Source organism: Rissa tridactyla, chromosome 5 (genome assembly GCF_028500815.1).
Source record: "Rissa tridactyla isolate bRisTri1 chromosome 5, bRisTri1.patW.cur.20221130, whole genome shotgun sequence".
NCBI classification, from domain to species: domain Eukaryota; kingdom Metazoa; phylum Chordata; class Aves; order Charadriiformes; family Laridae; genus Rissa; species Rissa tridactyla.
In genome coordinates, this window is record NC_071470.1 from 22,463,363 (window position 1) to 22,607,541 (window position 144,179).

The 144,179-nt window shown below is 38.6% G+C and overlaps 1 protein-coding gene and 1 pseudogene across 1 annotated transcript; one reads left to right on the plus strand and one right to left on the minus strand.

Annotated features, from left to right (window-relative positions):
- Positions 1-5,811: 5,811 nt before the first annotated feature.
- LOC128910166 (cytosolic beta-glucosidase-like) lies at positions 5,812-24,436 on the minus strand (annotated as a pseudogene).
- Positions 24,437-52,313: 27,877 nt separating this feature from the next.
- Positions 52,314-110,824, plus strand: ADGRA3 (adhesion G protein-coupled receptor A3). Its single transcript, XM_054203270.1, has 19 exons — positions 52,314-52,638; positions 68,205-68,276; positions 74,608-74,679; positions 75,899-75,970; positions 76,861-76,932; positions 78,474-78,634; positions 79,519-79,732; positions 80,685-80,849; positions 87,442-87,643; positions 91,748-91,897; positions 94,628-94,789; positions 95,067-95,270; positions 96,216-96,429; positions 96,587-96,795; positions 101,569-101,693; positions 102,232-102,355; positions 104,206-104,351; positions 108,249-108,344; positions 108,520-110,824. Exons 1-19 carry the CDS (start codon positions 52,358-52,360, stop codon positions 109,760-109,762), a joined length of 3,984 nt encoding a protein of 1,327 aa, XP_054059245.1. The 5' UTR covers positions 52,314-52,357; the 3' UTR covers positions 109,763-110,824.
- The last annotated feature ends 33,355 nt before the right edge of the window (positions 110,825-144,179 follow it).

Genomic DNA, 144,179 nt, shown 5'->3' on the forward strand with positions numbered 1-144,179 from the left:
ACAAAAGAAAGAGAGAAATTATCTAGCACAGGACTTGGAAACAGTAGAAATAATGGGAAGAAAAGAAGGAAGCATATTGGGATTAAATGACATATATTAGACAGGGGAATTGCTGTCTGAGTCTTACAATAATATTAACATGCTACTTTTAAAACAATTTGTGGAGTATAATTAACCTTTTAAAAAATCTTTATCTTTAAAGATAAAGCCATTACCATTTCACACCTATATATGATTACATCATTTAAAAACCTATCACTGCCTGCATAAATGACAATGATTCTCAGAGAGGAGAACAAGTGAGAACAACCAACGAGCATTAGTATGGAACGTGTTTCCCCGTTTTTCTGGACAAATCTCGGGTGGTTTTCTCATTGAAAATAAGCACGCTGTAAATGCAGTTATGGTGTGAGATGGGTAGAATTCTTTCAGCCAGAAAAAAAGCAATGAAAAAATATTCGGAGAAAGTATCACTATTCAAGTTAAAAATCTCCCAGAAGAAACAGCTTGACTTTTCTTACAAAATGAGGTATACACTTTCAAGTTGTCCTGACTCGAAAAATTATAATAATTTTAAATAATCTAAATATTAAATTTATATACTCTGTTTTGCTTTGTTTTGTTTTAGATTTGTCTTTAGGCCAATAAAATAATTATTTACACAGATCTACTTCTGCAAAACCAGTGTCTAATATTCCAAGGGTACACCTTAGACCAGCTTGCTTTTCACGATGTATGGACAGTCGTTGTAGTCAGCACTTTTAAATTTATAGAATTAAAAACTGAGAGATCATAAGACCATCTAGTTTGACCCTCAGAGAATCACAGGCTCTTAAATTTCACCAGTTTTCCTGGAATGTACTGAAACTTGTGTTTGGCTAAGTGTATCTTCCAAACTAGGTTCAGCATTGATGTGAAGGGAAAAGGTGCAGAATCCAGTCCTTCTGATAATTCGGGCCAATGTTTAATCGCTTCCACTGTTAAAAAATATGTATGATTTCTCATTTGAATTTGTCTGGCACTTTTTATGCTTTTCTCCACCAGATTAAAGAGGCCTTTAGTACCTAGTATATCTTCCTCATGAAGGTACCTGTACACTGTAATCAAGTCACCTCTCAATCTTCTTTTTGATAAGGTAGACAGATTGAGCTCTTTTAGAGTCCCACAGTAAGGCATTTTCTCCAGCCCTCAAATCATTTTTGCGGCTCCTTCCTGAACTCTCTCCCATTTTTCACCGTCCTTTTAAAAAAGTGGACACTAGCACTGATGAAATATTCCAGTAGCTGTCTCACCAGTTCCTTATGCTCTTCGCTGTACTTATTCATCCTCTGAAGAACGGCAGAGCTAGTCAGAAGGCACCATCTGGTGAGGAAGTCTGACTAGTAGGGGGCAGATTTAAATACTTAAAGAGTAGCAGAGGGGAGGGTGGAATGGGCAAAGGACATTTAAAGACTGACTTGCTAGACTATGATCACTTTTAGTTTCCCCAGGAGGTTAGTGAATTCTTCTCCCTTGGACTCCTATTGCCTGTGTTTAGAAAGGTGAATAGCAGCAGACTATAAAATATGGAAAATGAAAATTTCATTGGGATTACACATGGATGAGGAGAATCAGCATCTGCCTGCTAGAAAACACAGGAGTAATGGGGGTAAGGGAAGCAGGGAATAAAAAAGAAGAGAAATGCCACGGTAGTCAAATAAGAACAGAAAAAAAATCCACAACAGCCAAAAGAATACAAAAAGAAAGGGGATTTCATTACCCTAATTGATGTCATATCCTATATTAAAAAAGCATTGAATTACTGAAGTCTCAGGATGCAGGTCCAGTTTTCAAGATAATGCCTGCCCTGCAGAGCCAACACCTGAGAGAGGAGACTGATGATTTTGCCCCACTCTGGCTCTGCAAATTGCATTTCTTAGTGAAAGATCCTTTTTAGAAGCTTATAAAGATGTTGAGTAAAGGGCAGGATGTAGAACCTGGGAACTGTTTACTTATGCACCCAGCTGATCATAACCGCTGGGGTAGCTCATGAGAAAAAGACTGCCAGACAAGCATAAAGCTCGTTGCTGAGATCAGAGGCGACAGTCTGAGTTGCAGATATAAAAGGCACGCAAGTCCAAGAGAGCTCTCGAATGACTGTTTCAGAAGCTGCGGAAGCCAAAAGCACCCTCTTCCCCCCTTTCGCAAGAACTAAAGCATTTGTCTCTGGCTCTGCATTCAGCCATGCTTATTCATTCCTTTATGATCTTTAGATTGGATTTCTACAATGCACGGTGACTGAGGAATAAACTTGAAAAGTGCACGGCAGCTTCAGTTGTTACAGCAGGAGGCTACTTACTACTGTGAAGGTATTAGCCCAGGCAGAAAATATACTGCATGAGCTCTTCACTTTAAGTGCTGACCCCGTATTCACAGTAGCACAAGCGTTGGTTTGCCTTTTTTTTTTAATCATCCGAGTAATCAATAAGAAATCATTTTAAAGGACATATGGTATTTAAAACCATGCAATTTTGAACACTTTTTGTAAACTTACGCTTCATATAATTTCTTACACTTCCAAGAAAGGGGAGTGCAAAGTACTATTGTTTGGTTTTGGCCATCTGACTTCTTTTTTAGGAACATTCAAATACCTAAGGCACGTATGGACTACACTTGATCCTTTACGAAAAATCAAAGCTTTTCTGTTTTGCTTAAGCCCTTTATTAAAGCTCCCATAGCCCCTGCTAATATCCATATAAACTTTATCATTCTGTACCACCGTTGCCTGAATTCCAGTAAATTAGGCAACACAAAGAACATCAACAGCAAAAATTACACTTTAGCTGAGGAGACAGTCAGTGTTTCTAGGAATTCAAAAATCAGCTATGTCTAACCTATTGGTGTCACCAAGGGAATACAAACAATGGAAGACTAACGTGGAAGTATCTTAAAGGCTTCTTGATAACAGAAACACAGAGGAGATATGGTGTGGGATGCAGGAGAAGGAATTTTTCCAGCCATCCTTCCTTTGTTTTGGAAACAGCCATTGCAGGACATTTTCTGCTTTCCTTTAAATGGCAATTAACCCCTTGAGCCCAACACTAGCAAATGCTTGTCATGCAAATCCAATTCACTCCAGATTTTGTCTGCCATGCAAGATGGTAAAACAGGGCCCTGTATTCTGATGCTTCCAAGTCACTTTTACGCTGTGTAAATGTGCCAGGACGCACAATTGGAGAGTGGAACACAGATGGCTATAAATATTAAGAAGGTCTTTACTTTCAGGTGTTACTTTTCAAAAGTAACATAGACACCAACAGAGGATTCCTCTTCTCAGGGAATAACAAGGAAAATACATTTAACTGTTACATTATTATAAGAAAACTAAACGTAAAAGTAAATTCTTTTCAAGCATTCATGAACATGATCAAATTAATTCTGCTTTAGAGAACTGCATTTTCTTACATTTACTTCTTTCCATACGTAAATTGTTAGGGAAGTCTAGAAAAATTCATGTAGCTGGGTTTTTTGTTACCCTAGCATGAAGAAGTAAAAGACATGGTTTTTTTCCAATTTATATATTCTAAATTGTGTTGTATTCAGATAGATGCAGCATTCTTATAGAGAAATAATGTCTTGCACTTATTTTACTATTTGATGGCTTGATTTTTCATTTCCCAGAAATATAATCGTCCACCTTTTTCCTGGGCAAATTATTCCACCGTATAATAGAATTATTAAGTCCTCAAAAATCTTCTGTTCAAACATCAGACTTGCCTCACTAAGGATAAGCGTCTTTAATATATTTGAAATAGTAACATTTTGTATTTAATTTCCAGCTACCATACGAGTTCAGTAGATGACTTTCCCATTAGTGTTTTTGATAGATGTATACCATGCATTCATGTAGCTCTTCCTATTCTCTGATATGAATGTTTATTTCAAAATGTGTTTGTTAGTAGCAGGAATGTGACATTGCACACACAGAATCAGAACAGGAGAGCAGAAAAATCCAGGTACTATACCTATTATTACCCCATCTGCTTTTTGACCTCAGCTAAATTACACTGAACTTGTGCTACCTCAATTTCTCTACTTTAAAATTGAGATCGAGATACTTCACTCCCTGTGTAATGAAGCTAAGTATTTCTTTCTATAAAAATGGGAGATCCTTTAGCAAAATTGATTCAATGCAAATAAACTAATGCAATGCTATGGTTGAGAATCTGAACAGAGAGCTATCAAAAAATGCAAAGGCAAACTCCCACAGCAATTATAAAGTAGGTCATATTGAATGTATGTGTTAATGCATTGAAGGAACATATACTTGCCCAGTAAAAATTGCAGTGCCTTTAAACACTCAGACATATGTGAGTTCAAATTCAATGCACTGTTATAGCCTGAAAGTTGCATTTTCATTTAATAAGACTTTATAACAAATAATGCATTGTTTGCTTTTTATCCAATCACTTCTGATACTCTGCTCTATTGATCAATATGGTTTCTTTCCTTTTATCTTGACATTGTAGCAGCATATACGTAGAACTGCAATGACACTGCTTCATTTGACATTGTAATATTCCCTGTACAGCTGCATTTACATCATTTTCAGCCCTTTAGAATGACAATAACTCCCATGAAATCAAATGATGAGCTATTATTATCACAGAAACATCATGAAAAATAACTACTTTGAAAGCTGGATAGCAAATATTAGCTATACAAGCACTTCAAAACACAGATTTATTTTTTTTTTAATACGGTAGACCCTAACTAAGGTTTTCTTCTCATTCATTCTCCTATTTGCACTGCTAAAACATGTCTTGGAAAAGATCCATTCTTCAGTAACTGTCAAATGAACATAAGGACAATCGTATCACAAGTCCGTCTACTTAAATGGTCAGATATTTAGACAGAATGATGAGAAACAGGGCATGAATACTTCCCATGGAAAATACTCAGGAATCCTCATTTAGGAACATCTTGAGATAAAACTTGTACCAGCACTACTACATTTAACAGCTTTCTCACTAATTCTCTAATACCTTTTGAACCAATTTTCATAATATTTTTGGTAATGAGCTCTGCCCTAAGAAGAAATATGATGTTTTATGTTGTATATTAAAATGTAAAATCTCATTTTCTGGAATAGAAATCTGTGACTAAGGAGTGATAGTTATCTAAATAGAGATGTTTATTCTAATAAACTGGACTTATCTCTCAACTCCAGGAAAGATGTACACCTATATGGAAAAGCTTAGCCGAACTGTATTATGTACTAACTTAGTTTCTCCTATGAGTGATCCTGTGTATTATCCTAGAAAAGGCATTTAGAATGCACAGTGGCTGAGTTATTTAAAACTGAATTATCTTGAAAAAGGGGAGATTTAAATTAAAAACTGTCTCAAAGACAAAACACTAGCACAGTAGTTTTTTTCTGATGTGCCTCTGTGGATTCAGTACATTTTCTCCTGAAAGGTAACTCCAAATGAAGCATGTGGCTCAGAACTGATATCAAACCCAATGATGTTATGTGCAATCCACATCTGATGAATTTAAACTCACAATTTTCATAAAAGTCTGTTTATTCATCACAAAGGCCAAAATCCCTCTTTTTTATTTGTGAGGTTTTTTTCCTGTGGAGTTGCCATTATCTTTCATCTTGTACAATAAAAAGGCAGAATAAAAACAACTACTGTAGCTACTTCTGATGTGAGGATTATGCTTTATATGTACAAATCATTTCCTAAGGGAAATCTCTAATGTGCAGGTGAGTAATTGTTGCCTCTAACTTTCTGGCCACATAGGTATGATTTGGAGATTAGTGACTGGTTAGCTGTTGAGATCCCCAATCTCTGCTTGCACAAGTGAGGCAACCAGCAGCAAAGCTGAATTTTGCTTCAACAATGCAGTAGTACTGCTATCTAAGCAAAGCAGATCCTCTGCCTATAACAAAAGTAATCCCCAAAGGGGGTTCTAGTAGGGACTTGCTCACAAGCTATCCGGCAGCAATACAACATCCACAGTGCCTAAATATTTAGGTTATCCTCTCTGAGGTAACTAGTAGTCACGAAACCTCCCACCCTGTAGTATCTCACCTCTACAGAGCAGGATCTATTCCAGTGATGCAGTCGCTAACACTTTTGAAAACTAACAGTCCACTGGGGGCTGGGGGCTGGTTACTTTTGAATCAAAGCACATCCCAGGCACTGCGTGAGGATGTGAAATATTGGTTATATCCAGATTCCCAACAACTTGAACAAACTGCTGCACTGCCCAGCCTAGCAACCCTCTTTCTACCAGTGCTCACAAAGCTCCCGTGTCTTCTGCAGCCCTTTCCCCAGGAACCATCTGACCAGCCCGTAGACATCTAGCAGCTCTTGCATAATCTTGCTTTCCATTTAATCTTTTCACTCCAAATCAAGACACTGGCAAGCAAGAAATACACTCACATATCTTTGTTTCAGAGAGATGATCCTCTTCTGTTGGTGTACTGACCAGGCTCCTATTACCCTGTCTCCAGTAGAAATTTTCCCAACACGATCACACAGCTGTGTTTTGTCATCTTCACTGAAGATATTTCGAAGGCAGATAACAGAGCGTTTTTGAGAAATATGATGTTCCTTCATAAGTTTGCATTGGAAAACTGCTGATTAAGAGTTGAAAAAAAAGTGCTCACTTTTGCAGATTAAAGCATTCAGATTAAAGGATTAAGGTGAAAAAATGAGGCATAAACTTTCAGTAACATGAAAATTCTGCTACAAAGTGGTCATTTCTATTGTCTAGAGGTGGTCTCAGATTTCTTTCCTTAGAAATTACGCATGGCTGTTCTTGTCATAATGTGAAGTTATAAAACTGACATTTAACTGGAACTTTATGGAATCATACTTATGTATTCTGGACATTTTAAAACTGTATTAAAAATCTGATAGAGACATATGCTAGCTATATCTTTATGATTTTAGGGGTTTCTGGTTCTTCTTTGTTGTTGTTGTTTGGGTTGGGTCTTTTTTTAAAGCTTTGAATCCCTCATAGTGTTCACAGTAAATTCAGCTTGATTTTAATGCTTCTGCAGTGACTACGGCAAAGCTTCTTAACTTTTACACTATAATGCAGTCAATGTATTTATAGTTCTTGAAAATGTCACATGGCAATGTTATGCCAGGGACAGCACATCTCAGAGACTCCTTAAGATGTCTGCATTGTTGTATTCTATTTGTAGAGGCATTTTTGTCAGCGGCAATGAAGAAACAGAGCTGCTGCTGCAGCTCTTTCAATAACATTCAAGCTTATAGTTGACCCGAGGGGCTCACATTATGACATCCATATTTAATTTAACAATAAATCATATTTTCATGGACTACAGTATTGCATTATAACCTCACTGTTTTATGTGCGTGGGAATGCAGCAAAAGGAGGCTTGTACGTATCTACAACACAGACTAAATGGTTAGTTCATGAGAGCAAGGTCAAAGTGTACAGTGACGACAATATATAAAATGTTTTATAACAACTCTTAGAAGTCTGAGGGAAAAAAAGGACAAAAAAAGCTGTCCAGAAGGGACTGCATTTAACTTTAGGTGCATTTTTTAAAAATCCTCTTAACTGCACCACCTTGCTTGCTGTCAGTTTTAGTTCTGCTCTGCACTTCCCATTGCAGTCAGCATTCTCCGTATCTCATTTTCTCTTCTGCTTCATTCAAGCATATTTAAGGAGAAAATTAACACCATCTGAATCTTAAGCTTTACCCGTGCCTTTCTCCTCACAATAATTTCTCCTATTTGCCCTGCATTTTTTACTGCTGACCTTCTAGCTGACTCCAAATTAAATGTTCATATGTTTTCTATTTACTCCCAAATCTAGTCCTGCTTCTTCACATTTATTCTTGCTCATCTGCCTCTGCCCATATCACATCACATCACATCATCCTCAACTTCTTTACTTTCTATTCCTACTAACTTCAATTCTCTTTCCATTGCCTACTTTTTGCAGCCTTCTGCAACCTAAAATTCATTTAATTCGTTCTTTCCTTCCCATCAGCATTATTAATAATCTTCCATCAGCCAGATTAAGGATAACTTCATTGCCCTTTTCCACCAGCTGTCTCTGGCAATAGTTTACCCACTATTTGCACTGCTCTCCTCCATAGACTGTATGAAACTCTATTATCTCTTTTAGAAGGTTCCACTTTTCAAAACTAAGTAGTTTCAATTACCTTTTTATTGGCAGCCTTGATCTTTGGTCTAGATGTCATCCTTAACATACATTACATAAAATTAAGGAAGAGCAACTGTAGTAAAAAGCATTTCACTACTCTGATCCATGTTCTCTTTTTACCTCTCATCCAGCTTTCTGTTCGTCATCTCTTCATGCATTGTATCTAAATTAGATTTTCCGTTCCTTGGGGTAAGAAGACATCATTTTCATTTATCTGTAAAGCACCATGCACGCTTATGGCTCTGTAGAGATGCTAAATATGTATATCCACATTTATTAAAATATTGATGCTTTTATCTTTTCATAGAGTGCAGAAGCAACATGGCAGCACTTGTACCCATTTAAAAACTATTTTCCATCTATAATAGCTATAATGTGATATATTTATAGTAGCTGCACGCTGTTCACTCTCTACTTCCTAGCTCATATTTACATTGCTCTTTCTGGTCTTATTAAGTAACAGTGGCCAAAAAATAAAAATCTCAATTTTCTCTGACAGCATCAAAATATTTTTCTAAAAATAAATTATAGGGGTAACATACAGTGGTTTTATTACTTATCCATACTACGTAATCACAGCCTTAGTGGGTGTAGGTTGCTGTACCAACTCAGGACTTCTCCTGCCCTCCAAAATCTTGTAATTTAAATAGTCCTGATGTTAGTAAAAATTTTAAGAATTTTGGACACCAGCAGTCTTGCTACCTAGCTTGACAGACGTTGATGTATTTTATTTTCAGAGTATTAGAACACAAAGTCTTGAAAAGGGAAGCTCCTTACTATTTTGAAAATTTTGTCTGACAAAATTAACATGATTAGTGCAAGCACGTATTCTAAAAAGTAGGAGGGTTTTTAATGCAAAAAGATAAAATGAGGGTACTATCAATCCAATTATAACATATTAAAATATTTCTGTTAACAAGTGCAGTAACAGGCTGTAGATATCCTCTCCTTTGTAGTCAAGCATATTTATTTCTTGGTTAGACAAAAAAGTAAGTAGGCATGCCCAAATCCCACAGAAGAATCCACACAGGACTCTGTCATGACCCATAGCGCATTGCATGGATGAGCCTGTACTAATCATTTCAAAAGTTAGCTCAAAAGATAAGGAATTATTGTAGAGTAGACACTGCATGCAGAGCAATTAAACTGTTCTGCTTCACATGACACTTAATAAATGGTTAAGCATTTAAGCACTGAATAAAGTGAACGTCTTCAAATATCCTGCTTTGCAGGATATCTGAGCTGAAAACTTGAAATGGTTGCACAGGGGTCAGTACATTCGGAGTGGTCTTGAGAAACTGTTTACTCAGAGTAGCAGGGGGGAAGTTAGACAGGGATAATGTCACTGGCATTTCTTCACAGACTGCCTTAGAGCTGATGGATTTAATATTTATATTATCTTTGCATACAAGGACCTGTTTCAACCAGTGTTCCACCACGTTTTTTAGGGGATAAAATGATAAAGATCAATCCAACTTAATATCAAACTGCATATATACCTAAGCCTGTGTAAGGCTGCAGTGATTACAGTCAGCCCGCATACAGGTTTAAAGGCTTTGTTGGACTGAACAAATGGCAAAGGTTCAGTTCGGCCAACTTTTGATGTCTTCTATACAGGCATCTACCTCAGTGTCGCCTTCATTTCCTTACTATGCATGAAGAGAACTGTGTCAATGAATTCACTCAGGCGTGATTCATCAGATCTCCTCTAAATGTTTACTTCAGGATAAGCCATTTTACACTGTAAAACAACCAGATTTGGTAAATTAGTCACACTTCATCAAACAGTAAGAATCAAATGTTTATTCATTTCTTTATGTCTTCAAAGAAAGTCAAATCCAGATATCCTATGTCTACAACCATATAAGTAAACAAAACTCCTTGACAGAAGTGCTGACTGATGCCAACTATTACTCTCCAGACAGGACTTGGGGCCACATATGGCACAGCCCGAGAAGTGCTCTCCAAAGGCAGCTAGAAGATGGTCTGCCTGCTTCAGATAGAAGCAGGCCCTACCACTTGGTTTCTGTGCCAGAAAATAGTCCTTTACATCTTCTACTTAGTTGAAGAACTAAAGTTAATTGGCATGGATGACAAGTGTAAACTTTAAGTGAAAAGGAAAAAGAAAGGTAGCTTTTAAATGAACATTTGAATGAAAGTATGAAGAATAATGAGGATGGAAGAATGGCTACAAATAAACTATTAAACTATGATATGACATTCATGATTGTGATCACTTTGGACAAATGTAACAGGGAGACTAGCTGTTACATAAATGAACTGGCATTTTAAAATACAGGTCCCTTCCAACCCAAACCATTCTATGATTCTGTGATACATAGTAAGAAGATCTATTCCCCGTAAACTATCTCAGAGACACTACCAACAGAAGAAAGGTAGGGAAGGATTTTCCAGAAAATTGGAAATTGGACCAACTTTGTTTCTATCAACAGGAATGGCAAAGAATCTTCTGAAAAAAAGAGCTTCACCAGTGCTGAACACTCTTGGCCATCCTGACATAAAGGCAGAAGCTGAGCTATAACTGACTTAACGGCCCTGTACAGGAATGAATTGTTACACAGACCTCATTGTGTATGGAAGGCTGTATTCTGTAAGGATATTATGAGGTGTAATGGTCAGGTTTTCAGGTGCACTCAACTTTACATCCTTCATAATGAGAAACATGAACGATGAGCACTTCTGAAGATCAATGTGGTTGCATTGCTCCACAAAGAACTATGGCTCTAAAAAACTGAGTTTAGAGATAATGTATTTATGGAGTACCTTCTAATCTGTTTCCACCCCAAGCTGGGGGAGCAAGATTAAAACAACTTGCTTTCCTTTCAGCTAAACTTTTTTTTTTTTCTCCTAATCACATCACTTCACTCTGATTTACATGAGTCTTAGCTTCAAGAATCATTGGTCATTGGTGAATGCAAATAAGGACCAAGTAAAATTATATTAAGTTTGCACAATTGATCTTTCATCATTTTAAATGGTACCTTTTAAAATTTCTTGTAAAATCAGCCTGAAATACTCCCATCGTTGACTGTCATCAAGTAGAGCAGGGTCACTTTGGGAAAACCCATTCTCAGTGATGTAAATTATAGGGTTATTATATGTATCCTAGAACAAGAGAGCAGAAGTTTTATTCAGAACAGATGTAAGAAAGCCCATAAAATCAGATGCATTACCCTCTATCTTTTCTAAGCTACAAACTAAAACTAGTTTTCATCAAATTGCACTGACCCTATTAACTTAATTTTCCATGAGCTGACCTTTTATGACTAACAATGGAAAAGCAAAACTGTGCAAATATCCATGAAGACAGTGAAATGACTTATTTTAATGAGAAGACTAAAATATCTTTCCTGCATTAGCATCTGCTTATTGTCACTGCTCCTTAACCCCTTGGTACTGGCAGTCACCACATGTCCCCCTGCCAGGAGTAGATGCATGCCAGGAAAGCCTTACTGCTGGCATCAGAAAGATCATTTCTGGAGTTCAAAAGATGATATAACACTGGTGTGTCATTTCAAACTGTAAAATAGCTATCAAGTACAAAGGCAATAGGAAAACACTAAGGCTTTTACTCTTTATAGCCAGCATGCAAAAATTAAATTAAGGATCCCAAGGTGACTTGTTTATTTATATCTTGTACAATGTCTTATGCCATCCAGATGGGCTCCTCGAAAAAAACCAAATCACCAGTATTACTCATTGGATTCGCAGATCCCCTCATTGGCCAGCTAATAGCGGTAAAACGGTCCTGTGAGCCTTAGGTCATTCCTTGATATAACACAGAAGTCAGTGCAAACCCCATGGTACTACAGCCAGCCATAAACTCCCAGATGCAACGGGCCAAGAAGGATCCATTATTTGCTCAGCTTCACAGTCCATTGAAACACTTAGCCTCTTGTCTGCATTTTCTTGGTCTTAAGTTAACAGTTCAGAGCAAAGAAGTCAGCAGTACACATGATCATAATTTTTTTCCTCTTTAGTAAATTCCAGAAGCCTTGATGGTAAGTAACCCTGCTTTGAATGCATTAAAGAAATCTGTGACTTCATGACAGCTGGATATTCACCATCAGTAAACATTGTCCTGACAAATCCATCTAAGGCAAAGGACAAGTACCCTCTAGTTGCTTTTCAACTGCTACAGAATTTGTAGGGGTTCTACCAATCTGAGTTCAGAGCTACAGTCACAAGTCCACATTGTTTTTCTCCAAATATCTTATTACAACTGCGTCAGGCTTTAGCATGCTTTTTTATCACATTATAAGCTGCCTTGTAAGCCCTGGTATCAATGCTGAGGCTATACCTTTTTCACAACCACCTATGGCAACAACATAAGGCTCGTTAATAGTGATCACTCAGTCTCCAAATGTTCTGAAGCAATACTTTGTATGAATATCAAAGGTCTCAGTGATCCTTTCAGACCTCCAGCCGTCTTCATCTTCTAAGGACTGAGGTAAGCCAAAGTGATATGAGCAGAATGACATTTCCCAGGTTATTAATGGTTTTGCTCTAATAATTGACTCCTGAATACATTAAAAGGAAAAAAAGGGGTTAACTTCATAACTTTGTTACATTTTAACACATGAAGAAACCTTACTGCACATTTTCTCTGATATGAGATGCAAATATTTCCTCTCAACTGCATGCTGACTACTGTTACAAGACCCCAGAGTTGGCAAAAATGCTCAGCACACAAAATCTTCCAACCAGGCACATAAAACGAAATGAGGATGCAAATTTTCAAAATAGATCAGTGGACAGCAACTCCCCAGCAGAAACATAATTCTGATGGGTGCTGGTCACATGCAAATATAATCCTTTCATTTAAATGCCTGAATGGCAGCCTGGCTGCATGTACAAGATGAAAGCGTGTTGGAAAAATCCTGACACTTGAAAGCCTGACAGGTAGATTTGTTCTAATGAAAGAACTGTGCCTTTTAAAAAGTTCAGTGCCACACACAGCAAGGTAAATAAGCTGATTTCTGATGATTTGAACTTGGTTAGCTGGATGAGCTGTTTCCTCCAGGCTGTTCCATTCTCCATCACTGTCTGTGCCAGCATCAAGACAAAGAAGATATTGTCAATGCATTCAATATTTCGCAATGGTGTGAATTCAATGGTTACCTCATTAGATCTATATGATATTTAAGGCTTTTCATTGGGCTCTACTAGGTTTTAAATGGAGCTTAGGGCACTGGTCTCTTCAACCACCAGCTTGAATGGCTTGGCTAATAGTTTATCCAAGAAACTAACTCTTTTCCTTTTACACTGCCAGGGCTGCAGACTGCTCAGTCCCTCTAACTGCAAGAAGGAATTAGCTCACCTCTCTAAGAGCTCATGACTTCCAACCTTTCTCGTGCGCCCTTGATAAGACAGAGATCAACTTTAATTTCCTGGATGTGTTGTTAAAGCTGACCAGTACTGGGGATGTATTTCTAGAGGCTTAAAAGGAATTCACCTTCTGTTCAGATTTAGCAGTGGCTGACATGAATGTTTCCTAAAGCACTATTTTTATGCTGCTGAGAGGTCACTGTAAGTTTAAATATTAGGATACCTTAAGCTCTCATATAGGCAATTCTAATTTTGCTTACATCCAAACACAACTACATTGCTTTTAAGCCTTCTGAAAACACTGGATATTGCAAAACACATCATAAGCTCTGGTTCAAAGAGTATCAATTAGCTTGCTCTTTTACTTGAACTATCTGGTTTAGTGCGGTAATTGGAAAAGGCCAACAGTGGCCTTGAATTATTATTTGTTAAGCTAAGAGGCTCCAGCCAGGAATAGGTTTCCATCATGCTGATGGAATGTAGAAATCAGTCAGCCTTTGCTTCAGAGACCTGGGCTAAATATACCAAAGTGTTTAAGAACATTAGAAACTTAAAATCCACAAAAATTTCATGGGTCCTAGACTACCACATATCCTAATAAGACATAGATGCCTATGAAATGTCTATCCCAAGGTCTCGCCGCATTGAAACCCAGAACTGAGAAAGGTCTAAAGAAGTTGAAAACACAGAAGAAAGGAGGAGGAGTAAGACAAAGTTACAAAGGTTAACAAAATGCATGCTGAGGAGGTTATGTATGATTTAGATTATTATTCTTAACAGTTTCAGAACCAGAGATTTTGTTTAATCCAAAGCAGAAAACTTGTTCATTAGTAAATATGTCTGTACTACATTGTACTATATATTCCCTGGTATTTTCAGGTTCAGCTTACTGTGTATCGATATTTAAAAATGCCAACGCAGAACCCCATACTACCTTCTTCTTAAAAGGACAGTATTAGACTTAAAATTATCCTAACTTCAAGTGACTGATCGTAAGGATTTCTGTCAAATGGCTTTTTTTTTTAAGACAACATTTACTGCAGCAATCAATTATGAACCCCAGATTTAGACAGAGCCTTCTCCTAAACAAACAGGTGCATACACATCCTTTAGCACAGCAAGACTCAATAAGTTTGTTTACAAAGTAATTCACAATAAATCTCACAGGTAGTTTGCTTTTCCTTCGGAATGCAGCACCAGAAAAACAAATTAAATTCTAAGGAGGGAGCTACGTGCTTGTGCCTGAGAATGTACCCATGTAAAAGAGGAAGGAACATACCAGAATTTTAAATTTAGAAAAGCAAATTGTTGCAATTTGCAAGTGCAGTTAGGAGCAAATACAGTTTTTTACTGTTACTTTTGAACAGGGACCTATTTCACTTCAATGTGACTCGGTGTATGTTAACTGTTTGCTGGCGGGACAGCAAGGTTTACTACATAAGTTTAAACTGGGAAAAAAGAAATCCTTTGCTGGTCCAGGATCCTGTTCAACTATTTGAGAGTAGTGCTTCCCTAAAAGACACTAGCATTCCTCATTCTAATTTTCAGATTATAAATTACTTAGTACAATTAATAACATTGAAGTGCAACCAGCTATCATTCATTTTTTACATCTCAATTAAACACTAACATTGGAAAAGATTTATGCTTTTTGTTAGGAAATGAAGAGAAATAGAACCGCATCCCTGAAAAATGTAAATATCAAGTCAAATTTCCAGATTGTCTTATACCTTCCAGAGTCGCCTGATTTAGTTTCCATGGCTGTATCTGTGGGTCATCTAGAAGCAGAAATAAAGAACACGTTCTTCTGAGAAAGTGTATATATAAGGGTTTTGTGGCAACACCCCAAAATTTTGGGATTACAGATATTAAGGAGCATTTTGTCACTGGAAAGTGAAGGATTGTTCTTTTCTCCTTTCTGTCATCTTCTCTCCCCATCCTGGTTCCCTACCTTCATGCTGAAGTGAAGCGTAACATCAAATTCTCCCAGACTCAATACCCCCACACCTACTCTTTCTGTCTCCCTCCACACTGACACCTGGTGTTGAGCAGCTAACTTGTTCTGCTCGGATAACTCTTCTGCTCTGCTAGGGTAAAAATAATTGTACAAAAACATTTTGAAAACAAACTTGGTGTAAGTTTTAACCTAAAACCTGACACGTCTTAGGAACAATGCGCCTACAACATTGCTGCTTTAAAAGATCCTACCCCCATCGCATTAGAAACAGAATGGTTTTAAAGGTTTTCAAATGTCCTACGTCTTAGGTGTGAAATTGGTAGTGAATCAGTTGGTGTGAATGATTTTATTTGAAAGGACATTGCTCTAAGCTTTCTAATTCTTCACATGCTCTTTGTAAAAATGTTTATATAGAAGATGATGGCCTTTCCATGCTATGCAGTTACAATTGCTTCAACAGATCACTGCACAAGAGAAGTGAACTCCTGCCTAATGAAAGCTGGCCTACTTGGAGTTCCTCCAATGCCCTTTTGCTAAATGTAAAGTTCATAATATTAATCAGGCAACTGCTTATATTGGGGATCAAGTGAACATTTTCTGAAATTACAGCTGAGTTTTGTCAAAATGTTAGCTTTCCTTACCAAGTGCATTCCGAATGCCTGCTTGCTATCTCCCACTCTGACGTCTAAATAACAAAGCCCGTTCGGCAGGCAGCTCTGTGGGGTTGTACAGTGCCTGCAGCCCCAGCTGAAGGAATATCAGTGCAGGAAAGAAACCACAAGGACTCAGCCAAATTTAAATTCGACACACCACAAAAAGCGTTCCTAGGGAAGGGCAAGCTGTGCCAGTGAAAGTGGGCCGCATATTGTAAATTTTGGTGGCAAAGGGAAGGCTTCCATTCAAGCCTCTCCAGGATGCTGGCGCCGTTTTTGCAGTCATGCTCTGCAGGGGAAAATGGCTGGTTGGTCTGTTTACAGCAGATTCACCAGCCCCCCCACCCCGCCTTTCTGAATTCTTGAAACAAAGGCTCCTCCACTCTCTGGTGAAAACCGTAATCTGCAGGATGCAGAGGACAGGCTGATGCCTATTGAACAGCCAAACTCTACATGACCAAAAATCCACAGAAAAATATTGCTTCTGCTGCTATCTTCCTAGTACAGATCAGAATAACCTGAAGAGCATTTTCTAAGAAATTCTTTCCTTTTGTAGCCTTCCATCTTTGTAATCTTCAAACCAGGGGAAGAAAAGAATTGCCAAGGCAAACACTGCCCCAGAAGTATAAAGATATATATCTTCTTGGTAGTACTGAGATGCAGAAGAGTAGGAGGCAGAACTCAGATTCAGAGGTTCATCCAAATCTACTTTGCCATTTCTCCTCGGAACATTATCCTCCCAGCATACAAGAGACCTCAGCCAACTACTTTCATTCTCCTGTCCTTTCTGGTTCAGCTTCAGTTGCTTTTATTCTTCACAATTCTCTTTATTTCTTTGTTCTTCCATTCCCTACTTTCTGCAGGCAAAGCTGCCGTTTCCTACCTTTTCCTAGTAAGTCACCTTCATCTTTCCCCCAGTCCATACCAATGGAATTAAAATAAACAAATCAGAAGTATAGCAAGTGTTATATCTGACTTCTACCAATCTGACCAGCTTGTTTATGTACTGTATTCCTTTCCACTTTTAGATCATCTGCTGAGACCGTGAAAGCTCTTCTCTTCAGAGTAGGGACTGTCTTGTGTTTGTCAGACAACTAAGCACAGTTCCTAGCTGAGTCTGAAGACTGCTCTCTAATTTGCTAAAGAAAATATCTGGGAAAAGTATGTCCCTCAGTGCAAAATAGTCGATGTGAAGTTCAGTACATCAGAGTATGCTGATAAACTATCTAAATGCATTTGCCAAATAAGATACTTGTCTATTGTAAGCCATCCAAAAATATCCTCATGGCTAGGATCCCTGTAAGTATAAACGTTCTGATGAAGCAAAATGATTTAGAGTTACAATTAAAAAAACTGGAGTAAGCAAAAAGATACATAGGAAACATAATACTAATCCTATCCCAAAAGATTGTGCTATCCAAGGGGATCTAGAATATTAATTAGTAAGTTGTTGCAAACCTATAAAAAATCATCCCATAATTACTCTGAAAAAAGTTGCAATTTCAAAGCTACACTGCAGAATAGCATACTGGATTAATTATGCCAGACTGCAGCAATAACCTTGAATTAAAGCTGCAACCTTCTATTTTTAAGAAACAATTGCCTTTCTGGTTGATGAAACCTGTCGTCCCATCAGGTAACAGACGTGACCAGGAAAGAGAAAAGCGATAATGAGTCAATCCAAGCTGTTTGATACATTTCAAATCTTCCTCCCACAGAGTGTAGCTGCCACAAGCTACATCACCAGTCTGGTTCTTGAAAACTCGATCTCCTCCCTGATGGGTGAATGTGTCCCAGACATTAGCGCCCTTTCCATCTGCATTCCAGCCTTCTGCTTGAAAAACAAAACTTGGTCGTTACACTTTTGACATCAAAAGACATATGTTGAATGTAAATATTTATCACAAAGTAGGCACACCACTCAAAATCCTATGAGCAAATCAAGCTGTATTCCCTCCCCCCTCCTCATACCATTTAAAGTAACTAGGAACTTGTAAGCATTAGTATATATTTGCATGAGATTTTGCATTTATTCATAATTTGGCTTGCTACTAATTATTTGAAAATCCTGTTTTAAAAAGCATTCAGAATTCTGACACTCTTCATACTTCCTTAGCCAAAAATCAGATGTTTGCAACTCTTGAGATATTACAGGTTTTCACAAAGGGCATTTTCTAATGCAACTTCCATCCATAAATGTAAAAGATCAGTCCATATCAAAGAAAGCCTCTCGGGTATGAGAAATACATCCAACAAATAGGCACTTATGGCTTTCTGGATGTCCTTTGAAAATCCTGACAGTCTGTTAAAAAGAAAGGAATGCCATTATGAGCCATGGCCCTAGGCATATACAAGCTGAATTAATAACACAGCCCTGCAAAACTTCTGCTTTTTGCTTCACCAAACGTTCACAGAAATGAATTTTGAATGCCCAATCTCCCTGCACCATTTCCTTCACTTTCATAGTTTGGGGAAATTTCTTTCCAATTCCAAAATTGAGATAGACAGATTACCTTTAAAATATTCAAAATTTAGCTGTTGTGTGAGCTTACACAGTACTAATATCACACAGTATTTCAACCTAATAAATGCACCTTTCTTCATGACAAGCTTCTTTGTCTTTCCAGAGCAATGCTGTAGCTGAGGCAAACATTTCATTTTTAATGTGGAGAGCTCTGTAAACTTGCACCCCTGAAAAGTGTGATTTTATCATAAAATTCCAAATAACCCCAAAATGGCCAACCTCGTTTACCAGCAAGATTTTTCAGAGCCACAGTGAATGCACTATTTCAGGGTTACTCTTTAAAAACTAAAATGACATTGTGTGTTAAAATCATGTATAAATTAAATATCAGTTGGGTTGTAAGATTAATAACGATATAATAGCTACATATCAATCCTCAATAAAAGTGTTTTAATAATCAATTAGTATCATAGAAATTAGAGATGGAGGAGAACTATTAGGAGGTCATTGAGTCCATCCCCTGCCAACGCAAGATTGCTCCCTTAAGTATATTCAGTACTTAATACACATCTGTCTTATTAAATCTAAGTTTAATGCAAGGTTAAGCATATTGAAGACACTTAATTTAAAGCATTACTAAAATTTGTAATATCACTTCTATAACCTAGCTTTTCAAAGATCATTGTCACATTTCATGTTCTTTACAGAATTTTATTGCAGCACACGAACACCAATACATCTACATTTGGTTGGTCAGTAAATTAAACTGTTATATGGGACAACCTTCAATGTAGGTCAAATTTTAGATCCAGACAGTTTGAGTTTCTCTCCATCTCAGATTTTATCACAGACTTTGTGCTCTGTCTGTATGCTCCTTGGAAAAATACAGTACCAAAAATTTTCTATATCCTGCTTCTGATTCCAAATATGCCTCCTGAAATAAATAGTCATTTCAGAGGAGTGCAGGAAATAACAAATAACAGTGATTCTTTGGTGGTACCTAGAATTTAGAAGCCTTCAAGAGCAGGCTTCCTGCACCACATCGATATGATAGAGATCCTTTTTCACTACGGTGGAAGTGAAGGGAACCCAAAAGCTGCCGTAATGGGCAGCTAACACACCTTCATTTAAGAATCATCAGCTAGCGCAGATGCTGAAAGATTTCTTTTTTTGTCTGCTTTCCCCCAGGAAAGGAGGTGGGAGGGAGGGGGAGAAGCATTTGATTTTCATCAGAGTATGACAGTACTACTCCAGCGGCCGTTAGCCACTATAAAGCACTGACTCGGGCTGTGGCAAACAGACCCACTTCCAAGCGTTCCTCATGCTGTTTGAAGAGCTTCTCTGTACAGTGCAGAGTATCCGAGCTAGCTCAACAAAGCGTAGGAAGCAATCTAGGCAAGGCAACAGAAAGCTCCACATGGACTAACGTATCCCGCTGAGCCACAATTAGTCCGCACAGAGCTCTGCTCTGCTTCAATGAACTGAGCTTGCACCTCTAAGCTTGCTCAGGAATCTCCACGCTACACGGCACTTCACAGCATAGACATACCCTCCCAGTTTTCGTGAGCTTCAGGGCCAGGAAAGAACCGCAATGAGGAAGTGACTTTACATTTCAAACACTTAGGTGAGACTGATAATAATAATTAATATAAATTATCGCGAAACGTGATGCATGTTCGCCATTCTCTGCAATTATTACAACAGAATAAGATAGAATGTTTTTCCCTTTAAGTGAAGCTCGTGAAACAGCGATGTTACTGATCAGAATATTAAAGTTTTCATGTACTTTTCCAAGTTAGCTTTTCTTCTAATTCAACTGTGCTTTCACCTTTCTGAGTGAAATTTTCTTGGCCAGGTCTTTGCCCAAAAGGTGAAATTTTGTTTGAATTAATGCAGTTCAACTATTTGGCATATGAAAGAAGTGAAGAAAACCACTTTTGCCGTTACGAGAATTTTTTGCAACTTTTCTCTCTCTCTCTAAAAAAAAAAAAAATCAAGCAGAGAGTTAAAATTTAGCATAGAAATGGCCCTCAGTAAGAAGAAGTGCTTTTGAGTGTTCTGCTGCAAATTGATTTTGATTTGACTGAGTCATGAACCTTTGAAATCTGCACTTTGAGCATGCAGAGTACAATTGGTATGATTTTTTAGCACTTTGAAATATACAGAGTGGAGAAGGTTGTGCTGTGCATAAATACATAGCTGACAGTAAAAAATAAAGTAGCCTGTCAGCCCTTGCCTCATCCACTGTGTATCTTGTGATACGTGCAGCAACTGAGTTTGGACTCTACAAGAACCATTGCTTCAATCATGCTGCCTCTAAGTCAGAAGCTGCACAGCTTCCAAAGCTTTCAGGAGGAGGAATTCCCTGTTGAGTTTCTTACTTCTGTGGGAAAAGGGTCATTTGAGTAGTGTCTAGACCACATTATAGATTTTTTTTTTTTTAACATTTCTCCCACTCAGAAGCCTTAGGAAAGCTCATTAAAAATACATTAAGAGAACATTAAAGTTGCACATCTAGCCACTCAAAAGACAGGAAATCATAATGACATTCTATATGCACACACAATTCACATTTTAAAAATTAGTTAGTAGAGCTATGTGCATTGCAGGACTCGAGTTAGAATCTGGCCCAGAATATTGATTCCCCGGGAACAGCGAGCTGTTCAGTCTATTAGATGAAGCTAACTGAGCTCGTTAAAAGGTACCAAACATGGGCAAGTACTCTCGCTTTCAGCAATAACCAAGAACTAAAGGCTACATCCTCAAAGACAATTTTAGATCTACAGCTCCCATTTAGGTACCGAAATCAATGGGAGCTAAGTGCCTGTTTGCTGCAGGGTATAATATGAGAAAATCAGATCTATGTGTATTTTAAAGGTCTCTAAACACGCATTTATGAAGGGATAAAGGTAGGGGGGGTTATGGCTGTAGGTGTCCCTGTACCTTATGGGTTTGCCTTTCCTATTCTGCCACATATTTTCATATCATGCTGGGAAAATCACTTTATCAGCACCTCCATTCAGTTGGGAACACGACACACGTCCCTGGGGGAGGGCCTCCACGAGTCCTCTCAGTTCACTGTTTTTCATACTCTTTGGAGACGAATTCCTAACTGAGGACCCCTTGTGAGTACCAATGTCTGATGAGGTAGCTCTCCCATCCAGTTTTGGAATAGCTGATAGTAATCTACTTAAATTAGCTCTAGAGAAAGGAAATACACAAGCACTAGTTGGAAAATTACTTATTTCTGCTTTTTTTCCCCCACTTCAATAGACAGAGTAAAGTTCCTCCTCCATTTCCATTACCTAGCCACGTTTCTGAGATTTGAAACATGTTTTACCTTCTTCTTACTGCTCAGGCCAGAGGTGTTTAAACAGAAGTGCTACATGGATTTGCATCAGAGGCAGTATCTACCTGACGAGGGAAAGATCAAACACTGTCCTGCCTAGATCCAGCCTTTTCATTCACTTAAAACTTCCTTAACACTTTGGCACCTAAAAATTGACACCTTCAATTTGATATGCCGCTGTAGCTGCATCCCAAGCAAATCCAACTGGAAAAGCAATATCCTCTGGCACCGGCTGCAGAGGACAGGCGAATACATAACATTACGCAATGCTATGGAGATGTGGGCTTCATTTGCAGACAACGGCTTCTGGCTCGATCACTCTTCCACTCGTTACAAGCAGATTCTATACTGAAGACAAAAATAAACCCTGTGCAGCTTCACACACTGAAGGGCAAGCCATGCGCTTTGCATATCTCAGGATTAAAGCGGAGAGGTTCAGTCAGCTAACAGTGAAAGTGGAAAAGGCAGCAGTGGAAAAGCTGAGGGTGGTCACGGTAAAAGGGCTCCACCTAGGACAAAGCATCAGTACACAGAACAGATCCCTGCTCCCCTTCACTTCCATCTCACCTCCCGCCTCCCAGCCAAAGGACTTTGTGGACCCTCTACTCGACATAAATCCTTTAGCCACCAAGCAAAAAGTCATTTCCACCCCTTTCAGTAAGCTTCGAAAACCAGCAGCACCTCTTCTTTTCTGGCATCAAATTTGTATCTTTTCTCCCCCAACACCAAAACAGCTGGCCTGCCATAGGTGGGAAAGGATGTTTTAGCTATTACATCCTTAGCAGTGGAAACCAATGAGTAGAAGAAGAAGATTTGTGTGGGAGTACAGACAGAACAGCTCTCTTTCTCCTTCTTTAAAATCCCATGGATGCTCATTTTTTCTAGAGCAGCAATGACAACCTTATGGCATGTGTGCCAGACTCAGCATCTGCAAAACAGCCCTCAGGTCTCTCCTCTACCTTCTGTCGGTGCTGTTACTGTTCTGTCAGCGGGCTGAGAAGGGAGCAGCAGCAGGAGTCCGGGTATGACTGTAACAAGTGGGATGGGCTGAAAGTAGTTTACTGTCCCTTCCCAGAAAACTGCAGCACCTGGCACACTAGATGGCACTACTGCGATTTTGGGGGTTTTTTTTGGATTTACAGGTATTTTTTCCCCATTTATTATAATACCACATTCGCACTGCTTTTGCCAAGGTCAGTATCTGCACTTATTGGACTGCCAGGCGATAACATATGATTGTCACTATTTTTTCTTTTTGTCTACTTTTCTTGCGTCTTTTGGGTTTTCAAATCTTTTTGGGTGAGGACCTACTCCTGCAAAGCATTATACCCATAAGTGATATTTTCTTTGATAATGAAAATAAGACAAACTTTACCATACACATAACAAGCCACTAATACAGTTAGTGCACATACTTTTTTCAGAAATACACACAACGAAAGAGTCAACTTACTAGGAAAAAAAAATCCTCGAGATGCAGAGAAGCTGATTTAATTCCAAAGTGCATGTTGCAGAACCAGACAGTGCAGATGCAATGCAAAATAAATCAGGCTTTCACAGCAGGCATGCATTTCCTCAAGTGTCTTTCAAAGGAAAGGTAAAAGCCCCTTGAATACAAAGGAACAAAGGGGGAAATGAGGCACAACATACCAACTTGTTCCCAAAACACACGCTGACACATGGTCTAGGCAAACATACATATCCCTTACACCTTTTATACAGATGACTAAAAGCTGATGCAATGGACTAGTTAATGTTCTCTGATTGAAGCAGCCTCCTCAGGCTTTCATTTGCAAGAAGGTAAGCATTGGACAGTTAACAGTAAAACTCATCAGGGACACCGTAAATCGTGATTAATAGGTATTAAATGAACCTGAGTAATTATGCATATTTTTACATCATTAAATGTTCTTGGTAGGTATCTTTGAAAATGTAAGTGACATTAAATCTTTTCCCAGAAAATCATACAATTCAATTTCACAAGAGAGATAAGAAATATGTAACTTAATAATAGCAAGAGAGGGGCAGACAGGAGCTAGTAGCAATAAAAACACAATAAAAAGTTTTATAAAAATGCTTAACCATAAAAACAAGGCTAAAAAGTGTCACTGCTGATTCCTTGGCAGGAATCAACAGAGACAGAGATGGGTTCTAGGGGAGATTGAGTGGGAGGAAAATATTCCATAAGCAGCCTGGGGAAGAGTGAACAAATTTTGCCTCAGAGGTTAAGGCAGATTCACAGTAATGAGATAGCAGGCTATGTCAGATAAGTAGGCAGATACTGAAAGATGCAGAGCTTCAAAATTCAGAGAAGCTGAGTTTATAGCAGCTAATCTCAAACTCTTCTGGCAACCCAATTCCTAGATTTGTGACCCCACTTCTGCTTGTATTTCTGGACTCCTGAACTCATTCCTTGTTGCAGTAGCGGGACTTGCAATTATATTTCCATTAGACCCACTGCATGTCATGGCCCTTAGGATGCGCCCACCCTCTTATTCTCACAATGTGCCCTACATCTAACAAATAACCTGGCCCCAACCTGAATTTCACTATTTCACTGTCCCATTGTTTTGTTCAACACATATAAGTACAAAATTATAAGATATCTCGGTTCTACCAAGAGAAAAATTTTTTCCAGACTAGGTTTAGGGTTTTTACATTTGCGCTGACACAGACTATCCATAACTAAATGAGCTCAAGCCAAGTATTCCTAGGAAGAATCGAGCAGTTCTTGGATATCCAAACATATTCGGACAAAAATATTTTTGGCAAATCAATAAAGACCATGAGTAACTGGCTCTGATGCTAAGCGTTGGTAACCTAACTTTATAAAATGCTAGGTATTATAGTAAGGTGAAGGATGAACAGGCTTTGGCATTGGACCCTTAACTCATGCGGGATTAATTATTATCAATCAGAGGAATTGTATCTTGTCAAAATGAGTTTTTCCTGACTGAATAGATGTTTCCTAATGGCATATTATAAATATGTTTAGTAGTATTTACTACAGAATTTATAAATTAGACTCTGAAGGGGGTGTGAAAATTAAAATCTCTTTCCTGAAATTTGACACTGTGCAGGAACAAAAGAAGGATATAGTTGCTTTGGAAGCAAGACTGTACATCTCTGAAACAGCCGAAGATAGAAGTTTCCATATTCTGTGAGTTGTCTTTGGAACTGCCACTCATAAATTTAGCTTCCCTCCCTGGCAACATAATGGAACAGCAATTGAGAAAACAAATTTACTAAACCACTTTGAAGTCTGCCAGACAAACTTGATTTTTTAATAGTAATGCAAAATTAATGAATAGAGAGCAGAAGCTATACTGTCACGTGTCTGAATTTTTGCAGTATACTGGGTTTTCTTAGGATATGTTAGCACCAAGCTTAAGGTGTTCTCAATTACGTTATGGAGACAGTTTCCAACTCACACTGTGGCTGCAGTAGAGGACTCCTAACTTTGATCCTCTAAATTGAGCCTTAATTAGAAGCCTCTGCTGGATTGTTGATTAGCCTTTCTTCTCCCATCTCCGATGTGTCAAAATTCTGTTCCCAAACTTAAATCAAATTGGAAATGAACTATCATGTTGACTGAAATGAAGGGTGATGACAAACAATGAAGGGTAATGATAAACAATAACTTTGAAGGGAGGCATTTAGTGCAGTACACAAAGATTAGTATTACTTCTGATCTCATTTAATAGCTTCAATAATGAGCTAGAAGAGGGAGTAAATGGTACATTAATGAAATCTGCAGATCTATTAAACTAGGAGGAGCTGAGCACACTGATGAAAATGGAGAAATAATACAAGGGGTCACGGGAAGATTAGAAACACAAGCAGAATATTGCAATGAGATTCAGTTAGAAGACAGAAGAATAATATTTGGGTAAAAAAAAATCAACAGATGGTAACATGTAAAAAACTGGAAAGCTGTAATGCTGGAAGAGATTTAAAATAAAGAACATCAGGAAAACTAGGCAAGAGTCTAACTGAGCAGCAGAAAAAAAACCAGTGAAATTTGGGCAAAACTGTTAAATAAGCAAAGAAGTGATGACTCATCTTAAAGCAGATCTACAAACATCAGCTCTCTTCTGGATTTAGTCTCTGCACTGGAAAAACAGACTATCAGTCAGATGGTTAGAGATTTTGCAGCTACAGAATTTTTTTCCTAGAAGAAAACTTTAAAGCCATCCATTTAACAAACAGAGTGTTGTCCTTCATGAAGTGAGTGACATAACAGTGAGCCACTGGCAAAAAGACAGTATAAGAGCATAAGACTGAAGAAATAAAATATTCTTCCACTGCTTCTGGTAATTGCATCATGCAGCTTGAATTTTTTGATATTGCTGAGGAAACTGCCGATGTAATGCCAGCTGCTATGAGCTTTCCAATACCAGATATATGTGCACAATATCTTGGAAAGCTAAAGCTAGTTGTGAGCAAGTTAATTCCAGTTGAGGAGCTCACGCAAATTAATCTTTCTAGGAATAACTCTACACAAGCTATAGCCGAGCACCAAACCAGTGTTAACATCACTGCCTGTACCAGAAACAGTTTCAGCAATTCTGCGTGGCACACCATTAGGATGTATGCTACATTATGTGTGGAATAATTACTAAATTGGCCAAGAATACAAAAATACAGCATTGTTCACACATTAAGGAAAGTCATAAAATCAAGAGGCTTCTGAGGTAGAATACAGCCGCAGCTAGCACACAAAGAATGCCACATCTGTGATTCCCTGTACAAGGTTGTTTGCGAAACTACACGAGGGATGGAACGGAACGCGCTTGTTCCGTGGCCTTCCCTTGTGACGAATAGCAGATATGGGGACGAGATGGTACTACGGAACTGATAAGCGGCCTACACACTACCCAAGCCAACATTTCATCAAATGTTGATGAAATGCTGTCCTTTGTGCGAACTTTGCTCACCACAATGTACCAAAACACACCTCCATCCCGGAGGCTATCCACCCCCAAGGTGTGAACACTCCTCCTTGAATACATTAATCATAATAAAAGTACGTATGACTGAAGTCACTCAAACTCCACTTTTAAGATAAAAAAATAGTATAAAAATAGCCCAAGAGAGAGGGGATGCCAGGGAAGACACCATCGCGAAGAATTCCACCGCTGATTTCCGGGATCAGTCGACGGGCTGAGCCCTTCTTCCCCTCCATAGGGACGCCTTTGGGTAAGACTTCGATTACACTGAGTGCTTTCTCGGGATTTAGAAATTTCTTTAGAGAATCTCTACCCTACATTTATAGCCAGGCTGTATCGTTTATAATTTGTTGCGCATTTGTATACTTAACAATATCTTTATTTGCACGTGCTTTGCAGACAGTGTATTTATCACCAGCAATCCTAAAGAACCTGTATATCTGTTGTTTAAATAAACTGCACTGGTTAAGTAGCTAGTCGTTTCGCTTTCTCACTGAACGCGACCAAAGACTCGAGAGAGGCCGTGCTAGTTCAGGAGCACAACTAGACTGAAGGTGCAGTCCACTATTAGTGTATCCAAATCGTAATATTTTAATACATATTAAATGCGATTGGATTGATAGTGCTGAATTGGGCATCACTCAGAATTTAAACCTGGCCACACCTAGCCTCCCACCTCTGTGAGGAGTGTTAGAACGCAAGGGGGTTTATCTTCTGCCAAAACCGCTTGGCCCCGTTTCACGCAACAGTTATGTAAAGTTATATTCCATATTGGTCATCAGTCTTCAAAAGTCCTTGGTAGCTCTTAGCTGTTGAAGGCATCATCCTTTATTGCTGAGTGCCTCCATACGGTGTTTTTAAGTGGGCTTTGCCGCTCAGAAGTTTGTCACTGTCACTACGTTGTGACCCAGCACTGAGTGTGCAGAGAGCAGGGCATTGATCCACAGCTTTAAATTTGCACACTTCACTAGAAAACCCGACAAAAGCCCTTTCATGTAAAACCATGCTCTATTCCTTTACATCTCGGCATGTCCGGCCGTTCCACACTTCTGGATTGTTCATCTTCTAAGTGAACAAACTGGAAAACAATGAGCCATCAGGCAAAAATGTCAGGATGAATATAGGAGGAGATATATATATGAAAACCAACATAAAAAATACCAGAAGCATAGACAGACCCCCTGGTCCCTTATGAATGCAACTTGTTTGCTGAGACAGCACCCCTTCACTGATGTGCTGTTTTGCAGAAACTCAGAGTTTCAAGACATTTGTAGAGCTATCTACTGGCAAACTTGCTTGATATGATTTTGCCAGGAAAGTATCTGCTGTACCTAATCATATTGGCTACAACTGGTTAGAATGACATATCTGAATGATTTTAAACTAAACTTGCTCACATTTTTAAAAAAGAAGGCAAAGAAGTCTTATGCGTGTGTGAAAGCAGTATAGTTTCCCTACTTATGTCAGGAATCTGTAGGCTATTTCACTACACAGCTGAGTTTTCAAAATCATGTACATATAATCTTCGCCACACATACCAAGTTCTGCTTTAAAACCAGTATGCCCCGTGTTTTTACAGTATGTGCACTTTGAAATCCCAGTACCTTATCCAAGGGGTACCTCACACTGGACCATCATTTAAGTGTCCATATGAATACAAATCTAAAGGTCAAATTTGACTCTTTTGAAAATGTGGGCCCAGTATCTGGTCGTTTTGATGCTTCTGAAACTTCTCCCTTATAACAGCTAAATCATATTTACCCTTAGAAACCTGCCATATCACTTGGGTTTTATTCCTGGGAGATTATATAGGTGATGTCTGTATTATTCTCCCACTCTAACACTCACAATTTACATATTTCCCAGCACAGCATGGATCTTTTTTTTGCTTGCTTCTGACCCCACATGCCATCAACAAGAAGGCGGTGAAGCAGGGCAGGGCTTGGGGAGACGCAACCCCCACCCCAGGCACACATCCCCACCCTGCAGCCCCTGCTGCCATCGCGTTCCCGGGAGGCAGGGGCGTGTGCCCCCATCACATCCCACCATGGCAAAAAACGGTGCTGAGAAGTTCGAATGCTTACAGGGAGGATGAAGCTTTGTCCTCAACAGACCTTCAACCCTCCACTGATATCAGTGGAAATCACTAGCCAACACCAACCAAATTTGACAGAAAACTAAAGTTTGTGAGAATACATGGCTGAATGAATGGACAGACTGACACTGGAGTTGCAACTGATGGAAAGCCTGAAAAGGAGGTGCAACTATAGTATTAGGCACCTGAGTATATACTCAGAGGAGACACATTACGGATGCCGATACTATGGGAAACACTTCAAGCAAGATGCATAAAACCACAAAAAAAGCACAACTCAAACCCCTCAGATAAACCTGTTTTAAAACTGTATGATCATAGAAGCATTTTTTTTCCCCTCAATTATATGCAGGTTTTCTCATCAAAACACTAATAACCTAGAAAAATTCTTAACATTTTTTACTGGGTTTTTTTTCCTCTCAAGTTTTTTTTTTAAATATTATTTATTTTAACACATGCATAGAATAAACTAGGAAAGGATTCTGCTCAAACCAATTTTATACTGGAGATATATTGACTAAACCAAATGATTTCAACATTTACGATATGTATTAAGTCCTGTAAAGTCTCACATTTTGTTTTCAGAATTAACTAGAAATAGTGTGACTAGTTTTTATAGCAGTGAAACTGTCTTTCATTTTCCTTTCGTACAGAAATGCTGTTTCGAATGTCACTGGCTATGACTAATGACATTGACTATGACTTTAGCAAATACGCTTGAAAAGCTTCTTCCACCAGTCAGGATTAAGAAATCCCATTATATTAGTGCATTTACATGAAATTCACTTCCCTATATCAGCAATATGGAACTATCTACTATTAAGCAGCAGCACACTATGAGAGACAGTAGTTGATATTACTTTTCAAAAGATTTGTGCTATGCCATTACGCTGTAAATATTTTTTCCTTTTGCAAGAAATACTATCCATTGTACTCTTCATTTTTATCCTGCAAAATATTAGTGAACACTACTGCTTGCACCTGGAAAGGGAGATAAGTAGTACAGCAGTACTTTAATTTGACAAAGTAATCCAAATACCTATTTGGAATTCAGTAAATACAGGTTATTTTTCAAACAACTTGTGCTTTATATATATATATATATGTATATTTGGTCTTCCTAACAGTATTACTGATGTGCAGTGATGTCTCAGGATTATGTTATTCTGGGAATATCACAAAACATGTACCTGACCCTGAAGCTAAACTAATAGAATCAAAAGAAAAAAATCAATACAACTGTTTAACATAGTTCTTTCTTGCTTGATTTAAACACATAAATAAAAAAAAAAAAGATTAAAGGATACCGTAGGTATAATGGTGAAGCACTGACCTTTTTATCATCACAGAGGTTGTCTACTTAACAAAGAAGTCACACGGATGAATACAGTATCTCATTCAATTTAAACTCTTTAGATCTTTCCTCATGTTTCAGCTTGGCACAGAGAAAACTGAACAGTCGCACAGCATAGATGAAGTCATACACATTTTCCCCTTCTGATGAAATACTAAAGAATTTTATAAGCACACAACAAAAAAAGTGGAGTTTATGGGTAAGGAAGTCTATTTTGCTATCAGACTCCTTCATGTATCTCTCTAGTAACTGCCTCTTTCAAACTAGGCTGGTGAATAGACCTAGTAATGGTCCTTGTATTAAAGCTTTCGGCTGCTGATTGATCGTTATCCAGTGGGAGGCAACAGCTAAAGATGTGAGGACATGAAAGCTGGGTGAACATACATACCCAGCTCTCGGAAATGCTTCTGGTTCCTTATGTTCCCAGGGAGGAAAATAGTGGGTGTTTATGCCATTAAAAGACTACATCATGATCTATGACATAGATGGGATGCGGGACACAAAGGCAACCTTTTACTTTCTAGCCTTTGAAAAGCAGATTTTGTAAATTACCATTATTTTAGCAGAATACATATAGCAGTTTATTAAGCACATTTAAAAACTGTCCGCTGGGGGTGCTGTGGACCCACATCACTTTCCTCTCAGTCTGAGCCAAGGCGAGAGGTTGCAGCAATAGAAAGCCATTACCTTTTATGTGGACTATTACTACAGCTTGACATTGGTTTCAGTTATTTGTTTTCTTGCCAAAGATTGAGTAACTTTATGTTGAGTTCCAAGTTCTGCAGCGGTGTGCTCTACTGATTATAAATTATTTTTATACTCTGCTTCTGGCCTGCATTCCTGATCTTAGCGCCTGTTTCTTTTTTTAAAAAACAACCTTTGGCAGCAGAAGGAAAATGGTAGGGAAAGTTTTGTTTGGCCTCTGAACTCTAGCACAGAGCCTGCTCAATCTCTGCAGGAACGGCCCAACCTAGTTAATGCAAAGAAGCTGAGAGGGGCTGAAGCGTTCTCCAAGTGGACCGAATCTTCGCAGATTACACAACCAAGCTCTAACAAGTTCTGCATTAAACTTATGTAAAATGTATTTCTACCAAGCCTTACACTGGGTCCAGATTTTAATGAATCTTAACAGGTATGGCAAGAGAAGTATGCTGACAAGCATGTGTCATTGGCATCCCAATTTTGAATTGCTCCTTGTCCTGGTTCCGGTGGGGATAGGGTTAACTTTTCCTGGTATTCCATGCCATGTGAGCCACGCCCACCCTGAGCTGCCGGGGGAGGGGGCAGGAAGTTGCTGCTTAAAAGCGGGCTGGGGCGGCCCGGGTCCGGCCGGCGAGCGGCGAGCGGTGGGGGAGCGGCGGTTCCGTAATCGCGTTTGTATATTCCCCTATCCGTGTTGTTGTTGTTGTTTGCCTGTTCCCTTTGCTGTTCTATTAAACTGCCTTTGTCTCAACCCAAGAGTCTTGCCTTTTCTTACGATTCTTCCTGTGTTTGGAAGGCACGAGCGAGCGGCACGTGGTTCTTTGTTGCCATCTGAGGCTAAACCACGGCACTCCTTTAGTGTCTGCAGATGCTGAAGTTATCTTGTTTTCTTCCTGTAAAAATCTCATGTTTCAGACACCTCTGATCTATACCAGCGCTAATTTGAGAGTGAAAAGACAAAGGCGTTTAGACTCGTGGTCCAAAACAATGAGGAACAGAACCAATATCTTGGTTCTAATGGATGTGTCAGTTTTCAACAATAAAAAAAGAATTTTAAAAAGTCATAATAGTCCCTGGTTTTTAAACACCATCTTTCCATATTCACTGTTCTCTGCCTTTTAAATGTATTAGTGTGGAATTCCTCAGAGTGCAGTGGAAAAATGCAAATTCTGCCACACCTCTGACAAGTAGAATACAAAAAGATTCCCATTTTGGACTTTATATGCACACAGCCTGTACGAACAAAATCAACACAAGCTTTCCATTAAAGTCATTGGAAGTTGATCAGATCTCAGCTTTCACCAAAATAAACCATTTAATCATCATGAATAAAAGGAGAAGAAAATATAACACATGAACAGTACCCAGATTTTTTCCTCCAACAATATGTCTTTTTTCCTATAACTGTAACTGCTATTTTAAAAGCTATTTTCTCAGTCTTCTTTCAACATGGCTGAACTTCCACTACAGCAATGGGTTCTTAAGCGGGTATTGCAAAAGGGATGGGGATTTTTTTCTTTTGCTCTCCCTCTCCCAATCAAGATTAGCCAATCCCTCATTAACGTATGCTATATATAAGATTTCTAAGGGATTTCTAAAGACTGCAGGTTCTGTATTTCTCTTGCAATTACGGCAGAGTCTTGGACTGATGCCTAGAACAGACCCAAGATGTGTATCTCTCAGCATGCTCTGTCATGTGCTATTGGTTATAAGGCTTGCAATTGTTATACAGCTGGATTAGTGCCTTAAGCATACCTTTGCCATTCAAGGAGAAGGTTTAAGCAAAACAAAACCCGTGTTCTCCTAGGAAAGTTTGATGAGAATATCAGTGTGACAAAACAAGTTGGGAATATTTTCCTAAGAGAAGACCTTGTGACTAGTGTAACTTTTGTTTCTGGAAATATCTGGTTATTTGCATGGAACATTTTACAACCATTAATTTCTCTAGGCATTGGTTTATTCTCCTCTATTTAAAAAAAAAAAAAAAGGTGATATTAATTCTTTTAACTTTTTATTTTTATTTTTTTTCCCTTGAATGTGCTGAGCTTTCAAATGGGAAGAGTTCACAGACGGAACAATGGAAAGAGAATAGAATAGGTAGGAAATAGCACTATCAAAAGACAAACAATCCTTAAAATATCAAATGACAAACAATCCTTAAAATATCAAATGATACCAATTGTTTCCTGCCACAATACAGTAAGCATTCCAGTGCAAAAAGATTCCAGTGCTGTTATGCACAGATCTTTCTCTGTCCCTGAAAAGACACTATAAAGGAGAACAGAGTCCCTAGAGAAAAGAGAAATGATTTCTCAAAAGCCATACAAAAGATCAATATCAGGATTAGGAAAACGCTTAGATCTTTCATCAGGCAAATGTCCTTTTCAGGGCACAATACCTATCTGTACCTTCTCACATCTACTGCAGAATTATCTGGCACTGAGCACATTTCTGAAGAGTTAGGAAAATGTGCAGATACAGATGTTTTGCTTTACAATATACAATTATAAGAAAGGAAGCTAGAAGGTTTTTTTTGTTAGCTTTAATTGTCTTTTGTATTTATGTAGACACTGAAGTAAGTTTACAGTGCTGCTTTGCTCTGGAAAGCATGTCTGTAGAAATGCTCTACAGAATATGAAACTTTGTACATTCCTTCAAAACCTGACATTAATGGAGCTTTATAACTCAAATGTTACAATGTCAGAAAGAAGACCTGAAACTCAAAATCACGTATCTCAGCTCTGCCTTTCTCAACATTTTATATGCAGTAACCTGTATGAATGCTGAGTGGATGCCGAAACATATCTTTTCATCCATGACTTTGCAATAGCAAGTTTTCCGTACTAAATTTACCTCGTATTTTAAAAGTTTAAAAGTTGAATGATTGCCTATTAAAGTCAATACCATAGAATCTCAGCTCCTGTGGAGAAGGAAATCTTAAAGGCTTGTGTTCAGTATACAACCAATTCAAACACGAAGGCTGTAATGACATTAGAGATTACCTTTTTATCATTCAAATTTCTTCTGTGAATCTGTAAAGAAAGGAGGTGATTTTATAAAAGACATAATTATAACTGCTTTTGAAGTGAGATGTGATCACAATCTAGTAAAAGAGCGGATAACTGTTTGACTGTAGGACTCAAATTTTAACAGATGCAGCAAATCTAGCTGCAAACAATAGCTTTTTTCATTGGACAGCATCAAAAAACTGCTACGCTTTCCCATTGTGATTTATCTCAGTTATTGCCCACCTAGCACTTTAAAATTTATCCTCTTAACAATCATTAAAACTTGAATACAAACTCTTCTCAAACTATGCTTATGTATATGTAGTACTGTGTATATATACACACTCTATATATATATAGAAGGAAAGCATTTCTGAAAGCTGAAAATAGCCAAAAACAATATTGGCTATTTGAGCCCAATTCAGGGAAATCTATGGAGTAATGCCATTATTCCACTCAGCATCGGATACCTGTAACCTCCCATGAGTTCACTCATCCCACTGACTTCTTCAGGCACTATGTCTCTATGGTTCTTTGACCGTTGTGGAGTCCCTCCTAGGTCCTGGCTTCCCACTCAAAGTCACTGCATCAAATGCATGTTTGCATGCATTTATTCTGAGACAGGAACCTCATCAAGAGGAGAGGAAATAATTCAAATTTCCAAACATTGGCAATCTCGTAATTTCATTTGTCTCCTAAAGTTCTATTTCTTTCCACACAAGGGCAATACCATTGAAAAGACTTGGATAATCTGTATAACTCCACCAAATAGGAATAGACTGGTAATAAGGCACTGAAAAGAACATGTCTCTACTAAGTGTTCTCTGAGATAAACTCCAAAGTCTTCAGATATGAGTGTTCCTTAAAGCTCTGTAAGAAAAAATCCACAACCCTTCACATAAGAATAAAGAAATTGTTACATGATGTAAGATCACAAAGCTGGATGATTTTTTTTTTTTTCTAAAAATTAATAAGTGACCTAGGATAAAACTGACCTTTGGTCAATGATCATATCTTAGAAATTTCAGCTATGAAGGTGAAAGTTTGTCAAAGTCATAAATAACTAAAAAGGACAGAAAGAAAACATTAAGAAAACCATAAATGTCACTATGTTCTCCATCTGGAATACCATTGCTAGTACTTTCACAACGTAGTGCAGACAGCAGAGTAAGGTGATCTATGGAACACCAATCTGTCACTAATAAAAAGGAAAAACATCATGAAGACTGGAGATGAGATCATGGATCATCCAAAAGACCACCTACTGAAGAAAAATACAAAGAGGAAAAGAAAGTTTGTTTTAGTCAGCTTCAGTTTCTTACTGGACTGACCCTTCAACCACCAAGTCATCAGTTTCCAAATATCCAGTTTTACTGGCCAATTACTCAGCAGAACATGACATGATCAATGATCTGAAAGTTTTCAGCTGGTTATATTGATCAGATATATAAACAAAACACAGCTGTCAGCTGCTCTGTGTTTACTGCTGATGAAGTGATGTTTAAAACAATTAATGAATTAATACTTGAGCACAGAAGAAAAAAGCCTAACTGATATAAAAAAGTAAAAATGTTTAGTGCTCAATTAATTAATAATTTTCCTTATAATTGATTTTTTTAATTGTTTGACTGGCAAAAGAGAGGTGTAAACTATAATTACCAGTTACCTATAATAGCTCATTTTTTTCATTTCTGTTAATTATTTCTGAAGCGAAGTAAGCAGGATCACTGTGGATGCCAAACTCTCTTTGAATTATTGGTACTAAAAAAATAAATATCAGAAAATGCCAATTAATACAAAATGTAAAGGTTGATTATTTTTTGTAAAAAAGGGCAGATGAGCAAATGCTATGAAATGCTGAGGCAGGGCTGGGGCACACAAAGGAATTACAGTAAACTAATGAGCTTCCAGGTGTCGGCTGAGCCTGGGTAACTAACGATATTTGCACTCCTAGCCTCAAGCAAATCTGAAGCAAAAGGTGTTCGATAAATCTTAAGGGAGAGAACCCTCTGTTAGCAGGATCAGCCCTAAACAAGAGCCAAGTTTGCAATGACGCACCACTTCACGAAGAACAACCTTCCTCATTCCTCCTTGTCCTGATCTGAGAATAGGAATTATTTCAACTTTTACAGGTGGCAATTTAATTTCCCTCTGACAGCAAGAGAATGATCCAAGACTCAGTACTATCTCGCCTTTTCAGAGAAAGTATCTATAAAATGGTGGCTGCTTTCAAAAAGAGACCAATTCCATATTGGTCTCACTGGAAAATGTAATTTATGCTTTGCTTAGCCAGGTAAGATGGTGGCAATCTAGCTGTTAGAAAATAAGGACTTGAGTTAAAGAAAATGGAAGGGGAGAGAATTAAGCATGAAAAGAACACTATTTAAAGAAAGGGCAAAAACTGAGAGATTAATTTAGTGTTAGTTCCATTTTATCTCTTCTAAGTACATTTTTTAATTCTTTGAATCAAAGTTCTTCTACTCTATGTGTGTTGCCATTATTTCCCTGGAATTTAAAATGTCTGTTTTGTTCAGCAAGCGCATGTTAGAAATCTTGGGCTATTAAAAGATGGTGCCAATGTTAACTATTATACAGAGGATTAAATCTTAACTAAGTAGTATTAAAAAGTGACTCTATAAACCTTTAGGTTATTGGTACTTCAAGATTTTTCAAAGAAAAGAAGACCAATATGAAGGATTAATAGTTAAGGTTATGCAAAATCCACTTAATCAGCATGGCTAATTTTAGCTTTAACTAAAACTGCTGGCAACTATGTGCATTTTGCTTTGGGGCTTTACTTTTGAAGAGAGTGATGAATACATTTTTGAGGTAAATTTATCTTAACTGAGAGTCTACCTAATGCTCTTTAATTGCTGAAAAAGTGATTTTAATAGCATTTGCATTTAGGAGAGGAAGGAGGTCTTCAGCTGTGTGTCTTTAAGACCCTAAAGTAAGCATTTTATTTTCACATTTATATAATATACTGCTTGACTATAAAACAGGTGAGTTTTATAAACAATACAGTCGACAACATGGGCGTTGTTTGTGGAGAAAGAATTGTTCTCCTGACGGTATATACCCTACTCAGAAAAGAGCCCAGGAGAACTTGCAAGTCTGACAATGACTTGCCAGACTACCTGGGGCACAAATGCTGAGGATGAGGGTCTTCCACTGACTAATGCTACCTAAGCAAGGCAGATGTACAGAGTGTCATCTCAAGCACCCCAGGCATTTTAAGCCAGAAATATAAATTTGCTAGCGATTACAGCTCTTTTACCCGGCTCCAAAATCACAAAGGATTAGATCATTCAATGTGAAGTGGATTAGATATGGTTATGCTCTTAGTTAAAACAAAATGATAAGAACACTAAGTTTCCTGTCTGGTAAGAGTCAGATAAAATCTGACTGCGTCTCCGGTTGGTGGGGTAAGGTGTGGAGAAAGCAAGGGGATGGGCGTTGGGGGAACTCAGCTTTCTCAACATTGTGAAAATCTTGTGGAAGGAACTACCTTTATATTACAAAGATTAAGGGCCATGGTCATCATTCCGTAGTGGATTACAAAGGGCTTTTTCTAGTGGGAAAGATGGGGAAGGCTGGTAAAATTAGACCATTGATTTACAATGACGTTATTGCAATTGGAGGCTTGAATAAAGTTTGGATGAGCTTACCTATCTTAGGTCACTGCTATTTATACAAACAAGGTAATGCTATGTTAAAATATATGATAAGATTCTAGTATACTAGTATTAGACAATTTACGTTTTCATAAGCTGAAGTCTTTTTCGGCACCTTCAGTACTATTTTTTTCCTGTGTCATGAATAAATTAATTGTAATTCATGCAGCTTTGCCTCCCAGTGCCTGCTGTCATGGCCTGAGAAGGTCATTCCAACTTCCCATTTCTCTTAGGATTTTCAGTACTACTACTTTTTCACTGGAACCTATTTATGAGCTAGGATCATAAGGGGTGACATACTGGATTGGATTCAGTGCATCCACCTCTGTGAGTATTCTGTGTGCGGCAATGATCAGCACAAGATGCTTCAGAAGAAGGCACATGAACTCCCGGTGAGCAAATGAACTTTCTCGCAGTCTAAACTAATGGCTGGAGAAGGCTTAGGCCCTGTGGACCAGAGCTGAAAATTGCACGTAATTAAGTCTGTTCACTCTAGGCAAAATTAGGCAAAGCCAGTAACTGAACAAGAAGCCACTTTAAGGAAACAGGGAATCTCAACAGCAAGTCAGGAGTGACGCTCTTCCTTCTGGCAGTAAATTTAGGCTACAGTGAAGGCTGTGATTAGCTCTGTGCATTTACAGAGGTTGGAGTTTCAGCCAACTAGTTTAAGTGCTGTTAGCGGTGTTACTGTGCTAGCAATTGTGTTTAGCAATCTACTAAAGATTCACATAAATATTTGTACGGCAGGCCAGCACGTATGTTGGTGCTGCCATGGCCATACAGCTGTCCACAGCTGTGTTGTAGATTGACTCTGCTACAGCTAGTATCTGCAAAAGATAGTTTTCTAGGGGTTTTTTTGAGTGCAGCATTGATGTTTTGAGAGTCTTGCCTATCTTGGATATATGTCCCACAAGAGGATTGAATCATGGCTATGTTAGAAATGCTTTCTTCCAGATTGTAAATGGCAATTAGATTGACTAAACTCAATGAAACTGAAATAATATGTATTGTACTGTTTTCCTTGGCTAAATGTCATCCAGTAATACAGTTCTGCCTGTTTAAAATCTTCCTGCCACCTGGTCTTACTCAGATACTGTCTTTGATTCTTGGTTTAGACCATTGTGTAGTAGACCACTGTCTGGCACTCTTTGCTACACCTCAGAAGAAGCTGTACCTCTTTGACGGAAAAATTGCTGGTAGAGATTTGTGGGAGGTATGTCTCTGAAAATAAATTATGCTGATAGTTCTCTTAAAAATCTTCCAAGTTTGTGCCTTTCTCTTTCACATTGTAGACTGGCACTTAGAGAATAGTAATTTTGAACAATAAGCATCTGACCCTGAAATTTCATACACTGCTGTAATTCCAATTTCTTCAACTTCAGGGTATCACACAACTGTCATCACCTTATGCAGTTGCCTTTTTTTTTTTTTTTTTTTTTTGGAGGCATTCAGGAAGGACACAGGTATAATTGTTATCTTGTTATTCTTATGTTCGTGTGCCTGCAACACCAACTCAAGCCATGTGGTTCTCCAGTAACAGCAACTCCACAGTCACTCTTGCTTACTGTCTAGTCCACTCATTGATTTGTAATTTGCCTGTATTCTTTATTTTGTTCTCAGCAAGCAGTATTTCCAATCTAACACAGATTTGTATTTGTAGGCTATTAAACATTGCTTTCAATTTTTTCTATGAAGTGAACATGCCTACCTAGAAACTGAGTTATAAGGGAAAAAACCTAAATCCATTAATATTTATTATATGTTTTGAACTCTTAAATTTATCTTAAGATAATATTGTGATTGTACTAGTACACACATTTGAGGTAACATTCATTATGGAGAAGAGTTACCTTATTCTTTGCATCTTTACATGTGATACTTCCATTGAAAAAACTCAATGCAGTATTTTTCTATTATTTTAAATATAAGCTCCCAATTTTGTAACCCCAACCTATCTAATGCTATTTTATCCTTGCCCTTTTTAAAATTAATTATTCAAGTCATGTGGTACTTTGCTGAAATTAGAAGGCACACTGCTTATGAGTGCAAAGCCATTCCTGATGAAGTCAGAAGCAATTTTGCATTTATTTCAACTTTAATGCAATCTGGACTATATTAAGGGTACAGAAATGACTGTGGCAAAAGTTTTACTGACTAGGATTTTATTTGCCGCCTATATCTTGCTGGTTCTATTCATTATACTTTAAAATAAACACTACTGCAGTCTGTATGGGCAGACAAAACCAACTGTTTAACAATTAACGGTCTTTGCTTTTTCTTGTGTAAAACACTTCATTAATTGCATCTCTTATTGTCTGCTCTCTGCATTTCAATCTTTTTCTACAACTGATGTCTCCTTTCAACTCTATATTTTTATTCTAATATCCAAAATACATTTGTTGTGTTTTATTGTCAGATTTTATTAGCTCGCTCTCTGTTCAGGTGTGTGCTGCCCTTCTTACTTGGGAAGGTTGGCTCATAAGAATCTGCAAAACTAGCCTGTAATCCTCCTTTAAGACTCTAAAAAATGTTCCTTTCCTCTAATAGCTGTGAAAAATCTTGACAATAATAAAGCAGATGATGTTCTTGCTAGAATTGCTGTCTACAAGGCTTACAAAAGACCTCTGATTGATATCTTGGGCTCTCATGTCTCTATCAGCTGTTGTCTCTTGTCATGTCAGCTTTTGGGACAAGAAAAAGTTTCTGTCCTGTAGGTGTCCAAATGCATAGATGGCCATAACTGCCAATAGCATGCTTATTTGCTATGGTAAAAACAAATGAATAATTATAAGAATCTTTATTGGCTTTTCTAAGGAAAGCAGAGCAAAAGTTCCCAGGGACATGTGATGCCACTAGACATCTTTTCTCAGTCACAACAAAAAGGCATAAACATTTAATGAATCGTGCGATTTTTAGATGAATGGACAGAAATATAAGTCAACAGAAGCAACGTCAATAAATAAATTCGAGATAATCCTGCAGTAATCAAAGCTCTATTTAGATATGCTTTGGAGTATTTAATACATCTAAATAAAGGAACTCAGCTGTGTAGCAGAAAAACGATGCTGATATAAGCTATTCTGGTGTTGGCACAGAACCAAAATGGCTGTCATTTTGCTGGTCTGCTGTTTCTTTTTTTAGGTGTTTCTTACACTAGACGCTGTTTCATGGGATTTTTTTGGTCTTTAAAAAAAAAAAAGGCAAACAAAACCCCTTCACGTCTAAATTGAGCTATGTAAGATCATCTGAAGTGGTTCTGATCTCCTCCCCAGCTTCCTGATCAACTGTGCATAAAGTGTTTGGTTTATTTACCTGTGTATTCATTTTATGCTGGTTCCATCTAACCCAACTTTATTTAGCTGCTTTCTGAGAATACCATGTGCAACCAGTATCAGTGTCTTACTAATATGAAGAAATTCTGTGTCTACCACTTTTCCTTTACGCATTCATTATTCCATCAAAGAAACCAATTAGTTTGGTTTCACTTGATTTGTGCTTTTTCCAAATGTGTTACTGATTTATCACTGCATTTTCTTCAAGCTGTTTACATACTGATTGCTCTTGCTTTACTAATTGTTCTAGTTATTTGTCAGGTATTGAAGTTAAATTTAGTGGCCCATAATTCTTCTTCGTCTTTCCTCAACCTTCACTTATTCTCTTCTTTTAAATTGTAATATAATTTTAGTCTTCCCTTGGTTTCCAGAGGCAAAGAAATGGAGATGGGTATTAAACTAAGCAGTAAACACTAACACTTGACTAATAAAATCTAGTTGGACCAACAAATGACTTTAGTGGGCAAAGCAGAAAAAGTTCTGCTTAAACTGGGCTAGAGAAGTGGCTTCCATCTTTGGCTCACACCACCACACCTTCTTTTGTTGCCTGTATTTCTTGTTTTCCGTAAGTATGTATTTCTTCAGGGTGAGAGGGACGGTAAAGTAAAACATTGGCACTGTTGTTTGCATGGTATTTTTGGATCATGAATCGGCTGAGATTAAAGATCACCGTTCCAGCCAAACTAGAGGCAGGGCTACAACATCAGTGCCATGGTAGTACAGTAAGAAATAGATGGTAAGAGCCAGAAATGATGTAATCTCTGGCTTTACATGAGAAACAAAAATTGAGTCCTATCAAGACAAAGAAAATGGGCACTGTTTGAAAAGTGCAGAGAAAAATAAAATATCTGGTTCTTAAGTAGCAGAAGACTAACGCACAAAGACATTTATTACTTAAATCTCATCAACATTTTGGATCTTGGCCTTAAACTCAATGGTCAGCCACAAACAGATAAACAATGTAAAGGGTAGTAAATCTGTCTATATTATTTCTTTAGCTAACACAATTTAACTCTTTTTAAACATTCCCTATTTTCTCAGACTGGACAAGATTATGAGGCTTGTACTCTTTTATGGCAGTGACTGCCATCAGCTCCCTCGATATTCAACCTTCATGAGAAAGGGAGCAACGGATGATGAAGACTCTAGAAGGAGCTGTGGAAGAGTCCTCACCAACACTATTTTATCTCTGCAGCAAATACAGTCTCAAATTCTAGTAAGGTTCTATGCCCCAAATGAGAAGCTACCCAGAGGGGCTCAATGCTAGCCTGCACTTCGGGAATGTGCTTTTTAACAGCAATCCTGTGATTGCTCAGCTATGTGTCATATCATGCCACCCTCCACCCTGCTCTGTGACTTTGCCTGCCAGCGACAGAAAGGTAGTTGACACATCTGGCACCTACTGCTATGGAGTGGGAGGAAAAGTACAACATGGCATTGGAAACTTATGAGAACAAAGATCAGCAGCAAGATGCTGCAAAATAGGAACTACTGGAGAAACTTCACAGGTCTGCACAGGAGTGGAGGAAATTCAGTTGAAAACTACATATTTCATATTTGGAAGTCTTGTGTCTTGTAAAAATAACACATTTGATTTTGCCTCTTTGCTGTGGCAATGGAGAATGTCATACAACATCTATAAAGGATACTATTTTTTTTTTCAGTGCTCAATTAGCTTGTGGCTGAGATACCAAGGAGAGTCTGCTAAGCATCTCTCTTACCCAGAGATGTTCAATTTAATATGTCTTGTAAAGCTGAATGAATTCCAGAGAACAGAAGCAGTGTTCCTGTTGTGCCAGTATTCAAAGCATAATGACCTATGTGAACTTTCAATCTGGAAAAGTATAGCAAAAGTCAACGCAGGATTGAATTGATCAACAAGGGAAAATTACAAATGAATATCTGTCATTTTTTTAAGTACACATCTATATATATATAAAAATACATTTGAGCTTATTCTTTCTTGACACAAAGTTTGAATGATTGATGTAACTTCATATATTCTCTGATCGCTGTAATACCATACCAAACGTCATTCTGATTTAAAGGAAATCAGTGCTATATGTTAACAACAGGATTCAGGATAAGCCTTCAATAAATAATACATTTAAAGATTCCTTACATTGATATGTTTCTAGTGTGTCTCATGAGAGACTCAGTTCTGGTACTATACATTCTAATTTCAATTCTGAAAATAAATAATGCCACATGACAGCAATGGATAAGATACACAGGGTAGTAATACTGATCCCTTAGGACTGTAGCATGGCAACTTGCATGGAACCTGGAAAGAACTTCTACGGAACTTGGATAAGAACTTGTACAGAACTAGGTATGGCCCAGAGCAACCTGATCTAACATAGACATTGGCCCTGCTCAGAGCTGGAGCTGAACCAGATGACATAAAGAGGTTCTTTCCAATCTAAATTACACTATGAGTCTAATTTGAAAATTGCAGGTTTCAGTGGGAATGGGTTTAGAAAAAAGAGCCAGAACACTGTTGTGCTGTGCTTGTGGTTTGGATGTTAGATGTTATTATAGCATCAATTTAATAGATCTATCAGTAGAACATCAAAAGTTTGATTTCAGAAACATGGAGTCTTTCGTGCAAAACTAACATGCAATATGTGGAGCAGCCTGCTGTACTGTTTGTATTAAAAAATTTACATGCACATCCATATTGCCACATACATAGATATATCTAGGCATAATATCTAGATAGGACAAAGAACTCAAGGTAGATCTACAAAGCAACAGACTGTTCAGTGGGCTCCTGAAATGCTGATTCTCAATGCACAGTGGCACAAAACCAAAACACAATAATTGGAAGTAATGATAAGTAGGAACAAAGAAGCTGTATGGCATTGATGAGACCAGTATTGGAACACTGTATACAATTTTGGCACCTGCGTTTTTCAGAGGTGTTAAGAAACTGGAGAGAGTGAAGAAAAGATCCACAGAAGGGCTGGGAAGAATTCTCTATGACAGAGATTGTTCGGCTTTAAAAATACCGAGAGGTGATATGATTAGGGTGTATGGATACAATCATAAGAATTAGATACAGGGTGCTGAATAATGCCTTTATACTAACTTTTAGTACAGAATAGCGTTAACTGAAGGCAGAAAAGTTCACATTGGTATGTTTATTTTTAAAAAGGAAGGTCAGCAGTCATTGGGAATAGATTACTAAGAGAAGCGATGGATTCTCTATCTCAGATGTTTGCAGAAATATTTTTCTAGAGAGTTTGAATCAGATGCCATTTACTGAGGTCAATACAGGCTTTTGATGGCTTCTTATGTGTTAAACTATATGTTCAACAGTTTCTTCTAGCATTAATTTCAAGGAATCTCTTCCCTTTCTCCAATGAAACACCTCAGTTCACAGATCAAAATGCTCGGATGCCAGTTATTGCTCATGGCTGTGCAGTCTTCGTCAAATAACAGAATCCAAAGTCTAAACCCATCATTATTCCAGCTTCTCACATGTCTTATGCAGAGGGCTGCAAGGGATACAGTCACTTTTAGATCAGTTCTGTGGTGATCCTGATTCATTTAAAGAAACGGAGCATTTAAAAAAATTTCAATCTTACATCCCTTCCTGAGAGTGTGTAATTTTATAAATTCAAAATATGCAAATCCCACAGCCAAATTTTGACTCACTGATTTTAATGAACTGCGGAATGTCAGTTCCTTCAGTCAATAGGGATTACTTTTCCTAAACAAATATGTGATAATTTATTATCTCCAGGTAATGCTAATTACACTGGAAGAAAATGGGAGAGAATCTTTAATATCTCTATTATCAGAAAAGCTTGGCAGAAGGTGATTCACAGGTATTCAGAGCACCTAGTAACTATATTCTAAATGAAACAAATTTACTCTGTCTTTAACACTAATTTTAATGGAAAAATATGAAACAAAGATCAGATCTGCTGGGAAAATAGGTAACCTTTTAAATTAATGTTCCCTGAGCCACAATTAATTTAGATTTAATAGGACAGTTAATGTATGTTACTTGAATACTGATTGTTAAACATTCACCAAGGATTAAAAGTTATGTAGTAGATTCATAACTGTGAAATTGATATGGAGTATTATTGCATAGTCATAATACTCTGCAAATATGTTTTAGTATGTAGTTGCTAGTTGTTTAATATATAATAACTGTTTAATGAAGTCTAAATTAAATACTTACATCTCAATTGAAAAAATGTCTGGGAAGTACAAAACACAATGTGGAATACGTTTACCATGCTGTGGTCATCAAGATAAAATCATGTGGTTTTGAAAACAACAAACAACAACTCTGTGGGGCCTGCTTGAACAAAGTTTTCCCTGGATAGTTTCACTACCGAAACTCCCATGAAAGTGCCTAGATGTCAGAATGATTAAGTACCCAAAAAGCAGGATCCAGAAATTTTGCTGATGTTGACATCAAAATGCATTGTTTTCCCCATTTCCTTCTGCCTTGAGAAGCAAACCTATAATGATGTATTAATTGCTATTAATTATTATGCTTCCTATTGCTTCATTTTTTATAGCTTGTGGTTCCTTACCAGAACTAAAAAGTAATCCTATGGATAAAATGTACTAGGAGAAAAAAGCAGCACGAGTCTACTGCAGATTGTTTGGACTGTGTTTTTCTTGAGTAATTGAGAGTGCCACAAAGATCCCTTCTCTAATGACAGGAGCGCTAGCTCTGCAACCAGACAGGCACGCTATAACCTACTGCTGTGGCTCCACCTGCTGAAAGGTAGGGGTTTGAGTTCAGAAGGAGTACCACAGGAAGATACATTGCTTCTCCTGTCCACTTACTGCTTTTTTTGCATCTCTGCATGGTACTGGCTGTGCCATGTGTCTTTATGCCATACAGGGTGCAGATGCATCTTGGTTACTTGATAGGAAGGACCCCAGCCTCTGTCTCAGTGTTACTTGTTGTCGTTAACATGTCTGTAACTCCTGCTCCATCAGCTGGAGGTACATCTCTAAGCCCAGATGTGCGTCTTATCATCCTCCCTTTCTGCTTGAGCGTGAGCTATCACCCAGGCCTGGCTCAGTCCTGTAGGATACTGTCTGAGCGACAGTCCCATGTCAGTGTGGGATTCAGCTGCCGCTTGCCTCTGGCCAGTGTAGCCTTTTTTATTTTCTTTAACTACCACATTAGCCTTTTCCCTTCTGTTTTTCCTCCTGAATTTTCTGCCTGAGCTTGAGGTTCAGTGCAGGGAAGAGAAAGAGAATCTTTTGCTTCAGGCGCCATTACACAGCCAATAAAATTGGGACTTTTCTAGACTTAATGTTCTGTAAAATCTAAGGTGATAAGATTTGGGAGTGAAGGAAATTCTTCAAAGTATTCATGTTAAGGAAGTTTAACTTCTGAACCACTTGAATTGCTTAAGCATCAGACAGCTTTTCTTTCATATGCATTGTTCACACAACAGTGCAAATCCCCATCTATCTAGCTAGACATAATCACTACTATCTTGGAATACCATCCCCTTCTTTTCACTGATGTGTTAGTAATGAGGTTCTTTTCCCTACTAATTTTTCCCCACAACTTTGTGTGTTTGGATCCTACTTACAATGTAACATCTATTTAAGTACTTAACGAAGTATAACAAGGAATAGAAGGAAAATTACTTTATTTCCTTTTTTATTAGTAGATTATTGCTTGGAAGCCTGTAAATTTATTAATGCTGAGTAATCTGCCTAACTGATGACAATCTTTTCAAAAGGGGCTGAAGTGACAGTTACACATTTTAACAAAATTTTTAATGCAAGGTTGTATGAAAACTATATTTATCCCTTCCTCTTCCATGCAAATATATATTTCTATAGCTTTATTTTTATTTTATTGAAAATTCACATCAGATATATAGAAAGCCAAGAGGTTTCGAAATTATATAAAGCAATTATTTGGAGGCCAAACACTGAAAAAGTGGGTGTCATGGTTTGAGGACATAAGTCTCTTTCTCTCTCTCCTTCCTCTTCTTGGAGAGAGAGGTGGGGGAGAGCATCTGTCGTTTGTCTCAGTGGCCAGTCTGGCCCAAACCATGACAGTGGGTATGGAATTGCATGTCAAAAAGAAACCTTGCACAGCATATTTGACGTATTTTTGAGCTGCGTACATTGCTTTCTAAAATTTAGAAATGGGACAGTATTTCAAAGTCAGTATTCCATCTACAACTATAGACTAGAACAGCAGAAGAGGAGTGAGATCCCTGTATAAGTCTGCTGAATCCACGCAGTATGGTTGGGGTTTTTTTTTCCTTCACTCAAGGCAAAGAAAATAATGAAAATCAAGCATGAAAACCTTCCAGGCCTGACTGTTCTTTCTGCAGCAGTGCATCTGGTGATATTTCAAGTTTTAATATACAAAATTTCAGTGTAGAATTCTGGCTTAATTTGGGATTTGTTGATAACCAAACCCAGAGACTTCTAAATAAACAGCTTTGAGAGCATTCTCCTTTTAAGCATTTCCAAAAAGTTTTCCATAAGAAGTACACACACTAAGCCAACTAATGTTTGGTATTCTGCCAAAGCATTCTTGAAATATGCCTACCTAAAGGAACAACCAGGTAAAGGGAAACAGTGTTTCTCCTCAGACTCTGAACTGAGCGTAAAAACTGTATTTTCCCGAGTTATACTACTGACACCGAAGATCTCTGACCCTTGACTGCAGTAGACTAGGGAGAGGGTTTGCAGAGAGCACCTCTGTGTCTGAGAACAAATGGAGGATGTCCAACATGACAAACATCAGCCAAGCATCTGGGAATACCTGTGTTTGTCACAAGCAACAGCAGAGCTTGGGGTAACTCAGTGAACTGCCTGACAGAGGCAGGAGTATAATACTACAACCTGCAGCTGTGTAAGAAATAGTTGTTGTAGAAAGGTGACTCTGTGCCTACTCAGATTTAGTGGTTACCAACAGCAAGCCAGCATGTGCCAGCAGTTATCATCACCTCCCTGTACTTGGAATAGCAAATAACCACAGTATCGCAGACATAGCTGAGGGCAACCAAATTCTTCCTCTTCCTTGGCAATTGCTGTAGCAAACAAAACATAACTGATGATGTCCCAGACCATTAAGGGCAGAGATGAAATGTGGTAGGTAGAAGTGGCAGTGAGAAAAAACAAAGGAGAAGATATGAAGATAGTCGCAGCATGGGAGTCCCTTGAGAGGAGAATTAGGGAGAAATCATTTCAGTGAAGGTGACGATAGCCCAGAAAAATGTGCAGGGATGTGAAACCTGAACTGATAAAAGCAAAGGACAGGAGTAAGCAAAGAAAAGAATCAGAATGAAAGACAGAAAAAAATCACTTAAAAGCTCCTATTTATCTCTCTGTCCTGAGGACAAATGAAGGATTTGAAGTACTGCCAAGGCTACCTTTGTTTACACATAAACACTGATAAGAATTTCTTTGCCTTCCCCTCTTTCCCACACCCTTCTTCTTAATATCTTGGACACAAGAAGTTAGTAATTAGTAGACTAGACAGAAGACAGGAAAAAAAATATTTTCAAAATGTAATGTACCAGTGGCAAATTTTATGAAGGCAAGGGAAACAACAGAAAAGGACAAAGTATACTTGTTTGCAATCTGGAAGCAAAGCACATTCAAAAAATTCAAGTTACGTGCCTCACCTCAAGTAAAGCATTACCAGTACCAACAAGACTACCAACAAGGTCAGAGACTGTGGGGATTGAGGGAAAGAAAGTTTTGTTTTTTTCAATTCAGAAAAAGAAGCAAGATTCCAGAAAGAGATAATATTTTAGAGTAGCTGTTACCCCTAAATTTTGGGAACAGCTTGCTTCCTTTTTTGCAGCTATATCAGCTACTATAATATAAGATACTGCCTTCCTCTACAAACCTTGTCTTTCTTGAAGTTACTTACAATGGCTGGTAGGAGGTTCCATTCCCTTCACTAGTGTCTTCCCGGTCCTCCAGCTCTAATGCTCTTTTAACCCTTCCCTGAGTTGATTCAATTCAATAACCTGGCAGAAAACAAAAGTAAAAAAAAAAAAAAAAGGTTAGCTTAGCTGTTGAGTTGAATCAGTTTATTGAACAATCAGATGAATACCACAGGTGGAGAAAGAGCGAGGGCATATAACCTAAAGGTAGAGGGGTTGTTGGAAAGCTAGGAGGAACAGGACTTTCTGGTTTTTGAAGCAGATGTACAATGTAACTTTATCCTTACATCCTTAGACCACTACAACTACAATAAAGGTAGTGATCTAATAAACCTGACAAAGGTATATCACAGTTCAAAAAAACCCACCAAAACCACACATGAAACTTGTTAAGTGACTCCTGTGGGACATATGTTTTGGATTAAGAGCTTTCCTGAGTCAATATGTCAGAAAATACATTTTCAAATCTTTGGCACAGAATGGAAGTTGCAGTAATTTGCATGAAAGAGGAAAGATGAGGGTAAAAGCGCAAGCCTTCAAGAAGAACCTTTTGCTTGAAGGCTTCAAGCTTTTTGAAAACAGGTGAGGAACAATATGCCCTGGAATTAGATTCACTGCACAAGCAGAAAAACTAAGAGAATATAAATCAATGGAGAACAACACTTCAAGGTTTCAAGAGTAGCAGTTTAAACAGAGGCATCATTTACAATTGTAGGAGCTTTGTAACCGGGATCCATAGTTAGAGATATTAGTAGGGGTTGTCTCAGTGGAGTGGAAAGAACAGAGCAGATAGTTCAGAAACATCAAGGGCAAGTAACACACTCGAATGTATAAATTAGGAGGAAAGGAATTGGACGTGACATTTAGATGAAAAGCAGTGGCAAGAAATTTTTCTCTCCAGAATTATGGGAAAATCAGGAGTTAAGATGGTCTATGATCACAGCCACCAGAAGCAACAGTTCACCACTTCCATCACCATCTTTAGAACATGTGACCACGTGGATCATCTCACTGACACAAACGGAGACTCACGGGGTCAAAACATACGCATTGCCACAAATGCAAGACAAGGGCGAGAAGCAAGTAGCTTCAGAAAAACACGGCACTGTTCCCTTCAGTAGCGCTGAAGTGCAATCGTGATTAGCTATCCTGAAACTGTGGTGATGCCAAGACAAAATTCTGGTGGGATCAATGGTTTAAACTGGCATAAACCGGCTCAGCTGCCGGAAGAGGCAGCTGTGTGCCCGATCTCCGTGTTGATCCTTAACCCAGCACAAACTTTTTATATAGCTGTGCAGTGACTTGGATCATGCTGTTGACCTTGGGAAGAAAGTAGCAAAAGGGAAGAGCTGTTTCACCCAGCACTACTTCTGACGGAAAAAAAGCATCTTGGGCTGTGGTTTGATACAGTCAATCTAGCTTTAAAACTCCTGGTGCCAGGTCAAAAATGATGGTGCTCCATGATACAAAGCACTGATACAACACAAATTCACTCCGCTGTTTGAATTTGTTTAAAACAAAGGCCAAAGCGGAAGAATTAACTTTACAGTGGTGAGGTTTATGCTAATTAGATCTCTCTTCTCTCACAGTTGACACAACAGCAGCCTAAGAGCACAAAGGCATTGTCAACTTTGTATTTTGTGTCCTGACCTAATTTAGCTCAAGTGTAACAGTGGCCTCGCATCTCACCCAGATCAGGTCGGTCCTGCTGAGTGGCTCAGTGACGCAAACCTAGTATTAAAGTTCAAGGACCTGTGTCCTCTTTGCATTCTGGTCAGCAATTTCAGCAGGTGGGCCAGGTTCCACGTGCACTTGTAAGAGGCCATACAGTCAAGGAGAGAAAACATGATGGTGGCTAAAAAGTATCTACAACATGCCCAGGTAATTGTGATGTTATTAATGTAACCTTGTTCCACGTGCCCCAATACACAATTCCTATTGTTTGCCCACAAGTTCCATTAGGTTACATTTAAAACTGGGTTGAAAGCTGAGTGTTAAACATTATTCAAGGACACCTTAGGTTAAAGACTTTGTAAGACTCATTTTGGCAGCTGTTACTGCCAACGCCTAAAATTGCATTTCCGTGTAATAATAGGTATTTTGCAAGGTGTTATTTGCCAGTGCTCTTCTGTAAGGATGGCGCGTTGTTGAGTTCTTGGTTAGGGACCAGAACTTCCTACAGGTTCTGCAAAGTGTCTCTTAAAAATTTTGAAGTAGGTGCTGCCAGTTCTTCTAATTTGATTGCGAGTTAGGTAACAGTTATTTTATTATCCTCACACCTACCGGAGGCAAAGAACGTATTGAAAATTTCAGCTCTCACTCTCACAAAGGCATTTGTGCCCGGCTCTCCTGGCAGCAGAGAAATGTGAGAACATGACCTGACTACACCCAGAAAAGCAGTCCCAAGTGCGCAATGAAAAGAGGAATTGTAGGTAGTTGGGGGGTTTTTTAAACATTTGAGATTGATGGTACTGAAATAACTTTTTCCATCCTTTGGCCCTTTGGTTGTCGAGTGGGAATAACAGGGCTACCTCATTTCACAGGGATGATTTGAGGACAAATGTCTCACAAGCACAAGACACTTGCTGTTAAAGCACTGAAAGCCATTTAGCACCCGGGCGGGAGACCATCCTCCCTCCATGGAGCATGAACGGCCGTGGTCCCTCCAGCAAGACCACGACTTAGGGCTGGGGGCAAGAGGCGAGGCATGGAAGCAGAGGAGAGGGAACCCAAACCACGCCACCCTGTTCCTCCGAGGGGGACAGGGCCCACGAAGCGTCAAAGGGACCCTCAGCTCCACAGAACGCTGGGGTGGGCGGCCCAAAGACACGGGCCATCGTGCAAAGAGAGGCCGGAGGGCCGCGACAGCTCGCTGCGGCGGGACGGGGGTCAGGCTCAGCGCTGCCGACCACCCTGCCAAGGGCGACGCGACGGCGGAACGGAGCGAGTGATCCCAACGGGAAGGCGGTTTCCCCCCTCAGCGGCGCTCACCCATCGCCGCCGCCTCCACTGCCCCCTCACCCGGCGGCGCGCAGGCGCGGCTGCCGCCAGCGCGGCGCTTGCGCGGTGGGGCTGAGGCCCGGCGGGCGGGCTGTCGGCCGCGGAGCTCCGGCACCGACTCCGGCGTAAGGCGGCGCTGCTGTTGCTGCGCGGATCCCGCCCGGCCCCGACACAAAGGCGAGGGCGGCTGCGGCTCCTGCCCGCCCGCAACCCACCGCGCCGCATGGTGGCAGCGCTGCGGCCGCGCCTGGCGCCGCCCCCGCGGAACTAGGTGTCCCCCCACCACCACCCCACCCCCGCTACTCTCCCGCCCCGTCCGGCCCCGCCGCCTGCGGGAGGAGTGGAGCGGGGCCCTGCACAACCCCGCCATGCTGCCCCCGGGCCGCCGCGCTCTCTGCCGCTCACCGCGCCGCCGCCGTCGTCGGCTGGCGGGGCTGCTGCCCGCGCTCCTGCTCCTAACGGCGCTGGGGGGGAGCGGCGGCGGGGTCGCGTTGCCGACGGGCTGTAAGTACGACGGCCGCCCCAAAAGCGCCGGCAAAGCGGTGGCGGCGGGCGGCGGCGGCCCGGTGGAGGTGAAGGTAGTTTGCAGCAACTTGGAGCTCGCTCAGGTCCTGCCTCCCGAGGCGCTGCCGAACCGGACGGTCACCCTGTGAGTACCGTCCCCGGGTGCGACGTTTTGGCGGGGCGTGGGGGGAAAAGGAAGGGGGGGGGGGAGCGCCGGCCTGAGGTAAAATGGCGGGGGGGAAGGGGGGGATGTGTGTCTTGACCCCCTCTGCTACGGGGGAAGGGTCCGGTGTTTTCCCTGAGCTTCCCGGGATGGTGATTTTTGGGGAAGGTGGGAGGAAAAGTGTCCCGTTACCGGCGGGCGGCGGCGCGGGGGGGGCTGCGCGGGGCGGTACCGCCCCGCGCAGCCCCCCCGCGCCGCCGCCCGCCCCCGCGGAGCAGCATCCCCGCACCCCCCCCCCCCCCCCCCCCCATGTTCCTCCTTCCCTCATGGGGCTGCTTCCCCTCCAAGGGTTCAGGCTTAGTTCCTTTAGTAAAAACAATTCCACAATTTTATTTATTTATTTATTTTTTTAAAAAAACTTCCCTCGATTTATTTTATTATTATTTTTTTTTTTAATCTCAGGAGAAAGTCAGCTTTACTCTGCCGTGCTTTGCTTTTTTGTTTTTTTTTTTGAGGTAGTTTTAACGCCCGAGGACGAAGAGAGAGCTGGGGCTGTGTGGGCCTGAAGCTTCCCGGTAGCAAAGAGCAACTCGGTTTTTATTTTGTTTCTTCTTTGGGGGGGGAAAAAAAAAAATAAAAGAAAAAAGGTCAGTTTACTGCCATGTAGCAGTAGGCGAGTGCTTTTTATGCGGAGGCGATCCTAGCTCATCCATTTGAATAACAAGTTTCAAACAGGATGTGCAACTTATTCCAAAGTCAGAAATATCTTGCTGTTTACTTAGACAGGAGTGTGTGCGTGTAAAGAAAGGATTTGCAAGTTGTTTTTTTCTTCCCGAGACATTAATCGGTCGCTCCAGCAAAGAAGTTTGTAGAATGGTTTGGGTTTGGAAGGGGCATTTAAAGATCATCGAGTCCAATCCCCTGGCCATGGGCAGGGACATCAGCAGCGCTGATTTCATGGGTGGATGGCCCTAAAAGTGGAACCTTTCCTAAAAGAACCTTAAAGTGCCTGTGCTACCATGGGAAGACTCAAGCGCAACCAAGTAGAATGCAAGAAAATCAATGAAAAGAAACTGAATTATGGCGTCTAGCTTAAGATATTTATGTACTTAACTGGAAATCACAGGTTTGATAGATCTACCAATAATCCAAGTTTAATGAGCATAGAATGTATATAGTTTTGTCCTGAGAACAACAGTCTCATTGCTGCTTTTGTGAGCTTTGACAGCACTGAAACACCAAGGAAGGGCTTCCTTCATGAAGTCTTAGTGAGGTGTGGACCCAGTCAGCTGTCAGATGTATGGATCTGGACCTATGAGAAAAGGGAAAGGCAAAAAGAGGGAGGTGATTAAGGTCTACAGTAATTGTTCTTGCTTGGCAATCTGTAGGGGCTCAGAGAATATTTCTAAATGACCTGTGAAAGTGACCAGAAATATTCATGTGTGAAGTTTCTGAAGTAGAAGAGAACACAAAAAGTAGAAGGTGACATCTGTTTGATCAACAAATTCATTTTAGTCGTTGCTGGCCTCAAATGCTTTGCAGCCAATTAACTGTTAAAAATACAGTATTATCCATTAAACTGTTGATAAAAGTAGATAGTAGTATGGTTGATACGCAGAAGTTGATGGTGCGGGTCTTTGGTTCAAAAAACTTGGAGTCACAGCTCTGATGGCTGTGAAAGACAAGCAGGTGTCAAACACGGCAGCCTTGCTGTGAACGGACCTTTGTTCATCATTGCAGTGACAGAAGAATTTGGAAGAGTAGTTCATCTTTTGTCTTGATTTTCGTACTCCTTCATTATCTAGAGCATATCAATGTACACTAAATAGTTGCTTTTAGTTTTAACTGGCCGTTGAAGTTCATGACAACTTCTGAAACATTTGGTTTTCCCTTTTAAACTTTTTAACACATAGCAAGAAACAATACGATTTTTTTAATTGTCGTTTGTAGTAAGTATCATAACTGTGCCGATACAATTGGTATGAACAGACACTTTGAAATGTTACTTAAATATAAGGCAAAGATTATTAAACCAATGCGCCTACTTTTTCTAACTGTTGTGGTTCAGGATCTTTCAAGTTTGTTGACTTTTGAGGTGTTGACTTTCCATATCTCTGAGAGATTTTTTTTTTTTTTCTCAATCCTTTTTAACCTGGAAATTTTTGGTGATTTATGGGGTGTGTTGCCAGGTGCCATTTCACTGATGTGTTGATTAGTAGTAGCTGGGTTAATCGTTATCTAATCTTTTGCCAAAAAATAGTTTGTTTTTTTTTCCCAAGCTGATGCTTAGCATTGCAGCACTTGGTGGATAGTGGAAGGTTGTCTGATTAGAGTCAAACTGCCTGAAGTTATCTTGAATCTTGATTCTTGTGGGATTCTTCTATTAAGATAAGTACTAGTTCTATTATAGCTTTTTGGATTAGTGGATCACCACAGAGATAAGTAGCTAAAAATAGATCAGTGTGGTGTAGATCAGCTGCATTTTAATTCAGTTAATTTTCTTTTATGTTGGCTCTTATTTTGCACAAACCAATTTTAAATATGAGGACCTATATAGTTTTATGCAACTTTTGGGGGTTTGTGTGAGCTAGGAATGACTCAAATTAAGTGATTATATTCATTTTGGAAATCCTGGTTCCATCACTGATCAAACTCTTAGACTTTCAGTAGATCAGCTGCTGTGCATTTAGCGTTTATGATTTTTTTTTTTCCCCCAATGAAATATTTTTGAGCACAGAAGTCTCTAAAAAGTGAGGAAATAAGGGAAATAGTGGAAATTAGAATAAATGAGTAGCATCTGAGGATGCTGGCCAGGTTATTTCATTTTTGTGTACCATTGTAGTTAGCAGTTAATGATAAGTTGGGCAAGGTCACTTAATTTATGAAATGCCTTGGCATGTTAGCCACAAAACATTTTATTGCCCTAGTAATTCAGGTCAGTACTAGTTAGAATCTTTAGTTACAATTCAGAAGAAGTATCCTAACTTGATTTCAATTGATAAGAGACTAAGTTTGTTTAATGATTGAGGAAGGAAAGCAAACACTGGAAGAAGAGTATTGAATACAGAGAGATGTCTGTGGGAGAATAAGTAATGTTTAGGATTTCTGGCAGTACTATAAATTGAGATGCCTTTAGAATCCAGGTAGAATTAGCTGGTGCTTTACTGAGCAGTTAGGTCAAATTCCAAGGTGAATTCAAGTTTGATAATAGCTAAGGAAGGGACTTTTTTGTAGCCATAACTATATAATAAAAAACTGATTGGGATGCAGATGAGGGGTGTATCTATGTGAACACCACAGATGGCTTTGACCTTTGTAGTTTAACCAGCCCAATGAGATGCTTTTGGTGTGAAGATAACATAACTGGGTGAATGTAACTCGGTACTATGTCTGACATGCTCAGTATTTCAGAAGATACTGAAGCCATTGCCATGATTCACATTTAAGTAAGGAATGCGCTATACTCTTGTAATAGAAGTCAGAGATAAGTTATCCATTGCTGTTGTGGTTCTTTGATGCAAGCTCAGTTGATGATGTCGTAACGCGTTGGATATTAGCCATTACTTTGTTCTTTGGAAGAGAATGCGTAATCCCATTGAAGGCAAGCCCATGAAGTTGTAATCCTTGTTATTTGTTGATAATTTTAGTTACCCATTAAGCATAGGTTATTCTATAGCAATAGGAATCTAAATAAACAGAGGAAAAACATATATATGCAGTAAAGAATTGTGTTTCTGAAGCAGGAGCCTTATTGGTCTGTAAACAGCTTCACTTACCCACATATCTTGATAGGAACATGTAAGTATCAGTGTTTACACTTAAGTGTTAGAATTTTCAAGCCAGAGGAGGAGCCTGGATCTGTGTTCGGAACTGTTCATAGATATGGTTACCTGGGTTACTGTTGAGAAACAACTGAAAATGTCATGCTTTTTGTCCAGCTCCTAAATATAATCATATCAAACTACATCCATTAAGCATCTGAAAGTGATACTTATTTGGTCTTCCAGATACCTGTGCGGCCTTTCCATTTGTAACACAGATTCGTGTAACACAAAAAAGTTTCAAAGCAAAAGGTCACTCATTGCAAGGAGTCACTTGTATCACAGTGTGTGATTACATTGTAATTACATGAGTAATTTTTTCCTTCTTACAGGAAAAGTTTTAAAAAGAAAGCAAATAGATACTACATAATTACTTATATTTGTGGGGTTTTTAATATTATTTTCTTTTTTGAGGCATGATCCTTTGTTTTACGTAGTTGAGTCTTTCTCTACTATGGGTTTGAAAGAAAAGCGTCCTTTACCAAGACATGGACAAACAGGAAGTATGGGGATAGTAAATGTTTTCTGTGGAAGTTCTGTGGAAGTTTGCCTCTTCTTTTAAAGTACGTTTCCATTATTAACTCAAAGGTACTCTTGACAGCTAGTCCCTTTTTTGGTTGACAGTCTATTTTAGACTATTGTAAGTGCTCAGTACTAATAACTTGGGCAGCGATAACATTTTTTGAAGACACAAAGGGCTAATAACTCCCATTTAAACTTATCTTAAAATTTTCTTCAGTCAGTGGATACAGGGACTATGCAAAATATATTTTATTCATGAACATGTGGCAGTACAGAGACAGTACTTCAGAATTGTTGTATCCACAATTTAGTAATTCGCAAGTACTTGTGTGTGCCTCTTTACCAGTGTCATCCAACTCCTAAAAATCATTAGTGCTTCATTTTCTGTTAGGCTTGTATTTTAGTAGACCTATTCAGTATATATCTATCAGATTGTGTATGTCTTTTACCTTGCTGAGAAGATAGATAGCAATCCACACTCAAAAGCAGATGCATGCTTTGTTGTATGCCCTATTCCAACACTGATTTGTTATTGTGGGGTTATTATTACAGCGTATTGAATACATACAGTATTTTTTTATGATTGTGGATACGTCTGTATATATTTGAGTATTGCAAGAAAATTCTGAGGTCACAGGCGTTTCTTCTAAATTGCAATATTTTGTTCTACCTAAATAACTATTAAACTTTGGAAGACCTCATGTTGCGTTGTTAGCACATATCCACTGGGATACCCAGTCAAGTTTGAATAGTGTTCTCTTGTTTCTTTTAGTGTTGCAGTAATGGCTTTAACATACATGGTGGGTTGTAACTGGTAAGAGTCTTCATGAAATAATGATTGTATCAATGCATACTGTTTTTTTTAAAAGATTATTCTTCTATATAAGTATTTTTGTCTTTCACAATGAGATTGTAGTTTTGATTAAATACATGAAGTAATTAGAAATATGGCTTCTGTACCATAGATGCAATTATAGGCAGTTGTTATGAGCCTGGGGCTCAGATTTTGAGTGAGAGCTCTGTATTGATTACTGCTGACTTAAAAATAAGGGAGGAGGACAGAGATGTGTTCTGCAAAATTCTGGAGAGCAAATTTAAATTTTTGTAATGAGGGAAATTTACTTTTTAATTCTCTGAGCCACAATGTTAATGTAGACTTGCCTAATACCTTTATTCCCATGAAGATATCCTCATAAGCAATGCCCTTTATGTGTTCACTGTTCCTTCAGTGAGTATTAGATGTGCAATGCATTACACAGTATCTAGCCTCAAGAAGAGAGATTTTAATCTTTGGGACTAATACTTTTTTCTTTTATTGTTGTCTTTTATTGATCAGTAGTACTCCTGTTTTTGTTTCAGCTTGGCAAAAGTGCAAAATATTAAAATTTAAATGTCAGTGACAAGAGTTAAAGAAATAGAACTAGAATTTGTGCTGCAGTGATGAATGAAGAATGAACAACTACATGTATCTCATTTTGCTTGTAGCTTGTTCAAGGTTTCAAAGGTTATTTTTGTAATTAAAAACGAGTATGGAGCTGCAAGATTAGATTTTTCAGAATTTAATGGTTCCCATATGTACTTTGCATGGACCAGATATGTTGCAGGTTCATGGATTTGTCATTAATGCCTTATTTAGTCTTTATCTTCGCCATAATCGTAGAATCATAGTATGGTTCGCGTTGGAAGGGATCTTAAAGATCATCTAGTTCAAACGCCTGCCCTGGGCAGGGACACCTCCCACTAGACCAGGCTGCTCAAAGCCCCATCCAGCCTGGCCTTGAACACTTCCAGGGATGGGGCATCCACAGCTTCCCTGGGCAACCTGTTCCAGTGCCTCACCACCCTCACAGTAAAGAATTTCTTCCTAATATCTAATCTAAATCTACCCTCTTTGAGTTTAAAACTGTTACCCCTTGTCCTATCACTACACTCCCTGATAATAGTCTCTATAATTTTTCAATCTGTACAGTTTAAATGCGTTCTTTGTACTAGTAGTTAATCCATGAAGATTAAAAACGGTTGAGCATTTCATTTCATTAGTAATATAAATTGTTTTAGATTTAAGAACTTCAGAGAGGGTAACTGAAGTATATTTTTTTGAGTTTTGCTTTCTGCAGTGAGATAATGAATTTTAAATAATAGCTTGTAAAATCTTAAGTAATCTATTAAATATCTTCAGTCTTTAACCCAGTAATTGAGTGAGAATTTTATTTTCACCTTTGGATTTCACTGTTTGGCTGTTTAGCAGTGGGAACTGCAATGTCTTGCTGCTCTTAGAGCGCTACAGTGGGACACATATGCATTAATTATTGTTTATGTGTGTTACTGTGTTGTGACTCCTCCTTTGGTAATGACACAGGCCATGTCCAGTGGTGCAGTACAGTACTGTCCTACAGGTCTCCAAGCTACCTGAGTCAATGGGATGTGAGTACACTGCAGCGCAGAGCTGCTGCGTCCCAAAGTCACGTAATCGCTTTGGTGGTGCGTGTGATCCAAGCTAGTCAGACAGTTTTGTCAAATTGTTGCTTTTGGAGTAGGAACTTGACATTTTTGGCAAGGCAGACCAACTATGAGATCTTTTTGTGTGGGGAAAAAATCCCAAACAAACCAAACATAAAAAATGCAGATTGATTGAAGGCGTTTAAGAAATAGCCTAATTCCATAATTCTGTCTGCACTGGACAGTGTGTTCTAGGATTCCTCCAGGCAAGACTCCAGCATTACAGCTCTAGGTGGCTGTGGGCTGCACGGTCTTCAGGTGCTTTGTCTAAGAGTACAGTCTGTGTCCTCTGCTAGGTCAGTTCAATGTAGGGGAAAAAAGATGCCTTGAGGTAGAGAGGTTAGGATCTAGATAGGGAGTGAAGAAAGGCAGGGAGGATGGATTAAAAGGCAGAAACTACTACTGGGAGTTGGTCAGGAATTGAGATGGGAGGAGGGGTTTCTTTGAATGGATGTGTTGCTTATGGAGATGGAAAATAAGGACTTCAGAGGGAATGAAGGCAGAGCAGATAAGGTGTTGAAGGGTGAGTGTTGTACTGCATCCAGCTCTGGAGCCCTCAGCACAGGAAAGACATGGACCTGTTCGAGCAGATCAAGAGGAGGGCCACAAAAATGATCAGAGGGATGGAACATCTCTCCTGTGAGGACAGGCTGAGAAAGTTGGGGTTGTTCAGCCTGGAGAAGAGAAGGCTCTGGGGCGACCTTGCTGCAGCCTTCCAGTACTTAAAGGGGGCTTACAAGAAAGATGGGGACAAACTTCTTGGCAAGGGCTGTTGTGATAGGACAGGGGTAATGGTTTTAAAATAAAAGAGGGTAGCTTTAGACTACATATAAGGAAGAAATTTTTTTACGCTGAGTGTGGCGAAACAGTGGTACAGGTTTCCCAGAGAGGTGGTAGATGCCCCATCCCTGTAAACATTCCAGGTCAGGTTGGACGGGGCTCCAAGCAACCTGATCTAGTGGAATACGTCCCTGCTCATTGCAGGAGGGTTGGACTAGATGGCCTTTAAAGGTCCCTTCCAACCCGAACTATTCTAGGATTCTATCACCTGGCTTACCAAGAAATCAGCAAGAATCCTTGGAAATTCAACAGCTACCCACAAAATCAGTAAAGGCAGGATTAGTGACTGGATGCCAGTAGGAGAAGATGGATCAAAGAAGGAAATGGTAGTGGTATAACACAGTCTGGGAGAACTCTGCTGGTATTGTCCACATGATATGCTATTTCCATCTGGGAAGATGAACATCAAGTCTTCTGTTTGTCAGACAGAAGGACTCCTAATTAGTTAGCGCATGGGTTTACAGAATAGGTTTTACCTTGAAACTTAGTATCAGGCAGAGTTTGGAAGTTTTCCCAGATTTCTGAAAACATCCTGTAAGGCATCCTAAACAACTGATTCTAATACCTCAAATTGTTGTTTTAGGATAACAGCCTCTGGAGTTAACAGGAATTTAAACCAATCCTCAAAATTGTGTGTCAGTGGGCTTATTAAAGTGATCTGACCTTACAGCTCTGTGCTGGAGAAGGGAGGTCCTCTTCCACCCTCTCTTCCTGCATCTGGCACGGGCACGATCAGGAGCAAGGGTGGGGAAAGGAGATCTCCCCCTCTGAGTGCAGAAAGTTGCATCCCCATCCAGCTGCCTGTAAAACTGTAGCCTGAGCTGGAGCATTTGTACCTTCACCTCCCAGTCTCTGGCTGTGTGGGTGGTTGGTTTTTTTTTCCTCATCCCTTGGCTGTCTGGCTCCATGCCTAGTCAGTTCAGGGAGCTAAACTACCCAAAAACTGTTGACTTCTGTAGGCTTAGGGTATAAATTTTTGTGAAAATGTGTCTTCATGTGCCAGCAGTTGATAGGAAGTGCTTGCTAACGTGTCTAGACAAAGCGCTTTCTAGAGAGCACATACACCTGATAGGAAATGTAAATACATGTGAGGCTGGGCGTGACAGCACATGCTGTAACTGTGATATGATACACAGAATGTATTGTCTGTAACCGCTTAAGTTAGGAGGGTCTGGCTAGGCATAGAGATGCCTATGTATGCAGTATTTCCTGTGAAGCAAGTTACTGTCTTGCACATACGTATGGAGGTTGGAGGAGTAGAATAAGCTTGCACTAAACTGCAAGTCTGGGAGAATCCTAGTAAGTGTACATCTGCTGGATAACAAGTGGGAAACTCATGAGGGAGCCAGAAGGGAGGGGAATAAGACAGGAGGGGGTTACTGGTTACTACGGAAAAAAGTTGATCATCATCTCTTAAACTAATACACACGCTAGAGATAAAAAGAGGGGGGGGAGAACTTGGAGGAAGCTTCCCAGAAGGTAATGGTCCCAAAGGTTAGCTAACCAGTGCTTTTGGTTAGCTTTAGGAACAGCAGCTCAGAGTTAGTGTTGGAAGAAATTGAATGTTGCTGCATTCTCTTAATTTTCTCTTAAGAAGGCTTTCCAACCTAGGGTACGTACTAGAAAGAGAGGTTTGGTTGGTAAGGTTATAATTTCACAAGGGTTTCTTTTGATAGTAGTGTCATTTTCAGCAACATTGCTACTCATTCTTGTATTCTGTTTTGCCCCTCAGTTCTGTCCTTTTTCCAAGATTATTTTCATTTGTTACTTTTACGTAGAAAATTGACTGAGGTACTCCAGTGGTTGGCACTGTGTTTCACTATAAATAAAGAATTCTGTCCTTAAAGAAAGATTTGTCCTTAAAGAAAAGCAATAAATAAAGCATGTGGCTACATACTGGATATCAAGAAAAAAATTATCTTGAATAGCAGTGCACGAAGTGAGCATCGTTGCTTGAATGATGCAGGGATTGTGTAGAAAAAAAGTCGTCCATCATTGCATCACATAAAGTTATCACAATCTCAGTTAAAAATGGAATTATATAAATAGACACAGTTTTAATTCTGTAATTTTATTACTTCTGAGTGTATTAGTTTACAATCTTTATATTGTTTAATGTGCGTAATAATGGAATAGCACAGGAAATCTTTTTATCTGTTGCAAACTTCTGTATTGCAAATGTTTCATTGCTAAGCTTCCTCAATTATAATGTTTTTGTTAAATTGGAAAATACTGTCTCCTTCTGTTAGGGGCCTTGGAAAAATTCATAATTCTTTGTGTATAGCTTGGGGAGTGTTTTCATTTCAGAGTTACTTTTAAGCAAGTACTGTTCATGTTCTGCTCAGTCCATTACTTATGTTTCTTTCCCTTTGACACCAGTAACTCACTAGAAGGCAAGAAACTAACTGTTGAAAAATATTTGGTTTATATCCTTGTTAAATCACAGCTTCTGCAAGATAAACTTCAAAAAATGTATTTCTGTTTGCATGTTCACGGCTTTCAGCAGAAAGCATTTTTCTTGGTTGTACAGTTGGTTATTTTAGTTCAATTTTTGCTGGTGGCCGCTTTCCCAGTCCTTAGAGTATACAGCCATCATAATGAAATGATCTGATTTATTTTCTATTTCCTGACTCTCTATTTGAGTCTCTTAAAATGTGTTCTGGAAGCTACTTCAGCATTCAGCTAAAAATTACACTGTCTCCCGGTCTTCCTACTGGCTTCTTGGAGGCCATTTTGACTATTTTGTAATAGTGTTAATGGATCTGTGTGTATTTTAACAGTATCCCAGGAAAGGATTTATTGGTGAAGTTTGGAGATGCATTCTGAATTCCTGTCTAGTTGACTGCTGCCTCAGTGCTGGTTGTTAAATAGCTGACGAGCCAAGATTGTTTCATAGAACAAAACTTTTTTCACTTAGTGCTTATTAGCTTATTGTAATGTTAAAAAGAAAACAAGCCTTGATTATTTTTTTAATTTTTTTTCCTCCTGTAAAAAAAGAAAAGGATGATTATACCACCTTTAAAAAAAAAAAAAAGGATGATTAAGGATGATTACAGCACCTTTAGTATCTGTTGCTAAAACTCTTTTTAGCACAAAGGACAGACTTATAGTTTGACTGCATAGTTATGTTCTGCATGCTAGCAACTGGATAACTATTGCCAAAGGTCTTGCCAGTATGTTGGAGTCAGAGTTGAGTTTCTTTTGCAGAGTTTCGCCAAATTCTTCTGCCACTTTATGGAGCAAAATGGAAACAGGGCTTTCAGATCCAAGCCATATTCAAGAAAGGAACATTTCAGCAATGTTCTTGGAATGGGTGAAAAGCGGGGGTGTTTTATGGGAGGGTTTGTTTTTTTTTTTTTTTTTTTTTTCTTGAGGTACGTTGTTGCAGATCACCTCTTTCTTTTTGGCCAAAGGAGAGGGAAATGTGTTGCTTTAAGGTGACTTGAGACATTGTCCATAATGCTTTCTACAGCCTACTTTTCATCTGCTTTTTCTTCCAAGTTCTTTGTGTTAATTCCTGTGGCTATGAGTGTGTTTGCATGTGATAGTTCCACGTTTTATTTTCTGTTGTGTAAGGGTTGGACAAGCAAAATGCATTTGTTCCAAACAGGTATCGTTGATCATTTCTTTAAAAAAAAAAAAAAAAAAAAAAAATTAAAAAAAATTAAAAAATAAATGTGATCTGGAGCTTGTAAGGAGCAACAATGACATTAGGCTATGGAAACCGCTTCGTGAAATCTCCATGTACATCATTTATGTTGCTAAGTCACGTGGTAAAGAGGAGTTGAACAACATGGGGATGAGTGTACATCTGTAGCTCCCCACCATTTTCCCTTTAAACTTCTTAATGATGGAAAAGTTCGTGTATTTTCAGAATTACTTGCCTCTTAGGGAAAATTATGGTCTTAAACTAGTAACTTAGAATTATTATTGATCACAAATAATTTTCTGTGTCTAAGTGGTACATAATAGTCCATCATTTCACTGTACATTACTGCACAGAAATTGGGAAAGTGACTATAAAACTTATACTTGGAGGTGAATGCTTTATTGTGTTTTGTCTTCTTATGCCACATCCCTTAACACTTCAAATAATGTATAGACTAAATATATTAATAGCAAGTTTTAAACTGCATTTTTTTTAAAGATTACACTTACAACATTTTTAAGTGCTATGAAATGTTTTAGGTTATATGGAGTGTTGTAAAATCTGTCATTTATTGTATTAAACCTTTATGGTTGAGCAACTAACAGCCTCTACAGAGAAAATACTAAATCAGTCTGACTATAATTTGTACATCACACTCCAGAGAGAAATTTACCTAGTGCACAGATATTCAAAGGCTTCTACTTTAGGCCTATTATTTTATAGGCAATGTCAGAAAACTAATTTTTTTTTTTTTTTTACAGAACTGTAATTTTTATTTAGTTTGGTCAGTTATAGCTACTTCTGAAGTGGTTCTGTTCCATTTTGAATAGCTCCTTTTTCTAGAAAAAGTACAGGTAAAATCAATAAATCTTAAGATGAAGTCAATTATAACAAAAAGACGAATTATTTCTGTGCTACCAAAGATTGTAGTTTGCTTGCTTGCTTGTGTTGCCTTGGATGTTTTCTGAACCTCCTGCTTTTTCTTCTTATTTTGTCTGTAAGTCTGAAATTGGTCTGTTTTTTTTTCTTGCTGCTACTGTTATGCCTTGTGTTTGGTTTGTATTAACTATTAATTAGGTGTTTTTTATAAGCTCTTTCATTCTTTTTTTTAAATATATTATTCTTTTTCTTCCCACATACACTGCTGAAACCAGAAAGGATGTTGAAATAAAGGGATACTTTGCTCTGAATAGATCTGGTTTGCAGAATGAATCCTGTACCTACCATTTCTACAAATAATACTTACTATTTAGGTTGAAACCTCTTTATCCCTGAGTAGAAGTGAAAGTAGCTTCAAAGACTTTAGGATGGGTGATTTTAATGCTTCAGTTAAATTTTACTAGTTTTGTAGGCATTCCAAGATGTATATTATTATACTATTTACCAAACTTGTGGTCTTACAAATGTATATTCTGGTTTTCTGTTACGTGTTGGGCCTTCCTTAATGCAAGGATTCCTTAAAATACATGTAGATTTCTGAAGAGTGCCTGGACTTCCTTGAATTGTATATCTGTTCTTAAAAAATTGCTGTCTGTGTTCCATTTGTCATCTAGATTATCACAGCTGCATCCATGGGGCAATTTTCCTTCTTTCCTTCCTGTAAGGTAGACTCTAGAATTGTGTTTTCACAAGAGCAAACTTTCTTCTTAGCTGACACTAGTGGATGCATTATAGGTGCATACATCAGCAAATTCTCAGAATATTTTTTTGTGGTTTTTTTCTCATCCTGTCCACCATTCCTGTGATCACTCTTCACCTGGTATTAGCTGTGTAGTGTACTGTGTTGATGACGCTTTTGCAGTTGCCGTATAAATTAATCTCTTGGATGATGCTTTGCATAAATGTGTAGTTTAATGCTTGTTGCTCATGGAGCAGCGGACACCAGGGATGACTTGATGAGATGAGCTGCAGCAATACATGGTTTGGCTGTAAGGGGAGGAGAAGGAATGGGTTCTCCTCCTTTTAGCACCAGAACTGTTACCTTGGTTGAGTGATTTAATCTTAACTTCAAGAAATGGAAAGATTTTTGAATAATTTGTTCAGCCGTCTTGATTCTGTGTGTGTGAGGCTGAGAGGGAGAGACTGACTCAAAGCCAGAGCTTTGAGACAAAAAATTGCCTGCCCTATGTTTGTCTAAACCACAGAGGCTTGAGGCAATCTTTGAGAGACCTAGAGAAGAAAACTACTTAGCGTAATATATGGTTGTGTCAAAATAATGCTGTTTTCATAGATTGGTATTTCTGTATTTTAGTTTTATCCTATTCATGATGTGTTTTGAAGTACTAATCCTTGTCATTAGGTAATAAATTTTATGTATCGGAGGAAAGACGGCTGTGCGTATGTGTGTTTGGTTTATGGCCAATATAAAGGGTATCTGAAAGACGTAGTAGACTGGAAAGAAATGTCCTAGTGGCAGTTAAGTGCAGTAGTAGTTATCCAGCCTTGAAGATGTAATTGGTGTAAATGAAGAAGTGCATGGACATGTTGGATCTGCAGGTTGCATTGGATAGAGGACCTGTCATAAATCGAAGTGACTGTAGCAGAAGTTACGGAACAAACTTACAAAGTGAATAAATTTCCAGGACAAGATGGTGTGCAGTGGAGAGTTTTTAGAAGAACTCAGGGATGAAAAAGTCAAATGATAAGTGTCTGAAGTCTTGCTTAGAATGAACTTGACTTTTGAGGACTGGAGGGGTGGTAAATGCTGATTTTCTTATTTTTTTTTTTTTTATAAGAGCGTTAGGAGTTTAGGGGAACTACATGATTCCAAGTCTGATGTTTGTGTTGAACAAATCAGTAGAATTTATAATAAATATATTGGATACCTGGATAAAGAGGGATGTACTCTGGAAAACTTGCGTCTCCTGTAATGGGAAGCTTTTCCCCACAAACCTTTGGAGTTCTCCAAAATCAGCAAAACGTTTACAAGGATGATCCAGCGGATATAGTGAGACATAGATGCTTTTCCAAAAGGCATCTCTTGGTCCCTCGCCAAAGGCATTTGACCAAAATAGTATGTCAGCCTAAAATGGAAAATCATTGTATGAACAGCTAACTTGTGAAGGCTAAGAAGTGGATGTGGAATTAAATGGTTAGCCTTCTAAGTTGAGTGAGAGACTTGTAATGCACAACATATTTCTTAATGACCTGTAGAACAGTGTTAGTAGGGGGTTGACAGATTTTGGCGAGTTGCTTGGTGTAATAAGGTTGAGGGTAAAGTGAAGAATTTCGGAAGAAGTTTATGAAACTAATAATTGGGCAATAAAATGGCAGAAGCACCACATTGTAGAAAAATGAAAACTGTACTGGGGATGATGACGATTCTGTCCCCGTATATAAGATGATGGGCACTGAGCTGACCAGAAATCTTTGATTCTTAGTACAAGTGGTAAAGGCAGATCATAGGTTAGGATTTGCTGGGAAAGCAGTAGGAAACAAAACAGAACATCATTATCCTATTATGTAGATTTGTGACTTGTCTGTGTGTTGAATACTGTTTCAGTTCTGTTGGTTTTATCTCAGAATTTTTTGGGTGTAATAAAGCTGGAAAGAGCTCAGAAATTATTAAGGTGGCACAAAATGACTTTTGTGTGAAGAGTAAGCAAAATATGAATCTTCCCTCTGGCAAGAGACATCTAGGTTCTGACATAATTACACGCAGTAAAGGAGAGGGTAGGTAGGGACTGATTACTGCTTGTTTCAGTTTAAGAAGTGGGGAGCATCAAATGAAGCTAGCAGGAGCCGTGTCCAAAACTAATGACATGAAACGTTCGTTATGGAACAGAGCTTTGTACTGGGAAACCTTTCGTAAGGGTGGCAGCAAAGGCAACGGGAAACAGGCGATACCCTGCATGGTTTTGAGAACCAAAATGGGTACGAAAGAACAGAATGTTGAATGTGTAGGTTGGTTGTTTAATAATTCATTTTCTATTATGCCAATTCAGGTGTTTTATGATAATCCTATATGGGTGTACTTTCTTTCATATGATGATTATGTAAACTTGCATGGCATTTAGGGCACACGGCATAGAAAGTCCTTTTTTTCTCCTTCATAATATTTAAGCATTGCTGTTATGTATACCTCAGACAATGAGCTAGGTATTGTAGTTTGATATAAAGGCTGTTAATGAAAAGATTTACACCAGAAGTGTAAACTGCAGCAAATAATGTTGTTACCAAACTTATAATATATTGTTCTTTCCTGTTTTTGTTTACAGGATTCTGAGTAACAATAAAATAACAGAGTTGAAGAATGGTTCCTTCTCTGGATTACACCTTCTTGAAAGATTGTAAGCACTTCTTAAAAAGTTATTTTCTCTTAAAAAAAAAATTAAGTGTTATGTTTCATTAATAATTCTGAGAGCAAAATGTCTTAAGAGATGTTTTCTTACTTTATTTTGATGTATTTTTTGTGATTGAAGAGTTAACATAGTTAAGCATTGTCTTCATGAATATGAATGTCATGTGTCAGCATAAAGGGGTAATCTCATCTGCAGATGGGATTAGGGCAGGTTCAGTGGGAAGTTCACTGGAATGCTGTGATGACTGGATTTGCTTTGTTGTTGTGGTCTCATAATATGAAAATTTGTGTTGTAAAGAAAAGTATTTCTTTTTTTATGAAGTCTCAAACCTTTTATCAAACCATTGTAAAGTATATTTGTACGGGAAGCAGGTGTATTAGAGCCTCTAGAAGGGGCTAGATTCATTATAAGCTTGTCGACATTTATTTTAACAGTTTTGCTGCTTACCTTATAACGTGGGTGTATACCCAGTGTATGGGGGGAGGGAAATGAGAGTGAGTCTGATGGGAGTAACTTCTTGGACACCTTTTGCTTCCTGTTTTCACTTTCCCTTTCAGATGATATATCACCTATGGGATAAGAAGCGGCATTGTAGCTTCTGTTACAGTCAGCTTTTTTCCAGCCGGTAGAAGGTCAGGATTGGCAGGTTGATCTACCTGGGAGCAAGCAGAAACTTCAGAGATAAGGATTTTTCTAGGCCATTTGACTGGGAAAGTAGCCAGTTCCATAATCATCTCGCAACATCTAGGATGAGTTCCAAACGACTTTTGGCTTCAGGGGATTAAAAGTATTTTATTCTTCCTCTAAAACTTGAAGGCTGCAATCCTGGTCACCTGGCCTACATAAAATCAAATACTTGCGCCATTCCATCCCCCACATGCCAGAAGAAAGATTTGTCTTCTGCACTGCTAGATGAGCTTTATTGTAGAAATTAGTTACTGTGCCAAAGAAGCAAGGTTATCAGCAGTGATGCCATTCTAGATCTTTACACATTATTTTGGCGTACTTGCTTAGGTAATAAAGGCATCTGCTGACAGTTGTTATTTGTTGTAACTCATTATAATTTTCAGACAGGAAATACTTGAAACTCTAATTAGCTTGAGATGATCACTTACGTTTGCTTTATGGATCCAAATCTTAATTTTCTTTAAAATCATAAGAGCCCAGCTTTCCTCCATTTAAACTCCTGCCATTTGTGAGGATTTTTAAGATTATTTTAATATCTTCTTTCATGAAAAGGAAAAGAAAACAGTAAGGCATCAAGTTTTGAGCATTTAAAGTGATCTGGGATAGCATTATGTTAAATGGTATTGTGGTCTCATCTGAATGAGATAACACGCTTTTTGTGCGCTGGTGTAGGAGTTAATACGTCAAGAAATGGTTATTAATGGACAGATGTCTTCATCGTAAAGGAATGGATAACTAGCATGATACACTAGTTGTTAATGACCATCTCTTTTTTTTTTTTTTTCCGCGCGTGTGTGTGCACGCAAGACTTAATGAGAAAAATCTGTTTAACCACAGTAAAAGTAAACTTTTCTCCTTTAAATGTTGTTGTGACCTTGGACAGAAGCTACTTTTGTAATAAAAATAATTTTTCAAACTGGAATAGTGAATAGTAAAAGGAAAAAAAAAATTAAAGCCACGGTTACTATTTTAAACATTAACATTATGTTCAGCAGTTTCAAATTGTATTCCTTGATGTTCACTGTGATAACTTGCATGCCTTTAAAATTGCACTTTTTTGACAGTTTCTTGCTTATTTTTATTTTTTTCTTACTACTTGTGCTCCCCCTTGTTTCCTTATCAGTTTTTTCTTTCTTTGTGGATATGATCTTTTCCCCACTTTTAAATTAAGAGATGAAACGGACAAAAAAGAAATAAATTCAGTCAGCATTTAAATAGTTGATTCAGACAGTAGCATTGACACTTAACATTACTGCTTACCAGGGGAGAGATTCTGTATAAATTTAGTGCTTGTTTGTTCATTCCTTGTAATGTTATACTTCTTGGCAAATATTTCTACCATTTCTCCTTAATAGTTTTTGGATAGAGTTTAGTTGTATAGACATATTTAACTAAAGCCTTTAAAAAAAAAAAAGTAAAAAAACCCAAACTAACGTACCTGCATAATAATTGTTTTTAATCGCATTTTAATCAATATTTTGAATCCTGAAATACAGATTCACAACTTCAGTGTGTTAACAGATCAATTATAAGCTTGTATTTTCCTGTTTAGTTCTTAGACATCTTAATGAAAAGTTACATATTTTCAAATGGTTTCTGTTATTGAGTTCTTGGGCACATGGTGTCTGCAGCTGGCAAATTGTTGCCCTTTAGGTTTCTGTTTTGTGCAAACATTTTACCTCTTGACCTCATCCCCATCTGACAATTCTTCACTGTTACTATTGAAAGGGAGAGATTGTTCTATTTGTTGCCTGTGTGCCCCAAAACTGTGGGGAAGTACATTTAAAATGCTGGCCCCAAGTAGGAATTTCAAATCTGTTTAATAACTTTGTGCACATATGTTATTTTATGAAAATGTAGAATTTGCTAAGGCATTATTTTGTAAAAAGGGTGATAAGGTTACCAAAATAGGAATTTTGTTTTACTAGTGGGTGAAATGTTTGTTAATTACAGTAGAAAATGACTATGCTATGTCGATATCTACTCTTATAGGAAAAATATAATGCAAATAATAGCTGAATAGCAGTAAGCAGGTCAAAGTTTTTTTACTGCCATAAGTGGTAATTAAAGCATCCGTACCAAAAGATGTTAAACATTTTAATGTCCGCTGACTTTGTTAATGCTATGTTTTGCTATGAATTTCCTACAGTTTAAATATTGAAGTAACTTCTTTGATTAGTTTGTCATGAGTAATTGGTGACAGATAATTTTTCATCTAGTAGATACTTGACTTTATATAGCATTACTCAAAGCCTGTCAACTTAGAAGCAAACTGCTGTCTTCCATCTGGAAGCTAGCTAAGGCTGCCTGTTGGTTTTTGTGAGGATAAGGGAGATTACTTCATGTATTTATGAAGCATTATTTTTCATTGTACATGAGGGGGAGAGGAGGAAGAGACAGGCATGGAATTCAGTAAGATATTTAGATAGCAAAAGAAGGGTTTGGTATTTATTGAACTGTAAATAATGCAGGACTTTTTTAGGGTATACTAATATACCTTCGAAAAGAAAAATATGCAGTGTTATTTGTAGATAGTGTCATTTTTTTTCTCCTGTTTTTACAGCACCAGTCTACAGATAAATGGATGCCTTAAATAAAAATAGGAGCATCTAATACATTTTCAGACAGTAACAATTTCTGATTTTAATTCTTGTTACAGTGCAGCAGAGCATGTGAAAAAGTGTGCTCCTAATGGACCTGAACTCTTTTCTTTTTTTTTTTTTTTAAGTCTTTATTTGGAAAGCGTCAGTATTTCTTGTTTGAATAGTACTGAGCAGAGAAACAGTTTTATGAGTATTCAGGAACTTGTTTTCCACTCTAACTTTATTTTTGGTTTTGGTTCTGGAAGCTCCATCTCTTTGTTAGCTGTGGCTCTTTCAGGAGAAGACTGAATGTGTTGAGCTAATAAAATATTTATTTTCCCCATCCTCACCTGCTTCTCAGGTAATTTCTGAAAGATGAGTGGTGAGAGAGGGTAAATGCGCTCCTAGTCTCTTCTGAAAAATCTGTGCTGTGAAAGTGAATGCTTTGGAGTATTCCGAACTGTTGGAAATAACAGAAATTATTTTAAGGAAACAAAGATTTTCTGGCCTAGGTTCTAGCTTTTGATTAGTTTCCAGTAGTGTGTTAGTTTCAAGCATTTTTTTTTAAACTTTTTTGCATTACAAGAAATTTTGACCGTTTAGTTCATCAATGCATGTCGCAGGTGATATGATGGAGTAAGTAAAGTGATCGAACTTGCTGTTTATTTCTCTAGACCCAGGGGGATGTCAAAAGCATACGTAAGAACTTTTCAAAAAGAACTTTTCATCAAGAGATGATTTTTTTTTTTTAGTGACTTTTTTATTTCCATTTGGAAAATGTCCAAGTCTCTTAACTGTTTGTTGTCTCCTTTTCTGTGTTTCCTTATGAACCTGAACTCTTCAATTGCTTTCCGTTCTTTTATTACTCTAATAGACAAGAAGTCGGTGATAGATTTGCCTGACAACCACACCAGCCTGTGTATCACCGTCTTTTACTGTTTCTGAAGAGCTGCCAGACGTGTCAGCACTGTGTTAATTTTGAGATCTTCAAATACCTCTTCTATTTCTCAGTTTTCATCTGCTAGTACTTTTTGATAGATGAATCCATAGCTAGTGCTTATTTGTGACTGTCACTGGGTGGTGGGGGGGAAAAACTGCAGACTCCCCCAACTGTTGTAGTCAGGGGTTGAGAAAATGCTAACGCTTTGGGCATTCAAAGTGTTTTTAAAAATTACTTTGCATGGTGGTTCATTGGTGCTTTGCTATATGATTTACAAACTACAGAATATACATTGAATGAGTTTTATGAAAACATGAAAATTGATGGCATTTCTTTTAAAAAAGAGTTTTTTAATTCTAGTGTAATTATCCTTCTGGAGTTGGTATTAAGACCTACTAAGGGGAGGGAAAACCCCCCAAAATTACATAAAGAATAGACTAGTCCGTTTTGATCAACTGATCTGAAAAAATGTATAAACAGGTTATAGAAGTAGTAAGGCTGTTGCTTTAATTTTAAAACTGTATTGTTTTGCTTTCCACTGAAGCAATGGATTTAAGAAGAGGTGTATCAGGGAGTATGCCTTGAATTTAAGAAATGAAATTGAAGATCACTGATAATCCAGACTAGTGAATTTCCAAGGCATGTTGTCAAGGTTTACTTTTTTCCATGAGTGTTTTGCACAGTGAGATTTTAAGTGGGAGTTAGTTACATGATTTTAAACTGAAATCTAAAATATGAGCAGTAGGTAATATTTTTCTTCGCTGTCCCAAAGTATTTAGTATTCTCAGATTTGTTATGGCTTTGGTACTGTTTTTATAAGCCTGCCGAAAGAGGCTTAAAAACATTACAGTTCTTCAGGCTTTTGACGCTGGAAGTAGTTGGCAGTCCCTGCCACCTTACAGGGCAAATAAAGTTGAGATAAGAGAAGTGTGTATATGTTGTAGTTTTATTGAAAATTAATTTACTGTCCTGCAAGGTAAATTTAAAGTATATAAAGTATTTCAGGTATTTAAAATGTTTGTTAGGTTGGCATTGAAGCATGCTCTATGTGCCATGACACCATCTGTTGTGCCGCAGTTTGTTATTCTGGCTGCAGGAAATGCTATTGTGAAATTTTGGGATGAATTTATATTTTCACTCACGCGTATCTGTGTGATGGCAGATGTAATCCTCTTGTACTGTTCTCTTTCAGGCAGAATTATTAGTGTTGTGGTAGATACAGAGGTTGTTTTTTTTCTGCCCTTGCTTAGTAAAACATTGCTTTTAATTGAAATTAGTAATTTTATTTTCAAATGCAGAACATTCACATGTTACAAAGGAATGAGAAATTTTTCTTGTAATAATACATGCCTGTGAAGTTTCAGATAATAGTATAGTAAAAATCTTGGATGAATAAGGAGGTAGAAATTTTAGCATTCATGCAGTGATAAAGTTTGTTCAAAACTCTGTAGATGCTGGCAGATGCTTTCTGTGACCTTTCAAATGAAGCTGTATCTGCAAAATATCTTGAGTTAGGAGTTAAAACTCCTATATCCCTTGTACAGTTAATAAAGCTGTTTAATGACATAGTTACTTTACATTTCTCCTTACAATCTTCTATTCTGGAAACTTAAGATTTAAAAATCTGTGTTCTGATTTATTTTTTTTTTCCACCAGCTTTATTTTGGGATTCTCAACCAGGTCTTTGCTTTTGGTGGTTGTGTGTTTGGTGTATTTTTAGGATCTTGTTTTGCTTCTTTTGGTAGGTACTAGGAGCTACTGAAGTATTTAAAACCGGGTAGGCTGAAGGAGGCAGCACTGTGCTAAACAACTTGGTACTGTGTAATGAGCAAATGTTACACCCTGAGCAGCTGTAATCTATTGGGACACTGTGGGTCACAGGAACTGATAGAATATTTACAGGAATACATGTGCTGTTTATATTCCTCTTTCTAGTTAAAACACACAGATTTTCAAATTTTGAAAGGAGCTGTGTTAGGGAAAGTAGAAATGTGTTGTATGGGCTTTTTGGGCAGTTTTCAAACAAGTTGAGACAAGTGTATCTTCAGGCTTCTATATCCGTTTTAAAGCATAGCTTGTGATAAATGTAATGTCTTAATTTTCTCCACAGAGACCTCAAGAACAACCTTATTAGTACTATAGATCCAGGAGCTTTTCTGGGGCTTTCATCTCTGAAAAGACTGTAAGTAGTATATCTAGCTAGTCAGTTTAAATGAAACAAACAAAAACATCTGAGCGTAGAGTAAGTCTTAGGTTCTGGAAATTTAGACAGCAAAGTTATTATGTATTAAAAGTTGGATATGTATACGCTGTCTAAATTTATACACACACATATATGTAAGTATAAAACAAAGTCTGCTTTCAGTCTTGTGACTGAAGAACATCCACTGCTTGTGGCTTGGCTGTCTCACTTGTTCTTACTGACAGTCTCCTGGTGTTATTCCTCCCTTTTTGTATTTCAGTGACTTGAAACATCACTGGGTGAACATTCATTCAGAGCTTTGATGCCATCAAGTCTTGCTTTGTTAAATGTTAAACTCCTCATGATTTTTTTTTTTTTTTTCCCCAAAGTCATAGTGGAACACAGAGTTCCTTGCTATTAATACTACACTGAAGTTACAGCACCGTTAATGCTGCTTTATTGACGGTTGTGCCAACGTTCCCATTAACACATTTTTTGGGATTTATACCTTGGCTTTTATTCCTTTGTTTCCTTTTTATTAAAACACTCTTCAGGTTTTTGGAATATCTGGGAAAGCTTTTAAGTCTTAGTGATTTTGCTGTCTGCTCCAAAGAATACAGCTTTTCTTCTTAAATTTTTGTCGTATTTATGTTCATTTGTGGTAATTGCACTTCTGAAAACCTTAAAAATAAAGCTGAAGGACCAGTTCTGGACCATTACTACTTGCAAGCTTAATTTTTATTTCTTTAAGAATTTTTTGGCAATTTGATTTAAGACCTGCGTTGTGAAATATAGTATTTAAAGACTTATGTAAGTATAAATCTAGAAGTGGTCTCCTGTTTATGTACAAAAAGTGCGCAAGTATAGGTCTCTGGCACATCAAAAAAATAAGTGATGTAGCATGTGTGATGAATATACTGTACCAATATGAAAATTTACTTTGTAGTCGGGTAAGCCAAGACTGTTCGAAGGGGATTTGCTGGTCAGGCTGGGCTCATTTAAGTGTATGTGGGCAAACCTTTATTACTTTAGAAATGGGATAAGGACTCTGTGCATGTGTGTACACCCATATAGCAGTACCTCTTGGATTTTGCTGAAAAAGACTAAATATGGTCCAATCTGTTACTCATGAATTTTAGTTGAAATACTTCTGTTTGCAGCCTGTGTGTCACTTGGAAATAAAACAGTTTATTCTGATTTTTCCTTTTTTTGTTTATAGAGACTTAACTAATAACAGAATAGGCTGCCTGAATGCAGATATATTTAGAGGACTTGTAAGTCTTATTAGATTGTAAGTATAATTTTGTTGTATATAATTTAATTTCTTACGTTTTAGTCTTATGTAAGTTACCATTCTTCATTTCAATGGGAATAGTTTAAGTGTGTGCTTGAAAGACGTGCGGTGTGGCTATGACTGTGGTCTGCTACTCAGTAGCAAGATTAAAAAAAAAACCCAAAGGACAGTGGGGGCGATGAAAACCACACAATGCTCTGTCTGCTTTGGAGCCATTTTTCAGTTTCTTAGAAGATATAGCGGGAGGTGGGGGGAAGGGAGTAGCAGACTGTACGAAATATTTCCCTATAAAAATATTACAGAGTTACAGAATATTTTAACATCCGTGCCTTCTACAATGGCATCAGTGTGGTTCTGTTGTGCTGGCTTTCTTGCACGTGTTGTAGTTCTTTATTTACTCTAAGAGAATAACATGTAAGATTATGAAATGTTTCTTTGGGGTGGTTGTTAGCTTCTTACGCAGTGCTTTCACTGATATAGAGAAAGTGGGATGTAGAATATGTTAAAAAAAAAATTGCTAGATCAAACATGCTTCTTACTGCATGTTAATAGCAACACATCAATTCACTGTGAACAACAAATTTACTTTTAAACTTGAAATACATGCTCAACATGTGCTAGTTGTTGCTTTAAATAAAAAGTTTGCTTTCAGTCCATGTTTCTGATCTTAAAATTCTTCAGCTAAAAAAGAACTATTTGGGAACAGTTTATTTTGGGATTTTTGCTAGGCCATCAGACCTGATTTTTATTCTTATGGTCTTGTGAACTATGACAGTGTGTTGTAATAGTATCTCGTAGGTTTTAAAATAATGTTATCTTGAAGAGGGATTTTCTTAGTTCAAACGTCAGTTGCTTGAACATCAAATCCTGATACTTTTACTTCATAGGAATCTTTCTGGAAATCTGTTTTCTACACTTACACAGGGAACATTTGATCATCTCGGTTCACTAAAGTCTCTGTAAGTACTTACTGCATCTAATCTTAATTGGCATGATCATTTGTGTTCTTAAAAAAAGTTTATATATGCTTGTACTACAGTTTTGCCTTTTTACTTTTAAACCTCATAACAGTGGTTTCTTTATCTGAGTAGGTGCATTGGAAAGATATTTGGGTGTTCCTTCAAAAGATGCTCAGTATTCGTTACAGTTCTGAGAGAACAAAGCTATAACGACGTCTGGGCTTCTGAAAGTTCTATTACTTTTAATAAATAGTGTTTTACACCTTTTTTAACAAAGGGAACAAATATTTTAAGGAAGATCTTAGTCCTTGAAGAACAGTAGAGTTTTGTTATACATAACAGTGGGTATATCTCAGCCTCATATTGTTTTTCTCTCCTTTAATTTCATGAGAGTTGTAATCCTGTGTAAGGAAGAAAGTAAATGAAAAAAAAATTCATCAGTGCTGATGATTAGCTTGTATTTTTCCCTGGTAGTCATGACCGTTGGCTCATTGTACTGGGGCTTTCACAAAAGCTCTGACTTCTGGCTTCAACACCGAGTTAATTTCTTGTTTATAAAGGCAAATGTTTCTTTCCTTCCTCCATCTTATTTTAATTGTCCATAAGTTGCTATTCCTGGTATTTTAATTGTGTACATAAAGGGTGCTGTCCAAGAACATCACAGGTCTGACAAGAGAACCTGGATATTACTGTCGCTATTAAAAATGTGTATGTCTGGAGGAATTTCTGTGAACAAAGACCAAATAGAGTTTCACAGGAATGTTGATTTAGTGTTTGAAGTGTTCTGTCTGTGATGTTGTGTTATCCTCTAGACATTCGCAAAAATAAAAATCAAATATTTCACTAGAGGTAAAAAACAATGTAGACACAGTGATATGTTTTGATAAATTTTTAACTGTTTCTAAACAGATAAAATATTCATGATCTCTTTTAATTTAGCTGACTACAACAGACACCTATGGGGGTGTTTGGTATGTGTTTTTAGTAAAAAGTATTAAATTATATAGAGAAGACTTTATGAATCAATGAAAAGCCTTATAGGGCTTTCATATAAAGCAGAATAAAACTATCATTAAAATTGTGAATAGTGGTTCTGAAAAGAGATATAGGTGAGAGGCTATTTTTATATTTCTGTTTATTTTACCGTTAAAGCATTTGATTGCTAAAATGAAGTACTGAAGTGTGTTAAGTTTATGGTGATGCATATTCAAGCAATTGCTTGTTAATGCTCACTTAAATAACATATACTCCCTCCATGAAAGAAATTACTAGAAACTTTTTCACGTACAGGTATTAGATGTTCCTCATATTTACGGAGAGGATTCCTTTTCTCGAGGAGTGTGTACTTTTGTTCTCAGACCACAGCTTGCAGGGTGTTAGAGTATCTTCCAGTATGTAGTGGTGGGCAAATCCACTGTATTCTGGGGTTTGACGGCTTGTTGTCTGTGAGAATGAGAGGCGTTGTACAGCTGTTGATGTCAAGCTTTCAGACCTTAGGGTGTTGCTTTTTGTCACTGTGAATACCTATTTCTGTATTGCAGAGAATTTCAGACTGATTATCTTCTTTGCGATTGCAACATACTGTGGATGCATCAGTGGTTAAAAGAAAGAAATATAACTGTACGTGAAACTAAATGTGCCTATCCCAAGTCACTTCAGTCGCAAACAGTGACCGGTGTTAAGCAGGAGCTTCTGACCTGTGGTAAGCACTCCTGACAACTCATACTTACTTTCTAACGCATTCTGTATTGTGTTAATATTAGTGAACAGGCTTTATATCTTTATTTTATTTCCCTGAAATTCAGCACTTCTATGTGATAGTGGTAATAGTGATTTCAGAGGCTGATCACTTGTTGTGGTAGTGTTGTTTGCTTTTGGAAATAAATAATAAATAAATTGGTGATTGTGGATGTTAGTCCATGGAAACTAAGGATGAGTAGCACTCCCTGAAGATAAACTCTTTTTTCCTGGTGATCCATGTTTTCCAGGCATTTTTACTTAAAATTCTCAAGAGGAATCAGAAACTAATATTTTTTTCCAAAGTCTAGCTGTCTAACTTCAGATGTGCTAATTATTCCAAGCCCAAATTCCTGAAGTTAAAAGATCTTCATTTTATGACTGACTTCCCTACATGGTGGTTCTGTTGTTGATTAGCCACCTTGTTGTGATGAAACCATGATCAACTTACTTAACTTCTTTGTTGTATTATTCTGTCTGTCAAAACAATAAAACATATGTATTTGTGATTTTGAAATATTAATAGTGAGAAATTGTGAAGAAATTAAATGCATAAATATATTTTTCATTCAAGTTTATATTTTTCACATAATTTGGATGTGGGCCGGAAAAAAATTATTGAAATGTATTACGTTAAAGGAATACATTTTTTGAAAAAGAATATGAGGAGAACTTGTATTTTTCATGTCCGATGCATCAAATGTATTTTTTATATAAATCTTGCAAGATGCAGTTTACAAGGAGTTTACAATAATTGATTCTCAGTTAGTGTATTTTTCCTCCTCTTTTGAAAAGTATGTCTATATCAGATTCTTGCTATTAATTGTGCTTTTATTTCTTGAATTCTAGAACCACCGCTTGAATTACCATCTTTCTATATGACTCCATCTCACCGTCAGGTTGTCTTTGAAGGAGATAGTCTACCCTTCCAATGCATGGCTTCGTATATTGATCAAGACATGCAAGTCTTGTGGTATCAGGATGGAAAGATAGTGGAAACTGATGAGTCCCAGGGTATTTTTGTTGAAAAAAACATGATTCATAACTGCTCACTGATTGCAAGGTGAATCTCTAAAGAGAAAATGTATTTCCCACTCCTTATTTTCTGCTCTGATTTAGTGACATTTCCATAACCTGTAAGGCCCTCTTATATCCTTGCTGAGTTGAACCTATGCAGGCAGACACTTCCCAAGTACTCTGTAACTTCACGTGTCTCTTAAATTACATGGCTTTGGTCACTGTTACTAATGATCAAGTTTCAGGAAGGTGGTTTAGAGATTTGGTTAGTCAAACCCGGCTGCTTTTTTAAAACGGGTTTAGCTATAGCAGGTTGTCCAGGACTATTGCAGTTGGGTTTTAGTTATCTGCATTACCCATTGCAGTTCATGTAAAATATGTTTGTGGTAGGATACATTTGTTCTCTTGGTACATCAAAATTATGAAAGCAAGACATTTAAGTGAACTGCTCATTGATTCTTTCCTCTTCCTTTTGAGCACACCACAGTTGGTAATATCGAAGTTCTCCAGCAGAGATCTAGAAGTATAATTTATTCTGCCTGCAGCAGATTTTTGACTCATTCAGCATCTACGGAGTAGTTATATATCCTGTAATTGTATTAGTAAATTAGGGCTCCTAACCATCACAGATTATGCATTTGAGAAGTTACTGTAGTTTGGCCTTTCTGGAACAACTATAAAAATTTTGTGTTGAAGAGCAATGATAACGCTTGGGGAATTATCTCTTCTTTCTGAAGTCAAGGAACTTTTTTCTTTGGCTGTTCTTTTTTTTTTTCATACCTTGGCAGAATTGAGGGCTAGAAGAACAGTAAACATTTCTCTGTTAGTTATAGTACATGGATTCATAGACAGCTCTGGTTTCGTAAGATCACTCACAGTTGTATGTAATTGATTGTTTCTTCCATTGTCTTTCTATACTTTATTCATCTTTTGGTAAAAGCTTACATAAATTTTATTGCAAGACTGTTGCCTCTTATTTGTTTATTTTATCTTCCCAGTGCACTGACGATCTCAAACATTCAGGCTGGCTCCACAGGAAACTGGGGCTGCCATGTACAAACCAGACGCGGGAATAACACAAGGACAGTAGACATTGTGGTGTTAGAAAGTTCTGCGCAGTACTGCCCTCCAGAGAGGGTTGTGAACAATAAAGGGGACTTCAGGTTGGTAACCTTGATTTTTATTTTTTTCTGAGAAAAGAAAGATCCATTTCGTTTTGTTTTTAACTAAGGTATTATCCTTTAAAGGCACCTATGTGGACGTGCATTTGTAAATGGTGTGTAACATTCTTAACTGTTCTAAATTAGTATGTGTTGAAAGAAGCGCACACAGCTATGCCATGAAATGTTAAACTTTGAGCCTCTTAACTCACATCTTTGGAATAGATGGAAAGTAAATGATGATATTTGAAATATATACAGGAAATTATTGGAATTGAGTAAAACTTCTTAGATGATCTGTAAGTTAGAGTTGGACTGCATACTGAGGGGGAGTTCCCACCAGGGTTTTAAAACCCTCCTGCTCCTGTACAACAAAATCATTGTCTCGGAAACAGATGATGATTCCTCCCTTGTGAGTACTAGAGTAAATAATATGAATGGTGCTTCCTCTTAATGATTCTTGGGACTGTAGTTGTAGCTCTGATGTTCCATTGTGTTGGGTATTACAGAGTATTTTATGTTTTGTTCTTACCTCTTCACCTGTTTTCCCTTTTCTGATCTTTCTGCTGCTGGTTACTCTAACAACACGTTACTCCTGGAGGTGCCAGCTGTAACAGATAGCTTCTGTATAGATTCTCTATATGTAAGGTAATGCCCTTTATAACTACTCTGTGTTGTGCTGCCCTGCAGTAGCTCCTACTGAGAATTAGCGTATGTCATAGCATATGTTTTCACTACAGTTTGTAGGGTTTATTAATGTTATAATAACTGCTTTTACCCACTCATTTATTTTCAGTTTTCTTATGCTGCTTGGCTGTGTTGATCTTCTGCTTGATCTTTTGTTTACACTTACAACATTTTCTTCTTTTGCCTGTGTACATTAGAGTGCTTTAAAGTCACCTTCTTTCTATACAGCTAATCTAAGACCATAAATATTTTATTTTAAGAAATGGAAGGTAAGTTAAAGTATATTGCTGGGGGGAGAGAAGACAAGCTTTCAAGTGCAGAAGGCCTTCTCCAGTTGTAGCAGAAATTCAGGTGAAGTCCTGGCTGAGAGCATTTGTTCTGAGTTCATCTTTACGTTCATCACTTGGACAGTTTGAGAAAAAGGGTAGCTGGTGTCTGAGTATGAGGATCTGTCAGTAAGGGAAGTAGTGTTAAGATCACTTGCTGCACAGGGGCAATTTGGAACTACGAAAGAGCTTCACTTTCACATTGTAAGGAATTATTTATATAAGAAACTTTGTGCATATCTTCTTTTTACACTGTGGTGGTTTCAATTGCAGGGATGAGCATTACATTAGAAAATGAGAACTTCCTGCTTAAGATAAAAGGTGAAGAAAGTCAAACAGATGCATGCTGTATTCATCAAAGAACACATCTATTTAAATCACTTATGCATTTTTTTAATGATACAAGTGTGAATCGTTCTTTTTTGATTTGCCATTAGAGGTGAAAACAGATGGTAAAGGCTTATTTCAAAGTGTTTTCCATTAAATTAACCTGTGCTGTTCAGTGACTGTTCAGTGTAATAGGATTTCCCCCCTCTGGAATTCAGTGGAAAGAAATAAGATTTCAGGAAATGTTCAGCTTATCAAAAAGTTCACTATGTCTGGGTTTACTATAGCAGACTTCCATTTGTAGTTTAGGTAGAGTAATAATAAAGAGTAATTTTTCACCTTTGAGACCATATGGAAATAAGGCTTTGACTAGTGAGAAAATGGTTCTGAGCAGATGGCTGTAAATGATCCTAGGTGAATTTGATTTTATAGTTTTTTAGTTGGAACTGGTTAGTCATTTTAGCTTGGAAGCTGTTTCAAAACTGGCATCCAGATTTTTATCCCTTCAGAGATGGGATAGCAAAGTGTAGCAAAGGGGAGGAAGTTTGTCTTCAGTGTCTTTGGCTCAGTAATAGTAGTTTAGCATGAGTTTATAAAGATTAGGCAAAAACTGTCTTCATCATCAAATCTATTTTTTTTAAATTTAGGTGGGTTTTTTTAAGTCTTACTTAGATAATGTCCCTGAATATGTTGCTATCCATGATTAAATTGAAAATACAGTTTGCACGTTAAAATGTAACCTAATGCTTCTGCTCCAGTAAATCCTTCAACTGTTGTGTTTGGTATAATTTTATGCTGGTAGTTGATAGAATTCTTTCATAAATATAAGAATTATCCTTTTGAAAACTGTTATACACTGGGTGTAATCTTAAAACTGTAGCTGTCATGCTCAATTTAGAGATTTACTAGGATGTAATAAGAAAGATGTAATAAGAAATATTAGGCTACCTGTAAGCTAATGAAATTATAATATAAAAACTCATTATAACTGAAAGTTATTGTTAGTTTAAAGAAATGAATGCTTTCAAAACAGAATTAATATGCATGAAGGAAAGGATTCCTTTTTAATCTCATGGTCTGGCTTTTTTTTTCTGAAATGAAATTACAGTACTTAAATGTAAATGAACCATCTTTTCCCCCACAGCTGTCTACTCTCATGTATATGTGATAAATTTTGAGCACCTAATTATAAACAGTGATGAAATAAGAGTGTTAATACAGTCCAAATTTGCACTTCTGCTAGCAGTTGGGTAAACTGTGAAAGATATTCAAGCTTAGGCTCACAAGAAATTAAGAATGCAGCCAAACTTATGTAGCCTGTGTTTGCATGATGAGAATTTCATGTCACTAGTCTGGAGGAATGTCTTCTCTGGCTTCATGGAAAGTGGAGTGTGTCTCATCAGCTCATCTTATACAGGTATTGGGAAGAAACAGTTCCTGGCTGAGAATGGTCCAGGTTAACATTCATTTAGCAAAAAAAAAAAAAAAAAAAAAATGGAATAAGGGAAGTGTAGTTACAGCTGAAACCAGTCCCCTGTTGGGCTGTAAAGAAACTTGTACCCAAACAAGGGGTATCAGTGGCAGAGGAAAGAAGACAAGGGACCCAGTTCCCCACAAAGTGCTTCTCTTTAAGGTACTGCGCATTGGTGTTCTTTCTGTGTATGTGAAATTATGGCAGTTTTAAATTGCCCACCTTTTATGTCTGGTTTAATGGAGAGCTCTCTGAATCATTAGATGAATAATATATTAGTTTTATTAGTAAAATGATTCTGTAGATATGTAAGTTTGTTATAAAGGTAGCACACGCTATATGACTATCTGGCATTGCTAATATTCTTTTGAGAAGATTGTGGTAAAAGATGATAAAATGCTGTGTAGGGAGATGAATGAAAAGTAAATGCAGTAGGAATAAAGGGACAGTAACGAAAGGGAAAGAGATGGATAAAAAAATAGGGGAAGCGGCAAGAAGAATGGGGAGAGCAGGCAAATAATCTTGTGAAACTCTAATAACCTTTGAAATAGTGTTAAACACAGAAACTCTCTTTTTTTTTTTTTTCCCATTTGATGGCTACAGAAGTTCCAGATTATATAGTTTAGAATTTATACTTGTTTAAAAATATAGTAATTAAAGCTCTCCTGAAAAACTTGTTTTTCATTTGGGTCTTGGTGTTTCACTCTGATTTCTCTTTTTCTAATTCTTTAGTGCTAGGTGTGAATAGTGAGGAAAGGAATGGTGCATGCCATTTTTCAGTGAAAATATTTGTCTTGGAGGTTGTGTCATACAACATCTGCCGGGACCGCAGAGTTTAAATTATCCTAAGGCTATGTGGCACTCGGTCTGTAAGGCAATACATCCAGTCAAAACTGAGCTGACCACACTTTAACTTAAAATGCTTTGGAAAAATAAAACTTTTAGAAAACTGTCTGTAAAGAGGGAGACAGATAATCCCTTTCAAAGTGGCATCTTTGATGTAGAAATTTAATACAAAAATTTCAGTGTTGATAGAATTGTTTTGGCAATGATGTTTTGGCATGCCAGCGTCAGGGTTTCTGGAAACCTGAGTCTGCTTTCTGGAAGCTGAGGTTTGGGGTGTATCATGCAGGGCATTTGTGGGCCTGCATGTCTTCTAACTGCTGTGCCAGCTGATTTATTAGTTGTCCTCATCTGCCTGTTTTCTTTTTGGCTTCATTCTCTGAAGGCTCATTACGTACCCCTAAGAAGTGGGAGCATTGAAGTTGCTTAGTTTTGGGCTTGATTTTCCCCTGGTCTGTGTTGATCAGACTTTATTTTAATTTGTCCATACAGAAATTTCAGAGACTTAGATAAATTTACATGTATTGTATCCCCTTATCCCTTTCTCCCTTCCCAGCAAATCCATAACTTGCTCTTATCTATCTTTTGTCCTTTCTGCTGGTTTTTCTTCTATACGGGAGAAAAGATGGTAAATAATTTATATTACCATTGTAGATTCTATACCTGTTCTTTGAATTAATTTGCATTCTCTAAAATAACTGTGTGTAGTTCCTGGCATTTAAAAGCTGTGCTAATTGTTTTTATTTATTTATTTATTCCTTCTTTCATCTAACCATCTCCATTGTCACCAGTTCTGATATAAGTTCTGTTCTGATAAAGGTTGAATGGTGACACTTCCGTTAATTTCTTGAAGTGTCTGCTGAGGCTCTGAATATAAGTGTGTGCGTATTTGCTAGGCTGGATGATGCCCAAATAATCTTCTGTCTCTTTTAGTATTCAGATCTTATGGTGATGGCCATAGTTGATAATTCTCCATTTCTTAACTAAATGATGTCACTACAATATGGAGAACTGATTTGTAATGCCAAAGCCTTTGTTTTTCTATTTTGGTTTGTTGTAATTATTGTCTGGGCTTTTCCATTAGTTACCTTACTGACTTTGAATTCTTTCATAGTTGTTGCCGTGACCTGTGCATTTTAAGGGTGCCACCAGCAGCTATCTTTGAGTTGCTTGTTGCCCAAACCTAAGTAATCTTTGCCAAAATGGCCTGAAGTAAGAGTCTGTCTTCCATTACTGAACATGCTGAAATTGTTCTGTTAGAGCTGATTAGGAATAAATAGGAGTTTGAGATAGAGAAGACTTTCAGTATACCCCAAAAAGTTTACCTTTTGCATCATTTAGTATAATTGAAAAGTGTAGCTTTTTGCCTTGGTCCATCCATCCCTGGAGTTACTCTCTCCTTCGAGGAGGAATTGTGGTAAATCCCAGCATCTTCAGTAAGAGAAGTTACTTAACAGATGAATAAGAGGAAGAAGAATGGAACTGACTCATTCAGTGTCTCTGCTGTGGTAGTATTGCTTAAATTTTAATTTCCTGAAATGGAAATCTTTCTCTATCTTTCTGTGAACACAGAATTTATTTATTTTTTTTAAAAAATATAGTTATGTTCTGAGCATCTCTTAATTTAAATGATAGTAGAGACTAAACAGGCATTTACTGAAATGCAGTCCGGATATAAAAGCAAACTTTAAATCCCAGTGTAATCTAGCAGACTGATTTGTTTGACCATTTCAATTTTTGGAGACAACTGCTTTGTGCAAGGCCCTTTGAAATACTTAAAACTGAGGAAAAGTATGTTAAGCTCCTTGAACAGCCTTAAGAGCTAACCTTAATTATGGTACAGAAAGCCTGGGATGATCAGATGAAGCTCTCTTGTTCTTAGTTTTAGTTAAACCTTATATGTTGGGTTGCTGGATTTGAGACACTTAGCATTCTACAGTGTAGGTATGTATGCTTTTTGCTTTTAAACTTCAGGTATTGGTGTTCTGAATGATAAAATACTGCTTATGCCTATCGTAGCAGGGGAGAGGGCTGGAAGCAGGGGCTGGCAGACTGGCTGGCATTCCTTGTCCCTGTCCTACCCTCTTCTCAGCATTCCAACTTAATTCAGAAGTGGTTTCCTTCTATTCTTATATTTACTTTGAATCAGTTCTGATCCCATGAGTGATCAGCGCACTAAAGGCATATTGCAATTTAACTAATGTGCTTATTTATTCTTTATTTCACTTTTATCCGTGTATATGTTTACACAGATAAAGTATGTAATAAAATTACAGAGGAGGAAGTTGAGAGAATGTTAAAAGTTTTCTTAAAAAGTGCTTACCTCCGCGTATCTTGAGTGAAAGGAATTCTTTTTTATTTTCTTAACATTATGAACACCTTCTTTTCCTATTTAGTTTCTATTAGATATTATGTTTGGTTGCAAAATTGTTCAAGTGGTTGTACTACTGCTACTGTTTCTTAATTACTATAAGTGTATTCTTCTGTTCATATCTGTGGTTTAGTATTGATATGAATGCAGTCATTTGAAAGTTACATTGATGCATGTGAACAGGACAACTAGAAAGCTTGCAGGGTTTTCTATTATGTATTTAACTGGTTTTATAGTGTTAATACGGAATTTTTCATGAAGTAGGCAAGGGTTTTGTATAAAAAAACCTGTAAACTATTTTTAGTAAATTTATAAACACCTTTTTCTCTCCACCTGCAGCCTCATGAAAGAATTAAAAAAAAAAAAAACATGCTAGCATTAGAACTTGTTTTGTTAATAGTACACAAATATGAACAGCTTGAAAATACTGAAGGCGAGCCAAGGTGGCCCTTTAAATAGTTTAGAGATGCTTAGTTTTGAGTGTCTCTTTATTTCATGTTGTAGTGCTTAATCCTTTTATTTACTTGTCATGTAAATTTGTCTAACTTTTTTTTGCTTTTGACTCCCCAGGTGGCCTAGAACGTTGGCAGGCATCACAGCATACCTGCTGTGTACACGTTATTCTGCTGGCAGTGGGATATATCCTGGCAACTCACAAGATGAGAGAAGAGCATGGCGCAGATGCGACAGGGGAGGCTACTGGGCAGAAGAGGACTACTCCAGGTGCCAATATGCGAATGATGTGACTCGCGTTCTTTATATGTTCAACCAGGTAATTTGTGCATTTCTATAAAATCAAATTCTTTAATGAAAATAAAAATTCAAAAGTCTGTTTCTCCTTTTTATTTTTTTTTTAAGCTGGTAATACAGGTGGCCTGGATGAATTGTGATGAACACACGCCTCTGAGTACAACGCTAGAACTTCTAGGTCTATGTTTAGTGTTTGATTCAATTATGAGCGCCCCCAGACTGGAAGTGCAAGGAAAATTTTATTCTTTGGTGTACTTGTGTAAAGCATAAGAGAATAGTACTTGTCATTATTGCTTTTGTCAACTGGATGCCCTGCCCTGCCCACACCCTATAAAGAAACAAGGCAGGCTGAAGTTGTAATGGAGAACAGCTATAGAGAGTAGTCAAACTGCTCTGCCTCTGTTGCTGTAAACCTCTTAATAGACTTGGCGGGGCTTATGAGAGTTAACTAGGGAAAGTGGTGAGTATTAACTCGATTTCTCTAAGTTGGTAGTACTGACCAGGATACAGGAGAGTATTCTGGATTTTTAAATGTAGCTATGAAACAAAATTTTACAGCTCCAAACTAATTTAGAGGCTTACCTATAGTTAGTGCACACTTTCACAAACACCATTCTACAGTGATGTACCCAACCTTGTATGTGTAGGTGCTCTATTGTAAAAACTTCTCCGTAAAGCTTTAAACTTTCTGATTTAAGCTTGGTATTTTCCAGTGCACACTGTCAGATTGCTAGCATCAGTGCAACAGGTGAAACTGTGGAGATATGAGAATGTTTTTGGTTTTTTTTTTTTGGTGTGGTGGGTTTTGGGGTTGTGGTTTTGGTTGTTTTTTTTTTTTTTTTTTAATGATCCGGCTATGCCACTTGAGTTGATGATGTTGGTAGCACCATCCGCATTTAACATGGACCATGGTGCTTGTGTGACCTCAGGGTAGGATTACTGTGTGTTGCATGTGTTCAGAGTCTTTTAGCGTGGGAGCTCACATTCTTTTAGAGGAAACTTCACTCTGTGTGTCAGAAGCACAACAGCAGCCCCTAACTGGGACAATTGGGATCTAAACTGATATTTGCCCTTTGGATGTCTCCGATTTATTCATGTGGTGAAGGCTTGATGTCCAGTGGTTTGGACTAAATCTAGTTTGAGGTGCAAGCATCGAACTGCTGCATATTGTGTAGATTGGTTGTTGCTGACTTGCTCCCTCTGTGTTCAGTTCCTTACTAATGCAGACACAGCTTTTTAGCTTCCTGATCTGGTGCCCTTGGGGGACAGAGTGTACCCTCAGCAAGTTTGCTGATGATACAAAACTGGGAAGGGTGGCTGACATGCCAGAACGCAGTGCTGCCATTCAGCGAGACCTGGACAGGCTGGAGAGTTGGGCAGAGAGGAACCTTATGAAATTCAACAAGGGCAAATGTATGGTCCTGCATCCAGGGAGGAATAACCCCATGCACCAGTACAGGCTGGGGGCTGACCTGCTGGAAAGCAGCTCTGTAGAGAGATACCTGGGAGTCCTGGTGGACAACAAGTTGCCCATGAGTCAGCAATGTGCCCTTGTGGCCAAGAAGGCCAATGGCATCCTGGGGTGCATTGAGAAGAGCATGGCCAGCAGGTCGAGGGAAGTCATCCCTCCCCTCTACTCTGCCCTGGTGTGCCCACATCTGGAGTACTGTGTCCAGTTCTGGGCTCCCCGGTTCAAGGACAGGAAACTACTGGAGAGAGTACAGTGGAAGGCTACAAAGATGATCAAGAGAATGGAGCACCTCTCTTATGAGGAAAGGCTTAGAGACCTTGGTCTGTTTAGCCTGGAGAAGAGAAGACCGAGAGGTGATCTTATCAATGCTTATCAATATCTAAAGGGTGGGTGTCAAGAGGATGGTGGCATCAGACTCTTTTCAGTGGTGCCTGGTGACAGGACGAGGGGCAGCAGACACAAACTGGAACACAGGAAATTCCATCTTGACATGAAGAAAATCTTCTTTACTTTGAGGGTGGCAGAGCACTGGCACAGGCTGCCCAGAGAGGCTGTGGAGTCTCCTTCTCTGGGGATATTCACAACCCGCCTGGATGCATTCCTGTCCAGCCTGCTCTGGGGGAACCTGCTCTGGCAGGGGCTTGGACTAGACGATCTCCAGAGGTCCCTTCCACCCTGACCATTCTGTGATTCTGTGACCCATGAGCACTGGTGTAAGAAACGTGGAACGGTGGGAGGGAGAGAAAGGGAAAGTACTGCCTGTTCTGGTTCAAGTTAAACTTAAGGGTTGACATAACTGCTTGTGCTTTACATTCCTAGCACTAGAGGTGAGTGCCATGGCTTAGTCACAAGAAACATGTTTGAGGGCTGAAAGGGGGAGCAGTGGTGCTTCATGACTGGCTAGCAGCTGGGAGATAATGCTGGGAATCCCTTTGTGGGACACAGCAAGGTTAAGCGTTTGATTATTGAGAGTTTTGATGCTGCTGGTTTTCCTTTTCCTCTTCCTCATCTGAGAATTTACATTTTTCCACGAGGTCTGTAACAGCTTGACACTACTCCTGCCTAGGCACTGTAGCCCAGCTGCTGAAGAGCCTAAATTACTTCAGCCTGTTAGAACTCCTCTTGCTTAGCCAACATTTATTAGGTCACGGAAGAATGTTGCCACCTTCGTGTTAAGAAGTTTAAAATGTGAGGGTCAGATTGGTGTCTTCAGGAAAGCAGAAGTATAATTTCCATGTGTGAAGTAGATGACTTCTATTGTCTGCTTAAAAATACATGCACACAGGTATGGGACACTGAAATAGAGGTTTCAAAATTTTATTTTGTTTTTTTTTTTTTTTAAAGGGAGAAGTGGCATGTTTTGGTTTTAAGAGTTGTTTTTACTCATTAGAGCCTTCCTCTTTAGGTGTAGTAGGTCTGTAATTTTTAGCAGTATTCTGTACAGAAACTTATTGTCTCTCAGACTTAATATTAAATATAAGAATATAATAAGCATCTTTAGAGCCTTAGAACGTAAAGGCAGTTGAGCCGTTTTGAACATTAGAACTCTGCCAAGCAATTTAAATCAAGTAGAGGAATAAGTTGAAAATTAAGTGAAACTTTTGTAATGTTTATACACGAACACTTATATTTCACTGTTCTTGTTTTTGTATCGTACAGGTATAGTTTTAGGTGAAAAGAAATTAATGTTTAAAGAAAAAGTTCAAAGCCATTAAAAAGAGTATCTGAATTTGAAAGTTGACTTTGCTTAATGTGTGTTATGACTTTGAACTTCATTTACACTTTTAAATGCATGACTTCTAGTGTTTTGGAAAAAGAATAATCTTCCATTAATTGCATTAAAATCTATGTACAATTATCAAGACCAGCAGGAACATATGTATAGTTGTGCTTATGTGGCACATTGCAAATCCAGTAGGGCAGACAAGAGACCTGTACACCAAAAAAAAGTAGAGATGGGACATCTCTAGTTTGGATTATTGTGGATAAACAGCATCTGAACATGAGCTGATAACATTTGCACAGCTTTCCACTGTACTATGCGAAATTTCACATTTTTGGTCCCTGCTAGCTCAGAGACATGTTGATGCTGTGTACTATTTAGTGAAGAATTTTCCAGCATGGTGCTTGTTTCAGGAAGGAAATCATGAGCTTTATCATAGAGAGGATCTGTCTTGTTGGTTGTTCTTTGTTGTTTTGCGTGTGTTCCATTCCGACTGCTTTCTGTAATTACAGAATCAACAAGGAGTGCTACAGCCGTAGTGTGCTTGAATTTCTTTTGGCTTCTTTTGCTATAAAATGCCATACTATAGGAGCTCTGTGTTGTCATGTCTAGGCTCTGGTAAATAGGAAAATAAGCATTTGACATACTTTTTTTTTTTCTTCTGCTTTTCTTGGTGCAACCTCTCTCTCTTCTAGGACAACAGGATGTGACCCGTTTTCTGGCTGCAGATACAAATGCTGTTTCTCTGGCTTGTGGGAGATGTTTTTGCTAATAGATAAGGTGGTAGTCCCTGGCTACTTAAAACACTGTGATCCCCATGGGGATTGCTGTCCTCTTTGGGAAAATGCTTGCTTATTAATTGTTGAAGTGTTGTCTCTGTCTTGTGCTTAATTTTCCCTTCTTCAAAATGCTTATGTTTGTTCTCTGTGTAGATGCCGCTCAACCTTACCAATGCAGTGGCAACAGCAAGACAGCTCTTGGCTTACACTGTTGAAGCAGCAAATTTTTCTGATAAGATGGATGTTATTTTTGTGGCTGAAATGATAGAGAAATTTGGAAGATTTGCTGAAAAATATAAAGAGGTAACTGGATAATTTGCCATCACTTTAAAGATAATCAAAGTGTTTGTCCTTAAGTATTCTGAGCAGTGAAACCTTCTCAACGTTAGATGCAGGCACTCAGTTAGTGGATTATCAGATTCTATTCCATGTTTTTGTTTGTTTAGTAGGTCCCTGAAGTTGCTGACCCATGGTCACAGACTTTGCATTCGCGCTGAGATGATCCAGCATTCACTGGACCTGTAATGTGAGTAACACCTCTGGTCAGCACTGGAGCAGGGAGATGGGTACAGTAAGTCTGTTTTTATTTAATATGGAGTGGGTCACACAGGTTTTCATTGGTATGTTCTTATCTAAAAATACAAATAATGAAAGCCTCAGAGATCCTCTCAATAATGAATAAAACAAGACTTATCTTCTCCCCTCCCACCATGGTAGGCTGTCTTTATTCAGTATTGAGCTGTATCTCTAAGGTTTTCAGTATTCCTATATCTTGCAGGATATAAGATAAGACGTTAAAATAAAATCTTAGAGAACGCTCACTGTTGGAGAGAAAAATGCGAGTGGTTGAGTAGTCCCACCAGTGGGTAGGAACTCTCTGTTTCACTGCTGAACAGAGGTTATATTGATCTCACTGTACAGTGCATGTTGGGAAGTTGGAGACCACAATGCCTCAATTTTAAACTTGCGCAAAAAAAAAAAAGCCAAATTTCCCCGTCCACCCTCAGCAAACCATAAATGCTGGTTGTAAATTCTTTGTAGAACTCCTTGGAGAATTTTCAGGCTAAATCTCCTTTTTACAGTCATAGCTTGGGGTTTTTTGGTATATTTTGGAATTATACAAGCAGTTCATTAAATGCATGGTTTTGTACCCAGTCAAAAATAGAAATATGTTTTAGTTTGCTGCTTGATTTGTTACATTATAAGGGTATTATTTTCTCAGCTGTGATTCATTGTCTGTAGGGTGACACAATCTGGCATTACTTTGCCATGTTTGAAGGTGATAGATGATATGAAAAAAATCTAAGTCAAATTCATAGGTAGTTTTGATCTTAGATGATGTATTTTTTATCTTTTGAAGTCAACCTCTGATGTGCTGATATATTCAAGGAACATGAGTGCAATTTCATTTTATAACTTTTAGTAGCTATTAATTAGACATAGTTATTTCTTATTAGGGTATTACTCTACAAACTTTTTTCTTGACACTGTATTCACTTATACCATCTTATTGTCAGTTCTTAGTTTTTGTTACAGTGGCTGTTCTGAAAGATAATACTATAAATTATAAAAAGCTTCATTTAATAGCTTTTTCATGTCAGAAGAAGAAACAAACTGAAGACAAATGCTCAGAAAGTCCTTAGCATATTGTCCTAAGTTAGAATGCAATTGGAAAAACTTCTGTGTACCTCGATAAACAGGGGAAAGAATGATGTGTAATATTTTTTTAAAGGTATGAAACACCTTAAGTCCTGTGACTTAAGGATCTTTATGCTGATAATTTATTGGAAAACCACCATTTGTTGATGAGTAAAACAGATACCGCTTTTCAAGTAGTAGTAAGTCATAATAAACATCTTCAATTAATTTAACTTTGATTGTTCTTGAGAATTTAATGAAAAGGGCTACAGTCTGCAAATGCTGCTTGAGGCTGTGTGTTGGCTGTTGAGAATGTTTACTGATTGTAGCTTCTGTCCCCTAAAAAAATCCAAGTTCTTAAACCAGTGAATATTTTTATATTCCTGTTCTTGCCTTTATTTTTAAAGACTTAAAAAAAGAGGGACAAGCTGCTGTTCTGTCCTTATGAGTAATATTCTGGAAAGAAATTGGGCAGCCTGGATGGTAAAGGAGATGTCTTCCCCACCTTCCCCTGTCTCTCTTTACGCAGAAAATTCCAGTCCCTAAATTTAGGCACTGTGAATTGCATTTCAGTTAATTCCACTAGAAAATACATATATGTTCACTTTTGGTCCAATATTTGTCACTGTTTCTTAAATGTTGTGAAAATGCAGTGTAGGTCATTGTTGTCAATGTAGGTGCTCATTAGTTTTTGGCAGAGTTGTGGCCTAAATAAATGAATTCCCACTATAGTTTGTATTTGTCTGTCATACAGAAGACAGGGTAGGGAATGTGAGCATAAACTTACAGCAATGTAAGTGGTGGTTTGAAAGCAGCTCTGGTACCCGTGGGTATTTGCTGTCTCTCTCATATATAACCCGTGACCTAAAAGAGTTCATGCAAAATTGAAGGCAAGCAAGGAAGGAACCAAAGAAAAGGCAGAAGTAGCGAAAGGAAGAGAAGCAGAAGGGTTATGTGTTAATTTTTTGCCTGTAATACTCTTTTCTTATTATCTTCCTGCACATACACAAACTGTATTATTGATGATTTATAGGTTTTTAAATTTTTCTTTATTTTAGGTTTAAATTTGATTATAAATAGTTCTTTTAAACATTTAGTACCGTATAATGTGGAGTATTACAGTCTTTGCTTTTAATGAAATATCTGTATTTCTGATGTTTTTGTTTTCTAAGTCTAATGTAAACAGACAAATTACATTGGCGTAACATTTTTCTTGGATGGAAGTAAATGTCAAAGTATTTCAGTATCTCAGCTTGACAAGCGGTGATGGAGATAGGAACAACCAATTTCCTTTTGCTTTTTGTGCTGACAGGTCGCTTTGTATTTTCTGAGAATGATCCTACTTGATGAACGCTTTCAAAGATATAAAGTAGTCTTATTTCTCTTCCCTGTTAGCTTGGTGACGTGATGGTGGACATAGCAAGTAACATTATGTTAGCCGATGAACGTGTTCTGTGGATGGCACAAAGGGAAGCCAAGGCTTGCACTAGAATTGTACAGTGTCTGCAGAAAATTGCTATGTATCGGCTTGCAAATGGAGCTCAAGTTTATTCTACTGTAAGTATAAATTTATTTATTTAGAAGACATTTTGCTGGCTCTTGAGTTTCAATAGCTTTTTATTTTTCTTAATAGATGTTGGCATTATCTGAAATGCCTACTTTTTCTGTAGGGAGAAGAGAAATACTCTGAACAGATTTATCCCTGACAGATGAACAGAAACACTTTTCTGGGTGTTTTTTTTTTTTTGCTTCTGGCGGAGAATCCCTTTAAGGTTATTTATTATTCTTCCCGTGATGTGTAAAATCATGTAACGTTTGATTTTTGTCATCACAGTATTCTCCAAATATTGCTCTTGAGGCTTATGTAATAAAGGCTGCCGGCTTCACTGGGATGACATGCACCGTATTTCAGAAAGTGGCTACATCTGACCGTACAGGACTCAGTGATTATGGGAGAAGAGATCCAGATGGAAATCTAGATAAACAATTAAGCTTTAAGTGCAACGTCTCAAATACGCTGTCAAGTCTGGCTTTAAAGGTCAGATACTCATTGTTTCCCTACTGTCTTTGTAATAATATCTTAAATATGAATCAGTTGGCAAGCAAATTTATATTATTAATTTCTAATGTCAAAGTAGCATTTTTACATAATGCAGAATGATTGTGATGAGATAATTAAAGTGACAAAGGATAATAAAGTTTGATTATAGAATAATTTTTTAATGAGTAGGTGTGGTTTTCTTTATTAAAACATCTTAAGTTGAAAGATGCTTTCAGACCTTTTCATAAGTATGGAAATTGAAATGCTCCCTAGTTCATAATAATATTTGGCTTTATTTTGCTGTATGTTCACCTTTGTTACTTATTAAATCAGATATTACCAGTCTCCTTAAATATCTGAAATATTCTGCTCAGAGTAATTAAGCATGAAATAGAAGATGGACCTGAAAGGTTAATTTTATTTGTGGGTGTGTGTACGCGCACACGTGTGTGTATATATATATTTATGGGAGTGTGTATAGAATGGAAACACTTCCTCATATTCTGTAAAAGTAATTTTTCAGTTACATTCCCTTACGCATCAGTTTGCTTTTATCATTTAATGTACTAATGCACAATTACAGCATTTCTCTTTGTTTGCTTCTTGTGGCTGTTGCTTCTAGCTGCCAATAGTCTAATCTGGAAAACTCTCTGTAATGGTTTACTGATACTAACTTGAACTCTACTCTCTGTATCAAGTAAGGTAACTACAGAAACTTAACTTTTTTTTTTTCCTCTTTAAAATAGTGTTAAGACTTTAATAACCTGACTCAACTATTTTATCTTGGGTTATTTGGAAACACTGTCAAATAGATTCGTCACAATACATGGTCTGCTAAATGCATTCATCTCTGACATCGTTCAGGTGGAGAAGTTGCTGATTTAATCTCTGTGAAGAATTTCTTGTTCATTTTAAAAATTAAAAAAATCTGTTTATTTCTAGAACACAATTGTGGAGGCTTCTATCCAGTTGCCAGCTTCCCTTTTCACCCAAAAGCAAAAAAGAGAAATCAGACCAGCAGATGAATCTGTCTACAAGCTTCAGCTTATTGCGTTTCGCAATGGAAAGCTTTTTCCAGCGACAGGGAATTCAACAAATCTGGCTGATGATGGAAAACGTCGTACAGTTGTAACACCAGTTATTCTTACCAAGATAGGTTTGTTTTTTTATTATTACTTTTTTTATGATCTATAAAAATAAGAACGATTTTTGACTCCTTTGTTTCGACTAGTGTATACCTAATGAAAGGTTTTTAGCATCTAATGTGTTACATGTTGAGACATTTATGTGCAAATACATTTCTTTTATAACAGATGGTTTAAACCTAGCCAGTCACCACGTTCCTATAAATGTGACACTGCGGCGCATTGCGCATGGAGCAGATGCTGTTGCAGCTCAGTGGGACTTTGATCTACTGAACGGACAAGGGGGATGGAAATCTGATGGTTGTCGCATTCTCCTGTCCGATGAAAATATTACTACCATTCAGTGCTACTCCCTCAGCAACTATGCCGTTTTAATGGTATGACACTTAGAATTACATGTCTCTTTCTGGAATTTAAAAATATTCCAATAGAATTCTGTTTTATATTTTCCTTGCATTAAAGAGAATGAGAATTCCCATGTTCCATTTCACATAAAACTAGACCTAAGAAATAAATCTTCAGGTTTTGCTTGTGTTAATATAAATGTTGGTGTAAGGTGAGGTTTAAGTGGAAATCTGTCAAAGTGGAATTTATTACTGAATATACTAGATGCAAAAGAATTTTTATATGGAAAGCACTATATTATAGGAAGCCATTTTAATGAGCTACGTGATCAAATGGGCTTTTATGAACTTTAGTCTAGTAATGGCAGTTTAAAATAAAAGTAGCAGTTTTAAAAAAAAAAAAAACAAACACTATCTTCTCTGTTTTAGATTGAATTTGTTAGCTTTGTCTGACAGGAGTGTTTTCTTTCTGTGATCCATAACCAGAAATAGCTATTTCACTGCAAATTAGCTATTCATTCACTAGTATGTAGGTCTGTTACCAGAAGACATTGATTGAAAAAGGAAACAAAATCAAAACACTGAGTTACTATCCAAAATATTTTTGAAATACTGCTTCAAAAATAGTATCTGAACTCCAGTCTTAGCATGTTGATGTCAATAAAATGGTTAACTGGTTCTAAAATATAGTGATGGTTAAAGAAGAAGGGAGTGAGACACCTTGTTTTAGTGCTCTTCGGTTATGAAGTAGCATTTCTTCTTTGTCTGTTCCCAAAGCTCTCTTTCAGAATTTGGCCTTCCCTTTTTACAGACGGTGACTGTTACCCAGCTCATCAGTCATCACCACAGGTGCTAAGTGATATGTAAAAAGGCAGGGGTAGTAGGAAGGTGAGTGAAATAGGAAGACGTTTAGGAAATATCGTTAACTTAAGTGTAAATTTGATATGGGTTTTGTTGTAGTTAAGGTGCTCTGTGTGGAATTAAATATATACTTTTATGTAATCATATGTGGAAGAAAGAGGATTCCTTTATGATGATCAGTGCATACGAAGTTGCTATTTTTGTTCTGCAACTCACACTTTCAAAAATCTTTCTGTTAAGAGAATTAAATAGTAGAATACCAAAAAGCTAAACAGAAATGAAATTAAGATTTACATGCCAAGCTTTTTAAAAGAGCTCAAAGAGAGCAACTTTTCACTTTACCTCTGAAGGTACCATTTTAAATTACTTCAAACTGCTATAATCCTATAGTTCCCTTTGATATTTTTAAAATATATAATCCTTTCCTAAAACATAACAGCGGTCTTTAAAAAGGAATTAAACTTCATTTGCATGTGTAGTGTGCATGTAAAGAGAGAGTATGCTTTAAATTGGTCACATTCCTGCCATCTGGAGGAAGAAAAATGAAGAGCATATTCAATCCGCTGCTGTAAATGACTGTTTCTAAATTAATACATGGTAAGATTATAATCAATATCTTATTGAGAGTTGCATAGAGAACTGTTGACAGGAATGAAAAAAAGTTCGAGTAAGAGGCAGCTTTCTTCCTTTTCTGCCAATGCCTCTTATTCTATGCTTGCTCAAAACTGGTATTCCTTAAACATTTAGGTACTTCCCGAAATGTTAGGCTGCAGGGACTGGAGAGGAGAGGGTTGGTGGAGGACAACAGAATAATGTTCATCTGTTAGATGTTCCTTGCACACTGCAAAAGCTTGGGATGTCTTAAGTAGCTGCTGAAAAAGGTTTTCATAATGCCTATCTGTATATTAACCAAAAAAACCATAATAGCCTGTTTCATTTGTACTCTGTCATAGTGTTGTCAAAGTCTGGGTTCTGGTCCCAGGCTCATAGGAAATTTTTTGGGTTCAGTTTTAGAACTTTGTCTTTTAATTCAGCAGTTGTCATTAACATCAAGTAAATGAACAGTACTGGCAGGAGGGACCTGAATGCAATATTCCATCATCCTGCTTGGGTGGCAAATGACTTAACCAGAGTTATTTCACTCTTTTTTTTATTGGGTCTACTTTACTTTAGTATGCGTATGTATAAGAAAGCAGTTTGTAACGTACTGCTCGTCTTATTGCAGAGTGTCATGTGAAGTCCTTTCTGATAAGGAAACTCATAACTGAGTGCCTAGTTTTATAATCTAGTGGATTAGGAAAATACAGTTAAAAAAATTTGTATTTATTTGGAAACAACTTTATCACTATTTAATAATCAAAGTGAAAACCAGGAGGCTCAGCTGAAATCTCATTATTATAGGCCTGCAGCAGAGGAAAACAACCAGCAAGGGCATTTGAGAAGAATCGTAGTTCTGCTGGTTGGCTATAAATGCCTGAATGTTCTTAATATCATCTCTGCTGTTATTTTACTGTCATTCTTTTCTACTGAATTATTATTTAGGGTCAGTTTAGCTCATAAATAAGATGATGAGCTCTCTTCACTCCTTTTAGTAGGCCTGATTAAAAAAAAGTCAGTGCAGTCGGTGAGAATTCCATTGGCTTAGTGGGTGTTGGGTCAAGGCCTTTGCTAGCTAGGCTAGGCATGCTGAGTGTCCTCAGGTGTTTTAGAAGACTGTTGTAAATCTTGCCATTTTGTAGCTCTTGTTCTCTAGGTCCACACCAATACACGCGTGACATCTTCTTACCTGTCACCCATCTGGAAGCAGAAACAGGAATTCTCCTGCGGTTTCTGTTCTCCAGTACTCACTGGCTGTAGATGATGATGCATTCACTCGCTTGTAGCAGCAATGAGTTCCTAGGGATCTCCAGCTGGAGATCAACCAGGCCATGGGTAGTGTTGAAATTGGCTGACACTGGCTGCCTAAGGCATAGTGTCTTATGATCTCTCCCAAAGTGTTTTTTCCAGGTGCCAAAGAAAACCAGATACATAAAAATCAAACTGCCAATCTGATTAAATTATTTTGAAATGAGGTTGGTGAGTTAGTTAGGAATAACAAATTTATATTGTGATGAAAGAACAATTGAAGGAGTGATGAAGAGACTGTTGACTCTTAATTTAATTGTAAGCCTCAATTCAAGAACTCTTCTCCTGTCCATGAAATCAGATTACCCATCTTAACCTTAAAAAGAGATTGTGTATCACTGTGATTTTTCTCAAAACAAACTGAAGGTTTGTCCTAATGTTCTGCCATTCTTTGTGAATGCCAAACAACTTCTCCATTCCCCCAACACACTTTTGAACTTTGCCAACTCTAGAAGTTTAAGAGTGACTCACTCACAATTATAGGTGAGAGAAGTTTCTGTATCCTGTCTGTTGTGAAAAATTCTTTTTAATATATTTTTCTGCTGATCTTAGTTAAGCGAATTTGTTTTATTTTGTGCTGGAGGGGACTGAAGGGTTTTTTCAGCGTTGATTACCATGACGGAAATGGAACTCTAGTAAACTGTAACTACATCTTAGATGTTATTTGAAATACTGCCAGGCTTTAACAGTCCAAGGTTCCGTTTCATGCTTACTTTTGAGTAATGTTTTGACAGGTGGGTTCAGAAAACTTAAACGATGCATGTGAGCTGCTGAATTGTATTTGAGTTACCAACTACCTATTCTGATCAAGCAGTGATCATAGAATAACAGTCTGGTGGGAACATTTGGGTGTCGTTTGGTCCAATTACCTGCTCAAAGTCTCATCAGCTTCAAAGTCAGATCATATTGCTCCAGGTCATATTCATTCAAGCTGTGAGTGTCTCCAAGGACAGAGATTACACAGTCTCTCTGGGCAGTATGCGACCACTTTCATTGGAATTTTTTTCCTCTATCTAATCAGTATTTTCCATGTTGCTGGTAATGTCCATTGCCTCTTATCATTTCACGGTTCAGCTCCAAGAAGAGTTTGACTCAGTCTTCTTTATACCATCCCAGTAGGTAGTTCAATATAGTAATGGAACTTCTTCCATCTTCATTTTCTTCTTGAAGATGAACAAACCCAGCTTTTCCAGCCTTGGACATTGTGCGCTTCAGCCCACTAGTCATCCTCCTGATCTGTTAGACCAGTATGTACTGGATCCTTTCTGGTACTGGAGAGCCTCAAATTGAAGACAGTTCCACAGAGGTGGTCTTGTCGTGCTGGACAGAAGGGAATAATCAGTCCACCCGCTGGCTGTGGTTTTGGTAGTACAGCGAAGTGTGGCCTTGGGCCGCAGGCTACGCTGCGGACTTGTGGGCAACTTTTGTCTGCCAGTACCCTCAAGTGGTTCTGTGGTTGCTTTACGTTCAGTCCAGTGTCCAGCCTGTATTGTTACATTACTCCATCCCAGATGCAGATCTCTTCACATCTTCATTTGTAAATTTTGTGATCTTTCATCAGCCCCATTTCTCTGGCTCACCAACATCCCTTTAAATATCCTCCAGTCTATTGATCAGTCTCCCCGGCCTATAGCATCATCTGCAAACTTGCTGAGGGCACTTTCTGTAACGTTCTTTGTGTTGTTGCAGAAGGCAATAATCGTAACTAAACCACAGTTCTACATGCTATACATATAAGTATTTTAAGAAGAAAAAAATGGTGTGTGCCTATAAGCAGCTAACTTCTCTGTATATTCAAGTATATATGAAATTTAAGTGTTCTATAAGATGCGTGACTGTGTCTAGGTCAGCCAGAATAGCAAGTAATTGTGGAATAAAGCCAGGAGCATCAAATAATAAATAACTGAAGGGTTGGGGTGGGGGGAAAGGTTCATCTAGAAGGTTTCTATTTCTTTATTTTGTGTTTCCTCTGCCGTTTTCCCCTGCCCTCACAAAACGAAGAAATAAGGTGGACTAATGTTGATTTGTTTTTCTTGTCAGGACTTGACAGGAGCAGAGTTATATACGCAGCCAGCTGATCTTTTGCATCCAGTAATTTACGCCACTGCCATGGTTTTGCTAATGTGCCTGTTGATGATCATAGTCAGTTACGTATACCATCACAGGTATGAATCAAAATGACTAGGCTGAAAAAATTAGTTTCATACTGCTTAGGACTACTTTTCCTTTTTGATAGGAACGCAATATAGTAATCTGCATTTGAGTTTTTATTCCTGTAAAATTTGTTGCTGCAAACAGTCAAGTAAGCAGCTATTTCATGTTGTCTACGGTATGACAGTTTAGCTCTCTTAACCATGTATCTCTTTAATTCTTCACTTTTGCATCATGATGAAAGAAGAGACCACTGAAGAATGAGGGTAGAATTTAACAAACTATTCAGCCTTTTACATTTCTGTTGATGTGAAAGCTCGAAGCCTAAAATTTTTGAATCAGGCCCCAAATAGTTGTATAAAGCTAGCTAATAGGAGGGTGTTTTAATTTCTTGTGATGAAGACCAGAGATTATATTTGATTACAAAGTGTGTGGTAGTCAAACAATCATTAACAGTAATTATCTCTCATTTATCACAAGTGTATCTTGCTAGTTTCTGAAAGACAATAATGCAGCTGTGTTTTATGTTGTCTAATTTGTTTCTTTTAACAGTGTGATCAGGATCAGTGTAAAAAGCTGGCATATGCTAGTTAACCTGAGCTTTCATATTTTCCTGACATGTGTGATGTTTATAGGAGGCATAACTCAGACCAGGAACGCCAGCATTTGCCAAGCAGTAAGTAAACATGCAAACACTTGAAAAAATCAGTTACCAGTTTCATACTCATACATATGTATACACCCCCCTTGCCTCCTACAGAACAGTAGTGCTGTACAGGCATTTTCACCAGAATGTAAAATTTAGACCAAAAAAAAAATCAATCTCTTTTTTTACCTTAAAGATTTCTCTTGTATTTTCATCCAGCCATGAAGATAAAACTAGTTTGTTACTTGAAAACTGGAAAAGTAGTTCAGAAGTGCAGCAGAAATTTTTTTGCTCAAAATGCTATTGCAAAAAATAAGCTTTACCTGTTAGTTTTATTTTTAAGACTTAACTTTTTTTATGAAATTGTTTTATAGGCCTGTTATATGGTCTGTACAGACCATGTGAAAACTGATTTCCACAGGTATTAAAATATTTCTTTCCATTTGCTCAGTGTATCCTAAAGGGAGGGAGAGAGAAGTGTTTCAAGTCAAAGATCCATGATTTCTCTAAACAAACATCACTAGCTTTATTGAGACTCCTCTTTTATAATGACTTGTTCTGCTAAGATTTGGCCATCTCTATATGCAGTTGCAGTGTTGCAGTATAATAACAGTTGCTGCTTTGGAATCGTATCAGTGAAACATTTTTAATATTTTCTTTATTCCATCCAGTGATTCATAAAAGTTTCTAATCCCTCACCATAATATTCTAGAATGCGTTCTGTTTGAATTTACAGTAGTTATTAGGTTGGTGATTCAAAGCGTTGCGATAAAATATGTCCCTGATCTTTCTCCTATAAATATAAAGAGAATGCTAGTCTACGTGCATGCGTATGCGTGCGTGCACACACACACACATAGGGAGATGAGGAAATAGTTTGACAATCTGTAATCTTTTTTTCTTGCCTTCTTGGAGACAGTAATCCTCCCAGAGAAATTCTGTGGTATGGATGGGCTGTTGAAGAGTTGTGCTTTTTACTGTTGATTGAAACTTGCAAAAAAAAACCCCACTTCCAATCATCTTAACAGAAACTGAAGTGTCGCTTCTTCCATGCATGCGTGCCGTCACTTCAGGGAGATATGAAACCTGCTTCTTGCAGTCACCTAATCTCAGTGTTGGCTTATAAGTAAGGAAATAGAGGACAACCAGGTTGGGCCTTTCTATGACAAAACTCGGGGGACCTGCGAATTCACGGAACTTTTTTTAGGAAAACGATGTTCAGTTTATAAAATACTGTCGATGGAAAAGGATCTGACAAGACGGCCATTTTCTTAACAGTAGTGCCCACTCGGTCTGTGAGGATGACTCTGCATTAATGTTTGGTCTGGTTAAATTTTTGAAGTATGACACTTTCTTTTTTTCTTTTTTGCATTATGTTAAAATTGATGATGAGTTTGTTAGTTGCCTGTATTTTGCTGTCTGCTACACAATAACAACAAAATCATTAGCTTCCTGTTCCCTTACTTGTTTCAAGTTGAATAATATCTGTAACACAAAACAAAAGAAGTTTTTATGAAAGTGTTTCATAAAATACAGAGTTTTATAAAGTGTATGATTGATAATGTGATGTTCAAAATGTTGACCAGCAAAGTTCTTCCCGCATTATTAAGTTTTCCTTCCACTAGAGGAAACTGCATCTATGTATCCCCTTTCCAGGCTCAACTGATAGGAAGACGGGTTTCCATAATGCATTTTACCTTCTTGAAAACCACGATGACTTGGCATTTAGAACAGTTATATTAAAATAAGAGGGTTTTTTCTTCTCTTGAACTGACCCTTTGAAAATTCAGGCTTTATGCAAGTTGTGTGTTAAACGATTAATTTTTAACTTGATATAAAGGAATCGTTTGGGTGTTCATTTTTGGTTTTATTTTTTTAAGGTCGGGATAATTCTCCATTATTCCACTCTTGCGACAGTACTGTGGCTGGGAGTGACATCTCGTAATATTTACAAGCAAGTAACCAAAAAAGCAAAAAGATGTCAAGATCCTGATGAGCCGCCTCCTCCCCCCAGACCAATGCTGAGGTGAGCCTGTTGTTTGTGTCTGCAGCTCGTTATTCCCCAGGTCGCTATGCTCATATTCTCGCCAGAAAATATAACAGGTCACTACTGGTTTTTTTGCAAGGGCCTTTCATATGAGATTTTTCTTTCCAGGTCCCTAAAGTCCCTTTCAGATTTTTCCGTTCCTCAGTATTATGTTAAGGATGAGGTGAAGGTTGGTTGGTCTTAGCATATTACTGTTGCAATGCTGTGTTCCTGATTGGTAAATTAAGAAATAGGTAGTATTTCAGCGTCACCACTGGGGCTTTGATTAGGACTTTAGATAGCAACACTTCCCATTAAGTTATCATAGAAGAAAGGATATGGAGAACAGTGTTATCACACAATTAACAAACACTGCGATTTAAGTAAATAAAGTTAAATCTGTTTTTTCCAAAGATTGCTTACAAATAATTTGAAAAATAGGTATCATTCATTTTCAAATGAAAGTAGTGTTCTTTGTGAGGCATTCCTCTTAAAATTTTTATTTCTGAAATCACTGAAGTGGGACAAACGAATTACCTGTGAAATTCACCGTGTGTGAAATATTTTTAATAGAAAACATTTAATGTAGTTTGTTCATATAGCTTACTGAGCCTCTGGATAGTAATTAAAAAGTGCTAAGCTGAAATTCTCCACAAGGTGGCAGAAGTTGATTAACTTTGATTAGTTATAGGCAAATATTTAGAAAGCTTGATTTTAAAGTACAGAGAGTGCAGAAAATCAGAAATGCTTTTCTGAATATCATCAACTAAAATTGTCAGTACTATACACAAGTTTATAGAAATATTCAATAAGCTATAAGGTAGAAGGTTACTATTTATACCACTTAAGTGCTGTCTTTGCTTTCCTTATCTTTTATTACTTTTATTTTAAGAAAAAAGTAAATCTGTTTTATTCCCTGTAGGATATCATGCCCATCGCCAAGTGTGTACCTTCCAGCAGGGTACCGAGTAGCCTTTTAAACATCTGTTGTGACTTTTTTGGTTTTCCCCCCCCTCCTCTGTCATGGAGTTCTTGCTTTGGAAAATGCTACAGTAAAATTACCAGCCTCACGGGCTCAGCTCTGCATAGACATAAATGTGTAGACACCATTTCAGATCTGGATGTCTCATCTGTGACAATGGCAGTAACTCTGGAGAAAGTAGCAGAACAGAGCAAACATGCTTCATATTTTTCAGATTTTCTCAATGTCCAGCTTCTTGCAGATGAGGCGTTTCCTCAGTCAAATGTGTGATGTTTTTGCATGGAACCAGCCATAGAAGAAACTTTGTTTTTCATTCAGTTGTCTTTTAAACTTATGTTCAAAGCAAAACTACCCATAGTGGCATGGAGCATAGTTTTGTGCAAGAGTTTCTTGCTTATTTGGAACCGGTCACCTACTGTTATCAGGCCCCCTGTTTCCTGAATTCAAGGAGCCAAAACAACCAATTCTTTGTTTGCCTCCATGCTGTTTATGTTTCTCCTCCCCATACCTCTTCAGAATTACAAAGGGGTTTTTGGAACAGAAAAAACCAAACAAACCCTGATAAATGTATGTAGGTATGCATTTTTCTCCTTATTTGCCATATGTAAATTATTCTGCGCTGTGTTCTTTTGTTTTAAAGTAGTCCACCTTGGAGATGATAGGTAGACAGGAGGTTTATGCTGAGCTTCAGTTCCTGGAGGTATGTTCTGAGGGTGGACTTTATACCTGTTAAGCTTCCTTCCCCTCTAGCATAGTAAGCTTCATTCTTTATTTTGGGAAGTTTGTTGCCTGTAAGACAATTTTGCTGGTGGTGATATTAATTCTGTGTTAATGGGACTTTGTCACAGGTCATGAACAAGGTGGAAAAAGACTTTGAAAGGGATCTGGTGTTGGGCAGAAAGCTGCTATAGACAGTAGAGAAGAGATTTGCTGTGGCTCACAGTAGCCATGTTGAGAAGACAGTGCAGCACTTGGCGCTGCTTGGAATTTCTTAACTGTGACAAACTTTATGCCAAGTATATTGCATTGCCAGGCCAGGCAAGAGGGTGTAAAAATAACTGAGGTGCTCAGCTGCCAGTCACAAGAAGGAAATGGAATTTGTCATGCAGAAATGCTATTTTATTCAGCAGACTCCAACTAAGACAAAATGAAACAGTTTCAATTTTTTTCACATAAAAGAACTGCTTCACAAAGAACCCTGCTGAAGATCTTAATAATGGGATACTTTGTGTAAAGCATGAAATAAAATAAAAATACAAATATTTGTATTTTGCAAATTTATTTAAAATAAATATAAATATTTGTATTACTATACTACAAATACTGAGTGAATGTTGTACTTAAAAACACAACATTTCACTATTTACATTTTGTCTGTTACCATCGTAACACCTCTCATGTACCTATGTCACTAGATTTGTTTTCTTCTTTTTTAATCTAACTTAAAGTTTTAGCTTGTACAGCATTCTGCCCCAAAATCTTAATACTACTGCATCTCTTCTAGCATGCTTTGTATATGGTTTTTAAGTTACTATTCTTTTCATACCGCTCCTTGCTGCATGATAGTTTTGGTTTTTAATTTGGGCTCAGGAATTGCTGAAGAGTTAGACACAGCAACACACAGGTGCTTTTTTGTTGGGGGTGTGTTGGTTCTTGGTATGGTTCAAGGCCAGCTGTGAACATGTTCCTTCAATACAGTGAACTGGGCTATGGCTGCAAACAATCCCTATCGCTTCTCTCTCCCACCAGTAACGATTTGCCTTGTGTAGAACCAGCTTCACCAGGCTGTTCGTGTGTGAGTAGTGGTGCATCTTTGAGGCAGCAGTTTAGTAATTTCTAGTGAGAGACAAGTAGAGTAAAATCTGCCACAAAGATGTGTTTCATCTCGCCAGCTCCCGATTGCTGCATCCAGATACGGAATAAACCAATGGCAGAATTTGATCTTTGTAGGATTCAGCGACGATGTAATATATTAAGTGTACCTAGGCTTCCGAGAAAGACTTAATTTATTTTAGGCTGTTGTTATGTGTCTTAAGTGAGACAGCAGTAACTGCTGGTGAATAATCTGAAATGCAGTGGGAAGGTCCAGGACCGTCGGAATAGGTGTCTCTTGTTGACAAAACCAACTACTCATCTGTTTGTCACAGTAGTAGTTCTTACTGCATGTTCTGACCTGATTTTGGACTGGATTAACGTAAGGTGCAGGACAGAGTGCCATTAATTTGAATGATTGTTGATAATTATTGATCTGCTGTCGGTAATTATTGATCTACCACTAATGAATTCAATGTGAATTCACAGAAATTGGAACGAAAAGTTAGATGCTCTAACAACATATGTCGTCATCCTTGTGAAGGCATACAGTTTTTATTAACACCACCACAGGGAAGCAGGAGGTATACGCTATGAAATTATAGAGTCCATTAAAAATAAATAACTAAAACCAACACCAGCGCCACCCCCCAAACCCTTCCACACAAATAAAACAAGCAGCCAGAGTTCTTATGGCTGATCTTCCAAACATAAGTGTCCATGATGTTGGGCAAGTTCATCTCTGGAGCAGGAGACCTACCACTTACTGTTTTCCTTCTAATTTTTTTTTCTCTTCCAGCAGTTTATGCTTTTGACTGCCAGCTTTTGTTTCTTCCTTCTAACCATGTGTACCTTTCTTCAGTGCCTGTGAGGGGGGGGAGCAGCTCTGAGAGAGGTGGTTTAGAACAGGAAGGAAAAAAATTGTAGTGAGGAAATCTTAAAAATAATCGATACTGCCAAAGCCCCAACCTGATTAATTATGTTTATTTTCTTCAAGAACTTGCGTATTTCCCGAATCCTGGAAAGCTCTCGTTTCCTTCGTGGTGACTGAATAAAATCCATTGCCATTAAGCAGCCACTGAGGTACTGACTTTACTTTTTAGGTTCTACCTTATTGGCGGAGGCATCCCCATCATAGTTTGTGGAATAACAGCAGCAGCAAACATCCGAAATTATGGCAGCAGACCTAATGCTCCTTAGTAAGTACTGTATAACTGAGAGCTCTGTCATAAGATTTCCTTGGTTTCTAAGTACTCATTGCAATTAATTCTGGTTCTTCCAGAAAATGTAACATGTCAAAGTACCATTAAGAGCTGATAAAGCAGGTGACTTGTGAGATGTTAATTTTGATTCTTTGGTTCGTTTCTTTTTCAGTTGCTGGATGACTTGGGAACCTAGCTTGGGAGCATTTTATGGACCAGCTAGCTTTATCATTTTCATAAACTGTATGTATTTTCTCAGCATATTCATACAACTAAAACGCCACCCTGAACGTAAATATGAACTTAAGGAACCTGTTGAGGAACAGCAGCGTCTGGCCACCAATGAACACGGGGAACTGGCTCACCAAGATTCCTTGTCGGTGTCACTAGTTTCCACATCTGCTTTGGAGAACGAGCACAGTTTTCAGGCCCAGCTGCTGGGAGTGGGCCTTACTTTGCTCTTGTATGTTGCTCTGTGGATCTTCGGAGCTCTGTCGGTTTCCCTGTATTATCCCATGGACCTGATCTTCAGCTGTTTTTTTGGGGCAACGTGTTTAAGCCTCAGTGCCTTTCTTATGGTTCACCATTGCGTTAACAGGGAAGATGTCAGGCACGCTTGGATAACGACTTGCTGCCCTGGAAGGAGTACGTATTCAGTGCAAGTAAATGTTCAGCCCTCCAGTTCCAGTGGAACCAACGGAGAGGCCCCTAAGTGCACCAACAGTAGCGCAGAATCTTCGTGCACAAATAAAAGTGCATCAAGCTTGAAAAATTCTTCTCAAGGTTGTAAACTAACTAACTTACAAGCTGCAGCAGCTCAGTGCCACCCAGCTTCTCTGCCGTTGAACACGGGTCCTCAACTTGATAACAGTCTCACTGAACATTCAGTGGATAACGACATCAAAATGCATGTGGCGCCCTTAGAGGTACAGTTTCGGACAAACGGACACCCGAGTCGGCATCATAAGAACAGGAGCAAGGGGCATCGTGCCAGCAGGCTTGCAGTATTGAGGGAATATGCCTATGATGTTCCCACAAGCGTGGAAGGAAGTGTGCAAAATGGCTTACCTAAAAGTCGGCAAAGCAACAGCGAAGGGCATTCAAGGAGCCGAAGAGCCTATCTGGCATATAGAGAACGTCAGTATAACCAATCTCAACAAGACAGCAGTGATGCTTGCAGTACGCTTCCAAAAAGTAGCAGAAATACTGAAAAAACATTACCTACCAACAACAAAAAAGATATTCTAAGGAAACCAATAGCGGTTGAACTTGAAAACCAACAAAAATCTTATGGCTTAAATTTAGCCATTCAGAATGGACCCCTTAAAAGCAGTGGACAGGATGGACCCTTGCTCACTGCAGACAGTACTGGTAATATCAGAACTGGGTTGTGGAAACACGAAACTACTGTGTAGCGTTATAATTCATTGCGGGACGAATCCATATGAACTGTGATTACACATTCCTTAAAGCTATTAACACTTTTAAAGACTGTTTACAGACTCTAGGTACTTTATGCAGGGAGGGAACAAAGATAATCTGCCGAGCAAAAGATGGCGTGCATTATTATCTTTGCTGTTCTTACAAAGATGAACTTTTGGTATTTTGTGAAAAAATTTTTGAAGCATCAATCTGGAGAGATGCAGAACATAACTTTGTACGTTTTTATTTTTTACCTGTAACCCTGCAGATGTGTCCACAACACATTTCAAATTTGTATTTAAATGTATAATAAATAGTATTTTCCCCAGCAGCTCAATGTTGCAATGGTTTGTTGGCTTTTTTAAAGATTATTGCACTGAATGTCATCTTGATTTTACCACTTCGGTATCTGAAACTTATGAGTTTCAATTACTGAAGAAAATATTTGATGTCTGAACTCGACAATGCGAATACCTGGTAGGGCCTAGAATTTGTTTGAAATGAAGAAGCTACGTTTTAAAGAGACTTTTAGTATACGGGTAACTTGTTTACTCCAGAATCATTGTCTTGTACTTGCTGCATAAGCTAGTTATATTTTCAGATGGCTGTGGCTTATTTTAGTGCACTTGCTTAGTGTTAGTTTCCTTGCTAATGTTTTTGTATAATACTCTGTTTTGCCCTCATAATTACCTGACTGGGATGGGTTTGGTTTTTTAATTTGTTTTGATTATTTGAATTGAGAAGGTTATGAATGTTCACAGGCAACAGGTGCTAATTTGCAAAGGTTGTCAGTACGTACCTGTGAAAACTCACTCAGTTGTGATAGTGTGGAAGAATAGTAGCGCGGGTGTTTTGATAGATGGTAATGGGATAACCTGTTAAGAGTATGATCAATACGCAAAATCAGGGTCTTCAGGTTCACTGTCACTGTAGAAGCTGCCTCTCTCTTGAGAGAGAGTGTTTTGAGTTGTAAATTCACTTTTACTCACCTGTATGGGACAATTTGCAGAGTAATCTTCTCCAATACTATAGAGCATCTGTGCTTAAAAAAAAAAAAAAAAAAAAAAAGAAAAAGTTCAGGAGCAGAGCTAAATTAATGAGGCTAACAATTTTAAAACACGTGTAAATTCCTGCAGTAGAAATATCTAAAACATGCAACATTTTGCAATAATGTAAATATTGAAAAATAAGCGTTGTAGTTAATTTAAATTTAATTGCAGATAATTACAAAAATTAGACTTGAGGTCAAAATATTTTATGTAAAATGAAATAATATAGAATAGATTACTTGTCAATTATGAGTATAGTTTTCTATACTTAAATTGTTGACACTTCAATGTAAACAAGATACATTTTGCGTCATCCTGCTGCTGTGGCAAATTTGAGGTTGTATTTGTGGGTTAGTGCTTAGGGCTCTCTCTGTTTCCGGTACTGATACCCGGGTCGCTAAAACCATGTGTCTTAAATAGCAGAAAATGGTTCTGTATGATCTGGTACTGATACCACAACTCAATTTTTAAGTGACAAATGGAATTGGGTTGTATACTTGGCTACTTGGTTACCTAATTTGGACTTGTCACAGTTGAGTATTGTGGTGAGTATTGAATTAAGTGTATCTGTTTGAATACAGATACAGGACTAACATTCTCAGCACTCAAACATTATGTTAAATAATTTTTAATGTGAGGACTCATGCAGGTATGTTTAATTATTGCTTGCCAGGTTTACAACACCCTCTACTTGATAGTCTGAACTAATCTTGGATGCGTTGTACAAACTTCTCCAGTAGAACGGTTGTTAGGATTTGGATTCTATTTTTGCTTCTTGTGCATAGTTGCTATTTAAGAATTCCTAAAGCAACAGTTTGACAAGTGTACACCTCAGTTTTGATTGCTATTCTATTTTACTGGCTTCAAGAGAGGCAGCTTTTAGCTTGTAACTGACCTTACACCTACTGTATGGATAGGTGCTCAAAAAAAGGGATTTATAGGTACTAAACGAACTGTCTAAATGTATGGATAATATTTATGTTTTAAGCTCTTTGACAAGATATTTAAGCATCTTGGACAACTCACAGCTTTGTAATTCTTGTTATTGGGTGTACGGGGAGTTCCTCTTGGTGGCAGAAATGCATTTTGGACCTAGAAGTCAAAACTTGATCCTATTGATGCTGGAAGTCTCTCTCCTGATTCAGTGATGGGTTGAATGAAAACTGAATTGCAGACAGTAAGTGTAAGGGCACGTGCTAAGAGAAGCCCGCATCTCTCAGCTGAATTTGTAGATTACACAACTAGCAGCAATATAATCACTGAGGTTCCTTCACACGTAGTTTGTAGCTCCAAACCCACGCTTTTTTAGATTATATTTAATCAGGAATATGTTTTGTGCTGCTTTTTTATGGTAACAAATATGTGTACTAATGCAAATAATTTAAGCCCACTTTGTGCTTTCTTTAAAATTATAGATCTAGAAAAATATAATCCATAAGTAATATGGAAAAATGTCAAAATAGTTCACAGATTATTTCTTATTATCTGAACAAGGTATGATAGTGACTTAGGATAAGATCAGTTACCTTTCAGAGTCCGCTTCCCCTTTGCTTTTAGCACTTGACACCTTTTGCACAGGTTGGGAATTGAACATTAGTCTAATTGAACATTAGTCCTTGTTTAGTCTTTCTTGAAACTGATCTTAAAAGTGCCTTTAAAATTAATTCTATATTTAATACTACTTTATAGGTTGATTGCTTGCCTCAAGTTTTGATGAGATTAAAAAACCCTCTTTGCTGAGTACCTAATAAATTATGAATAGCCGTGGTACATACAGGGGTTTAATGTAAAAATATTTCTTACATCACCGCAGTAATAAACATGCGTACTTCACTTACAGCTCTGTACGTAGCTACATTTGCTTTTAGTCTAACAAGTGCTTTTGTTCAGATGATGACAAATTAAGCCATTATTCTCAGATATAGTCTAGACACATACTGAAGAATACACTCATCTCCACTGTTTCTCCTGAAGAATCGTAAATGAAAGAATTTCTGTAACTGAAGTTGGAAGGCGGGTTATTAGATTGTGAAAAAGTGGAGTTATTAAGTGTAGTATCTTATAAGGAAATTGAAAACAGAAAATCTTCAAGTTTTTTCAAATATTCTTTCCTAACAGTGTAAAGCAAGCTTATTTTCAGAGTTGTAATTAAACTTTGTGTGAAAAGCCACCTAAATCACTCCAATGGAAAAAAAAAAAAAAAATCTTATTTTTGGCTGTTTGTAGCTACTTTCTCATTGTTCTGCCATCACTAATCAGATATATAAGGGGGAGTAGATAATATACTGAGGTGAAAACAGACTTTTTTGAGGTAACTTTGCTTTCTACCAAAAAAAAAAAAAAGGTAAAGACTGGAAACAGCAGCAGTTAGTGGTGATCGTCACTGTGATAAAAGTCAGCGTATTTGTCCATTCACACTAGCGACAAAAGCAGACTGTGAAAAGCCAGGGTTGCAGGTTGGAGGAAGAAGGCTATAGATAAGTGCACCCTGGTTTATGGCTAAAGCGGTTTTGGGGGTGATATCAAAGATAGGGACTGAGATGGGGAAAAAAGCTGAGAGTGTTAGTAAGAGCAAGGAATTGATTAGTGTGAGGCGTACTCATTAGAGTTTTGCAGCCAGATTGACAATTCTGGAGTTGAGAGCTAACACAGGCGTTTATAATGGAACAGACGAGGAGAGTATCTCCAGCAACTGTGACGCCCTCGTGGTGTATGACACAAGTGACACCGGCACAGGTAGGGTAGCAGAAAGACATCGTGTCAGTATGTTGTTAACTGTGATCTCAGGGAATGTGTTGAAAAACACGTAGAAAATAAGTCACTTTTGATTAGACAAACTTCTTTGAAGAAAGTGTCTTTCATAACCAAAAAGGATAAGTTTTCAAAAGGAACTTTTTCATTGTTTTGATGAACATCTGCCTACAAAACTCCCACACACAAACAATCATTGCTTGGATGTATGATTAAGACGTGAAGGTGGAAGTATTTTCCTCTTTACTGAATGAGGAGCTCCCTGTATTGCTATTTACTCATAGGTAATGTGTTATCAGAACACCTTAGATGCTAGTTATTTTAGATTTCTGTAGGTTAAGAAATACTTCAGGTGTTGGGGGGTAAGAAACAATTACTTCTTGTGCTTTCGTTTTTACTTTATTCCATTTTGTCCAGTTGTGTGTTAACACGGTGCTGCTCGCTGAAGCTGTTTCTCTTGTATGTTGTATTGCTGCTTTTCCACATCCCTGAGCAGACCAGAGGATCAGTTTTGTTTGGGGCTTTTTGGTTGGGTTTTTTGGGTCACTGTTTATAGAGATCTTGGCAATTAATAGCATAGGCATCTCTGAGAAATAATGTTGTCCTTACAGTTCAAGACTGACAGATAAAACGTGAAGAAAGCTTCTAATTTAAACAAACGCCCTGATAATTTTTAATCCCAGCTTTCAAAAACAGGGGGACCTGTTGTGTTGTGGGAGTTTGGTTTTAGTGTAAATTATGTTTATGTACCTTCTCTGGTTCCAAGATTGATTGAATATGGACGTCTGGGGAGATGGAGGAGGAAATGAAGTGGTGGCATCTATGAATACAGATGTAAAAATTTGTTTTATATGGAAGACTTAACATTTGAAAACTATTAGGTTAGCAAGATCCTAAGTATGATAAACTCTCTTCTTGTAATACTAGCCCCCCAGCACCACCTCGCATCTGAAACTCGCCTCCAGGCAAGATGGCAGTCCTTGGGTACGGAGGTGAGGAAAGTGGCTGCGCTCCCGGTGTTTGCGAACCTGGCCGCTTCTTAAAGCCCGTGTGGAAGTGCTGCTGCTGACCAGGCTTCTCTGCTGACTGCAGCTGTGGCTCCCCAGTGTCCCAGACCAGACCTCGAGGCAAGCGGAGGACGGGTCTACGCAGTCGAAAGGCAGCAGCCGAAAGGTCAGTGCAGAGATGCGTCTTGCTGGCTTTCTCAGAGCGCGCTCCACAGCCAGTTGAGTGCATCTCTAACATGACTTTAGTTTAAAAAAAAAAAAAAAAAAAAAAAGCCACCTTCAATGGCTGCAGCACTCTGCAACGGGGATGGAAGTCCTTGAAAATTAATCAAAAATAAATCCCCAAATATACAATTTGAGTATACAAATGAAGCGCTTATCTGAACGTAGCATTTTCTCTGAAGTCAGCATTTACTCAGTATGATAGTGCTGCTTACGCTTCAGGCTCTGCAGTGAGAGAAATGGGGCAAGAGTTAAGATACTAGTGAGATAAAATTGAGGGGGGATTTAGCTTCTATTAGATGAAGAGTCTTGAAATTTTGCCCTTGATACTTAAGTGCTGAATATAGTAAAAGTTTCATATGCCTCTTCCAGTGGTACATCACTGAAAAGCCTCAAATCTGGTAGTTAACTTGCATGAGTAGAAGAGAATACTAACTGTTAAAATAACATAAATAGATTAATTTTTTAGTGTGTAGAGATTGTTTCATACTTCTCATAAAATGAGTAAAGACATGGAAGACAAAAAACTCTTCTACAGAAGAAAAAACAATCATAGGTGTAAATGTCAGTTTTCACTTGGAGGAGGAGGAGTTGAGCGCACTTGCAGAGCCGAAAGGGCCTGCTGCGTAGAATCACTGTGTAATTCCTGATACGATTGACCTTTTTCATATAACACATACCTGACGTTTTCACTTCATCCACTTCAAGTTCTATTTGATGACTATGATTATTCTGATTCTCTCAACATCAAATGTCTGCCCAGCTACAAATTAATACCGTGTTAGATTGTCTGCTGCAGCCTCTGGCACCCTTCTGCATCGTTAAGGTGTAGAACAGCTTCCTGAACTGTTTGCAGCGATTTTCCTTTAAATCCCAAATGAGTAGGTTCTTATCAGACAGAGCCTAAATCTGAGCGGCAGAAAGATGCAGTACGCAGAGACTTAATTTCATCCATTAGCTGATGATGTTTGTATTGGATGCAACTGGTGATATGGAAACTTGTAGGAAGGATGTGTTTCCTCCCGGGGGAGGAGGCATCCCTGGTACCATCCAGAGCTGCTGAGCAAGATATTTAAAATTAGAATAAATACTTGGGTGTAGTTTGCATTTAATCATTAACAGGCTTATCACTAAAGGTGCTGGACGTGCAACTTCTACAGGCTCTTGCAGGAGCTGTAATATATGAACATGTCGATTCTGTTGACACAGAACAGTTAACCAGGTCAGACCCCAGTTTAATCTTCAGCTTTGATGGGCTGTTATCATACTATTGTTACAAATGTTCAAGTAAAACTGTGCTTGAGTTTAATCACGGCTTGATAATTACAAGGCAGATAGTGTTTGCAGGGGAGAAGAGTTTGATGTGAAACAGAAAAGGATAGTTGAAAGGCCATCTTTATTAAATATGGCTGTAGATGCAAGAATACATATTCTTGGGCCATTACAGTCTCAAGATTTGATAAACAGAAATGGGTGTGATCACCAGTAGATTGTTCCTTCCACCTGTGGATGATGAACAACCCAGCAGATTGCCCTAAAATGCTGCCACACTGGAGTGGCGTACGCAGTTGGCCAGTACCTCTCAAATGAAAGACCATCTGGATGTGGGAGCTGTCACCGGTATATCACAGAATCATAGAACGGTTCGGGTTGGAAGGGACCTTAAAGATCATGTAGTTCCAACCCCCCTGCCCCGGGCAGGGACACCTCCCACTAGACCAGGCTGCTCAAAGCCCCATCCAGCCTGGCCTTGAACACTTCCAGGGATGGGGCATCCACAGCTTCTCTGGGCAACCTGTTCCAGTGCCTCACCACCCTCACAGTAAAGAATTTCTTCCTAATATCTAATCTAAATCTCTGCTCTTTCAGTTTAAAACTGTTACCCTTGTTCTATCGCTCCACTCCTTGATAGAGTCCCTCCCCAGCTTTCCTGTAGGCCCCTTTTAGGTACTGGAAGGCTCCATACATCCCCGATAATGACTTGCATTCTCCTGTCCTGTGTAGTAAGGCCATCTGGTTATCCCATAGCTGAAGTTTTTTCTGAACCTTGTGGACAGTGCAAATTAGCTTTAAAAATATCTAGTATAGAGTTAGAACAGTTTTATGTTATGGTTTTCAGAGAAATGCATCTTTCCATCTAAAATGAAGGCAGGCACACAAGGATAACTGCATGTGGAGTGAATCGTGTCAGCTGTTCCCTCCACTACGTGCCTCAGTCGCTTTCTGTTGGCTGCTGAAGGTGACAGGAGACATGAACCCTGTTACCTGCATCTTTTTTTACAAAAGTTGTTTATACTTTATGAGGTTTTTTTCTCATCTTTCTTTTATGTAAGTTCCTTTCATCAAATGTTTCAACACAGCTACCTGGTGAGTTTCATTCATTAAAGTTACCAGCTCAACCAGTGTGATCTCCCCTTCCCTGTTACGTTTCCCGCCTTACATTTAGTGTTCCTGGATTCAAGAACAGGAAAGAAAGGCAGCTTATGTCTTAATCAGGAATTTTGTAATGAACTCCTAAGTAACCTCATGTATAAAAGAAAGCTCGAGGAACCTGAAGAGAATTTCCTAATCCTCTCCAATATTTCTGATAAAGGAGATGGGAAGAGTTTTAATCCAATGCTTGCCAAAAAGAAAGCCCAAAACCCACCAAAAAAAAAAAACCAACCCCATGCTGGAAAATCACCAAAACCCCTTCCTAGGCAAGGAAACGGAACAGATTTCCAACAGGAACGAGAGCAAAATTTTAATACAGGTTAATAGGTAAAGATGTGTTTGTTCTGGCAAGGATGAAGCTGCTCCTTGCACTGAGGTGCCCTTTGAGTGCCCGGTGTATAGACATGGTGATAATGCTGGAGTTTAATTGCTGGGATCGGATGGTGCTAATTCAGCCCCTGCTGGACTATTTTTGAAGCTTTTGTCTGAAAACAGGCAGGCAGACCCAGGAGTGTCACTAACCAATTCCTTGGAGTGAGGTTACGTGCTAGAAATACCACTGCAATTAATGGCCAAAGCTATCCGAGGGGTGATCCATGTTCCTAAAATGTATCGTTTTGAACAGTGTAATGACCACAGTCCTAGGACTGGGGTAGAGTTATTTCCTCCCCGCTGTCAGACAGCATGTACTCGAATTGAACAGGCACCTCGTTGGGGTGGGTTCTCCCCCCCCGAAGTTAACAGGTAACAGCTGTTAACTCAGCAAGTTGGTAGCTCAGTTTGTCCAACACATATGTCAAGTATCTTTCCTTGCCTAATAGGGTCCATCTAAGTTTCTTGTTTCCCAAAATACGTTCCCCCCCCAAAGATGTGTACTGTAATGAGCTAAACCCCCAAAAGCCCACCCTATGTCCCCTGCACACCCTTCCCCTCCCCCCCCAGGAATACTGCCTTCTGCTGCAGGGTGGCTTTATTGAACCGGGAAGCATATTTTTCTTGAAGTTTTATCCAACACTGTTGAAATTAAAGCAGAGATGATAAATCTCTGGAAGGCCACAGGACTTCTGTGAGACAATAACTGTTCACCTATGGAAAGAAAGTGGGCCCTGTGGTAGCACAACATCATCATTGGTCTGGATCAGAAAGTCAGAAGTTTGCCTGGAGGTGTTTCTAAGAGCCGCTGTATTAGTCCTGTTAATTTCCTTAGGGTTTCTGCTTTTCAACAAGTATCACCTTAGCCTTGTCTTCTCAAGAGAATACTAAATCATCATTCTTAATGCACAGGAGAACGCTTAAGAAAATAAAAAGCCCAGCCCTTTTATTTCTGAAAGTACACGGCAGAGATTCTAAATTTATGCCTGCTTGCCAGTGTAACTTTAAAAAGGCTGTTTAATATAGCTCTATTTTAAAAGCGACACATGCAAACCTCCTTAAGGAAATTAGTTTTTCTTTTCAAACTATGCCTGCTGAAAAAATCCAGGTTACTGCTAGGGTTTATTTTTACATTAAGACAAGCTTTTCAATTACCGAATAGGTGTCCAGAGCCCCAAAGCTATAGCGAATGCCTATTAATGCCCACACCTTGTCCCTCGTGCTCTGCCATTTCCATTGCGTGTTCCGTACAGAGGAAATCAAAGCCGGGTGCTGTCAGGCAGGCGGTTTGGAGGGGAGCTGCCGCTGCCCCCTGCTTTGGGATAATGAGGCCCCAACTCCTTGTTTCCGTGGCTGTAGAATCTCAGTGAATCGATGCTCTAGCCGTGATCAAATCCAGCCTTGGCAGTCAGAGCTACCTGCCAACTGTAAGTTATCGCTCACCTAGAATACCGTACCATGTAAAAATTCAGCAGGAAGAAAATGCACGTTCCTTTCCAAAACCTAATGTGCACAACTGCCCGCCCCATACAACAGCCGCAAGCAACAAGCTTGGCTTTAACTCTGGAAAAGCTGGCCCTGGGAGAGCCCTTGCTATAGCACATCACCTGGCAGCCCTCAGCTCACAGCGGAATTAAAGACAGACTTTGAAATTATTTGACCTGTGGGCAATAAGCACAGGGGAAAAGAAACAGTGTATATTGGATATCAACCTAACTACTTACAGAAAGAGGAAATCCGATAATAATAACAAAATTGTTTATCCATTTTTAATACTATGAGCATACGATGCAGAGTACTGTACTCTGTTTCAACTCTCCTGTTTTCATCTAAAAGTGCAAGCTTCAGTGGCTACATGCAAAGAAAGAGAACTCCCCACACCCCCGCAAGGAAGAAGGTGGCAACACTTACTTTTCCCACAAATTTCTGTGGGCTTTGAGTGACAACAGCTGGTCTCTGACCTGGGAGAGCAACTACGAGTACAGGAAGCCGGGGGAGCCGATAGTGTAGATATATTGCTTTTGAGGAGCAAAGAACTGAACCAAGACTACTGGGAAAATGTTTAATTCTTGATGTGAAGCCTTTGTTTTAAGGACGGTTGCTATTAAATAAAACCAACTAACAACCTTTCATCATGCAAATATTCCTTTCACTTCAAGGACAAATTTAAAGCCGGTGTGTTTCAAGTTACAAGTTCTGCGAGGTTTCCTTTGTTTAGACTTAAGCAAAGCGGACTTTTTTCGGCAGCATTACAACCCAATCTATCTGGCAGTGGGGAGACGAAAATTCCCTAGAACCGTGCCCCACTTATTAGTGCAAAAGCAAGCAGGACACAAAGGAACATAAAAGGGTAGATGAAATGAGAATGAAAATGTCCATGGAAGAAGAAAACGTGAAAGCAAAAGGCGGTTCATGGAAAGATTTTTACGTCTAGGCCGGGCTCATTGAGCTACAACCCTGAGGGGTGGTCGGTGCCAACGGGCCTGGACTCCACTGCCTGCTCCCGCTTCTGCATCCCAACGCAGGCTGCGACCGCAGAAATAACTTCAAGGGCCTGAAAGGAGCCCAGGAAGATTTGAGAAGGAAGAAGAGTTGAGAAAAAACGTTAAAACAAAGGTATAAATGTATTGTAACGCTGCTAGTGACGTGCCGCTTGTACCAGTGTTGGGCAAAATAAAGGAATGGGAATTCATCACAAACATGTGGAAGAGGCATAATAATAATAAATGATGTGAAGTAACAATGTGAGTAATAGCTGAATGGTAAGAAGACGGTGCAAGCCCGTCACAATGGACGGTTTCAGTCACAGAGAGAGTGTTGCCGTGGATTTCAATAGGGAGCAGACTTTCAAAGTTTCGTGTGGTCACATTAAAATGGAAAAAGTTCCCAAATGAGAGCACGCTCAAGATCATCTCCAGAAATGAAAGCCGACTTCAGTGATAGTGGTGGCAGAGAAAACAAAGAGCACAGTGCAGTTGTGACAAGAAACAGAAAATGCAGGAAACTGGTAGGTAATACTGCATTCATAAACAAATATTTTTATTATTTCCACTTTTTCTAATGTGTATTATAAGCACGTAATTGTTTTTTGGTCCTTATATTGTTATTAGCTCTTCAAAATCCTCCACTTCCAACCCTGAATGCTTATTCTGAACCTGAGCCCGTAGAAGAAAAAGGCTTCAAATAAACCAGTTTTCCCCCTGCCCAAAACCCCAAGGTTTTTGCTTTTGTGTTCTTATAGAAATCCTGTTAGGAAAACAATGCACGTGTATTCCTAAAGCAATAATTGCATTACTTTGTAGATTATCTATTAAACTACTCTGATGCTTTCATTGATCTCCTATGAAGTGAGAGAACAATAATTAAAAGGTCTAGTTATGAAACCCGCAGATGCAGAAAGCGACCTTGCTTGCCCAGCCCTGGCCAATACAATCATTGCACTAAGGAAACTCATTGATGGTAAGTGATGTCTGGCTCTTGCGTGTACATCTTATGTGTTAAGAATTGAGCCAGAGAATTAAATACATTAGAGTGATTCACAGTCCATAAAAACCAGCATTCCCTAAACATGTACAAAAACACTGAAGTTACAACTGTAGGGAAACAGGTATCAGGTGGCCTGGGTTTTAAAGCTTAAGTTTGGTTCCAATGTTCATACCAGCAAAATGCAAAATTACCCCTCACGTGCAGGGATGAAACAAGGAAAGCCAAGGCCGCCTTGGAATTAAACCTGGCTAGGGATGTCAAGCTCAACAGGAAGGGCTTCTACAAGTATATTGGAAGCAAAAGGAAGACCAGAGAAGTTGTGGGCCCACTGTTGAATGAGACAGGAGCCATGGTGACGGAGGATGTGGAGAAGGCCTTCTTTGCTTCGGTCTTTACTGCTCGGCCCAGCCCTCAGGAGTCCCAGGCATTGGGGGAAGTAACGGGGAAAGAAGACGACTTCCCTTGGGTTGAGGAGGATCAAGTGAGGGATCAATTAGATATTCACAAATCCATGGGCCCCGATGGGATGCACCCAAGAGTGCTGAGGGAGCTTGTGGAAGTCATTGCTGGGCCGCTCTCCATCATTTTTGAAAGGTCCTGGAGAACAGGCGAGGTGCCTGAGGACTGGAGGAAAGCCAACGTCACTCCAGTCTTCAAAAAAGGCAAGAAAGAGGAGCTGGGGAATTACAGGCCGGTCAGCCTCACCTCCATCCCTGGAAAGATGATGGAACAGCTTGTTCTGGGTGTCATCTCAAGGCACTATCAGAAGTACTCAACATGGATTCACCAAGGGGAAATCATGTCTGACTAATCTGATAGCCTTCTATGATGGCATGACTGGATGGATAGATGAGGGGAGGGCAGTAGATGTGGTCTACCTTGACTTCAGCAAGGTGTTCGACACGGTCTCCCACGGCATCCTCATAGGGAAGCTTAGGAAGAGTGGGCTTGATGAATGGACAGTAAGGTGGACAGATAACTGGTTGAAAGACAGAGCTCAGAGGGTAGTGATTAGGGGCACAGAGTCTAGTTGGAGGTCAGTGACGAGTGGTGCTCCCCAGGGGTCAGTACTGGGTCCAGTCCTCTTCAATATATTCATCAATGACCTGGATGAGGGGATAGAGTGCACCCTCAGCAAGTTTGTGGATGACACAAAGCTGGGGGGGGTGGCTGACACACCGGAAGGCTGTGCCGCCATACGGAGAGACCTGGACAGGCTGGAGAGTTGGGCAGAGAGGAACCTTATGAAATTCAACAAGGGCAAGTGTAGGGTGCTGCACCCGGGGAGGAATAACCCCATGCACCAGTACAGGCTGGGGGCTGACCTGCTGGAGAGCAGCTCGGTGGAAAGAGGCCTGGGAGTCCTGGTGGACAACAGGATGACCATGAGCCAGCAATGTGCCCTTGTGGCCAAGAACGCCAATGGCATCCTGGGGTGCATCAAGAAGAGTGTGGCCAGCAGGTCGAGGGAGGTCATCCTCCTCCTCCTCCTCCTCTACTCTGCCCTGGTGAGGCTGCACCTGGAGTACTGTGTCCAGTTCTGGGCTCCCCGGCTCAAGAGGGACAGGGAACTACTGGAGAGGGTGCAGCAAAGGGTTACCAAGATGATTAGGGGACTGGAATACCTCTCTTATGAAGAAAGACTGAGGGATTTGGGTCTCTTCAGTCTGGAAAGAAGACGGCTGAGGGGGGACCTTATCAACACTTATAAATACTTAAAGGGTGGGTGTCAGGAGGATGGGGCCAGGCTCTTTTCAGTGGTGCCCAGGGACAGGACAAGAGGTAATGGGCACAAACTTGAGCATAGGAAGTTCCACCTAAACATGAGGAGGAGCTTCTTTCCTTTGAGTGTGGCAGAGCACTGGAACAGGCTCCCCAGAGAGGTGGTGGAGTCTCCATCTCTGGAGACGTTCAAAACCCACTTGGACGCCTTCCTGTGCAGCCTGCTCTCGGTGACCCTGCTCTGGCAGGGGGGTTGGACTACATGATCTCCAGAGGTCCCTTCCAACCCTATGATGCTATGATTCTTGTATTATCAGATAGTAACAAAATCGGAGCTTTCACTCAAAATCAGTGTGCATAACTTGGATTTTTGGTATACTGCTATTCTAATGTTCACGGAAGTTTAATCAAAGAACAGCAGGCTCAAATGTCCACTCAGCAAAGCCTTTGGACTCTTATGGCTAAATATATTTGTGGAGTGCGGTAGAAGCTAATGCACAAAGTGATCCTTCTGAAGAGTCTATGTGCCAGTTTATTGTAAGCTGTAAATTGCTTTTGGAGATGAAAGACATACTTTTCTGTTATTAACTATAACATAATGACACTTACCGATTCTGAAATCGTTTCAAAGCTGGGACGGGAATACACTCATCTCAGTGCAACCCAGCGCTCCTGAAGGAGCACGGTACTGAAATATTCACCTTTCAAACTCAGAAGATAGAGATGTGGACACAACAACAAGAGAACCCTTGCCATAATATCCGTGCCATGACAAATTTGGTCCTCTGGATTTTTCATGGTCATTTTTACGTAAGTGTAGCATTCATTAAGACTCTGTCTGAAATGGTCATAAAGGTACCAAGAAACACCAGGAAATCAAAACTTTCCATAGACAATACCAGGAAACCAGTGGATTTTAACGTACATGCATTTATCTTGCATGAGCTAGAGGAGACAATTTTGAATTCTGTTTAATAATCTCCTAGGTCTTGAATCGTCCTGCCAATTTTCATGGGATTGTTTGTTGAGGAAGGTATTAGTTTGTCCTGGTTTGAGGTAGAACAGAACCCGGTTTCTGTTCAGTAATTTTACTTCTTAGCTAAGCCTCTTCGAACTCTGAAACTAACAGCATATTGTGCAGAAAACTGTGCAGAAAACCAAGTAATGCCATCTCTAAACCTGTGCACTCATACAATTACTGTGGGGTTTTTTTACCACATAAACTTCTTTCATTATCAAGGTAGATGAAGTGTATCATCAACTGCTACTAAGTTGCCTAAAGCATGAAAACAGGAGCTTCAAGCATTCATTGCATGAATAACATCAAACAGCAATTTTACAACGTTAGCTTATGGATGCAAAAGTTACATCTGTGTTCACCGTACCCATCTGAGGGGGAGTCCTGACAAACTGGTAGATGTGATGGACTCCAGTGGTTCCCCAGGTCCGACGGTAGCAGTGAAAGCTTGTTCAGCTGTGCTTAAAAGCCACTGAAACTTGAGACAGGAAATAAGCAAGGAAACACAGAGCTAGGAGCAAAAAACAAACTGGTCACCTCTATCAAGGAAATGTTTGCTGGTTTTGTTGTTTGCTAAACAGGGGCTTTATTTAGGCTAAGAATAAAGAACAAACGTTTGGGTCCGGTCTAACAAAAGCCTGTGTGTTTGTCGATGTCGCAACTGAACCCAAATCCTCTGGGCAATTCTGCTCATTCTAGATTTTTGCTAATTTTTTAGGATTTGTTGCAAATCAAAACAGGCATTGCATGTGTGTGGGTGTGTGTGTATAAAATAGATTGGCTTCACCCTCTTCCAAATATCCCCTGGTAGTTAATTAAGGAATGTACAATTTCCGATGGATATTTTCAGAAGATCCCAGGTGAACTAATAAATGACTTCCACAGAGATCTTTGCCTCTGCCTCAAAATGCACACTGTAAAATCCCATCTCGCATTCTTGTGTTTCGAATTTTTTGAAGAAGTCATCGTGGCTTTATTTGCTGCTGCTGCTTTTTTCTTTTTTTTTTATAAAATATAATTTACTACGTTGGCAAATGCCCACTTTTTCCCCAGAAGGTGGCTCTGAAGGCTATATTGCAAGGTGCACATTTTTCTATACCGCAGTGTGAAATCCTTTCATGTGTGATATATTGCAGGCAGCCGAGCCAGAGGAATTTGCAGCCAATATGCAAATACTTCCTCGGGTGCAGTTCTTTATTTTGCCCCGGTAGCCTTAATGCAAAAACCACAGTCAGTGAATCTTCGCCTAACTCGTGGGTAACCTTTGTGGCAAGGGGAGCTCTGCTTGCCCCAGAACCGCTCACTTAGCTTGTCTTCCTCCCACGGCAACATGGTTTAAAGAGGAGTTCTTTCTCCCAAGTCACTGCTAATCCTTAAAAATACTGTAAAGCCTCAGATTAATCTTGATGAGAGAAGGGATAAGTTCCATCCAAAATTAGATTCTTTGTTAAATTAAAATCTTTTTATACCTCTCATCCGTAAACAATTAACAAAATGCAAATCCTATTACTTGCCTAAGCAAAAGTGGCAATAAGAAGGAGAGAAACTCAATTTACCTTGGCAAAACTGAATTTTCTCTCACCTCCAGCCCGTGCCCAAGAAGACAAAAATATGATCTCACACCGTGATTGATTGTCTCGAATTGAATTGCTCCAAGAAAAGAGCTGGCACTGAGCAAGATGAACCACAATACTAGGTCACAGAATACATGAATTAAAGTAAAACAGCAATGGTTAACTCCCTATTTCCAAAACTTTGCTTCAAATTTGTTGGTTTCTTAATGGATCTGGGGTTTTCATTTTAATTTCCTGTTCACTTGAATTTTCCTAGGAACAACAATGGCAATTCTAGGATTTATTGCCATTATAAAAGTTGTTTTGATAGAAACTCTGTGATGGATTCGTGTGATGGATTCATTCATTAAAACTGCTGCACCTTTACTTTGTGTTGTGGCAGTCAGGGTTGCATCCCAAATGTGTAAAGTAGCATGAAATTCCTTGAATGTGAATTTGTACCTCATTGCACTGCAATAATAATAATAAAAGAATTAATGAGCATTTTGCAACTAGGCTAATGATTAGACTATTCTCCAAGCAAACGGATATCTTGCTCCTTCTGTTGGAGGGAGGAGCTCTTAGAACTCATCATAGACAAGTTTGCTGACAACTTACATCTCTAAACCCCTTTTTGTTGTCTGTGAGGCATGTGGCAATGGGCTGTTAGTTCCATGAGAAGGTTTAGCAGACTGACACAGCACCAGATATACCTTCAGAGATTTTCTGTATTGTCCGTTGCTGTGGGCACGTTATGGTGGTGCCTCTCCTCAGGTAGCTACTGCTCAATTCAGTATAATGTTGTCCCATGCTGAGAACCAAAGCATGGGAAGGTCTTGCCTTGGCCTCCATTTAAATAAACTATATTGGAATAAAGAGAGACCCTTAGATGGCATTTTCCAATCAAAGGTACATTCACTTCATAATGGATTGTGAAAGAGCTGGACAGAAATTACTGTCATGGAATGAGAGCCCTCAGAATACCTCAGCATCAGCCAGCTCCCTGATAGAACAGTTTTCTTAAAAAATAGAGAATCTACTCTCTGCCTCCAAACCTTACTCTTAAAGTTATGGACATCATCATGCAAACTTCTAGTTTGTTTCAAAACAGAATGAGTATCTGTTTAACAAGTCTTCGTGAACCAACTGTCATTGTTGACAGAGACTAAGTGGATTTAAATCTGAGTTACACTGTGCCAGTCCATATCAAGGTCTCCTTTATGCAGTTATAACGCTGCAGGCTTTGGTTTATGAAGTGGTCATTAGACCCTAGTGACTGAAGCCTTCTCATCAGGTTGAGACTAGGGCCTGCTTGCTGGAACACACTGGCTACTGCTGTGCTCTACAGAAATTCGGCAATACTTTTGGACAGTTAATATCACCACCTCAGAAAAACCATGTTTTCTCTCCCCAAGATCGGTGTGATTAGCAGCAGGAGGATATTCCGTCTTTTTCTCTGCCATTGCCAATGCTCTCACCTTGCTCCCCATCTGTCCTCAGCAGGAGGCAGACCTGGTTCAGTTCACTGGTGGTCTGTCCAGGAAGATCCTCACCAAATCTGGCACTTTTTGCATGAGTTTCTTGTCTGATTCCACAAGGATCTTTGTCCTGCTGGCTTCTGTTGCACATTACTTGGTACTCTGTACTAGATGTCAACTTGTAATGACCCTGTAGCACCCTGGAAGCAGCACCAAAACAGAGAACTGAATATTTTCCTCACTGATAATTTAATTTTCCTGTCCTTCAGCTTTACTTTTGGAAGCACAGTTATTATAACTTCTTTGTTTCCAAGGTCCGTTAAAGAAAATAATTGCATTACAGGCCATTTTAGTTTTTCCTTGTTTCAAAACTTGGGAGGAAGAGAGTCAGATTCATTTCAAATCCAGTCACTGGAACGTTAACCAAAAGTGTCCTTAGAAAGGAGTGTGAATTGCATACTAATTAATATACCAAGATAGAGTTTGGTATGTGGTTTGTATTCCTGGAAGACATTTTCATGACCCCTTCAAAACAGTGCAAGGCTGATAATGAATCACTTGACGAACTTCACAGAACTAACACTTAATGATATTTTAAGTAGAATATTTTGGGGGTGATCTCATACTTAAACATGATTTTAAGCACTTTGCTATAAAAATCTTGGCTTTGTCTTGTAAAGCCAGCTGGATATGTAATCTCTCCATTTAATTACTGAAACATGAACAAGTCCAGAAAATAAATGGAAAGGTTTGGAATTGCACTGTTGTCATAAAACTGGACAGGGTAATAAAAATGGCAATACTGAACAGTTTTATAGACTTTTTTTCAATGATGCGAAATGAAAACATACTTTTATGATAACAGCGAACTGTAAGTGATAAGATATGAAAGAGAAAAGTAGATCATAAGTTCCCAGTAAATATTTAAAATGGGTTCTGTCAACCAGAATTTGACTAGGAAGCCATCTGCTTCAAGTAGTAGCATTTTAAAGAAGCAGACACAGGGAGTTACTCTTATGGGGCACATCCACGTCAGAAAAATGGGATACAGTTGTCAGACTTCCGAGGTAGTTCCAGCCAGAATGGTATACCCCCCCAGTATGTGCTGGGCAGTACTGTTCAGAGACGCTACCTGGGGACACCAGGACACAGCAGGGCTACAGCAGCGTGATGCTGGGCTTGAGTCGGCAAGTCCTGCCTCTGAGCAAGACCAAGTAGTGCCGACACAACACTTTTGCTGCTATTACCAGTGTCCTCCCCTGCAGCAACATCACATTCAATGCCTCACCCTTTTACTTCAATGACCTGAGTTAGCCAGGCACTTTTCAGAACTCCCTCTCTTTAAAGAGTGAGTTGATGACTTCTGAAACCAGCTTTAAGGTTTCTAGATCATTTTCTGTGCTATCTCAAATTCACTTCAAAATGTTCCACGTATTTTGTTCCACGTATTCCACACTTCAAAGTGTTCCATTGCAAAGGATCAGCCGTAGCATGTTCAGAGATGTTTCCAGGTCCCAGCAGGCACAAAAGGTGTGTTTGCAACCAGTGGAACCACCAAACCTCAGCTGTGGATAGGGCAAAATGCCACTGTCTTTCTCCCTTTCCTGCTAAAGGTGCCTGACAAGCCCAGAGAAGAGCCATAATGCGCTTAACTAAGCACGATGCTCGCAATAAGCAGGTAGCATCAGGGAAAGCACTCTCTTCTGGAGGTGTGGAAGTAGTTTGAGGGAGAATCTAGTAATTTGTGGATATCCTGTAAGCCTTCATATCAGGGAAATTGCGTGCAAGCATCCAAAGCGATTTTTCACTTGAGAGGGGGTAAAGAAAGTCTGTCTTCATCCTTTCTGCCTGTTAAACTCCCCTTATAATTTTCTGTGTCATAAACCTCCCTTCTTTTTAGAAAAGCAGAAGGAAAAAAGATCCATTTGGGGCACATTAGTTTCAGATAGGTGTCTACCGTCACCTATTTCAGTTTGTATGAAACATTCTTGACTTACCCTGGTAATTTCAGATTTTCACACACAAGTGCTTGCTAGACAAGTTCATCTTCTACTGAGGCGAGTTTGTATTCAAAACACCCACGCATTTTTACCAGACAATAATTCCCTAAGGTCGCACTAATTATCTCCTTTTTGCAGTCTGCACCATTATATGAGCCAACTGAGCAATTCTTCCTTTTGCATCACACTTACATAGACAAGTAGGAGGTCAGTGCATTAAATTTAATGACACTAATTGTTGCTTGCTTGTTTTTCCACACACATTAACATGAGCAGATAAACAAATGATCACAAATGTAACTTTCATACCTCGGTATGTATAAATAACCGGCTGTATGGATTAGAATGAAGATGTTTCCCAGGATGATCAAAAAAAGGAATTACTGCCACCAATGTACAACTGCAGGGGGTGAGACAGAGGAAGGGGCTGAAACACGTTGATACTGGCTTTGGTGAGTTTGGGGATCTATTTTTATTCATCTTACACAAAAGAGAGAGGCAAAATAAACTGTGCTGTTATTTATGGTAGGCATTGGGGGGCAGAAAAAATTAATTCATAGGACTCAAATCCATAAGAGATAAAAAAAATCTTTGGTTTTATTTTGTTGTGGCTTATAAATATAGTTAAGTTATATTCCATTATATCAATTTTACTTACCTTTCTCAATTGCTTTCTAGGTATAGCAACACTCTTAAGTAACTTTAAAAATGGTAGGTTTAAGTTCTTGAATCAGCAAGGTAGATGATCCATAGACTATTGCCCATGAGAAAAATTTGATGAAAAACTGCAAAACACTCAGAAAAAAAATGAGCAGATGCACAAAGACTTTGAAACCTCCCACATGGATGTAGCGGTTGATGCCAGGGTTTTTCGGTAAGCCTTTTAGTAATTCGGTAACAATTTTAGAAATGCACACTGAAACCCTTTGAGGCAATAGTGCTGCAGTTGAGGAGAAGCTGATTTGTGGTGCTCAAGCAATTGCAGACCACACTTGGAAGCCTACTCAGAGCAAACAGCACGTATTATCAAGGGAGAGAACAGAGCTGTGCAAGATATTCACAGCAAAACAGAATCTGAGCCTGAGATTCTGATTGTTATATATTTGAAGACTTCAGCCTAGGATCGTTGAAAACGTTTGTGAACTTTTCAGATAAGCCTGACCTCAATTCAGAATGAAATTAGGTTGATAGTTAAGCCAGACCTAAAACAAAGCAAAGGAAACAAAGGTATCTTCAGGCTGGTTTCCTTGGGCAATGTGTCTTATACAATTGCATTGTCTGTTTCTCCTTTCCAAAAACTTGGTGACACTCTTGGCTGTTTCAGCTCTACTTAAAGAGGGGTAAATATCTCAGGAGATGGTAAGTTTTTGCGTTGTGTGAGTATAGACAAAATCAGCCAACTTAATGCAGACACCGAGGACAGACTATCATAGAATCATAGAATTGTCAGGGTTGGAAGGGACCTTAAAGATCATCTAGTTCCAACCCCCCTGCCACGGGCAGGGACATCTCCCACTAGATCAGATTGCTCAGAGCCCCATCCAACTCTGCCCGAACCAGGAAATATCCCAACAAACCAAAAACCTGCTCAGAAACTTCCATTTTCCAATTGGTCTAATACATATCCAATGGGACACAAAGGCTCTGAAGTGTGGTTAAGCTTTGCTGCTGAGAGAACCGTTTGGTTTTCAAGGTTACAGCAAAACCTCTGTAGTATCATACACTTGTTTTTTATGAACTGGCAAACATGCGTTGAGATTAACAGGTTGATTAGCGGGGGTGGTATTGTTGAAGGTATTGTAAAGACATCAAGTCTCATCAGCTGAGTGAAAAAATTCTGTTCCAAGCAAAGTTAAACAAAAAAACAAGCCACCACCTCCCTCATACACCCTTAAAAAACTCCCACAGTTTACCAACTGTGCCAGGAAATGTTTTTGCAAAATCCAGTGAGGCCTGAACCGCCCACCTTTGTCTAATTTAAATGTGTACGAAATCACAGGAAAGAAGAAAAGTTGACCACAGCGAATGCATTGGCAAGAAATGGAGAGAGGGAGAAAGGAGTCACAAATTTGCCACTTTGGGCATGGGAGCAGATGTTCCACTGGGCTGGCAGATGTGAAACTGCAGAGCTGGAGAGAGCAGTTACAGCACCGAGCGAGTGTTCTCGCTCCTCCACTGAGCCTCTAGAACAGATCACAAGCCTTCTCCTGGTTAATCATTCTCTGCAATGATTTCAATTGCATTTCCACAGATATAGTGAACTAAAATATTCTGTTTCCCTATTCAGTGCATTTTTTTTCCTCCGTCTTTTCCTAATCTCCATTTCAGTATGCGGAATTCTCCAAGTTTAAACTTTCAGGATGCACTTCTAGACAAAAAAGATGTTTCAGTATTGAAATCTACTTCTCACTATTTGGGCTCTAGATAGACAGGCTTCTAAGTCAAATTCTGTTGTGCAACTCACTTCAACGCTTCTCCTTAAGTCAGTTTTGTTGAATTCAGACACTTTTCATGATGATGAACCACTGAGTAATGGTTAAATCTGCAGTCTCCAGCTGTTAATTTCAGAAAAAATGCTGAAAATATAATGTCAAAAATACAGAAAAAGATCTGGAATGAGCGCTTGTTCTGTTCATTACTTTCACAAGACTCCTACGCAATAAATTCTTGATATGTGTGAAGAAGTCATCTTTAACATATGTCACTCAGTAGCCTTTAAGAACTGCCTCGTAATCAGTAACCGTGGAGAGATTGAAAGCTAATGCCATCTATTTTAGCACAGTAACTGTCTAACAGCCTGACTTATGATGGGATTAACCGAAACGGCCATGTCCAGAGGAATCAGAGAGGACCAGACCAGCCTCAGGAGCCGCAATTATAATTGAGGAACAGTGACAGAGCACCTATTCATCTCACCACACGTAAAACCTGCAGGAGGTATGAAGATATCCTTCCACTGCCAAATCCTGCACTGTAGCCAGTACAGAGAATGGCCAATGGAAATCAATTTTAAACAAAGCAAATAAACCTGAAGCTGATACCAAGGAAATGCAGAGAGAAGTAGCAGGCACTTTCAAGCTGCACTGGGAGAAAGTTGGTGACACTCAGTCACCACCGCCTGAGGCAACACTTGGGGCTCTTGACTTTCAAGTGTTCTAAATTTTGAAGTCAACCTGCTTGTAATATTTTGAGCAAGGATAATTTAGTCTTTGAGAATCTTGTTTATTACTCAGATGAAATTGTAGGGATTATTTAAATCAAGTAAAATTCAATAGGTTTGTGGGAACAGAGGGGAATAAGAAGGGAAAGGGGAATGTCATGAACCATGAACCTAGAAACTTTGGTAAATTTGAATGACTATACTACTACATTGTCCTTTATATAAAAATATCATTTGTTTTCACATTTACAGAGATTTAGAGGGCCAGAAGAGCAACACAGGCTGCATAAAATTGGACTTAGTGCTGTGGAACACAAAAGGCAGGATTTAAGTCACTAATGGATTAGCTAGACAGGAATATTTTTCTGCTCAGAAAAAAAGATTTAGATTTTTTTTTCCAACCTGCCAACTGACCTTTGATAATTCCTCTTGATGAATTGCATAAAGGTATTTAACTGAATCTTCGAAAAACAAGCCAGAGTCTCAATGCACCTTTTGCTAAGTAACTATCTGAAAGGAAGTGAACTGATGAAGACTGCTGTCCGGGGCCCTGCTCTTTTAAACCCTTATGCTGAGTATTCATTAACTCAATCAATTTCCTTTTCTCTGAGACTATGAGTGAGTGTGAGTCACTATTAATAATTCCTAAAGTTAATTCTGTTCAGAACTTCTTAGTTCCTGCAGAGAGTAAACTTGGTAGTCATATCCAAGGAGATGTGTCCCAAAGGCGCTATACCTCTGATATGGAAAAAAAATCCAGGTTAAAATAAAATATTTTCAAATTAGGTTGCCTGGAGTTAGGCGGGAGGAGGGTGGGGGGAGATATTTCAGATACTTTGTGAAGAGAACAAAAGATATGAGCTCTTCAGAGCAATAAAAGGGGATTTTGTTTATTGGTAAGCCTTATACAAAAGCAAGTCCTCAAGTTATTAAGGAGTCAGGAGGTTGCCATGCGGCTGATCGGCTCTCTTAAGTTCACCAGCCCCCCCGACTCCGTAATCCGTGGCCTATCCTTGTAATGTCTGAGGGTTTTGGCACACGTAAGGTCTCAGGCCACCTTCCGCTTCTCTCATCCTCTTTTCAGCTACTGCTTCAATAACAAATTGCACTACATGAAAGTTCCTTACGTGCCCTGCTGTTGTACCAGTCCATACCGAAGACTCAGCAAGATCCAAATAGTAAGTGGTTTTGTGCTGAGGTATCAAATAGTGTGTGTTCTCGGGCTATGCGTATTTACAGAGCAGAGAGGTTATACACAGAAAACAGTACTAGCGGTCATATTTGGGACAGAAGCAGCAATGTTCTGTGTAACAGCAGAGTGTAAGGAAGCAGGAAGGCTACGTTCAGCCCTCACTGTCAGGCTGAGAAGTTCAAATCCACGCCACTTGTCAGGAGAAAGCTTCCACGCTGAGGGAGAGAAGAGTTTTCTCCCTCTCTGTGGCTGAAGGAAAAGGAACCAGGATCAACCAAGCGCAAGACAGCAGAGGAGCAAATACACAAGGGAGTGCAATACGACAGCAAGCATTTGTAAATGCAGTGCGGGTCCCGAGAGGAGACATCCAGGGTCCTGCTGTCGTCACTGCTCCTGACCTTCCAGGACCTCTGTACAGGTCAAGTGCACAAGCAGTCCTTGCTGGTGTCTTCACGGCCCTGCTCCATAAGCATGCTCTGAGCAGCAACAGGAGGGTTTCCATACTTCATCTTGCACATTCTGACACACTCTGCCAGTGTGAGAATCCACAGTGACGTAAGAGAGCTGGAGAATGGCTTACACTCAAAGCCTGGCATTTCCCGCACTGTTCAAGGAGAAGGACAAGAGTCTGCTTCTCCAGGCAGACCTGGAAAATTAACCTGTGCCTCCCAACCAGATGTAGCACTTGAGAAACTTTGTTAAGAAACAATTAAAGAAGAAATCCCTTCTGCTGCCCATTCCTTGCCTCCATACACTCCCAGAAAGGTTTTGTGAGATAAGCAAGCATCCACTTATTTTTAGGAGCAATTATTTCTAAGGATCTCCCACTGGACACCTGTATCTAGCACCTCAGCTCTGAGAAAGGAAGGCATTTCAGCCATCGCTGTGGTCATGTTTCCTGTTTTGAAAGCTCTAGAAGCTGACTGTTCTGGATCTTATTCCAAGGCGCCTTTCACTTCCCCTGGAGTCTTCACGAGGGCCCGATGCTCAGGTTCAAGCACTGCAGTGCTGCGTTTGTGGCATTACCATTATCAGCTCTGGCTGGAGGAGCTTTGCAGGGCAGAGGAGGAGCAGGGCTAGTTGGCATGACCATATCTTCCGTCATATGCACCAGCCTTTACTAGTAGGGGGAAGGATGAAGTTGAGGTGATGGGTTCTTTTTTTTTTTTTACTAAGTAAGTCGGTAAGTTTTCACAGAGCAGAAAAAGTCAGTTTCAGGAAACTCCAGTCAAGAGCAGATTTGGTGTCAAAGAAACAAAATACAAATCCTTAATTTATAATAGGAAGATTAACAATAGAGGCAGATCTTATCTAAAGAATATTGGCCTCTTTGTTAGTTAGTTAATACAGGAACATATTGAATTGAGGAAAAGGCATTGAAGCAGCATTAGCCTGGTGCATAGCCCATTCTTACAGAATTGTTAATGTTGGACTTCTGTTAGATGAACACAATTCACTCCCTGATAAATGGAGTATTTTATTGACTGGGTTATATCTCTACCGGTTTAAAAAAGAAAAAATCTGTCAGAGCTTTATTTTGCTTTGATTTTTACCTTGCCAAGAATCCACAACCAGACTGTTAACAGGCAAGGTATGTCCCAGCTTGTAAATTGGATGTAAACAAAAAAAGTCATCAGATTTATCTGGCTTTCGAAGTACGTGCTGTATAATGAACACATTTGAAATGAAACCCATTATTGCTTCAGAAACAGAGATGATTACATCCCCTGATTGTCCCAAGCATTACAAAGTACATAAGACAATCACATGTAATTGGTATAAATTGAACATCCTGAACTGCCTGGAGCCTAAATGGAGAAAATGGAGAACAAGACCAAAGACCTATAAAATGTTAATGTTTTCTTGAATAGGATGCTGAATTTATATTGTATGCTTCAGTTTTAATTCCAAAACTTATTAAAGCTTTCTCTCCTGCTGGCTGACACATACTGTTATCCCAGCTCCAAACACATACAACATGACTTTAAGATTTGCTTTTGAAAGTCGGTGCTCTATCCATACAGGATGAAATGGATGTAGCATTTATGTGTGTAGTGTTTATAGTTGGCTGTTAATACTAATATGGTAAGGGTGGAGCATAGATATAATTAATAAATTTAAAATCACCCGTACTGAAGAGAAACGCATTATTTTTCTATCAGACGGCAATGGGACTTCATCTTTATTTCAAAGCATCACTTTCCTGCCAGTTACAAAAGGAACGAGCCATTGTTATTAACAATGTGGTCTGATAAGAGAAATATTCGAAAACCTTTATTCAGTAATTGTTTCTTCTGTTACAGTTCAAATTCTATTGGTTGTTCCAGCTAAAGATTAAAAGTAGCATTTTCCCCATTATTCTTAATTGCCGTTTCTCCAGATGGATGTGTAAAACAATTAGCACACAATTCTTACGGGATGTTGGCCAGAGATAGGATTCTGAGGAGGGGGGGAAAAGGGGCTAGGATATAACGAGGCAGGTCCTAAAGATGTTTCAGCTGGTGTAATTAAGGGATGACAGCTTTAACATCCATGTGATTCTCAGTCAGTCTGAACTTGGCGAGGAAAGGTGTCTTTCCCGTTTAATGCATTTTCTGGAATATCAGAAGGAAAACTGAACACTCTGTTGTGTCCAAATTGGGACAATTTCAAACTGTTGCTTCACAGTGTTTTTAGATGTCATTCATTGTTACTGTACTTTGAGAGATGCTCTAAATTATCGGTGATGAACTTGGTATGAAAGAAAAAAGTTTCACCATGGCTGAAAGAAAGAATAGTTTTGAGGTATCTTTTGGAACTTTTGACATCCATCAAGTTGATTTGCAGGTTTAGTTGCATTCCTCGCACAGAAATTCCACAAGCCTAAATAACACAGTCAATTTCTTTTGGAAAATTTGAGTTCTAGACAGTAAAAGCATTAAGTCTAACTCTCTACCAATATAATAAGATTAGTGTACATTGTCACTTCCTGCATTTAATGGGCACAGAAATCCATTACTGAGAGGACAGTGATTTCTGTTCTCAGCAACAAGGAGCTTGATTAACAGAGCACATGCTGTAATTTAAAAAAGTCTCAAAGGAGAGTCAAGAGATTTCTGTACTGGAACCTGATTAAACGCTATATCATTTTTATGGATTCCAAATACTATTTAGAGATCTCGGACGGGAAAATCGGTTTCAGTTGGAAAGTGATGAGATTGTTTTATGACATTATCTTTTGTTAGCCATTAAAGTTTATTAAAGATACCATAAGCTACGTTATTCCTCCTCTATTTGCAATTTATAGTGGATGTGCCAGCACAAGACACTAGAGCAGGAAATGTTATTTAAAGTAAGCCAGCTATAAATGGAAAAAGTCCATGCAGAAATGAGCACTAATCTTGCTTGCTGCTTAACATGTCTCTCTTAACACTTCTATAGAGGCAGTATTTGGTAATATAGTTCCAAAAATGAACTTAGTTCCTTGAAGATAACTTAAGAAACTTTTATTACTTCTACCAATTAATCTGTGAGCAATGCAGTTTCAGTTTCTGCAGTCGCTGTAGTACTGCACATAGCACAAAACCAAAACTCCTAAACCTTTTCCAGTGCTGATATTCCTATGCCTTGTTAGGATCCACATAGATTAGACATTTTCCCACAAGATCTTAGCTACGTCTTCCTACAGGACTCCCCAGATATCAATCTACTGTACCGGAATAAAAACCACAAGACTCTGTTCCTTCCCTTCAAATTATGAGCTTGATCACAAAGGAGTCCTTTTGTGCAGCGAGTGACTGTATAAAACACTTTAAGATGTGGCAAAACTCTTTAATCCCCTCATGTCCATAGCAAGGCAATACATATACTCCTGATTTCCTGATGCACTGCATTAATGGATGCCCCAACTCTCCTCTGCTGAAGGTACTAAATTTTGAAAAGCAAAACTAAAGTAAAAAATAAAAATAATAATAAATATTCTTATTTATAAAAATACTATTAAAAATATTACCCTGGTTCAGAGCAATGTAGCTATGGCTTTCTCATGGCTAAGGCGTTTTCATATGGTGTCCTGGTCCGTAGGCTTCATTTTCTGATTCAGCAAGCAATAAAAACAGTGGCTAATTTTATTGGGCATTTTTTTTACTTTTTACATTCTGATTGTTGCAAAACTTATCCTCAAATAATTTGCTGACTTCATGCATAGCAAGAAGTCAACTCAGAGCTATATTCTGTGAGGAAAGCATTTAAGGTATGATGATGCAAGTCTTGATTACAGTAAGTTCTTTTTAATATGTGTGCATTTCAGTTTTGGGGGTTTTTGGTTTGGTTTGGTTTTGGGGGGGTTGGGGTTTTTTTGTGGGAGTTTTGATTATTTTATTTTTTTAATTGGGGCTTAAATATCCCAGTCTTAAATGTCCAAATACACAAACTGAATGTTTAAGATGAGGTATGTTAACACCATTTAAAGTAATTTCTGCCTCACAATATAGTTTTGCACTATACTAGTAAGCCCTTTGCTTTTGCAAAGATGAAGATAGACTTTGTTCCTTTTGGCCCTTAGTAACTACCAGATGGGTCTTCAACAGGTTGTTTCCATCAACTACATCGGTCTGATAGGGATCTGGCATTTCTTTGATTCACTTTATTTACTTACAAAGCGTACACATATCTTCATTCCCAGATCAACACCAGTTTCTCCCTGTGGAGCTTTCTGAACAGACAGGAAGCTCAGACTTCTCCTGAACTCTGTGCAAAACCTATGAGGAACACTTCGCTTCTTCACACAGATATTGCAATCAGTGCTTTATCCTGCCCTGCTTTCTTAATTGCCTCCTGTGATACCTGTCACTGTCAAACAGTTCCGTACGTGAAGACCACTATTGTTGAAGAGTATCCCTTTTACCTTCCTGAGTTTAGTTCTCACTAAGCTCTCCCTACATGGCTGAGGCTGGGATCACAGTTGGTTTTTTTAGCTATTATGAAATAGAGAAGAATTTTCCCCTCTTTAGAAGGCAATTAGCTCAGCATATACATTGCACATGAGGAAAAACTTCATTAATAGAGACTGTCATCTGGGAAAAGTAATTGATTTGAGGGTAGAGACACAAGGTTCAGAGGGCAGAGACAGAACTTAAGCTGGTTTTGACACTAGCTCTTTCCTATTAATTTCTCAGCATGCTACTTCCAGAAGAGAACGGGGTAGATAAGAGGATATATGGTGTTAAAATTATTTAAGCAAGTTTTGCAATAGGATTTGTCAGTCGTCTTATAAGGCAGCAATTCTCTTTTGCATTAAGTAGCAGAAACAAAAGCATTAAAAAAAAAAAGAAGCCAATTTCACTTGCTGCGATGCTGACATTTGCTTTAACTTCAGTAATTTAGTACTAATAATTTTCTCTTAAGAAGGTCAGAATGCGTCATTATAAACTGATGCAATACTATTATTCTTCCAAAACTTTTGGACAAAAGAAGATTTACAGTGCTGGCACGTTAAACAACTATCGAGTTATTTATTAATAAGAATTATTCGAAAAGAACAGTTTTATACTACATATATAATACAGGCATCCAATGAAACAAAGACAAAAGATGTAACTTCCTAAAAGAAAGATGCACAAGATAAGGAAGTGATTGTTATTTGAGTCTAACACCACCAAGGGTTATGCATTCATGCACAATAGGTATCATTTGTTAAACTGCTTGCAGTATCAGTATCTGCATTGAGGAAGTTACCGGAAGCATCTCATACTGGCTTCCTGTGGTGAAGCCAGGAGCAAAGTCCTGCAGGAACTACTGCTCCCAGGACACCAGCTCAGGAACATGGGATCTCTGAAAGTTTAGGTGAAGTTATATCAGCTGTCCTGTTCTGAGCTTGAAAGCCTAAAGGTGGAGAGAAGGGGAAAGAGACAAACACATTCTGGCTAACGCTGATTCTTGCTGGAGGACCCAGCTCCCAGCCCTATAAGTCACAAGTGGCAAAGCTGAGGATCATGCAAACGCATCCTAAAACCTTGCAGGCAAATTTCTGTCAAAAACATCAATAAGCTAAATTGGAGACATGCTTACATTTCAGGTTGTATACATCAGAAGTTACAACAATTTTTTAATTTGCTCCTTGAACTTGGAGTTGTATATCGTTTCCGCCCATCTTCTGCCCAACAGCATAGCAGTTGTCTGTTGTTACTTGTCTGTTTTTGTTGCAAACTCTCTGGGAAAAGGATTTTGTGCACAGAGAAATCTGTTGTTGCTGCAGTGATCAAAATCATTCCTTCAATATGCTTAATTATCGTAAGTCCTATTGACAAAGGTGCTGAGACTAGCCTGGGAAGGGAGAGACATGGGGTGCAGTGACCGCACACTACTTTAATTAACACTGATTTACTTAAACAATCAATAGCTCATCAAAAGGAGCAGTGTGTAACTTTCGGCCAGTTTCTAAAGTGTTTCTAGAAAGGCTACAGTGAAGGATGGAAGTTTTTTGCTTGTTTTTTTTTTTTTTAATATAATGGAACTCACATAAGAACGGAAGATTGTAATGCAAAGTCCTTATCAGTGGGCTTTTCTCAAAGTAGTACTTTTTTATTTTTAAATTAGCAAACTCCTATAACATGGAAAAAAAGAAATATCAGTGCTAGAGACCCAAACATACCACAAAAGCTTAAATGAACAGAAAAAGATTCAGAAGCACCATACAAAGTTTCTTACTCCTACACCTGTTTTCCCACTTTTCTCCAAAATCTCTCCCCTTTTCTCTCCTCCACACCCAGAAAACAATGCAAGTGATTTACAAACAGGTGAAGGAGGTCAACAGATTTGCAAACAAGCAAAAACTGGATGAGGGAGCAGGGTGGACCGTAAGATAAACAGCAAACAGTAGCTGAGTATTATTCTTGGCTGTGCATTTCATATGCTCATTTCTTAAGGAAATGTCAATGAGCCTAGCCACAGAATGAACCTAGCCCTTACCATGTCCAGTGTTGGGAAGGTCATCAGTGATACTCAAGTGAAGAGCCAGTTATTACAACTGTGAGAAAAGCCCGCTGATAAGGACTTTGCATTACAATAGTCTATTCTCAGGTGAGATTCATTATCTCGGAAGTTATCCCTTCCAGACCATTAAGTTTGCCTGGAATACACTGTTCATTGGAAACACAATTGCTTAATTTGGATGCCCTTACCCACAGTTTTTGTATGTGCTAATTTAGGACTTGGATGGTCAGAGGGAGGCATAAATTGAGTATCTGTGATAATATATAGGAAGAATACTATGCGTATGATCAAACTTTCTGGAACAAGGCACAATAAGAATGGTTCAGACAATTTCCGGTAGCAATGAAGTATCAGGAAGCTCAGAATTTCCCAAGATAAACCAGATATCCACAGCCCCAAGGGATGTTTTCATACTGACTCTGACAGTAGTCTCATTTATCAATTTTCCATATTTCCATATTTATCACCCTTCAGAAAAATGATGGCATCAAGAGCAAGAAGCAGCACTCCATCCTCCAGTTTATGTAACAGAGAATTTACTTAACTTCTATTGCCCGTCCTGAATGATTAAAAAAGTGAGTTTTCCTCTTTATTTACTTTCTCAATGAAAAAAAAAAAGAAATAAATCAATGTTAAACCCACAAATTGTACTGGTTAGTCTACCGCTAACTGAGGTATGTTGAACTAGGCACGTATCCAGTCAAATCAATGAGGCAAGGCTGACAGAAATTCTGGATGGCACCATGTCCTTCTCAGAAAAATGTTTCAACACATTTCAAAACAAAAAATGTGAGCCAAAAAAGTAAGTACCCATCTGGTATTTATCTGCAATTCTGCAGAAGAACCACTTGCCAAAGGAGCAAGTTGTGTTCTGCTTGATAAAAAACACATAACACCCCAGCAAACTTTTACATCCCTGCCTATCCCTCCCCCAACTCAATTAGACATCTATGGTAACATAATACATAAAGATAGTCAAATAGGTTAAAAAAAATATTTGGAAATACAATCCAGAGCGCACAGTTCTCACAGAGTTCGAGAGTTCTCAGTAACCAACCAGAACTGCCAAAGCAGCTTCCCATTCCTGCCTGTAAAAAAACACATCTCCCAGCACATAAAGTCAGTCGATTATACCAAATTGGCTATTCCACTGCACTTTCAAATCTGAATTTCCATTAACAGTAAGGACACTTGCCTGCTTCCCAGGTTTCTCCCAGCTCATTCCTACATCTCTTGTGCTATGGGACCCTCCTTTTCTCTCCAGAACTCCATCTGCCCCTTCATACAGGTCTTTGATATGCCATCTGTTCAGTTATTACATGAAAGGAGGCTGTACATGCTGCTCTTCGTTGAAAGGACTCTTAGCAGAGACACTGCAGCTAACACTGGAGACATTTTCAAGATGTGCTGGTGCCTTTTCCAACCTGTGCTTTCTCACCCAAATTCCATTTTGCAGCTCCGGTACCCGAAGTAACCCTGACACAAGTCATCCAGCATTTCCCATCCTATTGGTAAACACCTTCTGTCTTTAGAGCACCACAGGAATCTCGGTGTCTTTCAGTCCTTGGTGAATCAATTGAAAATGGGTGTGCAGCTATTCTCTCCTCTTGAACAGTGAAGAGACGATGCCCTGAAAAACTAAACTGTGAGTACGTGAAGAAAAACCTGCAGCAGCAAGCAGAACCAGGGTGGGTGGTATAGGGAGGCATTTCTCAGTGTTCTCAAAGCTAATCAAGCTTTTCTGAATCTCTAGGTTTCTAATCAGCTTGTGATGTGAGTTCTCTACAGGTGCAGAGAGAAGAGAAACATCTCCCACTGAATCAAGGTAGCCAAACCCCCAAGCCTATTGTGGAAGTACACAACTAAGAGGTATGAGTCTTCATCATTCCTGATATGTTACAGAGTCTGTGCTTTAACATGCAAACCATTCATTTACTGTCCTTCAAGTCTACTTGAAAATTTGCATCACTGTATAAAAGTTTGTACTGTGCACATAGCAATGAAAAATAATATTTCAGGTAAGTGATCTGTTATATCCCATCTTCAGTATATTTTCCAAAAGGCAGGTTACCTTCTTGTTTTCACAGATACCAAAGCAGAACAGCTACGTAATATGGATATAAATATAGAAGGAAAATAAGATGAAACAGAGTAAGAAGCAAAGGGAGATATTGATGAATTGTTACTGCACTTTGAGATTTATAAACTGGTATGATGTTTCAAATGTAGCCATCCCTAAACAGAGACTGTAACACATTCAATGTCAACACATTCAAACATCATAAGGAAGGGAGAACAGTGCCTCATTGAAATATTTGTGCCTAATTTGAAATATTTTAAGTACCTGACATCCACTTTGGCTGATGAGGTCTAAAAACGCCTCTACAGTACATCCTGTAATTGCATGCAAACATTTTAATAATGGAGTATATATTCAGGGCACTTGTCTCTCTCCTCTTTCTCTTTGTCTGTCTAATTTGTCTCTCTCCAGGGGCTTTTACGTTTAGGTTCCTCTGTACTCCTCCTGTAACAGATCTACAATTTGTTGTTTTATTCAGAAATATACAAATAATTAAGTCAAATACTATTTCTGGTGCATATTTCATTCTGTAAGCTACCCATATTCAATAATAACATTCACTGTTAGAGCCTGCAGTAATGACAGAAGGCGTATGAAAAGCTTTTGACCTTTATGATTAAAAAACTCCAGTGACGGATAGGTTTTGATTAAGAGAAAAAGGTCACAAAGCCATCAGTTATATGTTCAAGGGCAGAAAGTTCCCTGCATCAACAGAAAAATTCTTGCAGTTAGGACTCAGACTCAGGAGGCCTCTTCTCAATTTACAGTATTAGCACAGTGTTCCTGTTTGATCACTGTACAAGGCGCTTGGGATAATTCTCAGAAGTAATTAGCCTTTGCAGTGTCTAGGGTCAAGCATCAGTGTCAAGTTTAGAACTGAGATTTCATGCTCGATTTACAACCTGAGTAAGATGTCTAAGGAAAGGATATTAACGAACAGGGAGAAGTAAAGCACAGAAAGGACTTGGGCACTTGCTAGGTATGCCAGTAACGTGTCTTCTCTGTCACCTATAAAAGGTAGCTGAGCTCCAAGAAGAGCAGCAGATGATCAAGCTGACTGTTTAGTTGTGTGATGCGGGAGGCGTTTACTTCAGATGTGCCCATTCATGACATGTTGGTGCCTGCAGCTCAAAGGCCTTGTTTGGCTTCTGGTTTGAGAAGTCAGTAACATGCAAAAAGATGTTACATGGATACTGTCAGAGCTGGTTCAAAATGTCATAAAGTTAATGAAATCTTTCCACAGACTTCAGTTAATGTTTTATCAGTAATATAACTGTCAAAAGCATCAAGTCCTTTTCAATACCTCTTATTGAAGTAATAATTCCCAAAGGCTGTCAGGAAAAGTGGAGGTGTCCACATCTGGATACATTCAGTAACTATAAAAATACCACATGGGTCATATTAATTTATTTACAGTAAGTGGGTGACAAGCAACTATTGCTTGTACTTAGTTGGATAAATAATGCACTAGCAATGATTTGCATCATTGCTTCTTCCAATGATCAGTATCATCTCATCCTTACCATTTGTTTATTGGATGTAATGATGAGATTCAGTTGTAAAGATTTAAGGGACAGGGATTGCTGACCTCAAAGTCTTTTTGGGAGACTGTGGTGAACCTCAGTCAATTGGCAGGACCAGAAGCAGGAGTAGCATACCCTACCTGTTCAGCCCACGATAGAACTTTTTCTAACATTAAGAAACAACAACAAAACAGGTTTTCTTGAAAAACAGACATGATTTTCCCTCTATTCAGTATTTGGGGAATTTCCTGGGTTTTATGCCCCTTTAGGTCATAAAATGTGACCTAGATATACCTTTAGGTATATTCATTCACACGTTATACAAGGAGCCATTAGCCAGATGAACTCTAGTTAAATGCTTATTTAATGTGTTTGTAAGTTGAGATAAAAAT

Coding starts and splice junctions, on each gene's coding strand:
- ADGRA3 (XM_054203270.1), top strand. CDS start 52,358: ATGCTGCCCCCGGGCCGCCGCGCTCTCTGCCGCTCACCGCGCCGCCGC. Junction 52,639..68,204: donor CCGAACCGGACGGTCACCCT/GTGAGTACCGTC, acceptor TTTTGTTTACAG/GATTCTGAGTAACAATAAAA. Junction 87,644..91,747: donor TTCTTTATATGTTCAACCAG/GTAATTTGTGCA, acceptor TTCTCTGTGTAG/ATGCCGCTCAACCTTACCAA.